This window comes from Musa acuminata, chromosome BXJ2-6 (assembly GCF_036884655.1).
Source record: "Musa acuminata AAA Group cultivar baxijiao chromosome BXJ2-6, Cavendish_Baxijiao_AAA, whole genome shotgun sequence".
Classification (NCBI taxonomy): domain Eukaryota; kingdom Viridiplantae; phylum Streptophyta; class Magnoliopsida; order Zingiberales; family Musaceae; genus Musa; species Musa acuminata.
Genome location: NC_088343.1, coordinates 34,284,368 through 34,415,356, shown reverse-complemented (window position 1 = coordinate 34,415,356; position 130,989 = coordinate 34,284,368). Strand labels below are relative to the sequence as shown.

The following is a 130,989-nucleotide window of genomic DNA, read 5'->3' as shown; positions in this document are numbered from 1 at the left end:
GTAGATATTTATCCTGTAGTTAAAAATAACTATTAATATATATGATTATGGTTTGCAATCATAGTAATCGAGAGTAACCGAGTGTGTAAACTACTAAAAGGTTAAAACTATAGTAATAGACATTTTAACCTATGGTTAATAACAACATTAATAGATATTTTTTTATTATTTTTCTTCGTAAGTATAATGTTTATAAAATTAATTCAGATATTAGACCTCGTAAATAATGTCAGCATTAAAAAACTTATCTCTTTCCTACTATTATTGATGGGTCATAGGGTGCAAACATCCTTCACTTTTGTTGAACTAGGTAATAATTAATCATAACAAAATACATATTTACCTATGGCTCTTAGGTATATATCTTTATGATTTTTAACCTGAAAAACTATGGTAATAGAAAAGTTGACATATTACTATAATTTGTAACTACAGTAATAGCATGTTTTAAACTACGATTAAAATTATAATAATAAACATTTCAACCAATACTTAATAATCACATTAGTAGATATTTATCCTGTAGTTAAAAATGACTATTAATATATATGATTGTGGTTTGCAATCATAGTAATAGAGTGTAAACTACTAAAAGGTTAAAACTATAGTAATAGACATTTTAACCTATGATTAATAACAACATTAATAGATATTTTTCATCTAATTAATAACTATAGTAGTAGACTATTGAGTTGGTATTACACCATAGTTCAATCAATTCCGTGCATGTCACTTTGAGACCAAGCAAAGACTTTTAAATTATGAGTCATGTAATTAATAAGTTCACTCTTGCAATCCTTAGATAAAGAACCTTAACTTTTAGGCTTGTTCTGATTGAGTCGGATCTAAGAACAATTTAATTGGAGATTTTTTGACCTCGAGATGAGATAATCATTAAGACAAACCTACCTAAGATTAAGCTACTATATTGTTAGTGTTATCTTATTTATGAGAGACATTGAAATTAGATAATACTACTGTGACTCCAATGGATTGCTTTGGAACTTATTAACCCCTTCGCTGGTTGGAAACTTCAGCATTATGTAGCAAGTTGTTACTACCACATGGAGTTAGTTGACGTTGAGTTGCTCGATAATTATAGTGTAAGTGGAAACTATGTTGACTACTAGGACCTTGGCCTTGACAATCTTAAAATGAGTACTAAACCTAAAAATCACATAAATATATATCATTCTAAGGGGCATAACTAAATCGCCAATGAGGCTTATAAGAGTGGAGGATATAGGTTGTAGATCCTTAGGGGTTAAGTCAATAGTTTTGTAAGATGTTAAAGTAGATGACGTTGATAGAACTCTTAGTATCAATAAGGACCCCTTTGACTCGGGTATTTAGGATACTGACTAAGACTACTAATGTATCATCATGGTCAAGGTCTAAGTACTTGGCTGTCACTTCTTTGAAATCTCAGGATCCTTATGCATATGATATTTTTTGATTAGTATATTTTTAGCATAAGATTTATAGATTGTATTACATATTGCTGCCCTAAAGGTGGGGATTCATCTTGGAATTGATGAAGGTACCCATTTGATTAACTTTTCAGTTTATTATTTTATGTTGAAGTAGTCATCAGTGTCATAGTCATATTCTATATGGAACTATTAGTATTTAGTTTTGTTCCTCCTCATGTGAAAATCTCATAGGCTATGAGTGCCCTGAGAAGGTCATTTTCTCTAATTTACCAAAATATCTTCGAATGAGATATATTAAGGGGTATAAATTCTCTTCTAGATAATACGCAATCTTCTTAAGGAGGTCCCTCATTCTAAGATCGATTCCTTGGAGTGGGTTGAGAGGATCGCTCATCTTTTGTCAGCTTTTTCCCAATCATTTTCTTTTTTCATATCATTAAATATTCATCCACAATATATTAGTTAGTTTTTTGCAGCAATTTTAGATAGATGGTTAAAGAGATGAAGATGTTGATAAGCATGAACAAATGTAGCTCAGATATGGTCTTAAAATCTCTTAGTGTAGTCTGATAAAAATTTATTTTTCATTTAGTGGATTGTCAAGATGGAGCTATAAACTTTTCGAGAAATTTGTAATTCATAAAGTTGAACTCGAGCTCTTTACCAAGTTGACCAAAGGAGTTGATCGATTTTGGAGCTATACCATAAAAAGTAATTCTAAAGAATCAACAAGTCGATGCATGTAAGCCACAAAAATCACTATTTACTCAAATGGGTTCGAAACTCCCATCAAAGGTTTCTAAGTTCACAAGGTAAAATCGTAAGGAATCAGTTCCTCTTAGGCATTATGAGAAAAATAAGATTATAGATAGGCTAAGATGTTGTTGGCTCATTCTCCTATCTCTTATCTCTAATCCTCGTGACATTGATCTATTTCAAAAAGTTGTTCTTTCACAATAGAAGACATATCAGAATACACCTAAAACTCCTTTAGTGGTGATACAAGCTTCTCTTTCAGGAAATGCATCCCAAGGGACTTTTTGCCTTATTAGCCATGACACTAGCGGACCGAGTAGAGCCAACACCAGCAGCGTCATACCTGACCATGGAGCAAAACTTGCATTTTAGATGTTACGATAGGTCAAGTCACAAGATTAAGCAATACATACAAGACAATTGACTTGATTGGTTTCATCCATATCGACTATATTGCTAACAAATAATTTCGAAACCAACAGCACATCTTTACGACCTGTCCAACTACTCAAATACAACTTTCTTGCAGTTAATAGAAGCATCGGGCTCTGATTAATGTAAGAGTATGTTTACAGTATGAAGCAAAGACACGATGAAGTAATGCAAAGGAGACGGAGGAAATGGTCTACGAGTTCTTCATGAAAGTATGTTTCGAAAGTATCACATATCTTTCTATATATCATCATATCACCAGCTAAACAGTTTGCAGCAAGCACCATCCAATCAATTCCGTTAAGTTTCATTGATCTTTTTGCCCCCCAAAGAAAAAAATCACAAAAACAAAAAGGATAGTTATCAAGAAATATGACAGACAAAAAAGAGAGCAAATTGCAACACAGAGGCCTATTTGTGGGGATGGATATGGGGAAATAGTCCGAGGATGTGCTCCGACGTGAAGTCATGTCGTGTAAGAATTCCTACAATAGGAGGCCTCTGCAAGCAATCAAGTAGGTGTATCAGTGCACCATAAAGAATTTGTTTGTGCAGAGTTATGCATGAAGGAATAATGTTAATACTGTAGTCACCAAAGATCTCCGGTCATCAAAGTAAACTGACCCAACCAGTCACAAATTTATATATCAACAAGCAAAGGAATTCATAAATTGCTCAAATCAAGATGTAAAGCAATCCTTTCTCCACAATGAGAAGGTAGATATATAGACTATAAGACTATGAAAAAAAAGTATCACCATCATTAAATTAGCTAATTGTGATTTAAAAACAGAAGTATGATTTTATTTCTTTCTACCTACTTTTTCAGTATATCGGGCACCAAGTAGTTACAAAATTACCTTGGATATAAGAAAACAAAAAAAGGTAGGGAACGTGACTTCTATAATCAAAAGAAAATTAGATAGAAATAAGATGACAAGACTTTTTTCTTTTGCGTAATTTTTCAATTCTAATTTTGAAAAAATAGAAAATAAGACAGTAGCAAACATGTCACTTTTTTGTTTTGTGGGATCTTTATATGGTTATCCTTGCAAAGTCTCAAATGACATATTTGCCTCTATAAATTTTAATGTAGCATATATTCCCTCCAGAAATGTTCCTCATGTTAACATTCACTAAAAAAAAAATGGCACTCAGGTCAATCATACCAACCATGAGTAGCAATAGATGGTTTGAATTAAAAAAAATAAAAAATTAAAACACCTAATATATTTTTTCTATACTCACCTTCATAATGATTTAAAGGACATTTTAAAGGGCATCAATGCCGATTAAAGCTACGAAGCCTCGACTTTAATGGTTAGCTCATGGAAATTAACCTCAAGGGTATAAAAATAAGTATTTAAGTTTTAAAGATATATTTGCTATCGGTGATTTAAGAAGGTGCTCGGGCGCTCACCTAGACACTCGGGCAAGGCAAGACGAGGCCCGAGTGCCTCGCTTCACTTTCAAGCGACGCGTTTCAAAGAGGCGTTGCCTGGGCGCTTGCCAGAGCCCAGGCTCTAGGCACTTTGGGTAAGCGCCTGGGTTAAACCAGGTGATCAAACCAGCGTTTTAGGTTTGGTTCAATCTCCGGTACTTTAGTTGGTTCAATCGAACTAACTAAAGCACCAGTTGTCTCTGCCCAACCCTAACCCTACTCGTTACCATTGCCGTTGCCACTGCCGCTGCTCCCTACCACTGCCACTGTCGCCGCTCCTACTCCCGCTCCCACTGCCACTGCTCGCTGCCGCTACCACTGTCGCTGCTCGCTGTTGCCACCGCTGTCGCTATCGCCACTCTCGCTCCCGCTGCCGTTGCTCACCACTACTGTTGTCATCGCTCCCTCTCCCGCTACCGTTGCCTCCTTACACTCCCGCTGCCACTACCGCTTCCTCTTTTCTCAGTCAGCACCCCCTTACACTCCTCTTCCTTCTTCTCCTTCTGTATATTGTTAACAGTATACTAGTAACAATAATGCATTTATATTTATTAGATTAATAATATATTATTTTGATTTTAATACTGTTAATTTTTATTTATTTGAAATTATTGTTATGTTTCAAGATAAATGGCAAGTGTACAGAGCAACTCAATAGAGTCTCCAATGGTATCAAAAAAAGATCCTGCATGGAAGTACAATTATATGAAGGATCCGAAAGATCCTAATGCAATAACTTGTATATTCTACGATAAGACTACTAGAGGTGGTATTTTTCGTGCAAAACAACATCTAGTAGGAAATTTCAAGAATGCAACAGCTTGCAAAAAGTGTCCACCTAAGATAAAAGAAGAGTTACTCAGTTATATGAATAAAAAGAAGATACAAAAGAATGAATCTTATGGGAATTTACCGGACGACAATGTTGAACATCTCAAGGATAGAAGAAGAAGATTATTCTATGAGTATTAACCCAAGTGAGAAAAAAGTATATATGTTTCAAGGATATTAACCAAAGTTATGAGTACTAAGAAGAGTAAAAAAGGATCGATGGATCTATATATATTTCAAGGATCCCAAAAGCAACAAGGGCAAGCTGGAGGCTCAAAATTTAGACAAACAAATATAAGTAATGCTTGTGATAAAGAAATAAGAGGAAAAACAATTCAGCACATTGCTCGCTTCTTCTATCAGACTGGTCTTCCCCTTAGTACAATTCGTTTAGATAGTTTTAAGGATATGATTGAAGCTATTGGAAGATACAGTGTGGGATTAAAACCTCCAAGTTATTATGAGATGTGAGTTCCATTGTTGTAAAAAAGTTGAATTATACAAATGACTTACTAAAGGGTCATAAAGAATCATGGGCAACACATGGTTGCTCTATTATATCAGATGTTTGGACTAACAGGAGGCGCAAAAGTATAATTAATTTTATAATTAATTATTCTTTAGGGACTATGTTTGTGAAGTTAATATATTCTTCATCTTTTGTAAAATATGGAGATAAGATATATGATTTACTTGACAACTTCGTGGAAGAAATTGGAGAACAAAATATCATTCAAATCATAACCGACAATGAAAGCAACTATGTATTAGTTGGTAATATTCATCTTTTAAATTTTTTAATTATTTTATCTTTAATTAAATGTGTTAAACTCTTAAGTCTTATCATTTTTGTTATCCTTTATCTCAGGTAAATTGCTTGAAACAAAAGGACAACACTTATATTGGACTCCATGTGCAGCATATTATATTAATTTAATGTTGAAGGATATTAGAAAGATCTTAGACAACAAGAAAACCCTAGAAAGGGTAATTTTATTGTTGGATTTCTTTATAATCATATTAGAGCTTTGAATATGATGAGAGAATTTACAGAGAACAAAGAATTAGTGAGATATGGTGTCACCCGATTTGCTATTTCATTCTTGATATTATAGAGCGTGCATCATCAAAAACATAATCTAAGAAACATATTTACCTCTAAGAAATGGGTGACAAGCAAATGGGCAAAAGAAGCAAAAGGCAAGAGGGCTACTGATATCATCTTAATACCATCATTTTGGAATCATGTAGTTTATACATTAAACGTAATAGTCCCCCTTGTTTGAGTCCTTCGGTTAGTGGATGATAAAAATAAGCATACAATGGGATAAATTTATGAGGCTATAAATAGAGCAAAGGAGACGATTAAAAAGTCTTTTAATGAAAATAAAAAAATATAAGAAAATTTTCATAATCATTGACGAAAGATGAAATTGTCAACTTCATCGTCCCTTACATGCAGCAGGATATTATTTGAATCCTGAATTCTTTTATAAGATTAAATATGTTAGATTTGATATAGAAATTTTAGATAGGTTATATCAGTGTGTTGAAAGATTAGTTCCCAACCTTAAGGTTCAAGATAAGATTATTCATGAATTATCTTTATATAAAAATGCCGAAAGTCTTTTTGGAATTCCAATGGCCGTTCGATCCAGGACAACTATGTCTCCAAGTATTAATAATTTTATATAATTAATTTCATATATATTATTTACTATGTTATTGCTAATAATAACATAAATTTTACAACTGAACGGTGGAGTCTATTTGAAAATTTCACTCCGAACTTATAGCAATTTGTTATCAAAGTACTTAGTTTAACATGTAGTGCTTCGGGTCGTGAGTGAAACTGGAATGTCTTTGAGCATGTAAGGATCACTATATATTTTTATTTTAATTAATTTATTTAGATAGATGTATTAATATATTTTTAAATTATATGATATGACATATTCACTCGAAGAGAAGAAATCGGTTGGAACATCAACGATTGTCTGATCTTGTTTACATAAAATATAATCAAGCTTCGAAGGCTCGTCATTATTTATAAAATAGAATTGATTCAATCTCATTGCAAGATATTGATGATTCAAATAAGTGGTTGGTAGGAAAAATGGGTGCTAACTTGCAAGATGCCGAAGACGAGCTTGTATTTGAAGATGATAGATTGACATTGGGAGATGTGGCAAGAGCTTCAAATGCTGGAGAATTATAAACATATATAAGATAGATAACAAAGAGAAAAATGAGTGCAAAAGCATCAAGCTCGGCTCTTGCTATTATTGAAGACATAGAGAATAAAACATATTTTAATGAAGAGGAATGAATCGAAGGACAAGAGGAAGATGACGAATTCAATGAAGATGATTTGTGTGAAAATGACGATAATATTGATTATGATGAATGACTTTGATGTAAAATTTTATTGCTTTGAATTTTGAAACTTTTTGTTAATGTGACATTGTGATTTTGTATTTTAGATTTTCTTAATTTAATAGTATATTTTTATTTAAAATTTTAAATAATTATATTTATTAATTATATTATATATTTTTATATTTTAGCTCCTTGATTCGCTCGGGCGAGCGCCCAGTGCCTTGGGCGTTTTTTGACCTTGGCGCCTAACACTTTTTAAATCACTGTTTGCTACACTTAAATGTAGATAGTTAAATACAAGAATTTTCATTGCACAAAAAAAAAAAGAATTTTCACTGCACTAAAGAATTTTCAGTGCCTTATCTATATTATAAGGATTTTCACTGCACTAAAAAAAAAGAAAGATCATTTTTATGTCAGCTTAATAAATCAAACTACAAGCTAATCAAATTTGTTGGTCATATTTTGATGCAGTTTATCTTGAATTTGATGTGCAATGAAAGCATACTGTACTCTAGATCAGAACTTGCCATTAGTTTTGACCATAAAGAAGATAAATGAGAAGAAATGATTAGCTGAATTTTATTAATAGCGAATATAAATTTATATACACAAAGAGAGATTATAAAATATGATAATTACATGATTTTATAAATTAATAATAAATATAAAATATTCGTTAAATCATTTCATGATTTAAAAGATCATGTTGAGATCATGATCTTTATCGATATATTATCATAAATTCTATAATTTAGAATCATGATAACATAATATCAAAATATTGAGAGGATCATGATAATCTTATCATAATTTATTTTTCTCGATAATATTTTTCTAATAATAAATTCCTTTTAATACAAATTGGATTCATAAAAGAAGGGCTTCACCTGGAAGTCCTTGCTCTTATTTTCGCTTTCTGTTAAGCAAAACTAGGTTCACCCAACCTACAGCGGCAGCTCGCAAGACGGGCACCAAGAACTGCTGCTCTCCGCCATATGATTGTTCCACTTGACTCTAATATGTATCTTCCACTGACTCCTCAGCAAGAAATATTGTTGATCACTTCCATACTTCACTGAATGTCAAAATTGCATGAATTTGTAGGAAAAGCTAAAAGATTTCATGCTTCAAATGTCAAGCAACAGATAATCAAAGCATAGGGTTTCAAAGTTTTTAACAAACATAATGGTATATGTGACTAAATTAAGCTAAAAGAAAAAAAGAAGATGATGTTTAAACTAAGGTATGCAATATCGTACCGTATCGGTGTTTCGAGATTGGCTCGGTACAGTACGGTACCGACGTATCGAGCGATACACCAAGGTGTACCAAATGGTATACCAGGGCTTATCGAGAGATTTCCTCTTACTGCAGCACTGTAGCACTACTACAGTATTATACTGTAGCACAGTCCGTCCGATAGCGGGTGGTCCGCATACCGATATATCGTCGAACCGGTATGTACCACCCGTATCGAGCGATACCATTCAAAATTGTATATCATGGTTGAAACCCAAATCAACAGGCAGAATACAACTATATCAAACATGTCCGTATGATGCAGTATATTTGTGAATAAGTTTATAATAGATGTGATTGAAAATTTGCAAATACACAAACATTTGAAATAGTGAAAGTATGTGTAAATATATACAAATACGATAAAGTCGCATGTGTATATATTTATTTTCATGAAAGGAAAGGGATTTCTTACCCCTGGAGTCTTTGGCACAACACAAAGGTGCCTAAGCCCAAGCTCTCTGAATAGGACAGCAGCTTTGGGCAATGACATTGTCTCAACCACTGTGTAGGGTGATGTATTTGTAATTGGATGGAGATCAACAAACATATCCATTTCGTCTTCAAGGATATTCAAGTCTTCAAAATTCAGTCCTTTACCCGATCCAGCTTTAGCAAAATCGAAGGCACCGAACCTTTGTAAGATCTCTTTTACCCCAGTCTTCACCCTTTCCCTCGTAAATCTCTTTCCTTTCAGCAAAACGAGCAAATGAGATCGCAACACTAGCCCAACCAACTCAGGAGCATCTGAGAATGGGGGCTCATCAATCACTGGAAATCCATTATGACCGGTCAATCTTAATGCCTCTACTATGTTTCTCACCTTCTCCACGCCAGAAAAGGTAATAAGAGGCCCTGAGACAACATCCCCTGCAACCAAGTGCCTCATGTAAGGCTCTGCATGAGCCTCCATGTAAGGCAAGCCCTTCATCATAACAATCTGGTCGTAGACTCCCTTGTTAAAGCAATCAGCGACGGTCTTGGATATAAGAAGAACTAGCATAACCAATGAGAGCATTAGAAGATCATTAGTCAGTTCGAGGAGAATAACACAGACAGAGACTGTCATTCTCATAGTTCCACCAAGAAAAGACGCCGCTCCAAGAAGGGCAAAGAGACCGGTATCGAGATCCGAGATGGGACGCAAAAGAGTCCCAATGATTCGACCATAGGTAGCACCAGCAAGTATAACAGGAATGAAGAGACCAGAAGGTACAGCGACGCCATATGTCACAAGTCCGAGGCCGTAAATTGCAGCAAAAAATAGAAAAAGAGTAGACGTATGGAACTCATTACTAGTGCCACCACTGAAGAGATTACGGATGGCATCACCATTGGTGTTGAGGAACAGTGAAGCAAGATCATTGTAATAACCTGGGGGACAATGGAAATTCTTGAAGTTTCCTGAGCGGCCAACAGTTGGGCACTCCTCTTCAAGATCCTTGGGGCATGGAGTGCACTTGGCAAGCCAAGGTAGCCCGTAGGAGCAGCAAGATGTGAGGATCGATATGGTGATAGTGAGTAGAATCTTGAACGGAGCACCTTTCCTTCAATCAAACGAATTTGTCTAAGCTTTCAAGTTGTGATTAATAGACAAGTGAGAGAGTTCCTACAAAAGAGTGGTACGATTACTAACAGTAATATGCTAATATCTAAAACATTAGGAATTTACTCGTTTATAAAGCTGTAAGTTCGAAGGATCCTGTCGAGCAGATAATTGAAGAGGGCTCCGAATACACCTCCAATGACTCCAAGAACTATTACAGCGATCAAAACAGGAGTACTGTATGTGGAAACATTTGAACTGACATCAAACATTATTAATCCTCCCTTGCCAAATAGTCCACATTTTCCACTGCGGCAGTACTCTATTAAGCCTCGCAATACTACAGCTACAATAGCGGTTGTGAAGAATGTTCTCCACAGAAGAGCACTCCGCCACCTGAAGACAAAGAAAGAGAAAAACCTTAATGAGGATGATGATGAGAAAACAAGTAACAATATAAGTATTAATTTCTTGATGCACAAACATATACAACTCAATTTTGGACATTAGAATTATTCATTATCGAAGGGTCTTCTTTTTCTCGCACTTTCAAGCTCTTGAGGTAAAAGTTTTAGGTACTGCCTTGAAGAACATGATAATTTAATTTCTAAAAGAAATATGCTACTCAAAAAAATTCTTTTGTCTATGTTTATAGACCAAAATGTAATACAACAATATGAACATTTATGAGATTCAACTGCTTCCAGTTTTGAGTCATGTTAGTACAAATATTTGAAACTACTCAATTGTTCCTCAACCTACTATATTTGTGTCAGAACCAACTTAGGTATATTTGATAGCAGATAAGATTTTCTCAACTAGAGAAAATCTCTCTATTGAGGGTAATCCTCCCTCCTAATCTGTATTCAAGCTAAAGCTTCTTCAATAAAGCTTCTTCAATAATTCTTCTTATCTTCTATTCTTTCTATCAATATTACTGCTAAAGTGAATGCCATAAAGTTCATTTTGATCTATATATACCTGGCAGCTGATTGCCTAATCAAAATCACCTACGCTGATCTTAATATCACAGTAATAATAGTGGAAAGCAATAACAGTAATAACAAATAACATTACCAAGAAGCTGCTTCTTCAAGAGCAAAGAGAACACCACCAACAGGTGCTCGGAAAGCAGCAGCTACTCCTGCTGCAGATCCACAGGTTATGAGATCTCGTCGATCCCTATCATTTTCGAAGTATCTGAGCCATGTCCATGTTAGATGATACTTGCGAGATCCACCCTGTCCAACTAAGTTGGCAATGCATGCTCCTGTATGTACCATAGGTCCTTCCTTACCCAATACAAATCCGGCAGAAACCCCACCAATTGACCCAAAAATCTGGAGAATTGAGACAGAAAAAAGCACATATTGCTTTAGAAGTTCTTTTACTTCATATAACTAACTAATATTTACTAACTTGTGTTCTTGGATGTTTCCTGCAAGATGTAAAATTGTCCTGGTAAAATACTTGATGACAATAGGAAAAATAATATCTATCACAATGTTGATTATAGATGATATTTCAATTTCCAGAATATATCTTATTTGAAGACCTTATCCAACCTTTACTCGATCATTCAAGTAAACTGGAAGATTTATTCGATTTGAGGGAGAATCTGGTAAACAAAATATTCATGTTTATTTTAAAGCTTGGAACTTGAAATGTAGATTTTTCAAATAAGAAGCTTCCTAAACAACAGATGTGTATCTTTGGAAACCCCTACAGCAAGGCAATATGATGGGCTGTGTTGAAAGCTCTAAGGCAAGGTAGTCCCTAGAGAGAGATACAAAGAATCTGTAGGATATGTATGATCTGTCTCTTGTGATGAAATGTGATTTGAACATCTTGTGGTGCTACTCAAGAGGGCGTTTTCACATTTTAATGTTATTATTAATTTGTTATTAGTCACAACTCGCAAAAATACCATTTAATAGATCCCTACTATTAATCGATTACAATATGAAAAGAAAGATGCTAGCTAGATTTAGACATCTAGTGGATGAAGTGAATGGATGGATTGACAGGTCATTAACAAGAAGAAACTATTAAGACAATGAGTTTGAAGTTAGAACTCACCTTCACGAAGAGCGTGCTAGGAGCTAGTATGGAGTAAGCATCAACTCCATTTAGATATGCTTTCACTTCAGGTATGCCAGACCCAGCGGCTGCAGGTGCAACATAAGCACAGAGTGCAGCTGCCGCCGCTGCCAAAATTAGGTTGATGCCACCATAGGCTAAGAACGCTGTAAAATACCTGTACTGGAACCAAGTCTACAGCAATTGCTTGTATAATGTTGTAACATGAAAAGCAAACTATTAATTTAAGATGCCAACAATAACATGTTTCACATAGAACCATCAATTTTGCTAAACCAGCTTAAGTCAATCCAAAAATAAAATTCTGTTAGTCACATGAAGATGAACAAAGATCAGTAACGATAAAAGGCAACAGAGTTAGGTTCCACTCTTACTTTAAGAGAAGAAACAGTGAGATTCTAAGAACTATGCCACAACAAACATAACCAAGAAACTCTGAATCCTTGTTGTCAACATGACAAAGAAGGATACAAGAAAAAAACTATGAGATATGAGATTCTAAGAAACATTCCACAACAAACATCACCAACAAGTTACAGATCATTGTGGTCATCATCACAAAAAGGAGAATTAGAAAAAAATCTGATAAAAAGCTCTGATTCTCTGGTGATGGATCATGGCAGTATACTGGTTAATTAGTTTAGATCATGACGAGTCTTCCCTTTGAATTTAATGCTTTGGAAAATTTTCATCTTGTCCATTTTTTCGGAAAAACTTTCTCCTCGATGGTTTAATTTTGTTAAGGCCAAATTAAAACATAAGCTGTTCTGACATTCTCAACAGAATAGTTCAACATGTAAAAATATTGAACAAAAGTTGATGCAACTGCCAAAACTTTTTGATACAAAAACAACTGAGACTAATGAGTTATCTTTAAACCATTAACGAACATCTAATCGTATTATCATATTCGTTATCGACATTTATCTAGTAGCATGTGCAAGCAATATTCTTCTTTATACAGCAGAGGAAAGTAATTCAGTCAATTTCGATGGCTTGGTGTAAGTTGGGCTTACCTATTCTCGAGCATGAGATTACTCGTTAGCAGCAATTTCAATCCAGCAATGTTCTCAACTGCAAGATTGTTAAGAAAGCCAACGATCCCTGTTGCCAATCCAATCAAAAGAGCAAGAGTCCACTTGAGGAGGACATACTGAAATATTTGAACTTTTTTCCTTGACCGCCAGTCTTACTTGAAAAGATCATTTTCCACAATCCTTAGATGAAACAAGATAACTTTCTAGTTAAACATATAATCATGACGATTATGACTCATTTTACTAAGATATATATACTAAGCCTTAGACAAATCGCTCAACGTAAACTTGAATGTAACATTATTATTAATGAACAAGACAACAAGTTTAATAGATAATTGGGTTGCAATATATGGGGCTAAAAAGACGATCGAAGTGATCATACATATCTTATTTATGAAAACCCTCCATGAAATATTTTTTAGAAGACCATTTGGAATAATTGAATTGGTCGGACGGAGACACCTTTCTTAAAAACACTTATGAATGCTAGGAGATTCTCAAGGTGAGATAGGTCCAGGTGATTCCAAGGTAACGAAGAAAAAAAATCACCTTCACCATGATATTTTGAGATCCCATGCCGAATAAGATAGAATACAGATCAAGTGCTATTGGACAAACTCTGGAATTTTTTTGGAATCCAATTCATGCAAATTGTGATATCATATTATTGATACAAATTTTCATATATTCTTACAGTATCAAACCATCTCTGTGAACCTGATTGCACCATTATGGCCGTACTAGCTCAAGACACTGACGTGTTAATCTGCAGCTTTAGACGATTGGCACTGACAGAACAGAGCAGAAACACAAAAATCCTCATCAAACTTAACAATTAGCAAGTGACATACTCTGGGATCGTTCAATTCATTGTCATTAGCAAATCAACAACAAAGATAGGGCATAGATCTGCTCGAGCTCGATTTAATATGAGAACAAATACTGCAACAAAGATGGCAATACTCGTACCGCCCACAAGCAAGATTTAATATGAGAATAAAATGTCTTACTCGTAGTCCAAGCTCTCGATGGGGCAGACATTAGCACCGACAATGGCGATCTGGGAGGTGGTATTCATGGTGCGCTTCCTCAGCAGCGGCTGCCTCACACTTCCTGCATCATTCTCGTTCTCATAAAACCCTGATGCATTCCTTTCCATCTCCCTCCGTGTACCCTCGATGTTCTCTATGTCATTGCTCCCGCCGTCCTGAGTCTCCATTGCTCCTCCCCTCTGCCTCTCAGTGTCACACAAACATCAACGTAAAAGATCGTGATTTTTCACCAATAAAACAGCAGTACCAACAGTTTTCGGAAACGTGCATATCAAGCAACCAGTGAGCTGAAATCTAGCAAGCGGTCATGGCTATGGTTCCATCAACGATGCTACGAACCAAATCATGAACAGGCACGTCGATACTGACAAACCAGTGTCCATCGGCAATGGGAGAATAATGAGGGGCCCACGCTTACATAACTGGTTAGAGCAGAGTGTCATTAACTTGGACGGCTAGCGAAGCGATGTCTCCAAATATTGTCTGGTTACAGAGTCCCTGAGACGGCTGGCATGTCCAAGGAAGAATATATGGCAATTGTATATGAATACGCAAATACTGTCCGTGAACAAAACTTAAAGAAATATAACCTCAACATTCTTACAATGTCAATCAATTAATATAAATTTTAAATTAATCTTTTGAAACATATTTCTAAATATAATTTTATTAGACATTGCGCGAGACGATGGAGATTTCTTGATTTATTAGTCTGATAGCAGGAACAGAAACAAAAGTGAGGTACTTGATGACAAAGACAGCATGAAGTGAACTGCCTTCTTGGATTCCAAGGGGCATTCCAATCTGTGAGATAAGTGGTCAGTGTCATTTGTCCAACTTCATTGACCAATTTCTTTGATGTTTCAGTGCAATAGTCCTGTCGATGAGAGGAGAAGTTTTGGAGTCTCGTTCGAAGTAAAATTAATAAATTGATAAAACATCATGATAGAATTATAGATAAAAATTTAATATTTAAGGATCAATTATAGATTTAAGTAGTTGATTTGTTGAAAGAAAAAATTTTCTAAAAATTTATATAAATATTTATTTCATCTGAATAAAATTAATTTTTTTACTATCTATTTCTTAATTCAATATAATATAGCTCCTCTTACCTCAATTTCTCTTCTTGTTATATGGTGACAATAATCTGTCCCTATTACGTCGGCGATAGCACCTGTTGATCTACCGTTAGTCGATGGAATTCACGCCACCGTGGTTGCTGTGGTGCCTCTCCTTCGTAGCTGTTCCCTGTAGTGTCGAACTCCGACCGTGCGGTCTTTGTCAATCCTCGATGAAGCCTCTCTCTCCTCCCTTCACCAACGAAGCGCTCGCGCTGCCCTCAATCCACCTCGAGAAGGCCGCTAGCTTGTTCACCGCAACTCCTCACTACTACTGCTCCTCTGCTAATTTACCCTCGTCATAAAAATCTAATATTTAAGAATGAATCATAAATTTAAGGAATTGATTTGATTACGTGATTTGAGTCCATGATTAAAAAAAAATTCTTCATCAAAACTTATATAAATGTTCATTTCCTTGATGAATAAAATCAACCTCTTTTATGATCTATTTCTCAATTCAACACAAACTTGTATCTGTCATCTGAGCTGCCACTGACATGAGCACTTCTAGGTTGTCCAGAGAGGCATAGATCACCACCAGGTTCATCTGGCTGAGACTGGTCCATCGGATGGAAACAAAGGGCAGACCTTATTTACTTCGTGCAACAAATGAAGATAATGGAGACAATATGTCATATACGATCAATCAGAATCACTACTGACCAGCTTTCACCTATTTGTGGTTACTTTTAGGAGACTGCAACTGTTCACAGAGAGCATCATTTAGTTATGTTCCACTTGCACTTTCGGCCATGTACCTGCAAAACATTCAGTGAAAAATCCCATTCAACTAGAGCTTGGAAATACAATCCCTTCAGAAAATTCATAGCATGGGTAAAAGATTAATGTCTTCAAATCCAGATTTATATAAATCCTGATCAAATCCTGTGATTTCTGTTATACAATTAAAACTTCAATTTACTAATTTCCAAATTCCCATTGTTACCTGTGTTGCAAACGACAAAGCCTTTTCAGTTGCCTTCCAAAGAACTTCTTTAAACCTTCAGGAGATATAAGGCCTGGTCCCTTGGAAAATTGAGATCAAAAGACGTAAGAGAACTGTAAGCTTTCAATGTAGCGAAAAAGCCTCGAAATTCCAATCAGGTGGTGAGCTGCAAGAAAAGATCGATGACATAATTTAGCTAATAATTTTGAATTAATTCTATCCCAATATGATTCGATGAGATAATTTTGAATTAATTTATTGAGTTGAATCATTATCTCAAAATACTTAAGATATAAGAGTATGCATCAAGAGACTAACTTAAGTTTTGTTCACTTTCCATATGAGAGTATTCCAACAATAAGTTGTTCAACAAGTTACGTCTTGACACAAATGGCTCTGAATGTTGGTGGAACAATGTAATAAAAAGACTGTAAACACATATCTTTGTGAACTAACTTTCACATGATCCTCAAGGAAACACTGAAACAGCATATCAATGTAAAACAACTCAATCTAGAGATAGTCACTTGATCTTTTCAAATGCTATGATTATGATTCATCAAACTAAATATGAAGTTTCAAGATTAAACGGATAAGAAGATGGTAACGAGAAAAGGACATCTTGAGGCCAACCATGATAAAAAAAAGAGATAAAAAAAAGGCATGCTAAATACAACATGTCGAGGAAATTGACAGTTTTGGTTCTACTTCCAGTGAATTTTTGTTCATAAACAAAATGTCACTTGAATATAGCTTGTCATGATATAGGATATTAGGCACTTCAAAATTAGGCGGATAACATGAGTATGCGATCAGATAGCAACATGATCATCGTTTGCCAAAAAAAAAAAAAAGAGAAACTGATGACATGAGTTTGATCCAACAATCATGAGTCCTCCGACTGGTACTTAATCAAGTCTGCAGGCACTTCCATATTGTCTTTAGACATTCATCTGAAATTTTTGGAGGTGTTCTCATCAAATAGATTTGCGCAAAAGCTAAAGCTAACAACAACTACAACATCAAATTAGCCCAGTAATACTCAAATATTAAAAGAAATACAACTTTTTTAGTGTACAATCAGGTAATTCATCAATAAAATAAACAAAAAGGTCACTCGCACACGATAAGAGGAGAAAGTCTTTAAACTCATTTTCATACAAAATATCTTGATTAATGTATTTTATAAAATTAAGGAGAAAAATGCTCTTTCTTCCTTTTACATGAGTAGAAAGGTAGAACAAACACATCATAAGAAACAACCTAATCGAACGGATCAAGGACAACCAAAAGATCCAAAGAAGAACCCACATCGACTACTAAATCGACGACAAATATGACCTCCTTCACTCTTCACAGTATTCCTCGAGATTCAAAGATCGCAGTGAATGGAGAAGATTAAAAAGAGACCCAAACAGCGAGAGTCAAGAGAAGAAAGAAGGAAAGAGCCAAGACCTCGATGCCCGCCCTCTGCATCTGTTGCCTTGTTGGAGATTTTAGGGTAGAAACGAAGCTCCACGGAAGAAGGGAAAATTACCTTCGAGACCGACATGTGAACTTACCGTAGGTTTATGATGAGCAGATGACGTGGAGGATGATGACGTCCTTTTGTGGTCGTGAGAGCGCGTGTACCAGTGGGTCCATTAACTGTCGGTGATCTAAAACCGCGTAACGGACACCTAAAAAAACGATATGCTGCCGATTTGGCCGTTATAATCATTCCAAGCTGTTATCGGTCGAGTGTTATATAACGTGCAACGTAGCGTTAACCGTGTAAATCGGGTGTTATTCAACAGGCATAAAATCAACACTAATATTTTCGATCGTTGTGTGATATCACCACAGACTTGTAACGTAAGGACTGATTATGAGGCTACGCATCATAAATTTTATCCTAGTAAAAAAAATATATTCATTTGTACTAAAAATATTTATTTCTATTCTTAATAATGGGGATTGCTTTTAGGTTAAAATATTCTCCTCTAACTATGACCACATTTGGTCTCGGAGGTTTGAGACCAAAAAAAAAAAAAGTTTTCAAAAACTTTTCGTTTCATCTTCGATCTTTCTTGATTTCCATTTATATTTGTCATTTATATCAATGTTAATGTTATACATCGATTTCCTCGAGTGTTTAATCCCATATAATACTCCTCACTTGATACATTATCCATCTCTCTTTAAGAGTCCAAACATTTTGGACATAAACAATGTCTAAACATTTTTTAAACAAAGGATTGATAGCTTAAAGTGTTGGAATTTTAAGGATCACGTATAATTAAATGTGTTAAGTCATTATTTTGTTTAGCCAAAATTAAAGTGATCCAATTAAAGTAAAATTATTTGGCTAAAGGACATAATTGTTATGAAAATTAATTGTGTGGATATCATCATGTTCCTTACTTAATAACGAGATAAGTTAGAAATATGAAACTCTTGAAGCATAATTATAGATTCATTAATTATGAATACAATCATAATTATAGATTCATCAGTTATGACTATAAATAAGGTTATGATCCCCGGTTGCAGTATCGAATGAAGTTTCTCTTCACCCGTCAAGGAGAAATCTAAAGTTCTTAAAGGATACTTGCAATTGAAAGGTCAAATCACCGATCAATTCAGAAAATACTCTAATGGATTCATCAGGTACGCTTTCGTGTTAATATATTTATCAATTGTTGTAGAATTTCATGCATATTATAATGGATTAAATAAGTTTTATGGAAACATTCTTAATCCGTTTTTGAATGAAAGATGAAGATTTTGATTCTATAAAATAATTGTTTGATCGATATTTCATATGTTAAAAGAACCCCATAAAGGTTTGATAGCTTAAAGTTTTTATTTTTTTTTTTGGCACTGCCTCCTCACTTCTTCATAGCTTTCCAACATTTTGCGTTGTCAAATTTATCACTATTTTCTTTGTAATATGGATTTTGATGCACTTCATTTTTTTTTTCTCTTACCGTATTGCACTATCTTTTCGAGATATGTAATAAGTTCTCTTATTGCTTTAAGTGGTTTGATGTCTGACACCAAAGAGCCTAGTTGGAAAAAGATTTATGATTTTGACAAATAGTACATTGTCAAACTTCGTCGTATCATTACCACTAGTGTTTTTGTTCTTTAGAAATAATACCAAGCCTCATCATCGCCTGACCAACCTTTTAATTATGATTCTTAGTATCATATCCTTGATTAATTATATTTTCAAACTATTTTGAGAGAAATATGATAGCCGCATCTTCTTATAAGAGAAGTTAGAGACTTTTTTGTTGAAACAAATGTCTCATTCATCTCACCTCTTCTCCACGATCATATCCTTTGGGCATCTGATCTCTTTGTCATTAGTGTTGGCGATTGCTACTATTTCGCAACCGCACCTATTTTGTCAAAGGCCCAAGCAGTGTTAAGAGAACTCTCGAAAATATCAAAATTAAATCTATCCAATATTTTTATCAAAATCAACTTTATTCGGTTTGTTCATTTTATCAAAGGCTTCCCTCTAAGGGCCTTGTTTCCCAGTGACATATATATATATATATATATATATATATATATATATATATATATATATATATAGATTTAGTGTAACAAATTTTGCTTATATCCCTGGAATATCAAATGATCTACTAGTCAATTGGCTAGTTAATTTTGGGAGAAATATATGTTCTCAGTTTTTTATTTATTCTCTCGATGTCCCAAGCTCAGTTGGTAGACCCATTTAAATTTTAAAATGTTTTTAAAAAATAATTTGACTATTGTTATTTAAATATTAAAATTGAGTTTTAGGTACTCTTTTCTCGATAGCCATTTTGATTATCTAAAATACACTAATAATAAGATATAATATGTTATTTTATTTGGGTAAAATAGATCAGCCGTCTTAGCTCAGCCGGTAGAGCGCATGGCTTTTAACCATGTGGTCGTGGGTTCGATTCCCACAGACGGCGATAATGTTTTTTACATTAAAATAAATATTGTGCTTTCATTATTTTATAAGACTTATGAAAAATACGTTAAGGTATGAAAAATTAGAAAAATATTGTGCTTTCAACTGTGATTTTACTGTCATCAAGTGGCGAAGCAAAAGAGGACATAAGAGATGCAGTTTCAAGTTAAGCCAAGCATGTTTGAATTTTCCTGTAGGAGATTTACCATGTTGCAATATTATTCTAAAGCACATTATCTATCCACCACGTATCGAATCAATATGTTGCTCCCAATGATTTAGCTAGCCTATTTTGTTGGTCCAACAAGTTCAATTGTTCTGCAATAATTTCTTTTCTTTTTTTTTTGGAAAAGATTAAATAGTTCATATGGCCAAATGACATACTTCATTGTATCTGATGGAGATTGTGTGCAAAATTTACAGTGTTTATGGTGATGCAAGAATAAAGTTCTTCCAAAAATGTTGACATCAAACCAGAAAACTTGGGTCAAGAAAATCTCAGATAAACTTGATATTCTAGCCAATCCAAGACAGTTGGGAATTTAAACAACTATGGCTTGCTATTGCTGCACAAACTTAACATGTTCCATGGAATTACTGCAACTCGAAATAAAATAAAGACATTTTAGAACCTATGAACCCGATCTTATTGGTCTCCGAAAGATACATCAGGAGAGTTCCACTAAAATTGAAGTTTTGAAGGGTGCTGCTTGAGAAGCAACATCCCGTGTATCCTAAAACGTAGCATATACATGACAATTTTATGGAACAAGAAAGTAATTGTCTGTAATATAGCAAACAACTATGTATACTTTTTGTGTGTACGTAAATGACTGAGATCGCACTTAGACGCTGCTCATATGCAAGCTTCTGCACAAGTGAATGAGTAGTGGATAAACTTTTCGTGGTCGTTCGGTGCTTCTCATGTAGGAATCTCGATATGAGATTTGATTATCTCCAGCGTGGCATCACTTGCCTGCATAACAAACAAATTAGTCAATCTGTAGTAAATAACATGTACTGAACATTTGGAGTTGTTGAAGGAATTCTAACACACCTTGGCTTCTTTGCATCGAGTGATGCATCATTACTCTTTGACTTGCCAGTATGAAGTGACCGATTACCGATCTGCGACTTAATTATCTGCAGGATTGAACTGTTAGATCCATGCAATGTCTTTTACGTACCAGGAAAGGACAATAGAGAACCATCTAATGCCACTCTTCAGTTTCTCAAGCAATTATTTTATAATGCGAAGAGTCTATAATCCCTAGATGATCCAGAACATCAATCAAATTGAGAAGAATTTCACTCAAAGATGGAACTTGAAGATCCAATATATCAGATGATATATAGGTTGCTCAGCCGAACAAGAATATCAACTGATAAATTTTAAGATTAAAAATTTGCACCAGTCCAGCAGCCAGCGGATGCAGATGGTTAAATGGCAGCCTTCCTAGGTAGTAAGACTTTCACTAGCCATGCCAAAAGTAGCTCCTTAAAAATAAAGCATGACTAGGAAAAAAAATTAACCTTTCTATTTTCTTCCTTGGGATTTGTGATCAAAATAGAGTCTGCATTTGTTGAACTAAGCCTGTGAATCTTTGACATCAAATTTGCTCTATCCTTTCCCTGCAGAGTAAATCTATCAGATTCATCACTGGAAGCAGTGATACCGTTATACTGAAACCAAGCAAACAAATGCCTGGACATTCATTATAAATGCATCATAATTTCCTTCAAATCTAATCCGGTTGGTGTGCCTGTGCATGTTTACAGCTCTCATAACATAATACAAGTTGAGATAAACTAAACTGGTTATGATCAAACAGTGGAGTCAATGGACCATAATATACAAACTGTACATGCATAATATGAAAAGATTAACAGTACCTCCTCTTTCCTATTTCCTGTGGCAACACAATGGGATTGATTTTCACTTTCACTACATCGATTAGTCTTGTTCCCTCGAGGAAGGTTAATTGACCTGAGTATTGAGCAAGAGAGTTAGATCTTAGTAAGTCCAACAAAACCTTTTTTTTTGTTTTTGGCAAAAGGAAATCCATTAAGACTTCAAAGTTCTACAGGAAGACCTCACAAGGTCAACATGCAAAAAGGCTAAAATTTCATAAGGGAAAGAATCCACCCATTGTCAGGTGGATTTATCTGATCTAAACTTATTTGCAGCCCAATTGGCTGCTTCTAATGGTGTTTCTAGCCTTATTTGCAACCCAATTGGGTGCTTCTTAGTAAGTCCAACAAAACATTATGAAATGTCAGTACATCATATCTTCTAATGGTGTTTCTAAATAAAGGAGAACGTGAACAAGAAACAATATTTCTTCATCTTGCAACAGACACCTGAGTTAGATGTTCTAGTAATCATCTTTTTTAAGTTACCCTATATCACACGCTGCACCTAAAATAATTATCACATGATCCATGCATGAAGTTGCTCCTTATTACATTAGTTGAACATTGAATCTGGTACAGTACCTTGCTTTCGAGGATCCAAGCATTGTGACACCTTTTTTTAATAAGACCAATATGCCTATTATCTGACACCAAAGTCATTCTTTTTTTCATAGCCCCTAGTATTCCAAAATGTACTTATCAACAATGTTATCTTTATTGCTCATCTTATTCATCAGGCTTAAAATATCCAAATTTATTCGAACCTTTTGTTCTCAAGTACTCTGCCTTTCACACCATTATCTATGGTACCTTTTCCTGAAGTACTCTGCAAGAACAAAGCCAGAACACAAATGAAATGGGATTGCATTACATCTCAGATAAGTAATATCAAATCAAACAAAGAGATTCCGGATAAAGAAGACCAACTTTCCCAGAATAATTATGACAACAAAGACAAAAGAAAGAGCAAGATGCTATTGAACCATAAGAAGAAGAGGGGAATGCAATTTTTTGTTAGCTCAGCTAATCACCTGAAAGTTTCCACTAAAATAATATAATAACTTTCCATTATAAGGTGAATAATATTAATGGAAAACTTACCGGGAGAATTGTGATGCCCTTTTCATGACTTAGAGATGGGGCTGTTCTATTTGAAGCATTTGAAATCAATCTCGGTGTGGTATCTTTAAGACTAGAAGATGCTGCAGCTCGTTTTTCTGTGGCAAATGAAAAGGGGCGAGGAATAGTAATCTTGGATCGTCCTTCTGTAAGAGGTTTACAGGAAGAATCTGAAGTAGACTTATATTTGCTCAAGAGTTTATCAGCAGCGGCATTTTTTGAACGAGCAGTGTTTTCTGCCTTGCTAATTTTCCCTTGAACTGGATTTAGTCCATTAGATGGCTTCAACTCCGACTTTCTCTTGCAGCTCAAATTAAGATTATTTCTAGCCGAAGAAGAAATCTGACAACAGATGAAAAGAATAAATACTAAATGCTTATTGCTTCGTATAGAAAAGGCAACTGCAGATTTGTGGTCTAAACACAGTTTTGAAAAAAGTTTCCTTATAAGGAATTTTTTTATGCATCTAAATGTATAAAATTGTGTTAATTTGGATTTTGAATGCAGATGCAAAGGCATGAGTGCTATATTTGAACGTTATAATCAAGTGTAATATATATTTAACATCAACTTTGCATCCAGGTAGTTGCAGAAAATTAACCTAATTTGACAAATGAGGTATCCAAACATAGGACTATTTACAAATAAGATTATTTATAACATCAAATTGTATATGCTCTCTGCAACTTCATTCTCCATTAAATCAAACCATATTCTACAAAACTTTCTAATTATGCAGCTTAAGTTCTTGATTCATACCTTATCCAATCAAACATCAAATTCTTAACCATCCAGAGGGCAAATCTTTTTGCAAGAGAGTCATTACGTCAGATAAAAGGTTCCTTCCAAGGAAGTTGCTTTTTTATACTTCTAAATGTATAAAATTGTGTTAATTTAGATTTTGAATGCAGAGGCAAAGACATGAATGCTATATTTGAACGTTATAATCAAGTGTAATATATATTTAACATCAACTTTGCATCCAGGTAGTTGCAGAAAATTAGCCTAACTTGACAAATTAGGTATCAAAACATAGGACTATTTACAAATAAGATTATTTATAACATCAAATTGTATTGCTCTCAGCAACTTCATTCTCCATTAAATCAAACCATATTCTGCAAAACTTTCTCATTATGCAGCTTAAGTTCTTGATTCATGCCTTATCCAATCAAACATCAAATTCTTAACCATCCAGAGGTCTTTTTGCAAGAGAGTTATTACATCAGATACAATCAACTATTCCTCAAATTAATTATGATTTCTTTTGTTAATTTCCGCTGCCATCTTACTAGAATGTTTTAATCATAGACGTTATCAAGACCATTAGCTAAAAATCAGTATCTGAAGAAAAGTAAAAAATTTTGGTACATGAAAAAATCATACAAGTGCATCAGACTCCAAATCTATGTAGTGGATCAATTAAGAGGTCCCTTAAGCAAACATGTTAATGAAGTTTCTTTATGACAAGGATTTAAATTGGGTCAGTAGAAAGCTCCCGACACAGAAGAATATAGATCAAACAAGTATTCCAGAGATACTCAAGCTGGTAAGAATAACTATACTGGTCCTATACCAGTCAGATGTTGGATTAGAAGTTCAGACAACTCAAAATATTTCACACTGTGACACACCTATCAACAGTAATTTAGGAAACCACAGTGATAAACTAAATTTCCCATATACAAAAGATCAACCAATTTTGCTCAAACGCCATGGCTGGCACATTCAAGTTTTGGTATCTATGGCTAGTGCAGATTACTGTTTTCTGGTTGCTTAATTATTTTGTTCTTCTTGAACAGTAATATGAAAGTTTGCAGATCAAACAACTAACAGAAAACAACATGGTAAATAAATTTCTCAACTGGCATACCTTCAATTTTGAAGTTGGCATGCTTTCCTTCTTATATGTGTTTTTGCTTTGCAAGTTTTTGTCCCTTGTGGCATTTTCAACTTGCTTAAGCATGGATCTTTCTGGTTTAGGATTTCTTCTAGCAAAGGCTGCGATACCACTAGCAGCAATTTGAGTCTTATGATTGTAGGACAAATTGACATTTCCATCTGAAACCCATTTTTCATCAAGGCAACTTATGTCATGCTGATCAATATTTTGTTGAGATCCTATACAAGCTTCATCCTTCAGAAGTTTTTGATTGAGGTGTTGCATTTGAAGAGCATAATCATAATGATTCTCCTCCTGATTATCTTTGAAACTTCTTGTTGACGATGACAGAGGTGAGGTCTGAAGTGCTTCAATTGGATGTGTAGTCTGCTCCATGGCAACTCCATTTGAAAGCTTTTCTAGGTCACCATAATCATAATGATTCTCCTCCTGATTATCTTTGAAACTTCTTGTTGACGATGACAGAGGTGAGGTCTGAAGTGCTTCAATTGGATGTGTAGTCTGCTCCATGGCAACTCCATTTGAAAGTTTTTCTAGGTCACCATGGAGAATACCAACTCCAATTGGACCGTCTTCTGGCTGATCATTGCCAACATTCGCTGCTTGATCTCCATGATATTTGAGCTCTGCAGCTGTTTTGTTTTCTTCACCAGATTGGCTAGAAATACTGGCATCATCTCCATAATCCTCTGTAATCTCAGATTGCTGGTTCTCTTGCATAGACTTTACAGCTCGAATTCTTTTGAAATACTCTTCGAAGTAGGCCTTTTTTTTAGCAACTAAACCATGTGTACGGTACTTCTCCAGCTCTTCTTGACGTCTATTGCGAGTAAAAATAGACTTTTTCTCCCATGAAAGGGTCTCAACTGCAAATCTTCCAAATGATACTGAGCCATGGTCTAGCACTTGAGAAACAGGTTCTTCCTGCAAAATCAGATTGTAGTAAAAGTGCTGATGAAAATGAATCCTAAAGATAAAAGAAAAAGTAAACAGCGAGATGTTAGAGAAGGGTGAAGATGACAACGTGCTACAAATTCATTTAGTAGAATTGTCAGCAGACTGGCACAGTAAACATGAAAAAAGTGAAACAGATACCCAGCAAATTATAAAAAAAATCAAATATATGGTTACTTTAGTGCTTATAGAATTAATAACGCATCAAAAAAGACATCCTGAAAAAACAAAAAATAAAGATCAAGATGACCCTGAATGGTTTTTAATGACTGAATGGTTTTTAACAACTGTTGCTTCATTCATTAGTCCGCTTATATGTAAAGAAAAATGCACTGAATGAAAGTAAAAGAATTTGACTGAAAAACATGACACCAGGCATTATAGCCTAAGCAACAGGATTACATTAAAATATCATGGAGAAGATACTTAGACATCAAATTATGCATAGTAAATTATATTAATATAAAAAAAAGCGGAAACTAGGATGAGGAAGAGTTTTAGGGAAAGAACTGTCATTGTGAAAAGTGCACAACCCTAAAATGTGAAGATGATAGCTGCGGTAATTCCAATAAGCCACGAGTAGGGTGTCTTTTCTGCTAATCTTTTGTTGGTTAAGGCAATGACCAAATTAAGTGTCACCAATATATCCATGCATCACTTGTTTGACAAGTGTTCATTATGTCCTCAGCCTACCTGACCTATTTGCTCAACGTGCAGCTGCAAGGTTTATTAACTCTAGTTGCGCTACTGTTGCACACTTACACAACCTTATTGAATAAGTTCAGCTTTATACAGATTTGAACTCTTCTTTTCTGTGTTCTTAGATTTCTTGATGAATTTGCTCTCTGCTCGGGCATTCCACAGAGCTTTACTACAATAGTCCCTTTTGGAGAATCATGAAAGATTGTTAAATGGATGGACAACTTCTATAAATACAAGTGGTTCGAAGTACATCGGTACAATTATTTACAAATGACATGGCACCGTGAGTGAAGGTGCAGATTGAAAGTTTCTTCAACTGAAAAGTACAAGGCTATCATCTATAGATAAATCTTAAATAGGATACACAACATACTTGTTCTTTGATGTAATTTGCCTAACATGTGTGATTACTAATCAAGTTATAAGTCGAAAAACAGTCCAACTGAGTTAATCTTGGACCTGAAAATTAACTTTATCTTCCAGGCTTCAGCTTGCCATGGTGTTGTGACACGATATGACGGTAACTGGGGTCATATTTTCAAGACACAAAAATATATGGAGTTTTAAACACCAGAGAATAGTGGATCTTTTTCCTAGAAATTTTGATGTTGACTTAATTTAAGTCTCAAAGTTTTGAATGATGAAAGAGGATACCAAGAAGTAAGTCACTGTAAGACACAAACAGATATAGAGTTTCAAACACCAGAGAATAGTGGATCTTTTTCCTAGAAATTTTGGTGTTGACTTAATTTAAGTCTCAAAGTCTTGATGAACGAGGATACCATGAAGTCAGTCAATGTAGTAGTTTAGGATGACATCCTTGCTGAACCGTTTGGAAAATTGCAGACAGGAACTTTTGTGTGCATTAAAAATTACATGATTAAGAAGCTGGGTTCCTTCATAATCAAGAAGATGACAGAATAGAAAAAGGTTCTCATTGATAGGGCAAGCTTAAAGAATTATTTACGAAGAAAGAGAATGAAATTCATAGAAGATGTAACTTGGATGCAACCAAAAATGACCGAAACACATACTGACAAGAGTTAATGGATATAATATTTAAAAGTGCTACTCAATTGAATGATGAAATACCTGATATGCATCATGATCAGACAATTCTTGATGTGACCAACCATAATAAGCTTGGTCAACTTCTGTTGCCATTACTTATCACCTAGTTTTAAGCATTATCTGGCCTTATGAGTTCCAAGTCATCAGAAGATCAAGGTGACCTTGTATTCTCCACTGCAATAATACCTGGTATCAGATTAGTTCACAGAAACAATGATGATAGGTAATCTGGACGCTTTTCTTGTTATGTGGAACTTTCGAAGATGTTTAGGAATAGAAAATCAGTTTACTCAATAGCTAAAGTGTTAATTTCCCTACACTGGTAGCTTTGAGAAAGTAATTATGACAACTATATGCAATAAACACATGAAACGAATGAGAATTATGAGTTACAACTCTCAATTAAACCGTAGCTGAAAGCAAAAAAGAAAATAGGTCTAATTGGAGCGAAAACAGACGGATTGGCGGCACTTCTCTGTTTTCCAGATCAAAAAAGCACCGTGGCCTCCGACAAGAAGCTACTCTGAACATAACAAGTTTGAAGTATAAACCAAGGGAAAAATGTTAAGAACAATGCCAACACGTCCCATACTCATAATTACACATGTGACAACCAAAATAATCCACACATGTTCCAACAAAGAGGGATACTATCCACCTCACAAGCGGCATTCTTTCATGCCTATTATTAAGTGCCTAAAGAAAAACCAAAGTCCTGGAAGCTTTTTTGCCGAGAAAAGTCCCATGGTTCGAGATCACGAACAAAATCCAAAACCCAGACAGCAACAAATACGATGAACTGCTGAGCAGCAGCGACATGGCAAACCACCAGCCTATTAATGGCCAAGAAGAAACCTCAAGCAAAAGGCCCACGCACAGCAGCAGCAGCACAGTGACCGCAAAAAGAAGAACGATCTTTAAAGCAGTACAAGATCCAACATTAGAAGGCCGAAAACCGCTCCACATCCAAAGAGATCTCAGGCGAAACAAAAGAGACAGAAAGTCGGGATCCCTCACCGGTGCCGAGATCCAAGATTCACTGAGCTGATCCGACTCCGGAGCGACGATACCGATCTCCGTCACCGCAGCAGGAGGATGGTACTGGTTTTCTTGGTAACATCAGCGACATCAATTGCGACGCGTTCGGATTTGTTTATGTTTGTTTGAAATGTAATCTAACGTCCCCACGGAGGCGCAATAAATAGCAGAGGAAAAAGAGAAGAGGGGGAACGGTCGGATGGAAGTGTTATTTGATGGTGGTTTATAACGGTACGATATATATATATATATATATATATATATGTGAATAAAATAACGCCATTGTTTTGTCCTTTTCGTGGGGAGCGGGCATCAGAAGGTTCGCGATTCTTAGCTTGGGTTCGTCTCGCGCTCTCTCTCTCCCTTCGTTTGCTTCAGCTTGCGGCGAAATGCACGTGCGAATCACGAGGTGGCGTGAGAGCGCGTAGATTCCATAAACGTTTTAAGGATCCGTTACGCTTACGAACGTTATAATGGTTACCGAGCTTTCAAATCACTTTCTATTAGATGAATCAATCGTCTTCGATGAGGACGTTTAGGTAATAAGTATTAGGTCAATCCTCGAATGCGCCTTTTCGGAATGCATGAGACTTCAAGAAAGAGTAGACAATTCGTTGTGAGCCCACACCGGTTCTATGAAATCAAATGTACGTGTGGCCCAGACGCTACGGCAAGGAAGTAATGAAGACGTGAAGAACACATGACCCGAGTGCAGTCCGACACGGTCGTAATGGGGTCCGATCGAATCAGATATTTAATACTGTATATATTTTTGTTGATATTTTCCATTAAACAATCAATCACCCAATACTTCCAATTGTTGACGAAGAAGAAAGAAACATACACATACAGTTTTAAAATGAAAGAATATTTCGGGTATTTATATTTATTTGGGCTTGGGACTGCACGCCGGGTTGGAGGCGAGGCTGGTGAGCCACACCTGGTCCGCCACCACCGCCTCGTCGTCGTCGTTCCGGTGCCACGTCCACAGCGCATGCATCCCGTTCGCCACCTCCAGCCGCCCGTGCCCGAAGCTGGCCTCCCTGAACTCCGAGAACGCCGGCTGCGGCTTCTGAAACCTCTTCGCCAGCCCTTCCCTGTTGCCGCCGTCGCCTATGGTGATGTGCACCGGCCCGCAGGCATCCGCCTTGCCGTCGTGCACGCGCGTGAACCGCTCGTACGCGTGCACGTGCCCCGCGAATACCGCGTCGACGCGGGCGCCGTACAGCAGCGCCTCCATGGCCTTCCGCATCTCCTCCCCCTCTCCCTGGTGCGCCTCGTTGGAGTTGTACCACGGGGCGTGGATCAGCGCCACCAACCACGGCGTCCTCGCACGGTCGACCCGGGCGAGGTCGGCGGCCAGCCACTTGTACTGGGCGGAATCGGGGCCGAAGTCGGTGTACGACCCGAGCATGAGGACGTGGACGGCGCCACCGGCGACGTCGAAGGAGTAGTAGAGGTTGGATCCGGAGGCGGTGACGGGGTCGGCGTCGTAGGGCATGCGCCACCGGGCGTTGTAGGCGACGAAGGGTTGGGGGTGGAGGAGGGGGATCTTCTCGATCTCGTGGTTGCCATGGATGACCATCCAGGGGCGAGCGCTGGCCAGAGGCTCCACCAGGCGGCCGAAGGAGTCCCACAGCGGTTGGAGGTAGTCGGCGTAGGAGAGGTCGCCGGGGAGCAGCAGCACGTCGTAGTCCGTCGCTGCCAGGTGTTGCAGCGTCGATTTGGTCCACCCGGTCTGACCCAAGTCACCTGTACCACGTGCAGAAACATTTACGCAACTGCTCGTCTTGAACAGCTCTAAAACCGCACGCTCACTACTCAAATGAAAAGGAGATGTAGCAGTATATTTATATTTATATACATCATTCCAATTACTGATTTTTATATTTCTCTCTAAATTTAAGTTTAGCACATATATATATATATATATATATATATATATATATATATATATATATATATATATATATTCTTTTAAGAGTTAAAAACTTAAGTAAATGATTTTTATATTTATCCTCTGAATTTTTGTTAGCACATATATCCCTGCAGTTAAAAATTATAGCAGTATTTTAGGTATCTGTATTGTTATGTACTTCTTTTATTGAATCTTATTGAAAGCTAATATATTTTTCGGATATTAAGACAGTAACACATGTGGAGGATGTTAGTATTTGCAGTTATCTATATGCTATATTTAAATTCGGACCCTTAACATACTAAGCTATCTTCCAATGATTTTTTTTACCTTACATAAAGACCAATGTTTCAAGTAAAATTTAAGTGAATATTGTATTATATACCTTCGGCTGTGATAAAATATTTGTATGTATTTAATCCTCGAAAATAATAATCATGAACTCGATTCATCATCGTAGAAACAATGATATACCGATGAACACTAAGAAGACTGATTGACAAGAAACCGAGATGAGATCAGTTTTATTGGAGAATACGTACCGACGATGGCGAATCTGATGGGCAAAGAGGAAGGCGGAGTCTTGAAGGAGAACTCGCGGGTCGAATTCGAGCCGCAACGATAGTAATAAACGGTGTCGGGTTTCAGAGGGCCGATGACGACGTCGTGGATGTGGCCGGAGCGGTATAAGAAATACGTATAAGAGGAGGCGGAGCCGACGGCGGAGTCGGTGTACTTGCCAGCGATCGTGCCGTAGTTGACGACGGACTCACCGTCATTTTTGGTGATCCATGTCACCCTCATTTTATTGGATCCCACAAGAGATATATGCACCTACGAAATATAAATCGATAGATCATTTTTCAGCTACAACCTCAAAAACTCTTAGAAGATGGAGCGACAATGATCACTATTTAAGATGATATCACAAGTCAGAACGGATCTTATCTTGCGACCTAAATTTCATTAACTGGTGGCGTAAGGTTTCTGATGGAAAGATAATGATAAGAAATTGAAGGCACCACCAGTGAGATTCTAAAACTTGGCCATCTAATAAATGAAAGCTGCATGTGATAGAGATTAATTGCACGGCCATTAAAGTTGGCACTCAATTTAAGGCACAAACCGTACGAATGCATTTATTGATCATGCAACAAAAAAATGGATGTAGATGAATCTTCATGTGTTGAGTTTCTGAAGCAGTGTAGTATGTGTCGAGAGTAATGGGTGTGAAATGAATGGATTGTGTGAAGGAACCTCAACTAAGTTTGGCTCAAACCAAGTGAAAACAGCAAATAAACAACTAGGTAATGCCATCGATCATGTTCCACCATCATGCACGGCAAAGTCAACCACCTTAATTAAGCTTAGCTCATACCTTGTTGGAGCTGCCGACAAATCATTCGTTAATGACATGTAGCATGTTCCCACATTGCTTGAATTCACCAAAAAGAATTAGGAAATCACAGCTTAAAATAGGTTCAATTCTATGACTTCAGCGACTCGGTTTGATCCTAAAGTTTTACTCGATTGACTACGATCATAGGATGAGACGGAATTGAGATCGCCATGAACGACTCATCACAGGAGGGAGAGGTGAGAGATGAGATCGGAGGGCAAGCGCCGTACCTGCTGGGGAGTGAGGCCGTCGGCATCGTCGGCGAAGGGGATGGTGAGTGCCTCCCGGGGCGGCGGACGGTCATAGGCGACAACGCAGGCGACGGTGAGGGCGAGCAGAGTAGGAAGAAGGCGACACCACGCCATGGCAGGCTATTGAAGACGGCGTAGGGAACTCTCTCTCTCTCTCTCTCTCTCTCTCTCTCTCCTTCCCTCACTTTGGTTTATGGAAGGCCACTAATAATGATCAAGGGAAGGGAATATGCTGCAACACCACGAAGGCATCGAGGTATATATAGACGATGATGGGGGAGTCGATGCGTATGGCTCAGTCGTGTCGTCTTCTTCGTTCGTCCTCGATCTGTGTGCTGTCTCTGTCTTTGCCATGTTGTTTGAATTTGTTTGCACGGTCGTCTGTGTTGCTCGTGTGAGGGTAACGTGGGACAGCAAGTCTAGTAAATTGATTCCTGGAATGGAAAACGCTCGCAGACCTTCCAACTCCTAGATTGTCTGCGTCCACCGTGGCTCCTCTACCCTAAATGCCACGAGAACAACTCGATATTACCGTTTGCGATGCAGTAGCAAATAGCCTGCCTTAATTAAAGGATTAATAGAGCGAAAATTGGTTAGAAATCTTGTGAGTTATGCACTTCCATATGCTATGGTTTTGTCATTCTTAGTTAGTGACTTCAACTTTAATCGCTTGTGGTGGATATATATGGCTGTCTTCTCTCTCTGACTGCTTCTAACTGCTGCAGCAACAACATGGAAAATAGAGGCAAATAGGGAGACAGCTAAAGCAATGAAACCTGCATGAACGAAGAACAAATCGAGTAAGGATTAGGCCGTAACGGAGTTTCCCGTGTGGTTAATCGATGTCTTACACGTAGCTTGTTGGGAAAACATAGCTAGCAACTGAGACGGCACGCTGACGAAGAAAGAAGCACTCCATCCTCTTGCTTCTCATGTCATCTCTCTCTCTCTCTCTCTCTCTTCTGCAGGAGAAAAATGTGGTTCTTCTCCTTATTCTTCTAGCTTCAGACTTCCTCCACCCTGTTTCTAACTCTATCTCTAACTTGCTTGCCTGTTTCTCATGTCAATTATCCTCCACGTTCAGTAGTAGCATTTTATAACATGGAAAGATTGAGATTGTTGACTTCAACCCTTCCTTCTCTCTCTCTTTTTCTTCCTCTTGCAGAATATCTTGGTTACTTGCTTGTTTGACTTGATCTGCCCGTTTGCTATTTATTAGTTTGGCGAGGAGGTGTTTCTGCAGCTGAATGGCGTTGGCATGCATAACAATTCGTAGAAGACAATGTTTTCCCATGTGGATATGGATGTAGCCGCGTACTATAAGTAATTGGCAAAGTTGTCTACGGATTCTGAAGGATGATTGATGTACTCCTGATTGCCGATGTGTGAATATAGAATTAATTTCATGATTGATACTACAAGCCAAACATTAGGTCCATGAAGAACTAGTCACTGCAATACTAATCACAATACAAGAAAGGTACGTGTATCCTCTCTTGTGTTAATCAAATCTCAGCTCAAATCCCTTCTATACCTTCTCTCATAAGCATTTAAATGTTATCTAAATTTCTCAAAAATATGATATCTTCAGACCAATTTTTTTTCCCACAAGAAAATTTGTTATTTTTAAGAATACATGTCAATCCCAGAGGGATCAACCAAAGAGAAATATATTTTTTTTCTACCAATTAAGTTTGCTTTGGAATCAACAATAATTCACAATCAAATGTACATCTTACAAGTATATATATATATATATATATATATATATATATATATATATATATATATATATATATATATATATATATATATATATATATAAACACACACACACACACATATGATTGTTTGAAAAATTATTCACTTTTTTTTTTTATCAATCAACTCCCTTTTGGTTATTTTCGATTAATGACCTCTCTTTTCGAAAATATTAAAAAAAAAACCCTTCAAAAGCTGGAATAAGTGTTTCTTATCGATTTTAAGAAGGTAGCCTATGGAGCCGTCCATAGGCTGAACCGATCGATTTGGTGCAATGCTAGTGGTTCAACTCATTTCTTTACCATATTTTGCCTCTAAAAAAGATCAATCTTCTATCGCTTTTGCTATCATCTCTTCTCCCCTCTCCTCTCCGGTTTGGAGCTATGTAATGGTATGTTTCCTCAAAGAAATTGTGCAAGAGTCAGCTAGGATAATAGTATTTGAGGTACCTGGTCTTCCGTACATTGTGTTTTCTCCTTTCTTTTTTTTTTTCTCTTTTTTACTTTTGAAAGGTGTATTTTTATCTTTGTTTATAGTGTTGTGGGGGTTTTATCCCCATTAATCAAGATAATCTAGGTTGTTAATATATTCAACGTAATCTAGTGTTTTTCATAAAGTTATATTTGATTAAAGTAAGATTCTTAATTTTGATGTGTACCAAATGGTACGTATCGATCTAAGAGGATATCGATACACGGACCATTCTTTATCGGATAATACTAATTTTTTTATCAGTAACGAGACATATCGATCAGTATCGTCCTGATTTTAATCGTTATCAATGTACACTGATCGGCACGACCTATGACGGGCGAATATATTTTTAAGATTTTAGAGTATATCATTAGTTCACAATAACGTATCGACGGTATATACTGATACATACTGTACCGAATAGAACTCGATACGTCGATGTAGATTAATATTCAAAATTATGATTTAAATATTATTAAGAAGACGTGTATGTTAGCTTTTACTATGTTTTTTGTGCTTACTATGTTGTGCTTTTATATTTATGTTATAGTGATTTATAAAAAATGAATCAAAACACTATAGACACTTTGTAAAAATACTATAATGACATAATTGAATCACAAGAGTTAACAAATCCAAGATGCAAATGATGTGCTAGTGCTATATGCTAGGTAATATAAATGCTACACTTATTATGAAAAGGTTGTCTATACAGTATTTTTATGTTATCTTTATAGTATTTTCGAAATAAGAATGAAAATACCATAACTTTTCTCTCTAACAAATATCCTTTATGATTTTGTAATACAATTGTATATATGGAATGTAATACGATGAATGTAAGAAATATTAAAATATTATATATATATATATATAGTGTTTTACGGATGCAAATGAAAACACTTTATAGAAACACCTTAATAAAATATTTTTAGATTGTTTTTTTGAATCCATGATGGTGAAAGGAGTTAATAAATCTTGTTAGGAACAAGTCGGCACTAAGAAGGGGAGGGGTAAATTAATACAATGATAAAATCATGTCGGTTCAAAAAAAAATTTTCGTACGTTGAAAACCAATTTCGAAAACTTGAAAGCATATACGAGAGTGTAAGCATAGTAAAAGCACAGTAAGAAAGAGAGACAAACAAATTGCTCAAAATAAAAGCAAACCAAATTTTTATAGTGATTCAATCGTCATAACCTATATCCACTCCACTGATTTCTCTTCTGTCGAGGTCACTAGCATCCACTATCAGTTTTCATTCAAAAGGCGGACTATCTACCTTTTATAGCTCTTTCTCCTTTTACCGGGTTTAGGAGATAACCCTTACCTTCACTTACTCATCTCTCAAACTATTCTAACACTTAGAAGAAGGAGATGAGTTCACACAAGATTACAACAACGTTTCTTTCTTTTTTACTCTCAATTCTTGTGTATTTTAACTAGGGATGTGAGGGGTATTTATAGGCCCCAATGACTTTAAAATTAGAGCTAAAAAGTATCATAACCCCGGATTTCGGGGTACTAGCGGTACCACCGTCGTTACTAGGCAGTATTACCGCTGCTGGTCTGACATTGGGTGGTACCACCACTGGCAGCATTCACTACCAATGGTACCATCGCCCAATTTGGGTGGTGCCATCGCCCAGACAACTCGGGAGACTGTCTCCCAAGCGGTGCCACCGCCGGCTGGATTTTCAAGTGCTAAATAGGCTATTCAATCAGGCCCAATTCAGCCCTATTAAGGGCCCAATTGACCCCTAATTGAGTTAGTGAGATTACCTTCCAATCCTAACTCCAATTATATGCTAACTGTGAAATTTAAGGCATACAATAAGTTAAATAAATTCGGTTTCTTTTGACGAGCTTCCGGTGATCTTTCGACGAACTTCTAACGATCTCTCGGTAATGTTCCGGCGGACTCCTGGCAAGCTCCTGGACTTCACGACGATCTTCTTGGCAAGTTTCGACTAGCTTCTTTGGCAAGCTCTAGGACTTTTCGATCAATTCTGGCAGAACTTCTAACGAACGTCCGGACTTCCAACAAACTCTCGAACTCTCAACAAAATCACGTTCTTGACTCTGGGACTTCATTTTGCTTTATGCCTTACTATCGTAGTTAATCCTGCAAACATAAAACATACTTCGATCTAGACAATTATTACTAAGTATAAATCATGTTATCCGGCATATCATTGGTTTATCGACGCTTCGTTCGATTCTTCGGCGTATCGTCCTCTCTTGCAGCCTATTACCCAATCGACTAGTTGACCTCTACAATTCTGATATCCTTAGCATAATATCTGCTCTTCTTGGTCCGATGCCCGAATCCATTGACCAAAGCCTTCCGCTGATATGTTGACCGATCCTTTAGCGCGACATCCAATCTTCTGACATGTTTTCCTCCGGCCCAACATGATCCTTCCTGCTTTAATTGTCTCTCCCTGATCGAAGCATCATGCATCACTCAAAACACAGATCAAATCATAAATACTATCAATTGATTTTATCATCAAAATCCGAGATTCAACAAATCTAAGATGATTTCTGATTTGATATTATTGTTTAATCTTTAAACTTAGTTAGCGATTCATAATAGGTCAAAGCTTTAAAAATATTAGTGAATGTAGGAATGAATATTTTTAGAATCCTTCAACTTTTCACATTATTATCATCAGCATTTTCAGTGTAAACGCTCTCTTTGTGGGTTTCTCCCGATTAGTCACCCCTCGGGAAAATACTTTATAAAAATATTGTAACGAAATATTTTTATCTGTGTTTCCGAATTCATAATGCAAATGATTTCATAGTACAATATATATATGATATGTAATGTAATAAATATAAAAAAATTTAAATGTTACATATATATATATATATATTGTTTTTATGTTCTTTTCATAGTGTTTTAGAAATATGAGTGAAAACATTGTAAATATTTCATAAAAATATCTTAACAAAATATTTTTAGATTATTTTTTGAATCCATGATCATTTAGTGAGAGTAGTTAACATATTTAAGGTGATTTATTATGTGATGTCATTGTCTTATTTAAATTTTTTTTTAGTGATTTACATTTGGTTAAAGTTTTGAACAAATTGATGAAAGTAGGAAAGTATATTTTGAGAATCATTTTAACTTTTTTAGATTGTCCTTAACTTTTTCAGTGCTTAATCAACTTTAAATAAATGTTATTGGTTTGATTTTAGAGCGATTGCCTGAAAAAATACTCTCTTTATAGGTGTTCCTCAATCAGTCACCCATCAGGAAAATAATTCATAAAAACACTATAACAAAATAATTTTCTTGGTGTTTCCAAATACATAATTCAAATGATGTCGTAGTACAATTGTATATATGTAATGTGATGTAATGAATATAAAAAAGTTACTGAAATATTAAATATATAGTGTTTTTTATGCTTTCATTATAGCGTTTTAGATATATGAACGAAAACACTATAAACACTTTATAAAAATACCTTAATGAAATATTTTTAAATTATTTTTTGAATCCATGAACTAAAAGGAATTAACAAATCTGAGGTGATTTATGATATAACATCAGTGTCTCATCTTTAAACTTTTTTAGCGATTCAAATTTGGTCAAAGCTTCGAAAAAATTAGTGAAAGTAAGAACAAATATTTTGAGAATTCTTCAACTTTTCATATTTTTGTCCTCAGCTTTTCTAGTGTTTAGTTAACTTTACATAAATATTATTATATATATATAATATAGTATAATAAATATAAGAATTACTAAAATATTGAATATACTATATTTTGGTGTTCTCATTATAGTGTTTTATATAAATATTCTTGTGTATATGAAATGTAGTTGTTATGGAGTTGGTACTAAGAGCAGAGGGGGAAGGAGGTCAATTAGTACTTATGAAAAATTACGTTGGTTTAAAACTTCGTACAATAAAAATTGATATCGGAAAGATGTTAACTTGAAAATATGTTTGCAATGAAAATAAAAAGCTCAAAGTAAATGCAAACTAGATTTATAGTGATTCAGTCGTCGTGACCTACATCCACTCCTGATTCCTCTTCACTCAAGGCTATCAGCTTCCACTACCGATCTTCTTTCAACGGGCAAAGATCAACTACCCTCACAACTCTTTTTCCTTTTTACAGGCTGCTCAGCAGAGAATCTTTACACCTCTCGTTTTTAGACATATACATCACTTTTTCCTTTAGAAGAACTTTCTAAATACTAGAAAGAATGGACTCTAAATCCTAAGAGAGATTATACAATTTTGCTTAAGTGTACTTTCTTCTTTCAACTCAATTTCTTACTTTATCAAGTAGAAATATCTGGAGTATTTATAGACCCCAAATGACTTCAAATATAGAGCCAAAAAATGTCTCATCCTGGGTTTCTCGGGTCCTGATGGTACCATTGTTGAATCTCGGATTTTGATGATATAATCAATTGGTGGGTTAATTGATCTAATCCATATTATTGAGTTAAGTGTGCAGGATTAACTACGATAACCAGAAAACATAAAGCAAGGATACCGGAGTCAAGTTTGATGGACGTTTAAGAGTCCGAAGAATCGTCGGAGATGCTGCCGGAACCAACCGAGAAGAAATCGGGAACCTGTCGGAATTTTCGGAAGTTCGCCGAAGAGATTGTCGGAGGTTCACGGAGATCACCGAGAAGGCTCGGCTACTCGTTAAAGTCATCACAAGTTCGGGAGCTTGATGGGAGTCCGTCGGAAGAAAGTTCGTCGAAAAGCTCGCTGAAACAAGACTCGACGTTCGCGGTTGAAAACTTGCTTAGGATGTGTTTTGTTATGTAGTTCACTTGTAATTAGGATTAGGATTAAGAGATAATCCTATATCCTGGTTATGGGCCAATTGGGCCCAAAGTCAGATTTGGTTTGGGCTAAAATTAAGCCAAACCAATGAACCGGAGAGCCAGGCGGTGGCACCGCCCAGCACCCGAGAGCTGGGCGGTGACACCTCCTGGGCTGGGCGGTTGCACCGTCCAGCACCCGAGCGTTGGGCGGTGGCACCGCCAGCATCGGGAACCCAAAGAGAATTCAAATTTTGGAGCCCAAATTTTGGAGCTCAAATTTGAATCCTCTTGAGGCCTATAAATACCCCTCAAATCTCAGCTGAGATTACAACTTTTGAGAAGCATTTAATTGAGAGAAAAGTCTTAGAAAGTCTTAGCAAGTCTTGTTTTCAATTTGCTAGAGAGTTCTCCTCCTTCTTTCTTATTGAAAATTTGTAAGAGGTTGAACTGCTTGTAAAAGGTTATAAGAGGGGTATTTACCCTTCCATTTCAAGAGATTTACTAGTGGAAGGTGGGAGCCTCATCGAAGAGGGGCCTCGCAAGTGGATGTAGGTCATTTGACCGAACCACTCTAAAATCGGCGTAATCTCTAGTTTGCATTTCATTATTACTATTTACATTACTGCAAACATTCTTACATGCTTTAGTTCCTTATTACCTTTGCTGCGTAACTTTAAGAATACGCTTTTAAGTTAAGCTTTTCAAGTTCCGTTCTTATCGTACGAAAGATTTTTCTAAAACCGAAGTTTTAATCCGCTGCACTAATTCACCCCCCCCTCTTAGTGCCGCTCCGATCCTAACAAGTGGTATCAGAGCGAGGTTATCTCTCATATTTGGTTTAATACCCAAGAGAGATGGCTTACTCCGGTATGCAAGAGGGCCATTCTATTGCACGACCACCTTTGTTTAATGGGTCGGATTACACATATTGGAAGACTCGCATGAGGATCTTCCTCATTTCTATGGACTTTGAGCTTTGGTCTATTGTCGAGAATGGATTTAAAAAATCTTCTCTTCCGATGAGCGAATGGAATGAATCGGAGAAGAAGGTTTTTGCTTTAAATGCAAAGGCTATGAATGCCTTGTTTTGTGCACTAGACAAAAACGAATTTAATCGTGTTTCAATTTGTGATTCGGCTTTTGATATTTGGAGAACTCTTGAGGTCACTCATGAAGGCACTAGCCGAGTGAAAGAGTCCAAAATCAACATCCTTGTGCACTCTTACGAACTTTTCCGAATGAAACCAAGTGAGTCCATCGGAGACATGTACACCCGGTTTACGGATGTCATCAATGGACTCAAAGCTCTTGGTAAAGATTTTACTAACTTTGAACTAGTAACTAAAATCTTAAGATCCCTCCCTAAAAGTTGGGATCCAAAAGTTACGGCCATTCAAGAGGCCAAAGACCTTAAAGCATTCCCTTTTGAAGAACTCATTGGGTCTCTAATGACCTACGAAATGACATGTCAAGCTCATGACAAGCTCGAGAACCCCCTTCCAAAGAACAGGAAGGATATGACACTCAAATCACAAGAAGACCACTTGAAAGGAACATCAAGTGATGAGGACAGTGACAATGATATTGCACTTTTGACTCAAAAATTTAAAAAATATTTAAGAAAGAATAAATTTAAAAATAATATAAAAAATAAATTTGAACAAAAGAAAGACCAAGTGATTTGCTATGAATGCAAAAAATCGGGACACTACAAGAACGATTGTCCTCAAGCCAAAAAGAGAACATCAAAGAAGAAGGCGCTCAAGGCAACGTGGGATGATTCAAGCGCGTCCGAAGAAGAGGAGTCCAACACCGAGCAAGTTGCTCATTACGCGCTAATGGCTTTAGGAGAAGAGGTATGTGATTTATTTAATGAAGATTTATCTTTTGAAGAACTCTCTATCGCTTTTCATGAATTATTTGATGAATATAGAACTGTTAGCAAGAAGTTAAGTATCTTAAAGAAAAGCATGCTTTGCTATAAGATAAGTTTGATAATCTTCAAACTCCTCCATGCTCTAAGTGTGAGCATTTAGAAGCAATAAAAAATGAAAATTTGCTTCTTAAAGAAACCTTAAACAAGTTTAAGGTTGGTAGCAAAGGATTAGATATGATCCTTGCACACAAGGGTCACATCGCAAATAGAAATGGAATTAGATTTGTAAAAGGATTACATCAAAATCCTACCACTTTTATAAAAGGACCTACATTACATGTTTCCTCTTATATGAAATATAACTTTTGTTGCAAATCCGGACATATTGCCTACAAATGTCCATTTAGGAAAATGAGTTCACAAAAATTAATATGGGTTCCTAAAGGAATTATAAAGGATTCAATAATAAATAACAAAGTTAGTGGGTCAATTTTTGAGGCACCCAAAATCAAATGGGTACCTAAAAATCATCCTCTTTTGTAGACAAACCCACAAGCTAGAGCAAGAGATGGTATCTCGATAGTCGATACTCAAGACATATGACTGGAGATTCATCTCATTTCTCTATGCTCACTAGCAAAGAAGAAGGGTTCGTCACCTTCGGAGACAACAACAAAGGCAAAATCATTGGCAAGGGAACTATTGGTAACAAATTTAGTTTTTCCATTGATGATGTTTTACTAGTTGATGGATTGAAACACAATCTCTTGAGTATTAGTCAACTATGCGATAAAGGTTATATCGTTAGATTTGAATCAAATATGTGTATTATTGAAAAACCAAATCATAACATGACTATGATTGCTTTAAAACAAAATAATGTCTATACCATCAATCTTGATGAACTAAGTAATGAAATGTGTTTCTCCGCCGTAAATGATGATGCTTGGCTTTGGCATAGGAGATTAGGTCATACAAGCATGAAAACAATATCTAAAATCTCATCTTAAGAATTAGTACGAGGGATTCCGAATATGAAGTTTATTAAGGATAAGGTATGCGATGCATGTCAACTAGGCAAACAAATAAAAACAAGCTTCAAACCAAAAAATCAAATTAGCACCACTAGACCATTACAATTGATCCATTTGGACTTATTTGGACCAATTGATACAACAAGTCTAAGTGGAAGCAAATATGCTTTTGTGATTGTGGATGACTACTCTAGATACACTTGGACCTATTTCTTAGCTCACAAAAGTGATTGCTTCAAGTGTTTCTCTAAATTTTGTAAACTCACTCAAAACAAAAAAGGCTTCATGATTTCATCAATTCGGAGTGATCACGGTGGTGAATTCCAAAACCGTGACTTTCAAAATTTTTGCGAAGTTAATGGGTACAATCACAACTTCTCAACTCCAAGAAATCCTCAACAAAATGGAGTAGTTGAAAGGAAAAATAGAAACCTACAAGAAATGGCAAGAACTATGTTAAATGAACATAGTTTACCCAAATATTTTTGGGCCGAAGCCGTAAATACGGCTTGTTACATCATGAATAGGGTCCTAATAAGACCATCTCTATCAAAAACTTCCTATGAATTATGGAATAACAAAAAACCAAATATTTCTTATTTTAAAGTTTTTGGTTGTAAATGCTTCATTTTAAATGAAAAGGATGCCCTAGGTAAATTTGATGCTAAATCCGATGAAGACATTTTTCTTGGTTACTCCTCCGTTTCTAAGGCCTTTCGTGTCTTTAACAAAAGGACCTTAGTAATAGAAGAGTCTATTCATGTAGTTTTTAATGAAATTTCTGATTTAAAGAAAAATGATTTTGATGATGATCTTGGTGTTGATAATTTGAATTTAAACGAACCCCCTCCTCAAAATAGCCATTTGAATGCATATTCTTCTGAAATTTCTTTACCCAAAGAATGAAAATATGTAGATGCTCATCTAAAGGAGCCAATTATAGGAGATACAACAAAAGGGGTTCAAACTGGTTCTTTTTTCAAGAATTTTTGTGCTAACGCCGCTTTCCTTTCTCAAATTGAACCTAAATGCATTGACGAAGCCTTAAAAGATGATTTTTGGGTCATTGCAATGCAAGAAGAATTGAACCAATTTAAGAGGAATGAGGTATGGAAATTTGTTCCTAGACCAAGTGACCACTTAGTCATAGGTACTAAGTGGGTCTTTAGAAACAAGCAAGACGAAAATGGTATCGTGGTTAGAAACAAGGCTAGATTAGTGGCCAAAGGTTTCAACCAAGAAGAATGTATCGATTACGAAGAAACTTTCGCTCCCGTGGCTCGATTAGAAGCCATAAGGATGCTCCTTGCCTATGCTAGTAGTAATAATTTTAAACTATTTCAAATGGATGTCAAAAGTGCTTTCTTGAATGGTTTTATTTCCGAAGAAGTATATGTCGAACAACCTCCCGGATTTGAAAATTCTCTTCTTCCTAATCATGTATTCAAATTGACTAAAGCTCTCTATGGCTTGAAACAAGCTCCTAGAGCTTGGTATGAAAGACTTAGTTCCTTTCTTATTTTAAATAATTTTACCAAAGGCAAGGTTGATACTACATTGTTTATCAAACATTTTAAAAATAATTTTCTTATTGTGCAAATTTATGTTGACGATATTATTTTTGGCTCTTCGGGTGAATCACTATGTGAATCATTTGCCAAATGTATGAGTCATGAATTTGAAATGAGTTTAATGGGTGAATTAACTTTCTTTTTAGGATTACAAATCAAATAACTTAGTGATGGTATATTTCTTAACCAATCCAAATATACATTAGAATTGTTAAAACGATTTAACATGGATAATTCAAAAGCAATAAACACCCATATGAGTACTGCGACTAAGTTAGATATGGATGAAAATAGTGAAAATTTCGATCAAAAAACATATAGGGGAATGATAGGTAGTCTACTCTACCTCACCGCGACTAGACCAGATATTATGTTTAGTATAGGACTTTGCGCTAGGTTTCAATCTAATCCTAAATTATCTCATCTGAAGAGTGTTAAAAGAATATTTAGGTATCTTAAAGGAACTCCAAATTTAGGATTGTGGTATCCAAAATTTGAAAAATTCGATCTAATAGCTTATGCAGATGCCGATTTTGGCAGATGCAGGATAGATAGAAAAAGTACATCTGGAACATGCCAATTTTTAGGACATGCACTTGTTTCTTGGACTTCCAAGAAACAAAATTCAGTTGCATTATCTACGGCGGAAGCCGAATACATTGTTGCAAGTGCATGTTGTGCACAAGTCATTTGGATGAAAAATACATTAGAAGACTATGGAATTCATTTTAAAAACATTCCCATAAAATGTGATAATATTAGTGTCATATGTCTTACTAAAAATCCAATTCTGCACTCTAGAACTAAGCACATCGACGTTAGGCATCATTTCATACGCGATCATGTCCTTAACAATGATATTATTCTAGAATTCATTGACACAAAGCATCAATTAGCAGATATATTTACAAAAGCTTTGAACGAAGATCAATTTGAATTCATTAGAAGGGAATTAGGCATGTTAAATTGTCCCTAAAATGAGCTTCACGAAAAATGACTCGTCCTTTTCCTTTCTTTTGTGGATTTGATTTCTTCCTTCTTCTTCAATTCAAAATGATCCATTAAAGTATAACTTATTATCTTGAGGGAAGAAGCTAAACAAAAGGGAGGAAGAAAATTTTTTTTTCTTTCCTCCGCGGGATGCCAGCGGTGGCACCACCAGATCCGGCGATTGCACCGCCTGAGCGCTCGGGCGCCAGGCGGTGACACCGCTCGGTTTGGTGGTGGCACCGACCAAACGACCCTTATTAACCCGAGGGGTTAGGGCCGGCGGTGACACCGCCCCCAACCCGAAGAAAAACTCTCAAAACCCTCTCCCATTCCCTCTAACCCTCATTCTAACTCTTAGAAGCATTGGAGAAGGATTCTTGGTGGTCCAAGCTTTCCATCTCTCAACATAATCTCCATAAGGTAACACTTGAAATCCCTCTTTTTGGTATCCCATTCCCTCTTTTCTTTTCTCTTTCCCTTGCTTATTTTTCACAATTTCATCATCTTGTTTAGATAATGGCTCCTAAGAGATCAAAAGGAAAAAGGATTGAAGGAGATTCATTTGACCATGATCTTTTTAGATCAAAAGAGGTAGCCCTTAGCTTTCCAAAATTTGAAACACGATGTATCCATAAGGGAAAATACGTTGATCTGGATGAACTAGAGGACTTAGAACCCATTAGGTGGTTTGCACACCTAGAAGCTCTACCTCTACTACAAATAGATGAACCAATCTATCCGCGATTAGTTAGATTGTTCTATGCCAACCTATATGAGGACAACGATAGCCTAAGCACTTACCTTCTAGGAACACCCATTAGAATATTTGACAGCACCATTTGTGAGCTAATTGGCATAACTGAAAAAGATAGGGGATGCTATTTTAAAGGTAAATGGGACGTCAACACAATAGGAGCAACCTATACCGAAGCCGTAGAAACAATTTTTGCAAATCCAAACCTTGACTTCCTACCCAAGAGCTGTGAACACTTACTGCCTTTCAACTCTAAAATTCTTCATCACATTATCACAAGCATCATATTCCCCAAACAATTTCATCTTGACGAAATAAGTCAAATAGAGATAAGTACCATGTATTGGATTATGATCGGTCAGCATAATTATTTTGGGTACTTAATTCGGCAACACATGCAGGATATTATGGCTAAAGATACTATGTTGCCATATGTGAGGTTAATCACTAGATTTCTTCATGCCTATGACATTTGCATCCCACCCGATGAAGAATCTATTCAAAATGATCGATATAACATAATAAATAAAAACCTACTGAAAAGACTTAGGTGCACTTTTAGCAATGACATATGGGTTAGGTAGCCTAGAAGGACGGATCCAATTCCTCCACCAATAGAACACCTCGAAACACCAATTCTTATGGGGAATGAATCTCCTCCTCCTAGTCCCTTTGGCGCAGCACCTTCAGCTCCTGTTTCCTCCTCTGAAGATCTCATTATGGCGGAACTGTCTCAGATCAAATCACAGCAAGAACAAATTCAAAATCAACAAGTTGAAATTTTAAAGACACTATGACAAATGAATGAAAAAATAGATATCATGTATCAGCACTGTGGATTACCTCCTAAGGATTAAATTGATGTATCTTTTTATTCTGTTCTGTTTGCTTTTAACAACAAGTTCAAAGTTTGTCATCGATTGAACGATAACTGATCCTTCCTTTTAGATAACTACTGTTTTGATCTGCATAAATGATGATTTCTTTTGGATAAACTATTTCTGGCAAATTTGAATGATGAACTTTGTTTACTATTAAATGCTAAACCTTTTTTCTATGATCATCAATTAGCTTGCTTGTCTCTTTTTGTTGATGACAAAGGGGGAGAAGTGATGACTAAGTGATGACTTACACCATAACGATAGCATGACTTATATGAATTACAAAAACTTGTGTGATATGAATATCTTATATGCCTTGCAAAATCCTTGAAAGTATCACAAGATTGATTGATCATATTGAAAGCATGCCTTACATCTATATCATGAAATTTATATTGAAAATCTTTATCTTTTGTTGTAGTAAAATTCGTCCCTTTTCATTTAACTTATGATTTTCATCGAAGTTTCGTACTTACTATTATTTAATGAGGATCACGATAAGCTCTATGGTTAGAACTTATCGGGTTATGTTTGAATCCAATGGCATGGAATTCAAGTGTTTTTTATCTTCTCATAATATGGCATATAGATAGGGGGAGTTATGTTTAACTCCGTCATCAATTGATTGTCATCATAAAAAAGGGGGAGATTGTTGAATCTCGGATTTTGATAATATAATCAATTGGTGGGTTAATTGATCTAATCTATATTATTGAGTTAAGTGTGCAGGATTAACTACGATAACTAGAAAACATAAAGCAAGGATACCGGAGTCAAGTTCGATGGACATTTAAGAGTCCGAAGAATCGTCGGAGATGCTGCCAGAACCAACCGAGAAGAAATCGGGAACCTGTCAGAATTTTCGGAAGTTCACCGAAGAGATTGTCAGAGGTTCACAAAGATCACCGAGAAGGCTCGGCTACTCGTTAAAGTCATCACAAGTTCAGGAGCTTGATGGGAGTCCATCGAAAGAAAGTTCGTCGGAAAGCTCGCCGGAACAAGACTCGACGTTCGCGGTTGAAAACTTGCTTAGGATGTGTTTTGTTATGTAGTTCACTTGTAATTAGGATTAGGATTAAGAGATAATCCTATATCCTGGTTAGGGGCCAACTAGGCCCAAAGGCAGATTTGGTTTGGGCTAAAATTAAGCCAAACAAGTGAACCAGAGAGCTGGGCGGTGGCACCGCCCAGCACCCGAGAGCTAGGCGATGACACCTCCTGGGCTGGGCGGTTGCACCGTCCAGCACCCGAGTGCTGGGCGGTGGCACCGCTTGGCTGGGCGGTGGCACCGCCAACATCGGGCCATCGCCCAACATCGGGAACCCAAAGAGAATTCAAATTTTGGAGCCCAAATTTAAATCCTCTTGAGGCCTATAAATACCTCAAATTTGGCTCTTTATAGTGTTTTGGAAATTCCAATGAAAATATTATAAACATTTCATAAAGATACCTTAACAAAATATTTTTATCATTTGATGAAGGTTTAAAGGTAAGATTGTCTTCAAATCTTACCTTTAAACCTTTTTAGCGATTCAAAATAGGTCAAAATTTTAATAAAATGTTATATATAGTGTTTTTACGGTCGTTTTATAGTGTTTTACGGATGCAAATGAAAACACTTTATAAAAACACCTTAATAAAATATTTTTAGATTGTTTTTCGAATCCATGATGGTGAAAGGAGTTAATAAATCTAAGATGGTTTATGATTTGATATTATTGTTTCATCTTTAAACTTGTTTAGCGATTCATAATAGGTCAAAGCTTTTAAAAAAATTAGTGAATATAGGAATGAATATTTTTAGAATCCTTCAACTTTTCACATTATTATCATCGGCATTTTCAGTGTAAACGCTCTCTTTGTGGGTTTCTCCCAATTAGTCACCCCTCGGGAAAATACTTTATAAAAATATTGTAAAGAAATATTTTTATCTGTGTTTCCGAATTCACAATGCAAATGATTTCATAGCACAATTATGTATATGAAATGTAATGTAAGAAATATAAAAAAAATATTGAAATGTTACATATATATTGTTTTTATGTTCTTTTCATAGTGTTTTAGAAATATGAGTCAAAACATTGTAAATATTTCATAAAAATATCTTAACAAAATATTTTTAGATTATTTTTTGAATCCATGATCATTTAGCAAATATAATTAATAAGTCCGAGGTGATTTATTATGTAATGTCACTGTTTCATCTTTAAACTTTTTTAGTGATTCAAATTTGGTTAAAGTTTCAAAAACCTTAGTGAAAGTAGGAACAAATATTTTGATAATCATTCAACTTTTCACATTGTTGCTCGTAGTGTCATAAATATAAGAATTACTAAAATATTGCATATACAATGTTTTGATGTTCTCTTTATAGCGTTTTGGAAATTCGAATGAAAATATTATAAACATTTCATAAAGATACCTTAACAAAATATTTTTAGATTGTTTTCAAATCTATGATCATTTGATGAAGGTAGTTGACAAATGTGAGATGATTTGTGATGTGATGTTGCTATCTTACCTTTAAACCTTTTTAGCAATTCAAAATAGGTCAAAGTTCTAATAAAAATTCTAATTCAAATTATATTCTCAAGTAATTTAATAAATTAAATTTTTTATTTTCTCTCTCTCTCTCTCTCTCTCTCTCTCTCTCTATATATATATATATATATATGATGTTCTTTCGGATGATATATTCTTTATTGTTAGTAATATTGATAATCAAAGGAGAAGTGTCCACACTAGTCTGTGGTCAACGTATAGAGATAATAGAAATATCACTCATATTAGGAATAAAAACAACCAAATTTAAAGTTAGTCATTTAGATTTAATTTAAATGACTCATATTGATAATGATAATATTATTGAAATTAAATTGGTCGAGCAACATATAACATATAAAGTTGAAGAAGACATTAACTGGAATATATATAAATAATGATGGTGATCTTGTTGATAAAGATGTTTATATAAAGGATGATTAAACACAATGATGATATTGGAGAGTTAAGCATGATGAAGATCAAGATCGTCAGTGTTAGCCAGTTGGGATATAGAGATGATAATTTCGTATTAAATACTTTGGTGATGTTTGTGGAAAATGAGAATATTGTACCCAAAGATTTATTTCTTGGATAGGTAAACAAAAGATCATTTTCAAAAATATTATTTCTGTTGTTATGTCAAAATATTATGATTTGGGATTAATATTTTGTGGTTTGGTTGTTTTGTGATGGAGAGGAGTTCAAATAAGTTGTCAAAGAGTATGTAATACAAAGAAACTTTGATAAAAAGCATGTTCTAATTAAGATTACAACAAGTAAGAAGATTAAGATTGGATGTGATTGTGGATAGATGATATGTGTTCGTGGAGTTGAAAGAAAGCTATTGAATTACAAAGCTTTTAAATGAACACTAATGCAATACACGCAGAATGAATAAAGACTATTATGAGTGTTCTAACTAGTTCATAGCTGATCAAATTAAAGATCAGGTATTAGTAAATCAGGATTATACACCAAAGATGATTATTATTGATATATAAAAAAAAGATTTGGTGTTATCGTATCTTATAAAAAGTTTTATCTACACATGAGATAGCAATGAATAAAGTCCATGGAGATTTTGCTAAGTCATATATAGACTTAATCCCATTTTAAAGAAAACTTAAGCTTCACAACTATGATACAATATAGTTCAGTTGTCGACAACATCTAAACAAAGGTTTCAACAAGTTTTTTTGGGCATTTGGAGGTTGTATTAAGAATTTTAGGATTAATATAAGTCCTGTGTTTGGAACAGATGCAGCTCACTTAATTGGTGATTTATTAATGGCTACAAGGGTGGGTGGTGCAAATAATCTATTCTCACTTGCATTTGTCATGATTGAGATTGAAAATAGTGGTTTCTATTAAAATTATGAAGTTATATCATGATAGTTTAATTATTGTATATCATTAATGATTAAAACTCAAGTATTCTTTATAGCTATTAAGGAGATCTTCCCATAAGTTCATCATGAATATTGTATGTATGCTACATATCTTGTTAGTGATGTTCGAGATCATGAAACGATAAAATTATTTTAGACTATAGCTAAAGCTGCAAACATATATAAATTTAATGAATATATACAAAGGAAAGGATGAGAGAACATCACACTAATAATTATCACTAGATTTGCCAATACTTATTTCTCAAGATGTTGATATTCAATGTTAACCACCAATGGATTCAAAAGCATGAATTCCTTGCTTAAGATTTGTTCCTAGTTTACCGATATATTTTTTAATAGAGACGATAAGAATAAAACTCATAGAATGGTTCTATACTCGATAGTGAAACAATCGAGGGAGTTGTTTTGAGGAGCAAATAAAAGAAATCAAAGGAAAAGATTAGGTTCTTTGGATTTTTACCTCGTACTAATTGTGAATTTCAAATATAGTCATTCTTGAACATGGTTATATAGTCAACATTAATAATAGAACGTATATATGCAGATGATTTCAGCTATTTAGTTACTCATGCTCTAATATATGTGGCCATTGGTTATATAATTTTGAATCTATATATTTGTTTTGTGAAAGTTATTTTTGATAGAAACATTAAAAAAAACATATTTCCAATATAAAACAAGCAATATTAGACTCGACGACGAATGATTGAATTAGTCCATAATAGGAACTCCATGTGAAGATGACGATGATGATCGAACCGAAAGGCGATGATTGAATCAGTCCATAATACAAAAAAAAAAAAAAAAAAGATGTTAAAGATGTAGACAGACAGTTAGGCCAAAACCATTGTTTGTGTAGATTGTCACAATTCTTGTTGTAATTTTGTAGTTGCCAATTCATTAAATAGTGGTGTTTTTCGGGTTGTATCGTAGTATTTTAATATAGTTGATATTTAACAAAATACTATAAACTTTACTGTATTACAAATATTAAAACACCATAAAATCTTCTTACTATGTAAAATAGACATCTAATAAAATATTGTATCACATTACTAAAACACTGTAAAACTTTATTATGTAAAATAAAGTTAATAAACAATTACAAAATATAGCAAAATCTTACTATTTGAAATAAACATTTAAAAAAACATTGTATCACATTACTAAAACTTATTGTGTAAAAACTTACAATATAGAATAGATATTTTTTTTAAAAAAAATACTGTATCACATTTCTAAAACATTATAAAACCATACTATGTTCTACAGGTATATAAGAAAAACACTATCAAATATACAAAAACACTGTAAAACCTTATTGTTTAAAACAGACAATGACAAAAACACTATAAGCACTACATCACATAAACATCTTCCCTGACATCCACATCACAAATAATTCAACAACATCAGTATTTCTTTGGATAATATTGACTTTGTTTTCTAACGCTAATAGTTTGGATCATCGATGAGAGAAACAGCTCATCATAAAAAAATAATTACGTAATGTCCAATCATAATCATTACTGTCGTAACAAAAACACCATAATTATTGCGGATGAACTTCATAACAAAAACATCATAATCATTACTGTCAAACAGTAATAAACATATATATATATATACATATAAATATATATATATATACATACATATAAATATATATACGTATACATACATATATATATATACATATATACATATATATATATACATATATGTATATATATATATAATTTTAGTTCCGACAAAATATTATTGGCATATGTCACATTGCTTTATTTTATGCCGAAGCATTTTGTATATATATATATATATATATATATATATATATATATATATATATATATATATATATATATACACATGGGTACTTGTATGTAGAACATATCTTGAGAAAAAAAAAAAAAGAATATACTTGTATAATGCACTATTATAAAACCTTGAGAATATATATATATATATATATATATATATATATATATATATATATATATATATATATATATATATATATATATATATAAAACTAGAGAAATGGTTGATAGCAATACACTATCCCCTTATAGTTTTTCCTGCTATTGTATGGCCCGGAAAAATCCTTATCTTAATATCTTACTTACATTCTTGTACACATAAAAAAAGAAAATATTTAAAAATGGATATTATTCATTTTAAGTTTCTTATAGAGTTAGTTATGCTCTTAGTATTCCTTTACAAATGGATATTATTCGTTAAAAGAATGAGGCAAGAGTAAAAATTTCTTACTAGACAAATGCATTAAAAGTATTAAATTATTATACTTGCTAGCTAATATTCTATTTGGGATTTGTACATACAAACATCGAAATAGTTGCAATTACAAATAGTAATTGTAGGTAAAATATGTTTCATAAAATAAATAAATAAATAAAGAAAAATATGTTCGTTCTTATTTTCCGCAGATCCTGACGTGCATCACGAAGGCCCCAAACGAATCACCGTTGGAATCTCAAAGCATATGACATACCCAAGTGAAACGTAAACCAAAACGATTACCCCGAAAGCGGAAGGCCTTTTCATCGACGGCGTTCGGTTCGGGCGAAAAGCCTGCCGAACCCGTTGGTTTCACTCGCTGACGTGCCTCCACTACCGCTTACCCCTACCCACTTCCGGTGTCCACTATTTGCCCTCCTATAATCCGCTGGACCCCAACTCCTATCCCCATGCATCGCTCATCACAGGTACCTGCAAACCAGTCCCGTGAGCTCATCAACTAAAAGCGGAGCCCTCCGTTGCCCCGCTCCGCATCGTGATCCGTCACGCCTCTCTCTCTCTCTTTCTCTCTCTCTCTCTCGAGACTATCCGACGCTCACTGGTATCTTCCTCGTCTATCCTTCCGCTGCTCATTCCTCCCACCCGGTCTTCCAGGTCCGATCGATTTGATACCCGCAACCTTATCTTTGGTAAACCCTGGTAGAGGGGTATTGTGCGATGGCCTTCGCACTGGCGGGGATTCGCTTCCCCACCGCGCGGACCGCGCGGCCGTCGTCGCGATCCGGTCTCGAAGGCAAGCGGAGGACCGGCGCCAGCTTCTCTCTTCTTTCGAGGAAGAAGCGGTTCGCTGGTACGTGCTTTTGTTCGACTCTTTATGTTGTTGTTCTTTGTTGTGTGTGTATATCTTCTTATAATCACACCATCTTTTGTTTTTCACTCCTTTGAATCGACGTGTGAGTGCTCTGCTTCTTGGTGTATATTACCGTCCTTTTAGTGCACTCCCGTTAGTTTTATCACTTTTTTTTTCTTCTTCTTTAATTCCTCTAACAGCGTTTAGAATGTGGCATGATCTTAGATTTAGAAAGTAGATGCATGTAGGGTTTGATTTTCTTATCGCTTCATGGCAAGAATGAGGCGGTTCATTTATAGGATGAGGAATTCTGTAGGTGGTGAGGGTACAAGGACCCTGGGCATAACAAGTAAGCTACATGTTGGATTCCTAGACCTGCGATTGGGAAGTTCTGGGGAGTGAGATGTGCCAGGTGTCATGGTCGTTTCTTTGGCAATGAGATGGGGTTGCAGCGTTTTCGTCGCTTGTGCTCATTCATACAGAGCTTTATCGTGATCTTGTGGTAACCGGGGTTTCTGGCAGCTTGAGATTTGACTTATCACATAATTGGTTTGCCCCTTGTATGTGAGATTATCTGACGCTAGGGAACTCGTTTTTAGCATGATAGCAACCGGTTTTACTGAACAAAGTCACATTTATGTTCTCTTGCAAAAAAGAAAAGATGGCATGCTCTGTGTTTTTTTTTTTGGATTGACCAAGATTTTGTTGGTTTATTCTAATAAACGGTAGCAAGTTAAAGCTTTTTGATTGTAATCTTGCAGAAAGTATAGTGCAGTTTACTTCTCATGGATAATCACTGAGGATGTTTCATTGTGGTCATTGGGAGAGGTATCGACTAAGTAGGAAGTAGTACCTTTGTTTCTTAACATCTTTGTCAGAGGTTCAATATTTAGAGATGGCAGATAACGTGTCTTCTAGATAGCCTATAAGCTATGAGGAAGCATTCCATATTTTTTGGCACAAAAATTTGGATTTCTCCTTGCTAGAAGCAAGAGTATTTCGGGTGAGGGTAAACTTTAACCTTTACTAACATTGCAATTTTGATTATTTTGGACTGGAATATACTTGAGGGCACAAGTGTATATGGTTGTAACCATTCTAATGATTATAAAAAAAAGAAGGAAAGATTCATAATAAAGTCAAATTACAGAAAGATTTATGAATGAAGCAAAGGTTGGTGGAAGACTGTGTATAAATATCTGTATGGTTTGTAACTAGTTCTTGGACTGTGTTCTTTAAAGGTGAAAATATTAAGCAAGACCAATGATGTTAAAATTGAAGGCTTCAAGTAGTATGTAGTATAGAAGTTTAAATCCATATCAAAAGCTCCTTTTTGGGATTGCCAATTCTGGCCTTAAGCTTATATAGGAAAAGGAGTAGGTTGACTGTATTGTTTGCAAGAAAAAAGCACCCTTCTTCTTCTGTCCAATATTAAAGGACGGGATTGCTTAGACTTCAGCAGCTCTTCTGGCCCTTAATCACAGTCAACACAGATGATAATAAAAAATTAGATAAAACCAAATGCAAGAATGATTTTGTCTGAGTGAATATGTGATTTGTCCTATGGGGTTGACCCCTAATACAACAAAGTCTTGGAGAGCCTTTATTTGTTGGAACTAGTTGTATGAATTTGTTTTGAGTTATTGATTGTATATTGTTCTTGTTGTGACTCATGGAACTGAAGATGCTGAAAGAGGGCCTTTTCAATTTCATAAAGCATAGTAAATGCTGGATGGCTTCTTTATTGCACACTTCAATGAAATTGTAATTTTGTGAGAGCTGCAGATAAGGTTGCAACTATGCTCTTATAAAAGGTATAGTGATCTATCCATTTGACTGACTCTGCTTATTTTTGCACATTCTTACATAGCATGTCAGCTAATTTCTTATTGTTTCATCTACCTTATCTGGAGAAAATTAATTATTGAATAATTGAGTTTTCTCATCTGTTGGAAGTCATTCTGTTCTTTTAATGTTTTGGTCTTCATCTCTTGAAATGGTTACTTCTGTCTCTTTAAAACTTATCATTGTATTCCTAGGGATAATACTCACAGGGAGTTCTTGTGATACTGACCCTACATCTACAACTGTTGCTGCATCTGATGGAGTGCTAGTTCCCGGTGCCGAAAGTGATGATTTGTCATCCTCTACTGACATGATTTCAGACACAGAAGCTGCATCGAGTAATCTGCAGGTGATCTTATACATATGCTTTCTGCAGCTGGTCTTGCTATTATGTTCAGCTACCCACCACAATTACCAACCATGCTGAGAACAAGAATCTTATGTTTCGCATAGTATCTTCGGTTAGGCTCTTGAAAATTTTGTATGACCTTTTTAATATATTTTTCACCATATTTTGGTTTCTCATTTAGTTGTAGTGTGAATACTTCATTAGCAATACAGGTTTAAGTTGAATTTTAACATACCTTTTTATTTTTTTTCTCAGTCTAAGCAGGTTGTGCACAAACTTATATCTATAATTAATAATCAGATCTGAGTGATTCTTTAGGTATCACGAGAAACAACTGGTCTAATGATGGAGGAGTCAGAAGCTGGGCAGACATCAATCTCTTCTGAATTCATTGGTGAGGAAAGTATGGACGAAGATGTCAAGGATGCAGTTTCTTCTCAAACCACAAAAAGAATCGTGGACGTTCAGGAGAAACCAAGATTTGTTCCTCCACCTGGTACTGGACAAAGAATTTATGAAATTGATCCATCTTTAAATGGTTATAGAGGACATCTTGATTATCGGTAGGCTTCCATTTGTCACTTCTTTTTCTTTTTAACTGAGAGTCTTTCTTGATGATAGAAAAATCTTTTTTTCGCATATGATCTGATGATAAGGCACCTACATTGAGATATGCAGCAAAAATATTCACCTTCTTTATTTGCTTCTTAGTTAGGCCTGTTACTAGTGGCCACCTTTTATTACTCACTTGGATTGCTAATCAAAAAATTTCCCTTTTCATTATTAGCTCTCCTTTTGATTTTTTTTTTTTGGCAAAACAAAAAGAAAATCTATTAAGACTTCAATGTATTGGCAGAATGACCTGTTTAGGTCATTCTACAAAAGGATTACAAGATCTGGTAGGTAGGGATCTGCCCATTTAGAACTGGATTTTCCAGATCTAGCATTTGATGCAGCCCAATTGGCTGCTTGGTTACACTCTCGATAACAATGAAGAACAGTGTAGGAATCTAGCATTGACTGTAGTCCTTTGATGTTGCTGATAGTGCTGTACATATTCCATGGTGGATTTAAACCTTTGGTGAGTATATCATGTAGCAGCATTGAGTCAGTTTCAACTTGAATGGTTGAGAATCCACCCGCAATGGTAGCTTGTAGTCCAGTTTGGGGTGCCAATGCTTCACATTGTGCAGGAATTTTACTGACAACATATTCCTGCCCAGCTAGTATGCCTGAACCATCATGATCCCAGAAAACATAGCCAAGTCCACCTTCCTGCAGCAAACATGAGCCATCACTATTTAATTTAACCCATCCCTGAGGCGGTTTTACCCATTTAACCCATAGATAGCTGCTCAATCTATTGCATTTCAACTGGGTTGTGGATCTAGCATAATAGCTAGTGAAGGATAAAGCTTGGGACCAAGTCCAAGTAATAGAGGGGAGTTTTTCGTTAAACAAGGCAGAATTCTGTGCCTTCCAGATAAACCATAATTGGTTTGCTATGACAGCTTGGAAAAGTTTCCCAAAACCCAGGTCATTAACTTCAAGGAGCCAGTCACCTAAAGCCCAAGAGTCTTTTAATTGGAAGGAGTTAGGTAAATTGTCTCTCCAACAATCCCAAATTTTATTGAAAAAGGGCATTCTAAGAAGATATGGTCAATAGTTTCAGGTGAAATATTACAAAGGGAACAAAGCTGCTGTGATCTCAAATTAAATCTTTGAAGTCTATCAATTGTAGGTAATCTTTTATGTAGAAGTTTCCAACAAAAAAAAGTTGTTTTTTAGGTAGAACAGGAATTTTCCACAAGCTCTGCCAGTCGTACCAATTGGAGTTACAAGGGGCATAGATCTGCTGTCTAAGGCAAGTATATGCTCCCCTAGCAGTTGCCTTGCCTATTTGATTTGTCTTCCAAACCCATTTATCATCAGAAGAAGAATGAACAACTTTGATGGATTTAATGTGACAAATTAAACTATTACCAAACATATCCAATAGCAACTAGGAGTCCCAGCAACCAGATCAGATAAGAGGAGTACTTGATGCACCCTCAGGGATGGAAGAAGGATTTATGTATGTAGGTTTAGGATTCAAAGGCAAAGCAAAAAGCCATGGATCCTTAAGAATATTTGTTTGAAAGCCATTACCAATAATTTTGATAAAAGCCCATCGAAGATTGAAAAGAGCATTCATAAAGAGGCACTAGCTCCAGTTGACATCCTTAGATTCTATAGGAAACCAGGGACTAAATGATCCATATTTGGCATGAATAACAGTACACCAAAGATTATCATCTTTATTGAGATAACGTTGAATACAAGTAGCTGGAAGAATATGTTTAAAAGAGATAAATCTTGAACAGATAAACCACCCATATTCTTATCATTTGTGTCAGTGTTCTAATTAACTAGGTGAATTCCTTTGGCATTCAAATTCTTTTGTTAAAGGAAGATTTTAGTCAAAGTTTTAACTTTTCGAGGAGTTGACTTAGGTAACCAATTGATACTAAGAGTATGGATTGGGATGGAGTTGAGGACGGATTTAATAACCACCAGTTGACCAGCTTGGGGGAGATAATTACATTGCCAAGATGCAAGCTTTGATTTACACTTAAGGTGTAGATCCTCATGAGAACTAGAAGGTGGACGACGAGGAGAAAAATATGCACCAAGATATTTGAGAGGAAATTGATCTTCTTTGAAACCAAGTAAAGAATAGATATTAGCTCTAGTGTTTCTAGGAGTGGACTTAGCAAAATAAATTGCCGATTTGGATAAATTAACACGTTGATTAGTTAACGATTCATACTTGTCAAAGATAGATTTAATAGTTAAGCAGGATTTTTGGCTAACTCTGAAGTATAAAAGAATGTCATCAGCATACATGATATGGCTGACCTTACAAGAGGAATCAAATCTAAGTGGTGTAAGTTTATTAGATTCAACTGATTGGGATAATAATTGAGTAAGCATCTGAGCAATTAAGATATAGAGCTATGGAGACAAGGGATCTCCTTGTCTTTCCCCACGTCTACTAGTGAAAGAGTTGGACATATGTCCATTTATTAGACAGGTTAAAGAGGGGGAAGAGATACAAACATTAATCCAATAGATAAATTTGGAAGGAAAGTTCATAGATTTCAGAACCTTAAGAATGGAATCCCAAGATAAGTGATCAAAAGCCTTTTCTAAATCAAGTTTAACTAAAATTAGAAGAATTTTCTCCTTAGAAGAGAACATAATATGAGCAGCCTCTTGTGCAATTAAAATGTTATTGTAAATACTTCGATCTGGGAGGAAAGCAGATTTAATTATAACTGATAAGGTTAGATAAAAGAGGCTTTAAGCGATTAGAGATAACCTTGGAAAGAATTCATAATTGATATTAGATAATGCAATCGGCTTGTAATGAGTAACATCAGTTGGATTCTTAATTTTTGGGATAAATGTGAGAAATGTTTTGGTCCAATTGATAGGAACATGTGAATACTGATGAAACCAATTAAAAACATTGAGGGAAGGAGCTAAAGTAGCCTAGTAAGCCCTATAGAATTCACATGTAAAACTATCAGGCCCTGGACTTTTGCCAAGACCTAAAGAATGGACAGCAGAGGGTATCTCTTCGAGGGAGAATGGTTTAATTAAAGATGAACTTTCAACAGAAGATAAACTGGGAAGACTGGGCATAGAAATATTAGGTTGAATAAAATGAGAGGTGCTCTAGAGTGTGGTATGATAATTACCAAAAATAGACAATATTACTTGTATCATGAATTAAGCCTATAGAAGGGTCCATAATATCTCTAACCATGGTTCGCATTACTGGTCCATACCGGTGTATCGACTAGCTGTTGGTACAGTATGTACCGAGCATACCGACACATCGTACACTAGGGGTGTATTGATATACCATTTATATCGGTCCTCTGTCGAACTGGTACATATCGCCCGTACCGAGTGGTACGTTTTGGTATGTCAAACCTTGCCTCTAATAAAGTTTTTGGCACGATGGTGACTTATTAAATTGTGAAAGTATGTGACATTCCTATCAGCAGCATTAACCCAAGAGCATTTTGCTTTAGCCCACCATTTAATGTTAATTTGTTTAATCAAAGCTAATTGGTAATTATGTTGGGAAGCAAGGTGTTGAATCTGAGATTCAGTAGGGATACTATCTTCAAGCTGGGATTCGAAAGCATAATGGAATCTTTTAGGAGATCCAATTATGTTCAAACTTACCAAGAGAGTACCTATTCCAGTGAGAGAAAACCCTTCTCATCTTACAAAGATTTTGATGAAAAGAATCAAAAAGAGAGTTTGAATTATGGATTGTATTCCAATTAGATTGGACAAGATTGTTAGTTTCTGGACATTCAGGCCAAAAAATTTTGAAAGTGGAAGAGTTTAGTACCAGAAGAATTCGGAAGCTGAATATGAACCTTAAGAGGTGCATAATCAGAACAAGTCTGAGGGAGATGGAAGACAGAAGATTGACCAAAGAATTGAAACCAAGAAGAGTTTCCAAACACCCTATCTAAACGCACAGAAATTCGAGCATGACCCTTATGATTATTACACTAAGTGTATTTGGGGCCAAAGAAACCTAAATCCATTAAATCATAGCTTTTCACAAAATCATGAAAACCTTGAACAGAAAGGTTAGTGTTAAAAGCACGTCCACCGGATTTATCAGAACTATGCAGAATTGAACTAAAATCCCTTCAGACACACCAAGGTATATCAGAGAAATTTAATGCAGAAAGATTCATCCATCAATCATTGCGTAAAAGAACAGAAGTACCAGTATAAAAATCAGTTAAAAGCCATGGGTTGCTATTTTGAAATTGAACTACAGCATGTATTAGCTGAGATTAGACAGATAGCACTTGGACATAAGCAACAGGGGCGAACCAAACAAGTAAGATTCCACCAGAAGCACCGGTAGCTGATTGAGAAATCCCCCGCCAGTCCTTCCCAAAGCTTCGGATTAGTCTTTGAGATTGTTCATCCATAGCATGAGTCTCCTGCAAAAGGATTGGTGCAGGCCTATATGTTCTTTGGGCATAAGTAAGGAAATCTTTGACAGATTTCCTTTTAATACCTCTACAATTCCAATAAATAATTATCATGGTAAAGAGGGTGAAGAAATAGAAAGCTGTCCATCAAATATAGGAATATCAATAGGACAACTAATTGCAGAGAGCAAAATATCTTCAGAAATAAAAAAGGATGATTTCAACTTCTTACCCTTAATGGCCCTAGTGATGGATTTAAAACTAGATATTGTATGAACTCTCATATTTTGAAGTTTTGTAACTGGGGTTTTACCTTGTTGATCAAGGAAATCACGGAGAAGATCTGAGTCAGCAATATCCTCCTCCACTTGTATGGGTTGAGTAGTAGAGTCATGCATAGATTTTAATCTCGATACAACATGAGCAACAAGCTCTTGAGCCTCAAGAGGACCATTTGGGTTAAGTTGCTGGGCGATTGAAGGGGTGGAAGATGAAATGGAATGGTCGGCTGTGTGAGAAGGGGGCATAGGGCTTTCAAGGTTCGTAAGTGTATCAAAACTGTTTGTTATTAAAGGCGACACAGGTGGCAACAACATCATAGAAGCTTAAGAGGTATTATGGATTGGATGCATAACTAGTATCGGATCCTCCATCATATTCATATCCACTGCATTTAAGGTGGTAGTGGATGTATGGTTTTGAGGCATCGCCTCAGGACCAAAAGGCACAATAGATGAAGGGACAAGGTTATGACAACTATCAGTAGCATTGGTAACTGGCAGTTTCCTGTTAATAGAGGACGTTCGAGAGGTGTTTGGTCTGACTGACGAGGGAACTGTTAGAAGCCATCATGACCTGTGTGGTTCCTTCATGTGAGAATCACATGTTGAACTCACAGGCGGTTGCTTTGACGGTTCTGCCACCATCGATGAGTTGACCATACCTTTTGCTAGAGTCTTCTTACGATAGGGACGATTTTGAACTTGAATCCATGGACCATAAAGAACTTCATCATTCCCTTAAGTACTTGTTGAATCTGGTTGAGGTCTCTGAACCATAGGGTTATGGTCTCCATCCAAGGATGTCAACGATACAGGGCAAACAGGTTGGAAAATTAAGAAGGAATAGTGTAAGCATCAGTGCGATGCCCTAAACAACCACAATGATAACACACGGAAGGAAGATTTTTGTAAGAAATAACCTAAAAGAAACAATCATTGGGTTCACCAATCCAGAAACCCTGGATTAAAGGTTTAGTGATATCAATTTCAATGTAAATACGTGTAAAACAACCATGTTCAAGACAGAGATCTAGGATCAATTTTAATGGGACGACATAGTAAAGAAGCAATCTGGTAGAGGGATTCCTCATTTTAGTACTCGATTGGAAGCCTAGATAAATGGATGAAAATAGGGGCAGTATTAATAGTGGTAGTTATAGGTTGGAAATTAGGGCACCGTGGAATCAGTTGCAAAATGTCACCACAGAAGTGCCAAGGTCCTTCAGTGAGGACACGAACGGAATCAGCCTCAAAGTTAAATATGAATAGGAAAAACCCAGACTCAAAATCCATAACAGTAGGGGGAACATCCAAGGACCATAGTTTAGCAAACCAACTGCATTGTAGGATTGATGAAAATTTACATGCTTTCATTAGTTCATCTTGATCAACAGACTTAGACTTAGAGAGATATATTGGGTTGGACATATGTGGAATCAGATAATTGGCACAAGTCCCTCAGAAAATAAAGAGAAGATAATTAGGGTATTCTGCAAAATAAGAACTGAAATGAATTGTGAGCATATTTATAAATGTAGGTGGGCATTTTAAATCATTTGAGCATGATGTCAGTTATGTCAAATGATGTATGACATTATCGACAGGTTATTCATTTTACTTTCAATCTTTTCCAGCCAATAGGTGGTTGATCTCTTTTTTGGCAGAATCATTTCACATGTCTTATTTTGGTTCATGTATCCATGTTTCTGTGAACTTCAGGAACTTAAGTTGACACCATAATTTGGTATAATATTTTCTAGATATGACCAGTACAAGAAAATGCGTGAGACGATTGATCAGTATGAAGGTGGTTTGGATGCATTTTCCCGTGGCTATGAAAATTTTGGTTTTCAGCGAAGGTAGGCTTTTGACTTTCTCATGTTTTTATTAAAGCTATGGTCCCTTGTTTCTTGCCTCTATTGTGCTATCAAGTTATCATAGTTCTAACTTCTCATAATAAATGTAGTTCTTGTTAGAAGCGTAAAATGAGAATATATTTTTTTCTTCCAACGGTGTTTGTGTTCACAAATTTTTGGTTTAGCACAAATTTTTGGTTTAGGCTATAGCATATGGTGTAATCTCCATTCATTTACAACAAAGAATCATGCCATGGTTGCTCACCTATTTTCTGTTCCTTTCTGTCACCGCCTTCTTGCTATTGGGCCGTAGTGGTGAACTTCTAGTTTATAAATATATTCATGCTAGATTTGTGATCGTATATGTGTAGATATTTTGGGTTCTTTCAGTTGGAAATAATTATTCAATATTTTCAGTTTAAAATCCATTTTTTCTTTATTTATGATGCTGGATTTTTTTCTGGATTTATGATGCGTCCCATATTTAACTTCTGGTTAGAGGTTTTACTTTTATTAGATCTAGATCACGTCAATTTTAGGTTCAGATTTTAATCTTCTTGAGTCAATTGTTCTTTTTAGGTTCAGGATCGAATCATTTGTGCTTGCATATGCCAATGTACTGGTTGGCAATGACCAAATAGAAAGACGGAGAGAAGGGGGAGAATGGAAGGGAAAGAAATAGCTGTGGGAGAAAAGATTAAAGAAAAAAAAAGAGCAAGACAACTGTAAAAAAATTGATACTATCAAAACTGGATGAAAAATTTGGTTTAGGAGGGTTACTAGGTTGTAACCCTGCTCTGGACCAGATTGGGTGAATCTGGAATAGTTAAAATTGCTTCCTCTGTATCCTGTTTTCTGGTCTGACTGGTAAATCAATGTTAGTATAGACCAGTCTGACTGATATTTTATTCCTTCGTTTGGAGATCATTTGTAACATGTTACTGTACTTGAGCACTGTTTATGCTACAGTTCCAGTGCCATGCTATAGTAACATCAGGATTCTTTTGTCAAAGTTTAAAGTTCTGGCCCATTAGTAGTTTCATTAAAAAAGAAAGAAAAAGTCTGCATGTTCCTTGGAACAATCCTGACAGACTTCAATTTATAAGACGTGGCTGATTTTGCCATATTTTTCCTTTTTCCTGTACCTTTCTTTCTTCAAGAATGCATCTATAAGTTGAATCCTGTGAGTCCTTTCTTTAAGAATCTTATTTCGAGAGTCAATGGAAAGATTCAGAATTGGATACTTGCTGATGAAAGCATGAGTTTTCTTTATGTCATTAATGGGTATTACTTTTCCCTCCTATCTATTGATTTCATCCTACTTCTGACGTATTTCTTCCATTTGTGGGCTATTTCGACAATCTTTTTTCCCTTATTTTATTAGTTTGTCATCTTCTATCTTAAAACCTAAAAAAATCATTGAATATGATCATTACATATTGAGATGATACAACCAAAGTATGCAGTTTCGAATAATACCGCCCGGTACGGGCGGTACGTACCAGTCCGTCAGTTGGACCGTCCGTTACCGGATGGTATATATATATATATATATATATATATATACATACATACATACATACATACATACATACATATATACATATATACATATATATATACATATATATATAAGGCGACCTCGGGGATGTCATCTCGACGATGTCGCTCGGAGAAGAGAGAAAAAAAAAAAAAAAAAAAAAAATATATATATATATATATATATATATATATATATATATATATATATATAAGGCGACCTCGGGGATGTCACCCCAATGATGTCGCTCGGAGAAGAAGAAAAAAAAAAAAAAAAAAAAAAAAAAAAAAAAAAAAATATATATATATATATATATATATATATATATATATATATATATATATATATATATTTGTCGACGTCACCGAAAAAGGCGATGCAACGTTGCCTTTTATAAATATATTTTATATATAAAAAATCTTTTATATATATATAAAATATTTTTTTTAAAAAATTATATATAAAAATGAGGTGATGTCGCCTTGGCAACGTCGCCCCGCCTGGGGAGAAGAGATAGGCGACATCATTGAATTATATATATATATATATATATATATATATATCGTTCTGTATACCGTACCGTACCGAGCAAATATCGAAACGCTCGTACGGTACGATTTTTCAAACCTTGGATACAACACAGTATGCCATTTTAATGAAACCCACTAGAATTATTTTTGGTCCCTAGCCTGAGTATGAGGCATGAGGACCTCAACTCGTATTGATTTAATTCACTATTTTACTCATATATCTATGTTTTGTAACTCATAAAGAAGAGAATAGAAAATGAAGGGAAATTTTGATGGGATGGGATGGATGTTATGGAAAATGATGCTTGTTACTATCTAGTATCTATGTGGTTACTTTATATATATATTTATATGCATGTATATATACATATATATACATGTATGTAATATACATGTATGTATACATATATACATATATATGTATATATACATGTATATATACATGTAAATATTATGTATACATACACATATATATACATATATATATGTCTTAGAAATCTAATAAATAATATAGGCTCTTGCTATACTTGCTTAAACTTTGAGGTTCTGAGATCCATTTCTGTCTCCACATGTTTAGAGATAGTTCAGAACTTCAGATCATGCATCATTTTGTACTATTTTATTGTTGTGCTCATTTTGGTTGATGTTTAATGAGAAATAAGCTCACATGCGAAAAGTTGACTTAACAGGAAATAACTCTACAGAAAAAAGAACAAAATGGATAAAATGTACTTTACAATCACAAACGCACATAATATATTTCATTGTGTTTCGTATACTTCACATTGTGATTCATACACTTTTCATTGTACTTTACAATCACAAATGCACACAATAATGTATGGCTTTGCAACTTTTCTCTCTGTTCTGGAAGATCATAAAATCCCTAATAGGAAAGTTTAGGAGTTATTGAGAACTTTGTACAGTTGCTTGTATATGTCCCTTGTCTCCTTATCTTACAACATAAGTGTATCACTTATTATCCCAGGGTATTCTCATTGTGATTCATATACTAATTACTATTGTCCAATGTCGAGTATAGTGATTTTTGTTATGAAGTTTTAATTTTATTATACTCTGTTCTTTTACCAAATAGAAAATGTTAATGTTTTGTAATAGTTTGATGCTATAAAATGCAAGGTTCGCAATACCGTACCGTACCGGAGTTTCGATCTGGACTCGGTACTGGTATGGTACGGTATACCGCTCGGTACACCCAGATGTACCGAGCGGTATATTCAGGCGTGCCGAGCACTGTAGCAGTGCTACAGTGTTACAGTACTGCTACAGTGTCGGAACGGTAACATATGGTCCGCGTACCGAAAGTCTATCGGACCGGTACATACCGCAAGTCTGTCGGACCGGTACGTACCGCCCATACCGGGCGGTACGGACCGGTACTGTAAACCATGATAAAATGATGGTACCACACTATCACTTACTGCAAATTTTAATGTTCTTTTTCTCAACTAGAAAAATTTAACGTTTGTAATAGTTAATATTTGCAAATTAGTTACTGTCTCAACTTATTTGTTGCTGTTTGATGTTGCACTCAATATTTTCTTTCTTGCACTCATTTCTGTTAAATCACTCAGTTCTTCATTTTTGCTCAATTTCTAGTGCCAATGGCATCACTTATCGGGAGTGGGCACCTGGAGCAAAGGTTGGTAAATGTTTAAAAGTATCTATCTTCTAGTTTTATGCCTTGCTACCTTGCCGCCCTGATATAATCATGAATTGACAACTTGCTTTCTTGGGTTTGTTAGTTAAACTCTTTGATGCTTGGTGTATATGTTTATTCCTAACACTGGATGCTTGTGAAGATTTTTCATGATGCAGGAGCAACATAACATGCCAATCCTTATATTTAGGTTGAATTATACTAGGAAAGTGTTCAGCTAGCTTTCTTCAGTTAAATTTAAGAATTTTCTGCTAAACCATACTTTTAGCAGTTAAAATGAATAAACAGAGCTTGCTTGGCAGGTTGCTAGCATTCTGTTTCACCATTCACGACATGTGTAATAACTATGAGGTTTTTGTAATATACATAAGAACTTAATTACTTAGTTAAGGAGTGACTGTAAAGAACGGAGTTTATCTTTAAATGCTTTCTATGTCCACATTGTGTTTGTCTTGGATTCTGATGCTTATCAAACACTTACCTGGTGTGTTGGGTAGTTCAAAAATATAGGCCAGTTGTGCCATCTCATTTATTTGTTTTACTGTCTGTGTTGGACACTTGGATCAAATACTTGATTTCAAGTCATAAAATATTGGCAATCTATAAACAATACGGCTTTTGACTTTATAATCTTTTATAAGTGTTTCAAATGCTTTTGTAAATATTGGCTACTTAAATAAATGATCTTATTGTTTCTTCTAGATCATAGATTGTCAATATCGTACAATTACAATTTTCTATAAAAATATACATCTATTATTTGTCATGTGTATTTTACTTTCTACTTTAATAAGATTTGCTTTTTTTGCATGTCAGTACTGTATCCTGTTTATGCCATGTTTTATGTCCACGTTTCATATGGATCAGCCAATTCTAAATTATGAATTTCTTCACTTTAGCTTTTGTTACATTCTCTGTATACCTTTTCTAAATCCTTCAGTGTTGAGTTTCAGTGGGCGACCCTCATAGGAGATTTTAACAATTGGAACCCCAATGCAGATGTAATGACTCGGGTATGGTGATTTGCCACCAAATTTATTTCATTTCAGGATTATGATATCTTTTTTTGTAAATTGAGTAATAAAGTTGCATAATCTTATATCATGTGCTTTGCAGTATTCTGGCTCAATTTTTTGTCTTTAAAGCTAAATTTTTTGTTGTCAGTAAAAATTTATCTTAAAGAGCCGATGAGTGAAATTTTTTTCACCTTCTTTATGACATAGTTCTTTTTCATGGTATCTATACTGGTTATGGAAATACTGAAGCTAGCTAAACCATACTGGAGGGCTTACTGTTAAAATTTATGCTGATTTGTTTAGTATCTCTTCTGTTCAAAGTTATAGAAATGAAGCTTTTAAGTTCTTTCTCACTAACCATCATTTGAATTGTATGTATATTTCATATACATGGTTATTTTAAGGTGTTATCTTGCAAAATTCATGTTCAGCTTTTGTTCGCATATGGGCTTCATATGTTAGGTATTGTTTGCTGACATTTATTGATTCATCATGTTCAGAAGGAGTATGGCGTTTGGGAGGTCTTTCTACCTAATAATGCAGATGGCTCACCACCTATTCCTCATGGTTCACGTGTAAAGGTTTGTTATTTCTATAGTTGGCTGCTCTTATAAACTGATACAGTGATAAGTACTCATAATAGTTTTTGCTTGTTTGCAATAACTAGTATCATATGTAAATGTTTGTTCCCTTGGATCTTGGTTGGATTCTTGCATGTATCTACAAGTACATGTTCTATATTCTCCTCTTTGTTTTCTTGCAACAATTGGTACCACATTATTCATGTCCGGGCATGTTTCATGTACCATGCTGAGAATGTGGAAAGATGTCAATTGTGAACAAGTGACTCATCCATGACTGGCACATAACACTATACAAGCTCAAGCCATGGCATGCCAACCATACTACTGCTTGATGATCTGCATGCCACCATGGATTGATGTGGAAACCTATGACAAAGATCTACATGCTACTTTCCATGGTTGTGGTCTATCTCTGCCTTGGCATGATAAGTACCAGCCAAATATGTGTGGCATGTTGTTTTCATGTGTCCCTTGATCCTGGGCTGGTGGCATTTTGTTTCATGCATCTTTATCAGCGTTGACCAGTGGCATGTCCTTTTTGTATCATTATCAACCGATGCAGTAGGTATTTGTATGTCCAACATTGTATGCTATTGTAGATTATGAGTGGAAAATCAATATGCATTTGCATTTTCATGTTAGCTTTATTGGTTATATTCTTATGCTGTTGTTGAATAAAATACCTGTGTTTCTAAAGTAGATCTTAACTGTTAGAAGCAAGCTTACAGTACCGCCTAGAACAGTTCCATACAAGCTGTGTTTACAGGCAGGATACCCTACACAGAAGACCAAGTAAACCGGGCAGTATGCCTAATACCACACCTATACTGGCTGGTACAGGGCCCGTACCACTCGATACACCTGTTATAGGGCTGGTACTGCTTGGTCTAGGGTGGTACAAGCTCTGTGCCAGGCAATTTTTGTACCTTTTCAGTTTTCTAATTTTTTAGACTCAGTATGTACTGGTACCAGTCTGAACCCTCACCAATGTAGTACCAATATGCGAAATTGTGAGCCTTTGTTACAACTTGGAAGAATGTCAAACATAAGGCTGCAAAGCAAAATTCCTTTCCATAGTGTTTGATTATGATGTAGTTGTGTTATTATTATCTTAGCTCATGTAATCAACAAAACTTTAGCTTTGGGCTGTATGTAAACTAGTGTATAAAATATAAATTGACCAATTGGAAGTTGTGAGTTAGGTGCCTCACGAGGTCTTACTAATCTTTGTTTAACTCTAGTGCAATTTAAGCACAGTGACTCCTTATGATGCCAATATTTCGAGTATGTAATCTTAAGTAACTAACAAAATATTTGTAACATTATAATTCTTAAGACATATTCAGATAACCAGGTACTAGGTCATATAGTTTCTGTTTATGTTATTTCAAATACAATAACTCCTTATAATGTCACAGTTACTAATATGTAACTCTAAATAATCAACTAACATTTTAATATTATTCAAAAAGCTATGTACTTTTTGAATAGTGGGGGACTTCGGGTTGATGCAGGAGTGCTCAACCAAGGAACAAAGTAGGCAATTCGTGGTGCTGCACCTTTTCTACTTAAAGAAATATGTGGCAAAAATGATGAAGAAGATGATACAATCGCAAAGGCGACCAAAACTATTAGAGACTTGCTCTAAATCGGGACGAAATCTTGCTCTTTTCGAGCAAAACTTTTTGCATTATAGAAGTTCGATGGCAATGAAAAGGCAAATCGCAGTAGCTAACTCAATGTAAGAAGTGCAAATACTTCAGGTGCTTCGGAAGTGTGAGCAAAGAGCAGCCGAAGGTTAGTAACAAGCTCGATACATGGAGTACAATCCTTGAGGAGGCTGACGAAGTCGAGTAACCTTTGCCTTCTCAACTCTTAAGAGAATGAGCAAAACCGAGTATCATAGTTCTCTTATTTATCTAGTAGAGGAGCTTTGCACAGGTTCAAAGACCTTTCGAAGAAACTTAGTGGAAGACAATAGTTGTTTAATTCTCACTAATGGTGATCGGTTCTACCAAGATTAGATTGTCCACTTTATTTCCCAACAAAATATCAATCAAAAGCGGAAGTGATGCAAACCTATTTGGAGGTGACAACTAAGTGAAAAATGAATCAATGATAAATTTTATAGAGGAAAGACTTTAAAAACTTTAAAGTCAGTGAGGCAATGCTTGTTAAATTTCTAATAGACATCCACCCAGTTTAAGCGGCACGAGACATTTGAGAAACTGACACATAAAAAGGAAGGTCCTTATTTTCATCTAAAGGATCTGCAGAAACTAACAAAGATCAGCACAACTCAATCGACCCCACACCAGAGTTAGAGTTATTGGCGAGTTGAAGTAGCGTGGCGGATCAAAGTTCAATTACTCAATAACAATGGCGGAGAGCAATTGGGAGCCAAGAGGCGTGTTGCAATTGGAGCAAAAAATTGAAGATTGAACAAAGGCGAGGAGATACAGTGTTTGTAAAGGCTTCGACGAGGATGTCGAAGGAATAAGTAGGGGAGAATATATGGATAAAGTTGTAAATAAGGTATTCGATGTAATGCTCGTGTATGTCCATGCCTTTTGGTTTTGTTCATGCTTTGCACAATATGTAAAGGGCTTATAGTAGGTTTAACAACCTTATTTTTGTTAGTTTTTGTGGCCATTTCAGATTTGTAAACTCAGGTTGTGTGCAATCGTCATGCAAAGGCAAAATTGCCCAGAAATAGGCTATCCAGGTATCAATTTTAGAGATTTTCTAGCTTTGCAGAGTGGTGTGGAGTGTCAGCCAACACTACATCTAGGAGCTACTCCAGTGGCATATGGTTAAATGGGCCTAAATGGGCCTATGTGGTAGTGTTTAGGGCTGGTACATTATCTTGCTTTGCAGTAGTGTCATATGGGTACTTGTGGGGATTTTTGACCACGGCGGACCACCTTGAATAGTTTAAAGCTTACGAAGTCTATGTTTGTAATTTGCATTGTCTATAAAGTATTTGTTAAAATTGCTGCTTGTGGGATCCCGAGTTAAAACGCTTTCTCTAACCGATCTTCTCTTTTGTACGTCCTTAAGGGACCATAAGAGGTTTCGGGGAGCTAACCCTTTACGGACGTACACGCAAAGATGTTACACGACTTAAGCAAAATTAACTAGGTTTGTGATATTAGGGACATTTTAATCAAAGACATCTGTTACTTAGATTTAATTATTGGCAATTATAGGTTGACTAACAAACTACTTAGAATCCACTTGAAAAGTCACCTTAATTTTTTTAACTAAGAAATATAATTAAACATGTGAATGATACATCATGGGGATCATTTTACCCTATAGCTTTTGTCCTGGCCATGTTTTTCATTGTATTAAGAATGAAGGATTAAATTCCATGGGTTAAATTTTTTTTTTGCCCCACTTAGGACAAACTGACAAAGTACTTTTTAACATGGTTTGCATTATTGGTTTGTACCGGTGTACTGACTAGCTATCGGTACGATATGTACCAAGCTGTACCAAGCCATACTGAACGTATTGACACATAGTATATATGGGCGTACTAATGTACCACTCGTACCAGTCCCTTGTCGGACCGGTACGTATCGCTCATATCGAGTGGTATACTTTGGTATGACTAACCTTGCTTTTTAAGGCATTACTGACAATTGTAGTTGCTGTGCACCATAAATCTTTGTTAGATGATTATGTTTAGAGACCTTGAAACCAAGGTTTGCCGTATTGATGCATACCGTATCAAGCAAGGCTCGATAAATCGGTACGGACCGAAATTACAATCCTTGCATGAAACATAGATCTCCAGGGTGCAAATGTTATTACAGTTAACTAATTAGTTCTTTGATTTTCTTGGTAAATCTTCCTCTGCTACACAGCTACCTTTGAATTTTCAGTTGTGATTTATACCATCCACTCTGGTTGTAGCACCAAAACATTTGCTAATCGGAAACTGGAAATCAGTAGCTGAACTCAAATAGATCAACAATATGAAATATTTATGATTTGTTCTCGAACTTTTCATCATTAAAGTTTTAAACACGACTTGGTCTTAAGCTAGGATATCAAAGTTGTTAAAAATTAATTGTGAACCATATTAGCAGTTTAGCACTATTATTAAGAAAAAGCAAGTTTTTTTTCTCTCTAGCTTTTAGTCTTTCAGGAAGTACAAAACATGACCATGTGAGTTCATGCTTGAGATTCCTTGTTTCTACTCGAACTAGCATCCTTAGCTGTCCTTTTAATTTCAAGTACTGGAATGCCTATAGGAGATGCATTTTGTTCATTCTTTATGTGCTTGCTAATGCTAATCATGTTTGTATGTTGAGCTGTTCATTATCAAAATATGTGAAGCACAAGTGCAAAGCATAGTAGCATACTAATTTTTTGCTTCATATATGGGACAATGGTAGTACAATGATCTTGTTGGTTATTAAATGCTAAAAATACATCATAGATACGCATGGATACTCCATCCGGCATCAAAGATTCCATTCCTGCCTGGATCAAATTTTCTGTACAAGCCCCAGGTGAAATACCATACAATGGAATATACTATGATCCACCTGAAGAGGTACAGATGCTATTTCTGCTATTCCTTATCATTGTCATTTTAATATTACTGGTATGATTCTTTTAATTACTTATAGTGACACTAGTGCAATTGCTTCCTTATTGCTTATATTTCCATATGAGCTCTGGTTGGATAGAGGTCTTTTGTGCAGCACTGCAGCTATTTATTTCCTAAAACATTTTAAATGCATCTGCAGGAAAAGTATGTCTTCCAACATGCTCAACCAAAAGCTCCAAAATCATTGCGCATTTATGAGTCACATGTTGGAATGAGTAGTCCGGTATGATTTCACCCTCTCATTGATAATGGTGACTTTTGTACTGGTTTTTTTAATTTACCTTAGTGACCTATAGGATGCAGTTTCAAGTTGCATATTGCCTCTTCTTGCTGATGTATAGAAGTGCATGATATACAGTCTAAGAATCCGTTTTTTTTAGACTGAAAATAATAATGATCTGCAAATTCAGTATTTGTATACCCTTTGTTATTTTTTGTAACTATGATGTTTCTATAATTAGTTATCTTCACCTTTTTAGTGATATCTCATTTTGTCTCTATTAAATATGAAGTTCTTGCCCATAGTGGTCTTCACCTCAACTTGTCCTAGTTATTATCAAAACCTCTCATCTCTAGGATTTATGAATTGTCCCAAGCTTATAGAATGATGAGAATGAAAAAAAAAAATTCATGCAAGAAATTGACTTGCAAAATAATGATGTGAGTTGCACGAGTCCTCTTCCCCTCTCCATTTTGTCTTCAATCACTGCACATACTCAATGTTGAAGTTTTCATAAAATTATATAGTTTGAATACATAACTTGGGTTAAAAAAGAGAGAGAAGAAGGATTTGAAATGGTGAGCATGGTAGTTTTCACATTCTAAATGCGATACTCCCTGAATCAAGTGCCCAGGTTCATTCAATACAGTCCAATTTGAGGTTTTGCTTACAAGGATTGCTAAAGCATCTTTTCAGTTTAGATTGACTGCCTTTTGCTTCTAAAGAATGCAGTAGCTACAGGAAGCTGTCTTTGTTTTTTGTTTCATCACACTTAGATTATTGATTGATATTTTGGAGTGCCAAAGATGATACAGGATATCAATAATGCTACTTTATACCTGCATTATACAAGTATTTGTTTTATTCTGGTCGTAATGGTGGACATTCATTTAAAGAGGTTAGACAAAGCTACTTTCCTTGTAAGAAGGGATTGTAGAATATACTTGGTATTGTTGGGTAGATACTCCAATTGAGTTGATATTTTGTTTTAGTTACAACATGAAAAAAGTTCCACTTCAGTAACTGAATTATGGTCATATGCAGGAGCCAAAGATAAACACATATGCTAGCTTTAGGGATGATGTGCTGCCTCGAATCCAAAGGCTTGGTTATAATGCTGTTCAAATAATGGCCATCCAGGAGCACTCATATTATGGAAGCTTTGGGTAGTATTTTAATCCCTTATTGCTTTCTCTGTCTCCATGTTCCTTATGTGATTGCATATATTGCCTTGGAAAAAAAGAAAAGAATATTTTTTGTCTTAATGGTTGTAAAAGTTGACATAATGCCATTTGCCTATAAGCTAAATTATTTTGGAACTATCATATCTTTTGTTAGTCCATTGTTTGTTTATTAGCATCCTATTGGATTTACTTTGACTTGACCATAGATTAAAATATCGTCGTCACTGGTTGATATGAGCTGGTATTTATTGGTCCAACAACCAATTGGGTTGTGGATTGGATGTTTTTGCTTTGTTTGATCCAGTATGAGCTGCACTGACTAGTAAACCTGTTGTACTTGGCTCATGAGGCACAAAGCATCTCTTTTTGTCTTTCCGTTATCATGGACTTAGTTGGTTTTGCCTAAGTCGTGCATCACTCTTGCGTGTCCGTCTGCAAAGGACAGTCTCCCCGAAACCTCCTATGGTCCCTTAGGATTTACAAAAGAGAAAACGGGTTGAAAATGCCTCACTTGGGTCCAAATGATCCAAATGGTCCACTACAGACTGAAACCTCCTATGAGCTGCACTGACAAGTTTTGAACGGTTGCACAACAAGGGTCCAAATGATCCACTACAGACTGAAATCTCCCACAAGTGTCCACATGACACAACCTTTATTTACAAGCCTAAAATGGCTACCAAACCCAACTAAATTAGGGCTGTTAAGCCTTCGATCGTCCCTCTACATGCTGTGTAAAGCATGAACAAACCAAAAGATACGGACATACATGAGCATTACATTAAACACCCTGTTTATAGTTTTGTCCGTGACATTTCCCCTACTTATTCCTTCGACGTCCTCATCGAAGCCTTTACCGACACTGCAACTCCTCGCCTTTACTGAGTCTTCAATCTTCAGCTCTAGTTACAATGCGCCTCTTGGCTCCCGGCTGCTCTCCGTTGCTATTGTTGAGTAATCGAACTTTTGATCTGCCATGTTGTTTCAACTCACCAATGACTCTAACTTTAGTGTGTGGTTGGTTGAGTTGTGTTGATTCATATTGGTTCCTATAGATCATTCAGATGAAGGAAAAGACTATTCTTCCTATGCGCTAGTCTCTTAAATGCCTCATGCTGCTTGAACTGGGTGGATGCTTGTTGGAGCTTTAACAAGCATCATCTCGTAAATTTTTGAAATTTTTGGGTTATTCCTCCACAAAATGTGCTCATCGACTCTTCTTTCACTTAGTTGTCACTTCCAAGTAGGTTTGCATCACTTCCGCTTTTGATTGGCATTATGTTGGTAAATGAAGCGGATAACCTACTCTTAGTAGCACTGATCACTATTGGTGAAGATTCGACAATTATTGTCTTCCATTTGGTTTCTTCGAAGGGTCTTTGAACATGTACAGAGCTCATCTGTTGGATAGATAAGAGAATTGGGATACTCGGCTTCGCCCATTCTCTTAAGAGTTGAGAAGGCGAAGGTTACTTGACTTCGCTTGTCTCCTCGAGGGTTGTACTCCATGTATCGAGCTGGTTACTAGCCTTTGTCCGCTCCTTGCTCACACTTTTGGAGCATCGAGTGTTTGCACTCATTGCATTGAGTTAGCTATTGTAATTCACCTTCTCAATGCCATCGAACTTCTGGAATGCAGGAAGTTTTCACCCCAACTTGGATTAAGTCTTTAATAGTTTTGGTCGACTCTAGGATTGTACTGTCTTCTCCATCAACCCTGTCGCCTACTCCACTGAGTAGCAAAGGTACAACACCGCGTACTGCCTACTTCGTTCCTTGGTCGTGCACTCTTGCATGACCCAAAGTCCACTTTCAGCTATCTTTATGAGAAGCTCGTTGACATCGGTCTTACGAAGTTCCTTGGCCTTTGCCCTTCAGTCTTATCTTGGTACTTAGAGTTTGCCTCCGTATTCTCCACCTCCTCGGCCCCTTTCACGACCAAGCGCTCTCCCCCCATGAGAGCAAGAGATCGATGACTTCACAGAATTCTAGCCTCTGCGATACCATAGCGCTGCCATGCCCATGGTCCTACTATCCGTCGCCTTACATTTGTATCCCTTTCTTCACGGTCGGTAGATATGTCTCGGTGGCACTCCTCCAAGTCCACCTCCAGTCTAACCGATGCTTGGTTTTGGGTAGCTAAGTCCCTTTGGACTCGTCGTCGCTTCCTCGCTCCTTTCGACTCCTTGCTTCAACACTTTTGTGTTCTCTAAGCAGTTCCCCTTAGTCGATGAAAAGATAGGCTGTAACTCCCATGTATGGCCTCTGCCATCATGTTGTAGGGTTCGCACCGATATTGTTATCCTTAGCTTCCTTGGTAGCAACGTTCGCTTACTCGGCCTTGTCCTCTGACTTGTCGGGCTCCCTTAAGCAAATATGAGCTCTGGAGCAGTCCAACTCTCCAGCTGCTCTGATCATACCTCTGCATGATCAAGTCCCTCCCATGGGACTCATTGGTACTTGCATTCGAACTTTTTCCTCAGTGGTACATAGCCCCCATATACTAATGACCAAGGTTTTCATCTGATGCAAAATTCGATGCACGCACAGAAGATCTGCCTCTGCGGTACCATGGCTTTCACTCCTTGAATCCATAGCCTTCTTGCCATCGTGTTGTTCACCGAAGTGGAGCTCCTAGTAGCTCTCGATCATACCTTTGTATGATATAGTCCCTCACGAGACTAAATCGTGTGTATCGTATTGCCATGAACTATTCCACAACGATCCGCTGCACCATGTCATCACCTGGTGATATCTCCATTGCATTCAACTCGGATTATGATCCCTCTATGTGTGGCCTCTGCCAACACATCGTAGGGCCTCTTCCACCTTCGATTGTGTTTGTTCCTTTGGCGATTGACCTTCGGCCACTCGCTCTTGGGTCACACCTAGATGAGGCACCGCTCTAGGATAATCTGTCGCCTAGTTGCTCTTGAAGTCCATCGATTTCGTTGAAATTGGTGCACCATTGTCTAGATCCTGGGCATCTGCCCTTACTAGCACAATCTCTGTTGTGCACCGCTCCCTTCATGGCAATTTGAATGGTAACACTATAGCATATTCTTCAAGAGTACCCACCCTTGTTTCCTCTTGCCCCGTGTCAAGGCCTTCTGAACCCAACTTCGCCTCCACAAGTTGAGTCACTTTAGTTCCTCCATCAAATGCTTCTTCGAGATAAGGTGCATGTGCCCAGAAGCTCCATTCGTCTTTGGCACCATGCAAGATGAGTCGGCTCCATCATAATGAAGGACCCATGGAACGACATGATCCCGCTCTTGCCTTTGTAAGAGTTCATGTCCTTGACCTCTGTCCAAGGAAAGCTCTGTGCCTCCGCTTCATGTTCCATCTTCTATGCTGGCTCCCTTCATGCGGCTTGGGTACTTTGCCAAGTCACTCAAGTTGTTCCGCTCCTCGTTTTACATTGAGTTGATGGTGGCCCTCGTGCCCACCATTCCACGAGTTAGCCCTTCGTTGAGTCTGATCTCCATATTGACTCTAAGTGTACCTTCATCTTGTGTTGCCTTGGGTCGCTCCCCCACTTGATCTCACAATATATTCTCCAATGCATTGTCTCAAGCGAGATCATGTGATGACTCCTCGTCACTCGCTCGGTCCATTGATCCTTGTGAAATTATTTTGAGGTACTTCTGCTCAATATGTGTGGTCCGTTGCACATGGTTTTCCCTTTGGAGAGTCGGGACTTATCCCTCCTGGATATTTGTCCCGTTGGAGCAACTTCTCTCTTCGTTTCATTCTCTCTGAAAGTTTTGGAGCAACTACTCCGCCTTGCTGAACAAACTGTGCATTGTTCTGCCTCCCGTAAATGCACTTGCTAGATTGTGACATCACGTCAATATAGCCCCCGTTGTACCCTCAAGGCCTAGCAACATGCTGAACTCGCTGCACACTTCAGCTTCCTACGGACGTATCCTTCTCATACTGAAGAGAAAGTTTTAATGCTCCATGGCATTGAGTTTCGATCGCCTTGGGATGGCCACGAACACTCTATATCATTCGCATACAGGCCTTTGCATGAGTACCAAATTCTTCGAGTTAGCAATTCCCCTCACCTCTGTGAGCTTTGCACAACTCTTTCGGTCGCTGAACAACCCATTCCACCTTACATGGTCTCATCCTTTATCAAGCGCCTCGCTTGCCTTGAGCACAATTAAGTATGATTGCCAACGTTGAGCTGTAGCTCAAACTCAGCCATTCCAACCTTTGTGCACTACGTATTCTTCCCAGCTTGCTTATCCTCATGGTGCCACTTGCGCGAAAGGTTGGCCATTTCTCTGAATGCCAATCTCAGATGCCCGCTCCTCTGAGCGACTCCTTTTCCCTACATCTCCATGCCCGCTTTCCCCCAAACGATCGCGCGTGCTGGTTGCCTTCAACGCAGCCTCGCTAGGACCCCCACGTTTGCATGCCAAGTGTTTCTATGAGTGCTTGTCTCGCTCTGATATCATCTGTCACGGACTTAGTTGGTTTTGCCTAAGTCGTGCGACACCCTTACGTGTTCGTCCGTAAAGGTCAGCCTCCTTGAGACCTCTTATGGTCCTTTAGGACCTACAAAAGAGAAAACGGGTTAAAGAAAGCACCTTACTCGGGATTCACAAGCAATCATTTCAGAAAACACTTCATAGCCAGTGCAAATTACAAACAGACTTTACAAGCTCTGAACGGTTACACAACAAAGGGGCCAAATGGTCCACTACAAACCGAAATCTCCCATAAGTGTCCACATGATACAACCTTTATTTACAAGCCTAAAATGACCACCAAACCTAATTAAATTGGGGCTGTTAAGCCTTCGACCGTCCCTCTACATGTTATGCAATGTATAAACAAACTAAAAAACACGGACATACATGCAGATTTAATTAGGTTTCTCCTCCCCACCCCTTTGCACCGATGCCTCTTCCTCCACTATCTCCTCCTTCATATTGGCATCTTCTATTGCTGGGCCTCCTTTTGTACGTGGGATTATAACACATGCAGATTTGTTTATATCAAGGTATGCAATACCGTACCATACCAGTGTTTCGAGGTTGGCTCGGTATGGTACAGTACCAGCATATCGAGCGGTACACTAGGGTGTACCGAACAGTACACCAGGGTGTACCGAATGGTACATCAGGGCATACCGAACGGTACACCAGGGTTTACCGAGCGATTTCCTCTTACTATAGCACTGTAGCACTGCTACAGTGTATTACTGTAGTACTGTAGCACGATCCGTTCGGTAGCGCGCGGCCCGCATATCGGTATGCCATCGGACCGGTACGTACTAACTGTATTGGGCGGTACCATTCGAAATTGCATACCATGGTTTTTATGATGTTAAAATAGGAATCTATAAATGGAAGTGTCAGAAGCCTTGATTGCCCTTCCATTCAATCTTTTTTTCTTGGGAATTATCTAGTTGGAAAAGTGTGAGGTCTTCTTCGCCTTCTCCTCTAATCCATCCTTTTTTGGCTAAAGCATTTGTTTGGTAATCTAGTACTTATGGACATTGTCAAAACTCAAAAGCGTGATGAGTGTTCGATGTGCTATGATTTGAGTAAAACCATAATCACTTGTTGCATTTCTTTTAATCATTAAGGCAGGATGCCCTGTAATGAAATGATGTAAATTTCTACATCTAGCATTCCTGTGCTTGTAGCATCTATTCTTGGTGTTATATTAAAATTTTCAAATTAATTGCATGTATAAATTGTAACCAAGATTCATATATCTTGGTCTTGCTAGCTCATGTGTGGTAATGTGTAGAACATAGATGCCAAAGGGACTATGTGATCCTAGGTGATCCACCTTTCATATTGAAGAATAAAATCATAAATAATTCAACAATATTAAAAATATATTACATGTTGCATAATTAATATAGACTCGGAAAAGTTAAGAATATGCTAGTATATATATCTCAAACCAAGAAATGTAATGTATTATGCATACAAATATATTTTCATAGCATGCATGAATATTTGTGTTTATACATATTAATGTATGATTGTATATATTCACTCGGTGTTCCAAGCAAGATAGTTAGATGTCCTTAGTCCAACCCGGCATAGTTTATGACCTTAAGGCTTGTATACAGTCCTAGTGATCGCCTGTGGCAACACTGGTATAGAATGTTGCAATCAAGGATTTTAATTTCGAATGATACCGTCCATACCGGACGGTACATATTGGTCCGACAGCAGACTGGTATGCCGACCGCTTGCTACCGGGCAGTACCATCGATTGGAGCCGTTTCCGCCTCGTTACCGTCCGAAATCTGTTGGTAATGGTCGATTTCGACTATCGTTGCCAACTACCGGACAGTATTAGCCGATGAAGAAGGAAGAAGAGGGAGAAGAAAAGGGAGAACCTGAAGATCCAACGTCGCTCTCCCTCGATGATCCCGACCCATCGTTGCCCTGCCTTGTCGAATGTCGTAGATGAGATGTCGCCTCCTCGTTTGAGGCGACGTCGCAGGGAGAAGAAGCCGAGGCTTCACGGGGAGAAGAAATGAGGCGACGTCGCCTCGATGACATCGCCCTTTTTTTAAAATTTTTTTATTATATATACACACACACACACACACACCGAGTGGTACGTCAAAGCGTACCGTTTGGTATGCTCGTACCATACCGAGCTGAGCTCGATACTTCGTTATGGTATGAAATTGTGAACCTTGGTTGCAATATCCTGTTTTAGGATGTATTAACATAGGTTGATATCGGGTCATGAATAAAACAGTATATTATCCCCTATGGTTTGGCCTTGTTGATAATCTTTGTGATATATTTGTACATTTTTGTAAAGGGTAAATCTATTTATTAATAAAAGTTCAGAGTAAATTATGGCCATCATTTCAGGGAAAATCTTTGTTTCATTAAAACAAGGTAAAACCACAAACGAACAGTCACAATGAGCAAAAAATAAACTACATAGCCTATTCTGAACCATAGATATCCCTTTGACTCAAAATCCTGACCAGAAGAAAAGACAAAAAATTCCATACTTAAAACAAGGTCCTGTCTTTACTTTTCTCTCATTATGAGTGTATAAGATGTCAATCTTAGATGGTCATTTCAATAATATTAAGTAAATATTGCCACATATGTGTTGTATATTCTATTTAGACATCTAAAGATTCTTTCTGCTTTAATACATGTAGTTTGCGATAAGCATACAAATGGCATCAAGTGCCATTTTTCTGTAAAAGGGGATGCACTTTTTGCATGGAGATTTATGAAACAAAGTAGATGACATATGGAAACGGTTTATGTGAAGAAGAATATTAATGTAGTTACTGGGAACTATGGGACAGGATGGTGAAGTGTGCAGCTTTAGAGTTTTGAATGACCTTGAACCCTATTTACATGAGAGATAAGCCTTTTTCTGGTCTCAATTGTGAAATTATTGATGGAGTAACATGTCATTGGTATCATATTGTAAGTAACAATATGATACATATTTTGTGATTGATGGTGTGTTCCCCTGCCATGCCAAAATATATCTGGTTTTGCCCAATTTTAATTTGAAAGGGATAATAAATCAATATATTATTTCTATCTACATTTATATGAATGAAATTAAATTTGAACTTGCCTTGTACCTCTGGTTTGCCTTTTGTAAACATAGCACAGTTCAGTGTGGAGTGGCACAGCTTGGTTCTCTATGGTCATTCAACAGTAGTTGGACTTATTCATATGCTAGGAGATAGTTCTGGGGCCAAGACAATTTGCAGCTTATTAATTACATACCTTTTGATTAAGAGTTCACCTGTTAATGCTGTCTATTAAGATTTTGTTTGGAATTGATTAACATCGCTTGTACCTTAAAAGTTACAACACTTACAAACATTAAATTTTTGCAATAACTAGAGTATCTTTCTGGAACATTTGGTGCCCATTATTCCAAAAAATTAATTTGGCAGACTTATTATTTCAAGTAGTCATATCCTAATTCTAATTTTCTTTTCTTCCCTTAGTTTCTGAAAAACATGCCTTGACTGTAATACATGTTGCAGGTACCACGTCACAAACTTTTTCGCTCCCAGCAGTCGTTTTGGAACCCCAGATGAGCTCAAGTCCTTGATTGACAGAGCTCATGAGCTTGGTCTTCTTGTTCTCATGGATATTGTTCACAGGTGACCTGTAAAATTTTCTACGGAAGATATTAATATTATTAGATGGCTACTTGTTGTTTGGTACCTTCCAATATGTTCTTTTTTTGGTTATGACTTGCACTTGTGCATCACATTTTGATCTCAGTTTTCTATGTTGTTGTGCTTCTGCATTTGTTTTCTTAACTTCCTTAAGGGTTTTACTTTTCTTTATGCTATTGGACTTCTAGAGGCTCAAGATATCCAAAGGCATCTATTTTTATTAATTAACTTAAATTTATTTTTCATATCAGGGTTTTCAATTTTGATGTGTATCGTCAGGTACGGGCGATACATATCGGTCCGAGAGGATATCTGTATGCTTACACCCTCTACCGAGCAGTACCAATGTTTTGATCGATATCGAGGCGTATCGATTGGTATCACCCCAAATTTCGATTGTTACCGAGTCATACCGGTTAATATGCCTTGGCATGGTAGATGAATGTATTTTTAAGGTTTTAGGATGTACCGTCGGTACGCCCTAACGTACTAATGGTATATACGGTATGTACTGTACCGAGTAGATCTCGGTACACCGGTATAGATCGGTATTCAAAACCCTATTTCATATATCATTAAAGTGGTACAACAATGATGGTGATAAAGGTTAAATGTGCCTATGAGATAGTTGAGGCAAAGGTTAAATGTACAAGTAAATGGAAGGATGTTAAACTCCACATGGAATTTTAGGATTAAAGACATTTCAAAATTCCTTATCCGGCAACTTGTATACTTAGTGATGCAAGTATTTGATTCCACAAGAAGCTTGATATGTAGTATGACTTGCAGGCTCCTGCTTAGTAAAAACATGAATATATATTGTGTGCAAATCCCAATATTACAGAGTTCATTGCATTAAATAGGCTAATTTTTACAATAGATGCTCTCCAAAAGCAAGTGGCTCTCCATTTTCTTCAATTTTTATTATAGATCCAAGTCGTAGTTATTTTCTTCGGTTGCAATGACATACTATATGCTGTTAGCACCAGTGATAGTTTTTAGAGTGTTGGTTTTAGTGCTAGGCCATTGGTTATTTTGTTTTATTTAGGCCCTATTTCTATTAGAGGATTCAATTAATTTTAAAAGAAAAGAAAAGAGGAAGTTGGAGTAGTTATAATTTTAGGCAATATTATTATGTTATTTTAACCCTAATTATGACAGTGATGACTTGTAACATTTCGAAAATAGCATAATCAGTGAAATACATAGATTGCTATTTTGTATCATGGTCATCTAATTTATCTTTGGAATTTGAGTTTGACATAGCCTTTTCTTTGAGAAGAACCCGGTGTTTTCAACAGATTTTATCTAAATCATAAAATTGTATACAGTTGTACAAGAAGAGCCATTTGACTGCAATAAGATGTTGCAGTTCCAAATGTTTGCATAAGCACCCTTAACAGGTCTGTCCCTTTTTGGCTTGGTTTAGCTTGAAGTTCAATCCATGATTGCAGGTTTTCTCATGAATAAGCAGCTTTTTTGCAGGCATTTCTTGATGGTGATTTTGATTTGACGGTTGCAAGTCTATGTATTTGTTCACTTAAATCAGAATATTTTAGAATCTCCATTATGCTACACTGGAGATGATGTACTTACCATCCTAGTAAACTAGATTCTCAATTAGTGAATTATAGAAATTTGTAGGTCATTCTGTTCAACTGGAATCATTTTCATATATCACCAAAAAGTTGACGAAGATCATTTGGGAGGTTTGGGGAAGGGGGAAAGAAAAAGTGATTTTTCCTGGTGCTTGAACTTATATGTTTGCTATGGCATACTTGAGTAGACATAACCATGCATGGCATGCTCGTATAACTATTTTATCCATCTAAAAGAACTATCTGATACTTGGGCAAAAGGTGAACCTAGTGTATCTCTAACATGCTCTATATCAAATGTATCTCTAACCATGCATGGCATGTATTTGCAAGTTTTATGTACTTATATTTATAATATTCATGTATATGCCACCGTCAAATTTATGGCATAACATTTTTTTATTGTCCTTGTTATGCATTCATCTTAAGAAACAAACATTCCTTTTAACTTGTTTCATTTTATATCCAGTCATGCGTCAAACAATGTGCTTGATGGACTGAATCAGTTTGATGGTACTGATTCACATTATTTCCATTCTGGCTCACGTGGTCATCATTGGATGTGGGATTCCCGCCTTTTTAACTATGGAAGTTGGGAAGTATGGAACAAACATCTCAATTTTCGACACTTATTTTGCTTCTTTAAATTGATTACTTTAATATTCTTGCTTCCTTTATTTAGGTTGTAAGATTTCTATTATCCAATGCGAGATGGTGGCTGGAGGAGTACAAGTTTGATGGGTTTAGATTTGATGGTGTGACCTCAATGATGTACACTCATCATGGACTTGCGGTTAGATGATTTTTAATGAATTATGGTTTTCTTGAGCTTTTAACTGAATACGATGCTGATTAATTTTCTTCAATTTGTTGTAATACTGCAACATCTGAAGTAGTGCTAATGATTAAAATTAGAGCATTTTAACATATGTCCATGCTGCAGAATTCTGAGATTATTGTTTTACAACTTAGTAAATGTCACAGTGACTTAAAAACTAAATTGTTTATCTATATCCATCTGATACAGGAAATCATTACCTAGGAATTCTCTGTAAAAGAATTCACATTAATTGCTAAAATTCTTCTTTTGTGTTGTTGCTTTTTTATTCCCTGTTTATTTCAGGTAGGTTTTACTGGGAGTTACAATGAATACTTTGGATATGCTACTGATATGGATGCAATGGTTTACTTGATGCTGGTAAATGACATGATCCATGGGCTTTATCCAGAGGCTGTTGCTATTGGTGAAGATGTAAGTGGAACTTTGAAGATCCTCGAAACATGTTTTGTTTTTTAATATTAGAAGTCATTGGAAGTGCAAGATGATTGATCTTTTGCCAGTGAATTTTCATAATATCTCTTTGGTTTAAGATATATATTGAAGAAGATCGATTTAGTTTTAGAAATCTGGCATAAACATTGTAGGCACTTCTATTCTTTTACTTTTTTATGTTGATTGGGCTATTATGTGGATGTCCTTAATCATATGTTTTTTGTTTCAGATGATTCAGACATTGTTATTCACGGTTTCTCATCCACATGTTTTACTTATATTAACATCTCATAATGATTGCATAACAAATCGTTTACTTGAATAGGTTAGTGGAATGCCAACTTTCTGCATCCCTGTACAAGATGGTGGTGTCGGTTTTGACTATCGCCTTCATATGGCTATTCCAGATAAATGGATTGAGATTATGAAGTAAGTAATTGGAAATTCATATATAAAATCCTTCTGTTGTTGAGAATTTCAGGTTCATGTGTTTACTCTTTGTTGACTATGAGAGATTCATTTCTATGCTTTTATTATGTCCATAATTACCCTATGCTGCTCATTAGTAAGTTGATAGTGGATTGTTAATAGTAGCTTCCTATGCTGTCCAACCAAAAAATTGATTTATAAAACTGCATAAAAGATCAGATGGCACATTTTACTGTGTTGTCACTATGAAGAATATATTATTATACCTGAATTTTGAACTAAAAATTAGCCATGGTCCACTGACTACGATACACATTCAAACAGTATGATTTCTCTTGATGAAAGGCATAACACTTATTTGTCTGGTTCAGGTGGACATATTGCATTTTTTTTAGTGTTATGATTAAATATCTTGCACTTAGGCACCTTCTAGTACATTTTATAAACAAATTTGAGTGATGAGATTGACTAATTAATGTTGATGCACAACAGAATGCAAGAATAATTTATTCCATGCTATTATGTTTGTTGTTGGTTTAATTTTACTGTTCTTAGATTTACTATACTTGCACCACCTAGTGACAAATCTCTAATTTCAATCATACTAATATGCTATTTTAAGAAGTTTAGTGGTTCAATAAGCTCCCACGGTCAAATGTCCTATATCATTTTCACTGTTTCTTGTCATGGCCTTTAGCATACAACTTCATATAGATACATCTTTCCTCATACTTGAACTGACAAATTTCAGCCTCCATGACAGACTTATTTTCTTGTGATTAAGTTATTAATAAGCTTAAATTATGTGTTTGAAGACTGAAAGTGAGTTCTTTAATGATTTATTCAGGTTAAAGGATGAAGACTGGAAGATGGGTGATATTGTTCACACTCTCACTAACAGGAGGTGGTTAGAGAAATGTGTGGCTTATGCTGAAAGCCATGACCAAGCTCTTGTTGGTGATAAGACGATTGCATTCTGGTTAATGGACAAGGTTACTATAAAATCACCTCCATCAATATTCCATCCTTTCTGTAATGGAATTTGTATACTGACTTAGCAAGGATTTCTTTTTCTGGCATGTTTTTTCCTATAACTGAAGTTGCATTTAGAAACAAGTGAACATTCACCACTTCAAAAATTTACTTACATGAATGGTCAAACCAAGAAATTCAATACCAGGTACTGAACCCTTACTGGTCCAGGCTCAGACCAATACAGGTCCAAGCCATACCAGCATGCCAACAAACCAAATTCCAACAAAAAGACTGAAAATCAGCCAGAAATTTAAAAATCCTAATTCAGGGTTCTTTTTCACTCCTTGTCTTTGCATATACAATCAAATCAAACAATGATAAAGTGAATCGAAAGCAGAATTTAAAGAAATGAGTTATCAGTATCTTTTCTCTAAGGTCCCATCAAAGTCAAATCTGTGACATATTTTCCTTTCATTCCTTCATCTAGCCTTCCAAAACTTGAAACCTTGTTTACTTTACAGTCAATTTAAATGCTTCCTCATCTCTCAATTAAAGAGAAAAGAGTGTAGATGTCTAATCATGTGTCCATCAAGCTCTCTATATAATTAGCATCATGGATCTTGTCGGACACATCAACCAACTTGGAAAACTACCCTTCTGTTGTAATAAACAAGAAAGTTGATGATGGTCTTACTTGTTTGTACATCAATATAACATCATAGAGGTCTCATTACTTCTTAAATGATTTAATCCAATCTCTTATCTCTTAGACCTCATCTAGATACGTGTCATCTATCTTCCTACAGTTAAGAGGTTGTATGTGGAGACCTGCCTTCTTAATGGATGATATTATGCTCCGATGGTAAGGACCTTGGGTTGTATAGGTCGAGATCCTATGAGAGTTGAACACCTTACAATAGCTTTTCCAATGTTCTCCTTCGTGTAGGGATTATGAGTCCATTGTTTGTTTTGCTATCTAGGTAAGCAGTAGGATTCAACTCAATGACATCAGGAGCTACCCTCCTAGCAAGTCCTATAATAAATCCTCATAGTTCAGATTGTCTCATGCACCCTATCCTGTCCAACTGAGGAGGGATAGTCGGCTACCCAATGTTAGGACTCCTACCCAATCCCTATGCACTAGTAGAAGTGGTGGTTCTCTGTCAATAATCCACTGAACTAGCTCAACACATTGCCACTACTGTTGCTACTGTCATACTCATACTGTGAGTTGACAAGCCGATGTCTCGTTGCTTTGTCGTGTATAGTTGACCCGGGCTCTGAGGCCCAGGTCAACACCATTGTGATGATCCTCGTATTGGAAACCTGCTACTTTTATGACATGCATCTCAGATTTTTTGTTTGTTTTCTCTAGCAGTCATTGGAATATCTACCAATCAAATGCTGCTTCAGATAGGTTATTCCTCTGTTCCTACCAATATAGTCACAATGGATGCACTGTCAATAATGGTGTTGCTTCAAGCGATGGGTGTGCTGCCATGTTGGATCGGAAGTTGATTGATTTGGAGACATTTTCCAAGAAAAAAATTCAACATATGATCAGATCTGCACACTCATAATTGCACCAAATTTAGATTCACTAAGATCTAGCCTAGATTCACATGAATCTACACTCAATCCATGAAAAAATAGGTTGGATCTGATTGGATCAGAGCTAGATACTATAATCATGGCTAGATCTGACGAACAGACTAAGCCTACATTGAGTGGATCTAGTCTAGATCTGAATGGATCAAGCCATGATCCATTTCACTCAAACCGAAGATAGATTTGAATGGATGTTCCCTAGGGTTGATCTCAATTGATCCATTTGGATCAAACTCGTGATAGGTTCGAATAGATCAACACTACCTTAACTGGGATTACCCAAGGCATGGGACACACAAGAGATATTCGTCCATAGTTGGGCAGCCTCAACAGGGTGGGCTTACCGTCTTATACAAGTCGTGCCAAGTCCGGTAAGGGTTGGTACAGGCTGTAAGCCTGGTACAACCCTTAAATGGGGTGGTACAAGCTTGTACCTGATGGCACTAGCTCATACTGTGTCTATACAGTCTGATTCTCATTGATCTGCTTACCAGTTCCCTATCGGACTGGTAAATATTGCCATTACCTTATAGAGCGGTATTGAAACCATTGGTCAAACTGCCTTTGGTTACTAGTATTTGACTGTATAGACTAAGTACTTTGGTATGACAATTCTTGAGGTTTTAGTTACTTAAAACTGTAAAATATTGGAAGTGGAACAGTTGTATGAAGTGGGACCTGTCAATGTCCTGTTAACTTGCATGGTTTTACTTCTTTCCCTTAGTGTAAGCCTCATTTTTCTCCATATTTTCATGTTAGATGGCAAGACATCGCTGGTAATGGGTATTGCACATTATATTGATACCAAATAAAGAGTATCATAGCCATAAAATGGCCAACCAAATTCTTTTTTTTCGTTTGTATTTTGGAGAAATTATATGTTTCCTACACCAACATAAGTGTTATTTTCATGTGTCTTTGGAGTGAATATTGACGATAATTTATAATACTTTATAGCAAGGAGTGTTTTGGGTATTGGACCAGTGGACCCATTTCAGTGATCTGGTCGGACAGGTACATAAAAGTCGTTACTGATATACTGACACAGTACACCAGTACATAACAGTGTTTCTTAGATGAAGAAGGAGAAGAGGAAGACACGGTGGATGAGGAAGAGGAGAAGGAAGAAGAGGAGGAGGAAGGAGGAAGAGGAAGAAAATAGGAGAGGCGGTGGAGGAAGAGGAAGAAGGAAGAAGAGGAAGCAATGGATAAGAAGAAGGAAGAGGAGGACGAGATGACGAACGATAGTGACAGTGTTAGTGGCAAGAAGAGGGCTCGCAAATCGCCGTTTAAGCCGTAGGTTCTTTTTTATATTGAATTGGACTGGACCACATGAAACAAAAGCGGTCTGCATGCGGGTCTACGCCCAGACGAGTACGTACGACTCATTTCTTACTGTTTTGGATGTTACGACAGTCCTTGATTTGTAGCTTCAGTTTGTCATCAAAAGTTGATTTCATACTTATGGGTTGTTGTCTAAGCTGATTCTGGCTTTCACAGTGATGATAGAGATGGTAAAGGAAATCTGTTCATAGCTTTGGTTTCTCATATTAGCTAAACTCTTTAATGTTAAGTGTATGCCTAGCTCCCCTTCATAGTAATAATTTCAGTCTCAAACATCCTGTTACTTCTATTTTCTAATATCTGTGTATGTTGACTAAGTCTGAGTGCTGCACTGGGAGGAGCTTCATTCATTGGGCAGTCCTTAATTTTGAAAATAAAAAAAACATTGCTTATTATATGAGTCCACAACATTGTGTGATTAACCCATGAAGCATGGCTGAAGTTTAGGTGATCCATATAACTTTGGTAAAAAATTTATCAGGATATCCAATTTTATTTTTAATGTACTCATCACTTGAAACTGATCCATTGATACTCTAAATGCACTATACTATCATCGAATATAATCAAGCAATATCTTGTGCTGAAGTCAAAAGAAGATACAAAAGGATATTAACAGATTATGTAAAGTACAAAGATCATATGATATTTTCTTGCCACAGTTTTGATATCTTCATTATGCTTTTCATATTCAATTGTGCTGGTCATGGTTGATTTCATCTTTATTCTGCTTTATACTTGTCACTGCATGCATGTTTTCTTCACTATAAGTCATTAATTGATGAACAGCAGAAGAAAGTTTTGAATTTATCTTTGACGGCTAAAAATGAACTACATTGGCATTTCATTTCACAGACTATGTTGTCTGACTATCACTTATGTAGGATATGTATGATTTTATGGCACTGGATTTACCGTCAACTCCCAGGATAGATCGTGGAATAGCTCTGCACAAAATGATTAGATTAATCACAATGGGTTTAGGTGGTGAAGGATATCTAAACTTTATGGGAAATGAATTTGGGCATCCAGGTAAAATATGCTACATTGTTTGAATCATTTTATGATTTCAACTTCACTGGTATCTTATATCGATTGCTTAGAAATTTCAGGTGCACTCACTGATTGACATGGTTTTTTTTCTTCAATTTAATTTATTGTACATTGCAGAATGGATAGATTTTCCAAGAGGAGATCAACGACTTCCAAACGGGAAGGTGATTCCAGGGAACAATTACAGTTACGATAAGTGCCGTCGTAGATTTGATCTAGTAAGTTAAGAAGATGATGTTTAGTTTTTATTTCTACTCTTGGTTTTTCATTTCTTGTGATATGACACCTGAAATTGCATTAGTAATGTAAAGGTGTTAAACCATGACAGGTCATTTTGTTGGAAATCACAACATAGCTAACAATCATTTGGTACAGATTAGGCAGTCCATTATTTTTATATACTTGAAGCATAATTAGAAATACTACCATGTGTATATCAATCTATTGTTGACTACTCTCAACATCATTAATAGAAATATCAAGTCTTATTTATTTTTCACCTACTTGTATTTTATCAGGACAAACCAATTTTGTTCTGATACATTTTTTGCTTTGAGAATATTTCTCAAATATATAGTGGCCACCACTCATATTAAGCTGATGTTACCTTCATGAACTTGGCAAGAAAAAGCATGCAGGACTACACAAATCTGCTTACAATCTATAAACTGCCATGTCATTAATCTGAAGAAATTTATCAGAAGGTCCTTGTATATACTTAAAGTTGTACCGTAAATGTAAGTTCATGGATGCTTCTGAAGGTTTCTCCATATGTTAGGACGCTGACATGCCAATGTACATCAGAGGTAGGTATTTTCTGCTTATGGAAGATAATTCTATTTCCTGTTCTGAATTTACTTTGAGCATTAGCTGCATCTTGATAGGTTGTCTAGACTCCACAGGTATATTAGATTTACCCAAATTCACTTTTATTTACTAACATTTTCATTTAGGTTCTACAAATATGATTTTTATTGGGATGCAATGCTAATATAATATCTTCATAAGCTGCTTATCATCACACTTAACATCCATTGCTTTTTAACAGGGAGACGCAGAGTATCTCAGGTATCGGGGAATGCAAGAATTTGATCAAGCAATGCAACATCTCGAGGAGGAATATGGTGTATGCACTAATCTATTCTCGGAAGCTTTACAGTTTTTATCAAAACTGATTAAATGGTCCAGGAGGAACCATTTTGTGAATTATGGACTAGCTTGTTCCTCACCATATTTTTATATCATTCAGAAATTGGTAAAAGAAATTACAGGATGTGATTTGTCAGACATATTTCAAATTAGTCTGTTTTATGCTTTTCCATTTCAGGTCTCACTATGATTTTATTAAACAACTTCTTGTATATTTTCATGGATGCATGGATATTCTAATTTCAAATTAGTGATGCTTCAAAATGCCATGATTGCAGGGAAAAAGAATATTCTGCAAGGACATTAAGACAAACATATCTACTAGTGTTTTTGTGGCTCCCTGATCTTAAGTTCAACGGTGCTATGTAGTTGAACAACAAATTTGTAACTGATCAATTAAATGGCACACAAAGAAACAATATCTTTTTGATAATTCGACAAACTTCAATTTGAACAATTTAACATGTAAATGGCAGAAGCATTGTCTACATCTGCATCGAAAAGTAATTGATTGTTTGGTCAATGAGAAGTTAGATCCCTTATTCCTTTTTATTTCTAAGATACTAATTCTTCGATGAAGATTTTTTGACATTCTGTTTCCAGATTATCACCAGAAAATCATTGCATGACACCTTTTTCTTCATTGCAAGGTCATTTTTATTATCTGAATAATGTCTAACTCTAAAGTGAATATTATTGCAGTTCATGACATCAGACCACCAATATATTTCACGGAAAGATGAACGGGATAAGATTATTGTTTTTGAACGAGGTGACATGGTATTTGTTTTCAATTTTCATTGGACTAACAGCTATTTCGACTACCGGGTTGGTTGCTTAAAGCCTGGAAAATACAAGGTACACCTTTCAAGATGGCTTTCTAGTTGTCTATGCTAACATTTCTGTCTGTTATCTAGACTTAAATTACTTATTAAATAAGGTTTTGTTCAGCTTCAAATTCAACTTATTTGAAGCTACTCTGTGTTGTCATAATTAGTGAAATTTGACATTCATGGCTTCATCTTTGGAAAAGCTCTCACTGCATGCAGGGGTATGCCTACATATGGGGACACATATTCCGTGGCCCTACATTGATAGCAGCTGTTTCAATTGGACCATTCTCATATTTTATTTGTGGTTGGAGGCTGATTAGTAGCTTAACTATAGTATATAACAAATTATGTACTGCTTTGGATGGCCAAGTGTTTATTCATTTACATCTGCACTAATTTCTGAGGTTTATTGAAGTGTCTCTGGGATGTAAATGTCTTTTGTAGTGAGAATTTTGGATTTTTTGTCTCAGTAGGCTATCAAGACTTTTTGTGCATAAACAACCTTTAAGGATATGTACGTTGTGGTGTCAATGGAGCCTAGTTAACTGATTACCTAGTGCGGAACTTGCCTGGGTTCTTTGCCAATGGAACCCTAAAATAATTAAGCTTATCAATGGATCCTGAATTACATCAGGAAGTTCATTAATTTTACTCTTGCATTTGACTAGTTTCTAGTCTGGAATATGACAAGTAAAACAACAATTTTTAAATTAAAATTATATCAATGTGATTGTTGCTTATGGTCGGTTCATGTATAGTATCTCTGGGATGACCTTCAATCTTTCTAATTAATTGTGTATTGATTATAAGTTAAGAATCCACTTTAGAATATGTTATCTGATAATTATCGTGTGTGGATTTAAGTATGGATATAGTAGCGCTTATCAAATTCGTTTTGATCCATACAGCAGTTGTTGGATTCAGATCCAAATTGCCAAGTGGACCCTTAGTCTGAAAATAAAAGCCCTATAAGATGATATATAGATTTCACTTTTGATGAGGAATATGCAACAATGGAAATCATCCCGAACATGATCATACTGAGGCATAGAAATCCATGTTCTTTTACCCGTTAATTTGGACGATGAACATTTCTCTAGTTTTACCATTATATTATGTTTTCCATTAAAAAATTGTCACAATCTGTTAACTTCGTTAGATCAAGTGAACAGTAGTTATTAGTTATTAGTCTTAGCGCACTTTTAATGTGGGACTAAATTGGGTGATACATGGGAAATACGAATTCATTGAAATAACCTAAATATGCTGAGAGTGATGGAAACAAGTACTTTGCTCGGTTAGTAAACTGAAATATGCTCTGGATGCTGCTTGACACATTTCCAAGAACAAGATGGTGATAAGGACAAGTTGTGACTTGATAAGGAGACATACATTTAAACAAGTTGTTCTGGTCGAATATGTCTAAAAGATGGAAGCAACAAAAGATTGTCCAGATAGTTGACCAGGTAACATGATAAGATTGTCACCCAAAAAGACCTTTCAAGTTTCGAAGTTTTGGTTAGTTACTGAGCCTTAAACATCTTAATGATGAACTTCAGTCAATGGAATATTCAGACCTAACAAAGCAGACTAGTGGCATCATTGTCGACACAGTTTTGGAGCTCATCCACATGCTGAAAGAATCATTCCTGATCCAGTTTTTTACTTATAATTTAGGGAATTAGTATCATTCAGTCATCTATCTCACTACTAGTGTTGACATCCTTAATTGTATTACTGATGCTTCTCAGATGTTTCTGATTTTTATTTGAGTCTCAGTCTTGCACTTACCTTTTTGGCTTGGGATATAGTCTATAATGTAGTTAGGTGTCATTAACTTGACTATTGCTGAGTGGCCTGACAGAAAAATAAGTTAAAAAATAATAACCACAAATGATGGTATACCATGTAACTAAGTTTTCAACACTTGTCTTTTTCAGGCTCGTGGAACTCAAGTTTAAGCAGTTTTAGGAGAGGCCAAGTTTATGGTTTTAGTTGAAAATTTTGTTAAAAGAATAAACAAAATCAATAGTGCTTAAAGGATAAAAGCTTCCTCTTCAGCCTGAACTTGAACTTTTGTTAAGGCTTACAACTTACAGCCATTATCTTTACTTCATCATGCTAGGGAATTACCATTCTATGGAAATAATGCAAATGCAGTTGAAATAACTTAATCTCAATAGTCAATACATTGAAAATTTTAGAGCAAGTTTTGCTGATATAGTGACACTACTGTACAATGTGCTTCTAAGTTTGAAGGGAAGTGTATTAAAACAATTTGCATAGAATAGGGTTTGAGTTTGACTCAAACGATAGTAAGAATAAATTCCACAATTTTTAATATTTCTAATTCATGCATGCTGGATGATTAATCAGAAAATAGAATGTGGTTAGGTCAAGACTCCACAATAAAAGTTAACCAAGGCGTAAAATAATATGCTGTAGTTTCGATTTCACTACTTTCTGAGTTCTGCTGCAGTTGCTGTTGCATAACAATAGGCCAGCATTTAGAATCTGGCTCTAATGTTCTCAACAAAGATGGTGTATCTAGCTTTTAGTTTATTCACTTGTACCTTTTGGTTCATCTAAATTGATTGCTTGTTGTGAAGACAAATATGATTAAACTGCACCATTTTCCTCTTTAATTGATTAAAAGTTAAGCCTCTCCTTACCAATACCAGTATAATTGGCTACCATGTAGTGTGCTGGTAACCCTCCAGCTGGCATGATGCAGCATTAGACCTATGTCGACTGGCACAAGCCTCATTCCTGGCAAAAGTTATGTTGAAACAACCACTGGACCTTAGCAGCAATGAGTTCTGTGCTGGCATGGTTCGATAAAATTATGGGCTAACCTTGGCAATTTGAACTGCCAACCATATGGGTATATATTTTTGTAGAAGTAAAAATGAGAAAGCTTTTTGTGCCATGTTATGAACTTTCTCTTTAAACTTGGTCTGCTGGTCTTACAAATATTCTACATGATTGTTCATCATGGTTGCATTTGTATGGCATAAGCCATCTATGAAAGCTTCTACCGTTCACCCTGTTCCTAAAGTTAGATCGACTCATTACTTAGAGTGGTGCAAGTACTGATGTACTGATTCTTTTTCAGGTGGTTTTGGATTCTGATGATAAACTGTTTGGGGGATTCAATCGAATTGATCATACCGCAGAGTACTTCAGCACTGTAAGACTTTGCTTATGACCTGTTTGGGTGAATTCTAATGTCTCAGATATGACCTTCGGTATCACTGGTTATCATGCAGGATGGTTTGTATGACAACAGGCCTTTCTCTTTCTCAGTGTATGCACCAAGTAGAACCGCAGTTGTTTATGCTCTTTCTGAGGACTGATGACGATTGTTAAAGTCACGAAAATGCTCAATAGATGGCAAATGAGAGGCTGGTTGGTTTCATCGGTCTCAAAATCCAAGCTGCTGAAATGAAAAATAAAAAATGCAATTGCAGCTAATGCTTTTGATCATTTTCTGCCTGCATTGGAAGCTCTAATCACATGCTAATTCTGATTATCAAGTAGCCACCATTTCGGATAGATAATTTAAAACTTCAACGGTAGGGCTGGCCGAGATCCTTCTCTCAGCATCGGTATGCTCTATTGCTTTGTGACTCTGTCAGCTTAAAATAAGTAGTTGCGGATGCCTTGGCATTATGTATATGCCATCCTTGTGTTCTGTTTTGTTTGCCGTCTGCTATGATTCCGTTGTCTGCTAGATTGCAGTTTCACTTTTGGTTTCAACATGTACAAAGCTCAAGTAGGCGGTTCAATAAGCTACAATAAATTATTTGCTCTCCAAGATTGAATGCATGGTTGACTCTCAATTAGTTTTAATCTCTTGTTCCTATCAGCTCTCTGTTCATGTGCTCGAATTGTGTTAGCCAGATTAACTGTCAATATTCACAACCTGCTGCTACTGCATCTGTTTAATCAACCGAACTACTTTTATCTCAAAAGTATGTTCTTTAGAATGGGAACTTTTCCCAGTTGTGGTCGTAGAAGCAGCTTATCGAGTTATTACCCTGTAAATATTCTTTTTCCCTCAAATCCCAACTCGGTTTTTTGCAGCTACAATTTCCCAACGACGGCTGCTGTTCCATCCTAGTCAACTCGACCACATTAGCCACAACTCTAAGATCTCTCTCTCTCTCTCTCTCTCTCTTAGATTTAAAATGTAAAAGGGGTTGTGACATTGGCATTGTTAGAAATAATACGATGCACAGACCAAAATTCTAATCGCTCCACTTTCTTACACGTGCATCTGATGGACATGAAACGGCTACTACTAGTACAAGAAAACCTAGTGCATCAAAATATATTTCATGAACCATATCTCGAAGGACATTTAAATGATCATTCATGATGGTTCCAAGGGGGTTGCAATGAGGTGCAAACCACTTGAAGCTTTCATTATAATCGCCAAATATGATACTAATACTCTTTTTTTTTTTTTTGTTCTATGATGATTTATGGATATTTTATATTGAACCTGACATGTTATCAATTTGAATATATTGTTTATTGAAGTTTCTCCAAACCACCTAAAAGTTTTACTATATGACTCAAATGTGATATTAATACTTTTTTTAAAATTTTAGGATGATTTTATGGGTATTATTTATCGAGTGTCCTTTATTTTTCTCGAGGATGATGACATAAATATCTCTAAACCACTTGAAACATTCACCATTTGAGCCAAATATGACACTAATATTCTTTTCAATATTTTTTCGATTTTAGAATACATTTTATGTCAAATTTATTGTATTTTTAGGTTGAATGTATAGTTGAGTGTATTTCAACTTATCTTCATCTGTAATGACAGAAACTCTCTGTAAACAAAGGTAAAATTTTGACTAAAATAGTCAAGTATAATACCAATATTTATTTCATATGTTTTACATTTTAGGATGATTTTATGGGTATTTTATGTCAAATTTGTTACTTTTTCAAGTTAAAATGTATGGTCAAGCATATTCCATTTTATTTTCGTGTGTAACTTTTAGCATATGAGAGTCAAATATGATGTTAATGTTACATCCAATATTTTTGTTTATATTTTTGGATCATTTTAATGGATATTTTATGTTGATTTTTGTATATTTTCTGATTGAATCTATAGAAGTCCGAGATTACATTCTTGCACTCGATAAGAGTTTGTGAAAATAGTATGCTTTTGAATCCATTGTTCTCATCTGAAAGATGAACTTTTTGAAGACTTTCGATTCAAGATCTAAGAACTAAGGAAAAAACAAATCCAACAACTATGCCTTCAAATCTTAAAAATCAAGATTGACATTTTTGACACACTGCCTTTACTCCATTTTGGGCTTCTTGATGGTGGATTGAGGATTTCAGTGATCGACAATGATGGCTAATGGCTAAGAGGAGGAGAAAGAAGAACAAATTATAGTTTTGGAATATGAATTTTTTTTAATGAGATTATAAATAGTAAAGAGGGGATAATAATTTTTTTAAAAAAATAAATCATATATAGGAAATTAAAATCATATACGACAAATTCTTAAAAGTTAGTTAGAATTTTTTTTAGGGAAGTCTGATGAGACGAATAACTTCATTTTGGTCATCAAATCACATACCAAAATATTTAAATAAAAATTAATATAATATACTTATCAAACTTATATAAGTCAATCATAATCATTACCCCATTTTCAATATGGGGTATTACACTATCCCTACTCAATTAGTTTGATATCCTCATTAATGCTCAATATAATTCAGATCAAACCTTAGTATAGTACATATGATGAGTTCTCTGATTTCATCCACGGATAGTCTTTTCCTACTTGAACTCTGATACCAAATGTCCAGTTAACTGGCTAATAACTCCTGTGATTCAAGGGGCTAGATAAATAGCCCATATATTACATTAGATAGCTAAACGAAAATCCTAACAATAAATAATAATAAATAATAAAAACGAAATCTCGTCACCCACGAGAGTGGCATAAACCCTACACACCGCTTCCGCTATCCTCTTGGCCGGAGTGTCATGATGGCTCCCGCGTCGCGGCTCCTCCACCTGACCTCCTCTCCCTTCATCCGCAGTTGCAAGTTCGGTGCCCGCTCCATCTCCCCTTCTCTTCTCCTCCCCTCCCCCTACTACCACCGCCGCTTCCCTTTCTCCCTCCCCCTCGCGCAACCCCCCTCCCTACGATCCCACGCCACCTGCTCCGCCGCGGCCATCGCAGCCGACGGCCCTGTTGCGAGCGTCGATGAGCCGCCCGCTTCCTCCCATCCGTGGCCCGAGTGGGACCGGTTCCTCGACAAGTTGAGGGGAAAGGGTTACTTTGTGGTGCCCACCTCCACGATTCCGGCTGGAAGCGTGGAGGGTGATGGCGCAAGCGTGTCGTCGGAGCACGATGACGCGTCCGTGGAGGTCAACCGCGTGAAGAATGCTTGCCTCAAGTTCTCTCGCGAGCGGTTCGACATCTTCAGGTCCTTTTTCTTTTCTTCAACAGTAGAATCCTTCTTTTCCCCGTTTCCCTAAACAGCTAGCTTGGATATTGATGAATAGCATAATCTTGAGTATCTACGAGTTGAATATGAATGTGATTTTGGTGTGTGATATTGTTTGTTGATTTTCTATTGTAATTTCTCGTACTTGTGCTTAATATCAAGGCCATGATTTTGTTGGTTAAAATATGAGTTATGATTTGGTCATCGATTGGGAATTGGTTCTTACTGACTTGTAGGAGAGAATTAATACTTAAGATGTTGTTCTTTCTGGTCTTTATAAATTTCCAATCAGTGAACCTAAACCTCTCAGTTGTTAGACCAATGATGTGAGAAGTGAGGAATCTATTAAAGGAATAAAGTGACAAGATGAATTGTTAATGATGATTCAATCGGTTGATATTTCCAGTTGGTATGCAATACATCGACTAGATCTTATAACACTTCTATTGATAGCAAAGAGCCTTCCATCCATATTCACTAACTGGTGCACCTCTGCCTAGCTTGATCTTGGTGCTTTTCATAATCCGTAAATAGCTTCTCAATATTTCCTTTAGTGTGCTGATCATGTATTTAACTTCCTACCGATTGATTGCATCCGTCTTCTTGACGATAATCGAGTTTGCTTTAAGTTATTTTACCAAGAACTTAATTAAATTATCGTATCTCTTGGGTTCTGCTCTCATTTGATCTCTCTGTGTGAACCTGCATTCTCCCTGTTGAGGCCACCATTACCTATTGACATTAATATTGTGAATTAAGATAAGATGTTCTGATTTTGTTGCATCATGCTCTATGAGATATCTTGAAGTTCTTGAATTCGATAACAGAGTGAAAAGACTGATTGTATACTTAGTCGACCAATGTTGGGATTCACCAGGGACACTTTAGTAGGAAATGAAGTGACAAATACACCCCATTGCCAAATAGTCTATGCCAAAAAGCCTTCTTAGACTGAGATCGGTATCTTTTTGAATTCTTGTTGAAACTTTATAGCAAGATTCGCTGTACCGCGATATACCGCCCGGTACGGATGGTACATATCAGTCTGATAGGAGATCGGTATGTGCAGTATATACTGATCTATCGGTATGCCCTATCATACCAGGGACACTTTAGTAGGAAATGAAGTGACAAATACACCCCATTGCCAAATAGTCTATGCCAAAAAGCCTTCTTAGACTAAGATCGGTATCTTTTTGAATTCTTGTTGAAACTTTATAGCAAGATTCGCTGTACCGCGATATACCGCCCGGTACGGATGATACATATCAGTCTAATAGGAGATCGGTATGTGCAGTATATACTGATCTATCGGTATGCCCTATCATACCATGTGTCGGTATGTATGTACATACTGTATCGACAGTCGGTTGGTACATCAGTGCGGACTAATAAAGCGAACCATGCTTTATAGAATAAGATCTAACAGATTAAAGGGTAGATACAGGCAGTTCTCTTTCTCATTAAACTTAATTCACATGTTTATCTACTGAACTCACACATTTTGTATCAGCATAAAGAATAGAATTCTTACTTGGATTGGAAGGTCCGAAATTAAGTATAAGAAGGCTTCTTCTGACCACTGTAACCATTATCTTTCCCACTTCCTAATAAACAACAACAGGTTTTTTTTCATATCTTGGCTGGTATGATCTTAACATACATGTGTGTTTTGTTTTCATAAACACTGATAGGATAGCTAAAGACTTATGATTTATCATCAAACTTGTTGGTCCCTTCCTCTCACTTTTGTGCACTGCAGACCATCTCTGGTGTATCCTGCATCATATGCTGTACTGGTACACGGTGTAATTTAGTCCTTTGATTGTGTAGTTGCAATAATAATATACATACAAAGTGTGATAAGAACGTGCCTAGCACCTTCTAGATAGGCACAATAAACAGGTTTCATGCCATTGTGAGGGTGTAACAATATTTGTGGGCTCTTGCAGAGAGCTTCTGCAGGCTCACAAATCCCATGCTGATTGGTCTCCTTTTGGAAGTATCATGCTCATACTTGATTGCACTTGTGCCGATAAATTTTTAAAATTGGATAAGCATATTGCATTTCCAAGGTGTGCCTTTGTGTGTTTATGGCTTTTAACTACTAAAGATCTTTTTATGCTGAACTTACAATAAGATCAAATGCAATTTCATGTTGATGTTTTTTTTTTTCTAAGTTTTGTTTGATCACTTAATGGTGCAGCTCTCTTCCCAGAGAAGATATTCAGGCTGTTGTTGAGTATGGGTGCCCTAATGTGTTCCGGAAAGCTGTCAACTCAGCAAAAAGGTTGAGAGCTTATCTGCAGCTTGATGAAGGAGATGTATGTCTATCTATCGACACAGTCACTGCAGTAATTCAGAAAATCTAATGAGGGATGAAATTTGGAAAGATATCTATTGTTGACCAACCTTTGCTGAAGTATTAATGTTTGATGATGAATGCAGAATTTAAATTATATTTAGTCAAGAAATAAGACTAGATACCAAACCATTTACTAGTCCAACTGAAGTAACATGGTTTTGATACAAATGTCATTTGAAATTCAGGTTTGCGGTGCCTGCAATCTAAGAGGAGCATGTGACAAGGCATACATAATACCAAAGGAAGATGAGGGACCCCGCACAGTGGATATAATGCGTATTTTGTTGAGCTATGCAGTAAATCTGAAGCAGCTTTCTGGGGGGGCAAATTCTGCTGTCAAAGAGCAAGTTCAAAAATCTGCTCGAAATTTACTCTCTGAGCTAATTAAGCTCAGTGATACAATCATCGATCCAACTGTACCCGGGCCTGTAATGAAGTCTCCTAGTCCAAAAGAACCATCTCAGAAGGTCAGAAGCGGTAAGGATAGCAGAGCATCTAATGTTGAAATGAAGAGAGGTGACTGGCTGTGTCCAAAGTAAGTTCGTCGTACTGAAAACTCTTACATCTTTGATGTCATATTTGATCTTAATTTAGTTTTGATTGAACTGGCCATTGAAATCCTGGTTATTTAGGTGTCTGACAGGAGTGTAGTTAGCAGATATCTGTGGTGTTCTAAGCAAGAAGTTGATTCGGGTGCATTACCTTTTTTGCTTTGTGTTGTCTATTTACCTTCATAAAAGTAACCACTGTTCGGAGTTTTGTGTTTCATCTTGTTGAGCAGACAAGGTGACCAGAACAGACAAGATTGTATGGTATTAACAAAGGATAGTGTGATAAATATTAGAGGCTTTTCCACAAAATGAAGAACCAATAAAATGTCACTATGCTATGTGTAATAAAGATTTTTTAAGATAGTGGCGATTTTCCATAGAGGAAGGCTTGTGAGAGCACGGAGGGCAGCGTTGGAATTTCAAAAGTGGGTTTGCAGTTGTAGCATATAGTTATTTCCACTAATTACTGCTACTATTCTGAAAAGAATCACTACCTGGCATAGCAAAGGGTATATTAAATAATCATGTCAACGCTGACTCAGTGAAATGAGCACTCTCATTTTAGTCAAGACCACAAAGTGAACTAACCTCTTTAATTGGACCTGGCTGGTTGACTTCTCTTACTTAACCAGGAATATTGCTTTCCAGAGTTCATGGGAAAAGATCCATATAGTTGGAACATTATGACTTCTTCTTTAGGTTGGTTGACTTCTTCGTAATTTTTTTAGGGAAAAAAAGTATTGATTGACTTATCCATAGCTCATATGCTCAACCAGACCTTGTAAATTCATGTCCAGTTTGTTTTCTGTTCCCCAGTCCTGTCATGTTTTGCCAGCTGACTCCAACAACATTAGTGAGAAAGGATATGATGACTCTTGGAACTTTTGGAGGATGTAGCCTTACATTTTTAAATGGAGGGCAAGCGTTCGTGTATTGGTTTCAAAATAGTGTAATAGGTATCGTTCATTCTGTTGCTGATAAGCATTCTGTTATTGGTACAATGTGATGTTGCAACAACAAAATGAGTTCTTTAGAATATTCCATCCGAATTTGTTAATAAGCAAATCGATCTGAAAAGTTCTGATGCATCTCTCTCATGCAGCTGCAACTTCCTCAATTTCGCTCGAAATCTTCGCTGTCTGGAGTGCAAAGAAGATGGGCCAAAGAAAGTACACTTGGGCAGTGCTGAAATGAAAGTAGGAGATTGGACTTGTCCAGAGTAATAGTCCTTTTGAAGTTTTGTTTCCCTTTCTTTTAACTGGATCAGCATTGTGACATACTGACACAATTCGACAAATTCTTATGCGGGCTGGCAGGTGTGAGTTTATGAACTTTGCTCGCAACAGGGAGTGCTTTCGTTGCCGGGGAGCGCGACCAAAGAGAGAGTTAAATCCAGGAGAGTGGGAATGCCCCTTGTGAGTCTCTTGTATCCATCCAGATGTTTACCTTTTGCCTTTCAAATTTCTCTCTTCTTATATGAGAATAACCTACCATCAATTGCTGACCCAACAGTTTTTGTTTAGATGTTATTACCTGAACTTCAGGAGAAACAGGGTGTGCAAAAAATGCAATGGTGACCGCCCTGTAGATGAAGGCAATCAGCTTGAAGACCATTCATGGAGGTCACCGAAAGATTCAAAGAAAAACAACCCCATAAAATTTGAAGATGATGATGGTGAAGTCGTCGATCATGATGACGGCACATTGCCCTATCGGGAGAAAATAAATTTTTAGTGAGCAAAAGGGAAACACCAGGTAAGAAGAGATTTACCACTGTGAGAAACCGAAGCTATCATTAGGCTGATCGATGTATGTATCATGATAGTGCCGCATCTAAATTATTGCTAGAAGTATATTATTTGGAGAACTTTCTCTCACACTACATTTATTTTGAAATTCAAATATAGGTTTGGCCAGTAGAAAGTATTTTGACCTTTTTTTTTTGTTTTCCCTCTCATTTTGGAAGCTGGAGAAGAGGAGGAAAAGGATTAGAGTAAATCCATTGCATTACCACATGACATTATCCTCGTCTCCGCTAGCAGAACGACAGACTTTAGTCGTTGGCTAAATTGTTTCTCATGCTATGCCATGCTATGTTTCACTTGGTTTCATGCATCTTGTTATTATCAGGTGGCAGCCATTCATGTCGGACCAGTGGAGACGATGATCGAGAGACTCCCTCCTGGGATCGAGGTGAGTGCCCCTTTCCTCAACCATCGCTGCTGCTTGAAAGATCCAACAACCGATCAAGAGCGGTTTGGTCCTTTTGTAAGAAAAATGAAACGAACAGATTGATCCGGTCAAATCAAATCTGCCTAATTTTGAAAATAGTTGTTAATATTATGTAAGTATCATCCATTTAATCCTTTTTTTATTGTTTATTCTTAAAGATGCTTAATGCCAACTTTAAATCAGGGTTAAGGGGAGACGAAAGGAGCCGATCACTTCTCTTCTTCTCCGTTAGTCTTTCTTTTCCACCTTTTTCTCCCCCTCGCTCGTCTCCTATATCTTCTTTCTCTGTCTCATTTTTCTCCGATTGCCCATTTTCTTTAGTCTTTCGTCATCTTCTATCCACTTATTTTTCCTTTGACAACTCTTGTAGCACCGACCACTGCGCTCATGTGTCTCTTCCGTCCATTGCTCTTCCTTCAATTATCGGCCAACAACTTAGGAGAACATGTGGTCCAATCAATCCACGGCCCGACCGAGTCACTTTCCGATTCGATCGAGTCGCCGTCTAGTGGCTCGGCTCTTTATGAGGGTAAATTGACACCATCAGCCAACAACCCCACTCATAATTTTGGAACAGCCGACAACTGAGGGCTTTCGTTGGCCCGATGTGTTCTTCGGCATAGGGCCACACCGCATTGCACGGCCCAAGACACTCGGAGGGAACTGAAACAGACAGATGGTGCAGAAAAAGAAGACGAGATTTCAGATGCCGCTCGTATCTAATGGCGCTGAAGGTACGCGATCTATTCGTCAACAGCTCTTCTCCACTTTGTTATCTCGCGATCGTTCATCTACTGCGGAAAGGCGAAAATTTTCGATGAATTTTTCTACACTTGCGCAGGTATCGGTCATCTTCCTCGACGAGGTAAGCGAAAGCTTCCATCAACGTTCACGTTTGGGAAATTTTATATGTTGTATTGCTCTTCTTCCGTTTCTTTTACTTCTGGTTGGTTGATCTTAGGGTCTTGTTGGTTGATGCAGTGCCCCGTTTCAGATGATTTATTAATGTGCGTGCGGCCATCATCGGGTATGCTCGTTGTCCTACTTGGTGAACTTTTCATGTTTCTGCTACACTTGATCAGAGTTAGAGTGTGCAATTAGCCATATTACAGATCACATTCTTTATTTACAATTTGCTTGAGAACCTGCTGATCAGTATCACCGATTCCTATTTTGGTTATAGAATCAGAGAACCAAGGCCTAATGAACAGTGAAGGATGGTTCCTCCTACAGAAACCTCTTTCCAGGTCGGCCGCAAGACCATACTGGCCCAACCCAAAGCGGACAATTCCTCATGGCTTAGAGAGTTCGCACCAGTGTGGATCTTGTTCCAATGTCAAGTTTAGCTTCTTTCAGAGTTCGCACCAGAGTTGCTCCTTGCATGAAAGAATTGTGTAGCTTCTTTCAGAGCTTGAGCCTTCGACCAACCAATCTTTTCCCAAATGCAAGTTGCCAATGAGTAACATGTCAAAATCTTATACTTTCCATGACCAAATCCAAAAAGTCAGTTACTATTGACATACCTTACCATCTTTGGCTATTATTGAATTTAGGAAAATTATGAGACTCATCCGCACCAGATTATCGAGCACGGGACACCTTTTCTTGATTGAGGCCCTCCCTGGATTTTCTTTTAGATTACTATTGCTTGGAAGAGAGGGATTCTATGCAAACACAGGAAATTTATTCTGTGAGAGATTTTATAATTAAACAAAAGAAACAGTAAATTACTTTTTTACTTGCAATGTGTATGCGCAATATACTAAGTTTCAAGTGTGATTCACTCGTCAGAATGGTATGCTGTACTGGTGCCATCCAGTATGGAATAAAACTGAAATTGACATCTTCAAGTGCCGTAGATGGACTTGATACAACTCTTTTGCCCCTTGTGTTTGACCATTTTACTTGTGTTGTTGTCCATTTGACAAGTTCTTTTTGATAGTTATGAATGTTATATCTTTATGAAACATCATCTTTTGGTCTTTATAAATGAGCATGAGTCTTGTTTTAGCTGATCATATATAAAGCCTCTCCATGATCTTCTATGATACCAAACAATCAAGACCATGATCAAATGACACCTTGAACAAATGATGAACCATACATAGAAAATTACAAAATGGACTTCAAGTACAAATGCTACAATTCCTTTCTGTAACTGTGAAAAACAGTGATTTTGAACTTTACAGTTGAACACAGTTATTTACCATGTGTTGCCTGTCAAACACATCATGCAGAAGGCTCTGGATTGTGCCACAATTTGAATATGCACATTCTGATTGCAGAAATTTGAGTTCTGCAGTTGAAAGACAAACCAGACTGACATTCTTGTTACAGTTGCTCATAGCTTGAAATATCCAAATGTGAGTTAGATCAGAAACTGTTTCATTTTCCAGGTTGACAAAATGAAAGAGAAACCAAGTTGTGCTGTGGAGGTGTTTTGGTAAAACCGGAAAACAACTAGGTTAACTGAAGAAACCTATGAAGATCAGCCAGTAGAGAACTAAATGCCGTAACTGCAACCAATCACACTTTTATTTTTGCATAAGATGACATACATGAGCAAAATTTTACTGCAATTCACAGGCTCTCAGCTTGATTTTTCTACAATCCACACCCACTCTAGATTTCAGTTGCCACTAAAACAAAGTCAAAGATGGAGTTTACATTCTCAGATTGTCCAAAGAAAAGAGCCTACTACTTAAATTTTATTTAAAGCTCATTTCTTGTCCTTCCAACCCAAGTGCTTGCACCTAAAGTCCTCTTCGGGTCCTCACTGAGATGGGTTTTTTTCCAGAACTCAAATTCAATGGGCGCATTGTACCTGAGGAATCCAGGTAAGTTTTCTCTGCATTGTTATACGTTGAATAATTGCTCTCAGTTCCTGATATTGATCCCACTTTGTGCGTCTCTTCATGCAATGAATTGTTGTTCATTTCACTGTTTCTTGTTTCATTTCTTCTGTAGTATATTTGATGCTTGCCAGGTTTGCTGTCATCCAAGGATGCATCAAACTGCCGCTGTGCTTGGACAACATAGCCGATTCTTCCTGCTGGACTCAGTTCTTCATGGCTTGCATATGGTAAATTCGTTCCTAAACCCCTATCCTTCTCTTCCTCATTGTCACTTTCATCAAACAAAATATTCTTTCCTCTGAATACTGCTGAGTGCTGCTCACTCGAACCTGCATTATCTTCGTCACTGGCATCTGAGATCGAAGAAGATGATCTCTGTAGCTGCATCTCGAACCTCTCTCTGATTCTTTCCTTGTGAAGCAAATCATCCTGTTTTGCTTTCATTCCCTCATCTGAATCCGAGCCAGAGTTCTGATCATGGTGGATCTTCTCAAAGTTTTTGCTGTCAGCAGAATTCTCAATCTCAACACTCTCAGATCCGTTGATATCACTTCTCTTCTGGCTACCAGCTTTACTCTCATCAGCAGAGCCTTTTTCTTGGGACTCCGATCGACAGAGTTCCACTGCAGCCCTTGCAGCTGCCGCAGCAAAAGCAGCTGACTCAAAGGCAGCCTGTGCTGCACTGGCCACATCATCATACTTCTGATGGCTCCTAAATGCAGGATTATCATCCGATTCAAGTTGCTCCAGGTTGAGATGAGTTGGTGGGCTGACCATCGAATTCCCCTGAATCAAAGGTGCCATTTTTTTTTTTAGTTCGCTTCATTTTGTGCACTCGACACAAAACAAGAATACAAACCTCTGCAGTTTCAGAAGACTCGGAGAATTCCAGCTTGATGCCTATCTCAGCGGCAATCTCCTTTATCACCCTGTGCCTAATTTCCAAGCTTGGTTGCCTGGTTGACAGTTTCTGAATCATCTGCAGGAGATCCAAAAGCAACAAGATGAGATGGGACTGTACAACACCTGAAGAAGTGCGAAGTGTTTGAACCAGAGCTACCTTAGGATCGACACAGCAATTGTTTCGCAGCTCGACAGCAGCAGACACGAGTTCCTTCCCATACCTGGAGGAGAAGATGCCACGGGCCTTCTTGAGCTCCGGCAGTTCCGCGCATCTCGACGCGGCGAAGACCAGGCTCGAGATCGCCTCCCGCAGCTCCTCCGGGCACTCCCTGCAGGACATATAGAACCACCTCAACGAAGAATATGGTTTGATCAGCGAGCTGAGATGTAGAGAACACTCACTTGCGATCCAGGAGCGGGGCCCTCTCTGTGAGAAGATGGCAGTAGTGTTCTATCATCACGAACACATCCAACATGTTCTGCTCCTTGATCACATGCTCCACCTGGGACGACAGCAGTGTACGATTACAAAGCAATCAAAAGGGGAGGGGAGGGAACAGGTGTTTGGTTGCGTACTCGGAGGAGGGCGCGGTCGACATGGCCGAGCTGGAGGAGCTGGACGACGTCGCCGCGCGCCTGGTCCCGCCGGACCTGCCGGTGGTTGCGGAGGACGGCGAGGCGGGAGACGGTGAGACCCAGGAAGGTCTTCAGCTTGGACGTCTGCCTCGATGTCCTCCCGAGAAGAATGTCCAGCTTCCTTCCCATCTCGTTGCTTGTCCTCCTCGGCTGGCCAAAGAGGTGACGGGTCGGTTTTGGCCTTCTAGGTTGCGTCTCAGTATATGAACGACGCAGTGATTAAGCTCTTTTCATGTGGAAGGGCGCAAATGGAGATGGGATGACTAAGAACGATTGCTTTAGGTGGAAGGCTTCGGGATCACGCGGTGGCGAAGGTGAGAGGTCGGCGGCAGAGTGCAGCGTTGCAAGCTGGCTTCGACTGGATGCGATAAGGTAATTCCACCAGAACCTGCATTTTATCGCAATCATTTATCTAATTTATCGATTTTTATTTAAATTATACCTGCGAGTAATACTGCTTTGTTAGAATTAATTATTACAATAATTTTTATTCAAAATAGTCATAGGTAAAACAAAGAAAAACATAAAAGACAATGACCGCTTGTCGCCACAAGGATGGTATGGCCCAACTATCGGTATATATATATATATATATATATATATATATATATATATATATGTGACCACCGGGTGGATGCTTATGACTAATAACTCTTTGCACTTAAAGTGGTTGTTGGAATCCATCAATCATAGATGTGGCTGATGTCAAATAAGGGTTTGGTAGGTAGCATAGATCAGTTTCAATTACATATAAACTAAGAGGATCTGCATCACTTGCAATTAAACTTTGATTGGGTCGAGATTGTGAGGTTTTGTTGTTTGTGTTATGGTAAATTAGCATAATAAGACAGTGGTTATAAGCTAGTTAATGCTAGATGAAATTCTATGTCACTTGGTGATCAAAAATCACATCTACAACAAATTTGAAGAGTCATGCTTATCGAATTTATGAGACTGTGACATCATTCTTGATAATTTTTAGGATAAATGATCTTAAGGTATATAATAATCTTTGTTGTCATGTCAAAATCTGTCAAATTGTTGTAATATACATAAATATCTAAATAATTTATTCAATATCAACATCATGTGAATTGACAAGTGATGTGAATTATATGATAAAAAATAACTCAATTATAACATTGGCGTTTAGAGTAAGGGTTGAGGCAATGGTTTACCCTAGGGCGGATCTCAGCAGTTGAAGATTTAACCCCTCTGTAAACATCATAAATGTTTATATACGAAAAAGAAAAGAGATCAATCATTTTGAGGACAGTAATTATGTCTATTGATGTTGATTTTTCATTTAAACAATCTGTTGTTGACTTAAAATGGGACACATTAGAGGCCTTTTTATATCAGGCAAATTTGCACACACAGACAATATATATATATTTATATGTATATCATTATTAGAATAATAACGTTAAAACTTTTGGCGTCTAATTTAAGTTTGTGCCGATAAAAGAAAAGGCATTTATTGAGAACTCTGTTTGCGTCTAATTTATCATTCTTCATTGCCTTGACTTAAAATGGGAACAAAACCAAAGCAATCGCTTTCAATGAGTTGGCTACTGGTCAGACAGAACTATTCACGACATATGCTCTCTTGGTCCAATCTTAAGACTAATTTAATTAGATCCTCTTCACCGGTTATCAACCTTAGCTCAAAAAATCCATTTCATAACTGTACCGTGAGTGCAAAATAACAATACAAAACCATCATCATTATCATCGGTGCTAATTATATATTATTTCCTATAATTATTTATGTTTAATATCTCGATTTTTATATTTTAAAAAGTAGAATTAAATCTTTACATTTATGAAAATAAAACATTTAATCTCGATCGTCATCAATTTCATTAATGGAAAAATGAATGGAAGGGGTAAAAAGTAATTTTATTATTTTATAAATTCTTAATTTCATATAAATTTGTTTTAGTGTGGAACAGAAATTTTTCGTCGCTTTCCTCCCCTTCGATTCCCGCCCCTCCGGTTACATTACAGATAATAGACCAAGGCGTCGACTTGAAGCATTGCCCTCGTCATCCTTGCCTTGGTTGGTTGTGGCCTCGTCATTCTCCTTGATGGACTCCATTGGGGCTTATATTTTCTACGTTGGGGGAAGGAATGGTTGGGTGTTGCATCCCTCTGAGAGTTATGGTGATCGAGCTAAGAGGAATAAGTTTTAGGTTGTTGACACAATTGGTATGTGTCGATCAAAGAATGTTCGTTGTTGTCTATGGGAAGAGTCCTCAAAAGTCTCTTTCCTTCAACTATGTACTTCTGTAAATGCTAAGTTGATCCCACAACACTTACATCTACCTAGCTCTATAATTAATTAAGGTATGTCATGCTCCCAATTTGATAAGTATATCGTTTCTTAGCACACTCGATCATTAAGGAATATAGTATTTCGTTAGCATTTTCATTTTTAAGTTCAATTATATAAGTATAAGCTTAATTCACTACAAAATAGTGATTATATAAAGTATCGTATTCATAATATATTTAGAAAATATATTTTGAATGATATAATTATCATGAGCTAAATGTGAATGTATGTATTTTATAAGCATAAAAATATCTTGTATGCATGGATATATGATGATGTGTAGTGTGTAAGTGCACGTGTTTTCAATGGCATGCGGTATGAGAGTACACGAATATGTTACGATGTGCAATGCATGTATATGCTATGACATAAGGTATGGGAGTGCATGTATGTATTATGACGTGCAATATGAAGTTGTACGCATATATTATGACGTGCAGTGCGCGAGTGCACGTATATATTATGACATATGATATAGGAGTGCACGGATATATTATACCGTATAGTGTGAGAGTACATGCATATATTACAATGACGTACGGTATGAGAGTGCACGTATACGTTATGATATGGAGTATATAAATCCATGAATTTGTTATGTTTTCTATATGTACATATAAGTATTTTAAATTATTTTGACATAGAATTTTATCTCTTTATTTTACATATGTTATGTCGTAGGGTTATGATTGCTAAAGAAATCATTGGATGAGGTGTTTATCATTAGTTATCTTATGTCGATGATTTTGAAATATGATATACATGACATGGTACATACATAAATAAAGTAATGAAGGCTTATATTTATTGAGTCATTACTCATTATACACTATATTTTGTAAGTAAGGATAGTAGTACCCCACCCAAGTGATTAGGTAGTGAAGTGAGCATATGTAAGCCCATATCAACAAAGATGTAGATGATGACCTATAAGCATTTTGGGTATATAAATTTTAGATATATTATGTTTGTGTTTTTCTTTTGATTAAATGTTATAATTATGTACAGATGGTAAAAACACTATATAGAGAGAAAACTCTATTATTCTATTTAATAAATTAATATGTTTTAATTTTAAGATTGTCTATGCACCACTATCAATAAAACTTAAAATGTAACATTCTATTTTAATCATACATATAGGGTAGGGTATGAGTAGAACTAGGAGTAGGATGGTATACTTATTAACCTAGTTAAGTTTTTATATGTAATGATATTGATGAAAAACTTGATATTAGAGAGAGGGAGATTTTGAATAACATTCACATTGAAGTGTGAATATCAGAACTTAATTCTTTAATAAGATTTTCTTATGTTGCATTGAAATCAAAACCTTCAACAAAAGATTAAATATTTTTGTTTCACTCCTTTTTCAAACAAAAAAAATGCTACTCTTAATATTAGATGATGACATGTTTGTTCCATTCGTATTCAAAGCATGTTAGAAGATTCATAGATTTTTATTTTTGTTTAATACTAATACTTGAAAATTTATGAAAGGATGAGCATTTTCAAATGAATCATTTAATATTTTTGATGAATTGGAGAGTTTCAATTAAAAAACATTTGTCTCTTTGGAATCAAAAGTATTTTTCGAAAATAATTACGATATACAAGACTAAATTGAATGAACTACTTATGTAAAACTTCAAACTCCTAACTTTATTTGAATTCTAGACATTCATATTGAATGTAAATAAAGATAGTTATTAGATGTTTGGACATGAATGAGACGAGCAAAGAATAATTGAAAAAGTTGAATAAGATGATGATTTTAATGTATATACTACCAATTATGTTGTTGATGATTTAAATATGTATAAAAATCTCTTGGAGGATATGTTTCGATGACTTTATGCTTAATATTTTAGTTTTATATTTGGATAAAAATGAATCTATCATCATTGAGCTATACTATGAAAATATATAATTTTTAAAAGTTAAATTGATGTGATATTGATAATGTTACATTATAATAAATTAAATTATTGGTGATATTTTACATATACATGTATTCATGATTTGTAGATATTTTAAGATGTTTTGGAGTTTCAAAGTATTGTACTAGCAAGCTTATAGTTGGATAACATCAAAACATAAATTCTCATGAGTAAACAATATGCTCCCCTAAGATGTTCACCGTAGATATTCGAAGAATGTTTGAAGTAATTGTTTCGTATTGAAAAGCATATTTGGAATGGAAAATATGTCAAATTCGATAAATAATTATTATGTGATGGATATATTCTAAAATAATCTGAAAATATAAACAATATTAAAATTGGTGTTAGAATAGTAATGTAAAAGTTTAAGGTTGTTTAGAGGAAGTTGACTTACAATTGTAAATGAACTGAAATATAATCTATTATGAAATCTACTTTCAAATATGTCAAAATTGATAAATATTTTTAAAAAAAAATAAAATAAACATTACAATTGGTGTTAGAATCATACTCAAGTAGTAATGTGAACGCTTGATCGAGTTTGGTTGAAGTTCATCTAGTCACATTTAAAAATAAATTTGATGAGATACAACTCAAAACATGTCAAATTCTATCAATAATTATCCTAATATCATTATAAATAATAAAAAAATACTACAATCGGTGTTGCAAACATATTTGAGTAATAATGTGAGAGTTTGAGGTTATTTGAAAAAAGTTGATCCCGTTATACTCGAAATTAAACTAAAATATATTCATTTATAAATATATTTCAAAACATATTAAATTTGATAAATAATTATCGTAAATCATCCTAAGATGGAAATATATATACATATATATATATATATACTACAATTGATGTTAGAATCATATTCTTGTAGTTATGTAAAAATTTGAGGTCATATGGAGGAAGTTGACTATGTTATAAAAAATGGAAGTTAAACATAATTGTGTGTTCGAATCCGAACATCATGGGATCATTAATGACTCACTCCTCTGTCAATTCAGATGTCCCCTTTGTTATGTGTTATTGAGATATTGGGATCATTAATGCATTGTTGAGGTGAGCTGAGATGTCGACAACCAACCTGCAAGGTATTATAGGCCATATGCCTTTGAATTCATCAACTTTTTATCTGTCTGAAAGCCCCCAACAAAAAGAAAGCGGGTTGAAATTTTTATCGGTTGTCGACAGGTTGAAGGAACAATTATCGGATTGTCGTAGACTGCTTCTCAAAGTCTTTTCAGTAGCACTATCGTAGGGTCTCCTCAAATGGTGGTGGTGGTGGTGGTGGTGGTGGTGGTGGGAGCGGAGCGCACCGCTGCACAGGTATTTGGGTGCAAAAGGGGCACTTCTGACGACGTTGTTGTAGATAAGAGAGGACAAATAGGGTCTTGGTGGTATTGCTATAGGGTCTCGGTAACACTGCTGCGAGTGGAAGGAGGCCGCACGAGATTGTCCAGAGAAAGGCTTTGGGCCCTGTTAGAGATTCCAAGGGGACGAGGGAGGAGGAGTTGTCACCTGAAGGCTTCACCCAGGAGACTTCGCTAAGGCTTCACCGCTACCGGCGACATTTTAATTGAACTAGTTCACATTGAACCACTTCGATTTCGATCGTTTACGAACAAATGTGCCCTTGATAGTTTCTAAACAGATAAAATCAATAGTGAATTGATAGAACAAAATCTTTAAAGCAAGAAAACATAAACAAATTAAAAGCTAAAACAAGCAAAACAGAAAGAAAAAAAAAGGGTTAATTAATTAATTCACTAGTGATTTTTTTTTACTTTAAAATTAATTCCTTGTTTTAATGATTTTGTACAATAATTTGTCATAGTAACTACTTCATGACTGATGATGCACAAAAAAAATCTTTATAGCAAGAAAACATAAATAAAAATCTAACAGAAAAAGGTTAATTCACTAAATCACTAGTGATTTTTGTTATAAGCCATTACTGTCACATCTCAAATTTATAAAATAATAATAAATCAGTAATTTATTATTCATAATTTACATAATAAATTTTTTTTCGTCTTTAAATTCAAATCCTTATCTTTACACTGGTAAATATTTTATTAATTAAAAAATAATTACATCTTTTTCGTAGGGTCATAATCTTTTCCACTCAAGCTTCAGACATATTACAAAGTAGTATATTACTCTGAGAATAAACCTAAGATAAAAACATATCAGCAACTACACATATAGGAACCTCAAAAAATCAAAACAATAATCTTCAATATTCATGAAATAAAAGTAAATATCAATAATTCAATAAGAAATTATAATATATCGATTCATAATAAAACTTATGTATCAAAAAAACGATGATAATTCCTTACATAATAAACAAAATCATACATCAACCATATGCAACACATACATAATAACAAAGGCGTACATCACTCGATAGTGCACTCTCCCAATAGCGGATGAAGAAGCATATTCCACGGGATGAATTTCTCCCAACAACGGATGGAGTGGTATCCCTCACCTGTCCAAATGGGGATACGTTCCTCCCAACAACGAATGGAGGAATTGTCTAACCATCACGTTTGATAGTCCGCTAATACCTAAAATGAATCGTCATATCTGCCCTCAACAAGGACACAAACATTTATGATCATTTATTTACACTCATCCATTCACTCACGCATGCATCAAAAAATCAATATGATTAAATATTATGAGAGATCATACTTGATGTAAATATGCTAAACTATATTCATTGGTAGCTCCACACTATGATGACCTATAGCTCCTTTCACATATTACACTTCCAATGTGAACTACTAGCCCAGTCACATTTACTACATGATAATAATCATATCAACATCATAAACTTAAGAAAGTAAAAAAATCAATAATCATTTTCAAATGATATCTCCATATAAATCCTTTAAATTCATCAAATCATAAAGGCATGAAACACCAATCTCTCAATAGTCCTCAATCAACCAAAACTCTAATTGGAATATCTCAATTGACTTAAACCAAACTCAATTTGATTATGATCTAACGGAACCAATCTCAAATCCTTATAGAACCAATCTAGAATCATTCTATACTAGTCTAATTTAGATTTGATTGATCTCGATTAAGTCAAGTAGGTTTGAACTAGTCAAGTTAGTTTAGAATGACCCTAAACCGACTTTAACCGATCAAACCTGTCTGATTTAGTAAATTAACGAGCTCAAACCAATAAAGGGAAAAGAAATTAGACTATGTCGTACAGTGTTAGCCCGGATCGAACCAACCCACTTGAGTCTTGGGCGGGTCACATGCGCTGCACATGCCTGTTCTAAGTAATAAGTTGAGTTGAGGTACAACGAGCTAAATAGAGGAGAGGAGCGATGATGTGTCTAATGTCAATCGCATAGTTGGGCAAGCTTACCTTTATAGACTAGGCTAAGTCTCACTTATAAGTTAGGTTGAGTCTTACCGTTGAATTAGGTTATACTTGGCTCGCGAGTTGGTCGTACTTAGACACATGAGTTGGGGTCGTATTTGACAACATGGATTGGGTCGTACCTAATCGCATGAGCTGGCTCATGCCTGACCACATGGTTGAGTCGTATCTTGCCACATGGCTGGGTCATGCCTAGTCACACGGGCTAGGTTCTACTTGGACATATGTACTAGGTTGTACATGTCCATATGGGCTGAGTCGATCAGATCTGACATATTAACCTGACTCAAGTCGGACCCTAATTAGACTTCTCTTATCAAATTAAATTTGAATATTTAAAATTATTAAAGAATAACTCAAATCAATTAACTAAAAATTTAAATTCATGATCTTAAATTTAAAACTAATTATATTATAAAATTTCACACATAATTCTTAAAATAGAGATATATCTAATTAAATAAATTAAAACTATTATGCTAATTCAAAAATAAAAATTTTAATAATTAAATCAATATCAAAATTCACTTAAGTTTAACAGATCAATATAAATCAAATAATCATTCTAACATCACAAATCAATTATTATTATTTACTAATCATGAAATTTTAAAATTAAAACATTATCATGCATTATAAAATTATAACAATCTCAACGTCAAGATTTCAAAACATAAGTCAAAATTAACTAAAAAGAAAAAATTCTACCTCTCCTCGACTATCCTTTCCTCGTAGGAAGTCCTCTCTTCAATCCTCCAATTATTAGTCCCCTTTATATAAGAGAAGATGAGATCTCCCCATAAGATAAGTAATAATTTTATTCTTATTTTTAATTTATTTTTATTTTCCTTTCACACAAAAAGAGAGAAATATAATATTAATTTCTTATAGTTCACATACGAAAATGAAATGAAATGTAAACTATTTAATCAAATCACTCATTAAGAAATAAATCAATTAATAATTTAATTGATTAGTAAAATTCCTAACTTATTCACATGATTAAAGAAATCAAATTTAATCATTTCCTTAACTATAGTACACAAACATAAAAATTAATAATAAAGCAATACATCATTTATAGTAATTAATTTATGTTAAGAAAAAAATTATCGATGATTACAATTACACATTTAAAACTAAAAAACTAATTAATTTAATGACTCATTTAGATCTTGAACCATAATCTTAACATTATTAGCAGCTAATGCTCTAACCAACTGAACTAATAAACTATATGATTATTTATTCTTGCAAGACTAATCTTAAACATAGTTTAAAAGATTAACTCATAAACAAAAATAACATGTGACCTAAGATCCAAGTGCAAGTTGACAAATGGATAAAACCACAGGACAGGAGATGGACAAACGGGTCCTTAAGAATCACAAAGGGGCAAGATTAAGATTTGTTGAAGAGAATGCTTAAGTTACCTGTGTAACCATGGAAAGTAATGACATTACAAAGAGTAAGAAGAGATCGTCAGTTCCGGTGCTTTCAGAAAGTTCCCAAGTAACAAATATGGTAGACTTTGAATATGTTAATGGAAGAGAAACCAAATCTGCAGCCTTCCTGCATTGAGTATGTCTGCAACCACATGTGAACTTTTTCCAACCCACCAGCCCAAGTTGGCAAATATAAAGTGAATCAATTAAGGTGAGTTCGAGACAGACAGGTCATAGTAATCCCAAGTTTCCTCGTCCTCAAAGAAAGTTTTGGGATGCAGGGAGGAGAAGATATTTAGTTATGCAAGTCACCAACAATATACATTTCTTTCCTTTCATTTATACAAATTTTTTATAGTTCAAGAACATATACATAAACTCAAAGTTGCCGATGGTTTTTTAGTTAACAGTGTATCCCAATTTAATCACTAATATAGAATTCAGTAAAAAAAATCAGTCATGAACTTAATTATTATTGTAGAAGCTGTTACACAAAATCACTATAATCAGAGAGAAAGAATAACAATATAAAATCTAAAAAGCTGATGCTAAATAATTTGAAAGAAATAAAGGCTGGTGAACCAGCCATCACACAAAATCAATGCTAAACTTTTAGTCACTAGTTAGAATGTTATTGACTGTAATCACTGAAACAAGAACATAAACAATTTAAGACAAAAACACACTAATACAAGAAAAGGTTAAACGATTAAAACTGGTCATGAAGTCAATTACTTGTGAAAAAGAAGATTGAACAAGTGAAAATGAGTCATGAAGTTATTTACTAGAGAACAAGCATTTACACAGAATTAGTGAGACAAGGAAGAAAAAGGTAAATGCTGAAAAATAAAGATATAATATAATAGAAAAAAATATTTTCACTTAAAATTTTTAAAAAATCAAACAAGAAAAGATTAAATAACGAAATTTAGTCATGAAGTTTATTACTAGTGACCAAGTTATTGCACAACAAGACCAAAGCAAGAAAAGAAAGACCATGCTAAATATCTAAAAGACTATTTCCTAAATTGCTAACAGCATAAAACAAGAACAAGTTAGGCAATCAAAAATCAGTCATCAAATTCATTATTAGTGAACAAGCTATTACTAATTTAAGGTTAAATACAATTAAATTTCAGCCATGAATTTAAATATGAGTGAAAAAGCTAATATGCGAACAAAGTAAAAGAAAAGGTTAAAAAATTAAAATCAGTCAGGAAACTATATATGAGTGAATAAGCTATTAAACGAAAATAGTAAAACATATAACAAGCTATCACATGAAAAATACTAAAATAGAAGATTAAACAAATACAAGTAAACATGAAAGTAATAAAATAAAAGGTTAAACAAAACTGAGCAAACAATTTATTAAACAAAAATATTAAAACATAGAAATAATCTATTATAGGAAAATAGTTAAATAGAAAAGAATCTGTAGCCCATGCAAATAACAAGCTATCACAAGAAAGTAATAAAATGAAATGTTAAACAAATACAACTGAACATGACAATAGTAAAATGAATGGTTAAACAAATATCAAGAAACAATTTATTAAATGAAAATAGTAAAACATAGAAAGAAACTATATCTATGTTTTCAACTTTTTCCCAGATTGTACCCCTATTTTCACTTTTTCCCAAACGATGCCCCCTATTTTTTCTTGTAATACCTGTAATGTCCCTTATTGTTGCTCATCGCCTCCACTCTCACCCTCGTTTGCCACTGTCGTCATGCCCTCATCCGCCGCCTACACCCTCGAACACACCCTCGCCCTGTCCAATGTTATCATTACTAAGGACCTTCTCTGTCACACTCTTATTCGCCGCCTCCGCTCTCGCCCTTGTTTGCCACTATCACCCTTGCCCTAGTTTGTCGCTGTCGAGATGCCACCAAGGCCTTATTGCGAGATCCTCACCCTCCATCTCCACCACAGCTTATGCCCCTTCTATCGTTTCCCTCCTCGCCTCCACCTTAGACGCCTTCCATCACACTATCTTCAAGGCGGGTGTCCTCGACCCCCTCCTTCGTCTTTTGGATTTCGAGCTCCCTGCACTAAAGGAGCATCCATAATATAGGAAAAATGAAAACAATGGTATCTTCCAGAAAAAAAGCCCAAAAAGATCAGCTTTTTCAAGAAAATTGTCTAAGAAACTATATCATATAAAAATAGATAAATAAAAAGATTAATGCCCCTATTTTTAGTTTTCCCCAAATGGTGCACCTTACTTTTTCCTGTAATACCTATAATGCTCCTTGTTGTCGCCCATCACCTCCACCCTCGCCCTTGTTTGTCGCTACTGTCGTGCCCTCGTCCGCCACCTCCTCGCTCACCCTCGAACGCGCCCTCGCCCTTGGCCTCATCCGATGTTGTCGTCGCTAAGGACCTTCCTTTTCTGTCACGCTCTCGTATGTCACCTCTCTCGCCCTTGTTCGACACTCTCACCCCTGCCCTCGTCTGTCGCTGTTGAGATGCCACTAAGGCCCTCGCCCTTGCCGTCCATCTCCACCACAGCTTACGCCACAACTGTTGTTTCCCTCCTTGCCTCACCTTAGATGCCTTTCATCGCACCATCTTAGAGAGGGTGTCCTCAACCCCCTCCTCGCCCTTAGTCGCCACTCTCACCCTTGCCCTTGTTTATCGCTATCAAGATGTCATCAAGGCCCTCACCCTCCATCTCCATCACAGCTTGTGCCACTTCTGTCGTTTCCCCCCTCGCCTTCACCTTAGATACCTTCCATTACAGCATTTACAAGGGGGGTGTCCTCGACCCCCTCCTTTGTCTTTTGATTCAGAGCTCCCCACGCTAAAGGATCATGCATAATATGGGAAAAATGAAAACAATGATACCTTCCAGAAAAAGCCCAAAAAAGATAGGTTTTCCAAGATGTATTACATAAAAATAGATAAATAAAAAAATTAATGGCCCTTGCTCACCCTCGAACGCGCCCTCGCCCTCGGCCTCATCCGATGTTGTCGTTGCTAAGGACCTTCCTTTTCTGTCACACTCTGATATGTCACCTCTCTCGCCCTTGTTCGACACTCTCACCCCTGCCCTCGTCTGTGTTGTTGAGATGCCACTAAGGCCCTTGTCCATCTCCACCAGCTTGTGCCACTTCTGTCGTTTCCCCCCTCGCCTTCACCTTAGTTCCAAGCTGCATTACATAAAAATAGATAAAATAAAAACATTAATGGCCCATGCAGGTTTCGAACCTGCGACCTTCGCGTTATTAGCACGACGCTCTAACCAACTGAGCTAATAGGCCATCTGATATTTAAATTAAATTATAAAATATTATTGAATAATCAGAAATAGTTCCTAGGTTTCCCATGAAAGACAAATATTTATTTGAACACTAAAAAGCTTTTGAGGTATCCAAAATTATCAGAGCAGTGGAGAGAATCAAACACTATACTAATAAAAATAGAAACGTGCAGTCACATCAAAATTTCCAACCACAACAATCACTATCCAGATCAGGATACTTGTTACAAAGCCAACCAACAGAGCCATGGACAATCATTAATAATTAATATCAAAACATGGTTTTCAAGGTAACTATGGGCAGATCTAGTCAGAAAAAGCCAAAATACAAAACTTAATATAGAAGGATATGCACCAACGAAAATAAATGTCACAGTATCCAAATTGACAAATGAAACCACAGAAGATGGATAAGAAGATCAATAAGAAACAAAAAAGGACAAATCGTGATTTATGTGAAAATTAATCTGCAAGTTACTTGTATTACTATGGAAAATAATAACAGAGACTAAACAGAGTAAGAAACCAGTTCCCAAGCTCTAGGATAGTTTCAATGTAATAAGTGCGACAAAATGTAAACGCATTAAAGGAAGAGAAACCAAATCTCCAATTTTTGTCTTTTCAGTATATCTGCAACATAATTGAAAATTTTACATCCAACCAGCCCAAGCTTGCAAAGATAAAGTGTATTAACTAAAGATGAGTTCAATGCACATCATAACAATCTCAAATTTTCACTGCTGATCTACAGATTCTTCAAAGAATGTTTTGAAACACAGGAAGATTGTCAGTTATGGAAGAAGCAAATATTTACCAACATTAAATATTCCTGTCTTTCTACTTATACCTCGTTTTGGTATGTCAAATGTATATTTGTCATTGGTGGTTTTTGCATAAATATTCCCTAAAAGCCTCAGAGTGGTTTTAGTACAAAACAAATATAGCAAACTTAATTGGCTGCTTTTGGCCACATATATGAGTTTGACCATGATTACAACAAGTCAAATGACAGCAGTTCATATGTACGTAAAATGAAGCACACAGAACTGTAGAAAAGCCCAACATACAATTTGCAACGATATTCAAGTTTTAATTGCAAAATTTTAAATTTTCATCAATCTTGGTTTATAATTAATGCCAATAAAATGATATGTTGAGCTACAATGAGAAAATAGTAAACAATAACTATAATCTCCACAGCATCTTGTAATTTACCTTCTTTGAAGTGGCAAGAACATTCAAGAAGAAAATATATACCATATCATTCCTCGAACAAACCATTAAAATCAGTGAACAATCTTAAAATATAATTTGAAGTACTGCAAAACAGAAAAGGAAACTTATATTTGTTGAATCATTTATCCTTGATGATTTCCATTAATCATTCATCATAGGAACCACCTGCAAACACAGACCTCCAAAAGGATGAGATTAAGTGAATCATCACACTTCCAATATGCTTTGACTAAGGTTGATCGGACACTTCACCCAGAAAAGAGAATGCCCAATATACTGAATCAGTACACTTTTTGAATGCAACAGTCTTCAAAAGTTGTCTCCTACAAGGATCCTAATGTCTAATGTATCACTTTTGGTCCAAAAGAGGTTCGATAAGGCAGTAATTACTGGTTGTTCTCTAGTCAAACATCTCGATTATCTCTCTTGGACAGAAAGCACGGAAATGCTCCAACTCACTTGTTCCCATGTAGTCAACTGCAAAACCAAGATTCAGTACCACCAAGTTGAATTCTTAGCCGCAATATAAACATCCCAGAAAGAACTAAGTGGGGCATTAGGTATCCAGTTTTGAGTGCTTCAACCGAGTTCTACAACATCCTATAGAGATATCGTCAAATAGAAAGGTAATTTCAACTTTCGTCTTCTAGCATTGAGATTTAGAGGCTTTCCTTGCGGACAATAAAATTGTTCAGCAGAAATGATTTCCTATAAACAGATATCATAATGTCACAACGTATCCACTAGGCAATCATAAACCCTAGTGGATACCGCCGTATCGAGGCCAAACGTGAAGGACCCAAAACCCTAATCTGCAAGAAGACATCCATAAGCAAAAAGAAGCTGTCATTCATGTCAATTACTATAAAAACTTCGCCGGAAACGAAAATGAGGACATATATCGAGAGTCCGTCGGTCAGTGGGACCCTAAGATCGGCATCAAATCACCAGAGAAGAGCTCAATAACTCAAATTGCAGCGTCTAGCTATAATTTGAGAGGACGAGAAGACGGGGTAACCTGGGCTCGCTTTCCTTTCCGACCGGGAGGACAGGCGCCCGCCATTGAGATCGGGTGGGCATCGATCTGCCTTCCCTTCGCCTTCGCCCTCGCTCCATCGGCACTTCGGCCCGCTAGCGGGAACCATGGAACAGTTTACTGGTTTACATGGCGGCAATTGGTGCGTCGGACTGCAACCGGGTGGCGCCGGACCGGTTCGAGCGCGAACCGTCTCGGACCGGAGTGAGGTCTATGTTGGACCCAAGGGGTCAGTTCGGCTTGTGTGGTGCGCTTTCGGGTTCGGGCGTTGCGTAGGTGTATATTGCCTTTGTGGACGGAAGATAACAGATCACAGCAACAGATTATTACAGCGACACGGTTCTTCAATGGCTTTGCCTTCTCTACGTTCTGGCCCACCTATGAGAGGACGCCACATCACATGGGTCCCATGGACATTCTGTATCATGCAACACGAGTGCCTCTCACGTAAGAGCATCATCATCCATCGACTTTTTTTTACCCCCACCTTCGTTAACTCTGACTGAGTTACCCACACTGCGGGGGACAGCAGAACGACTATGGCCCCGAGGAGCGGGACCTACAAAAAGCTAAGCCTCACGTCAATGTTGGCCCCTTTTTTCGTCCGGTCGCCATTCATCTCAAATCCAGGCTCGTTTTAACCCGTCTCCAAGAGAAGAGACCCAAATATGCCTTTGGCCAACTCTTATCCAGTTTGGCCTGTCAAAATCACAAACAAAATGATGCGCACATACATACATACCGCACCCCCGCGTAGTTATCGATCGATAGTGGAAGCAAACAGTGCGTGCACTATAATGAAGAGGATGGACTGTAAAGCCTCGATTCGTTTGCCCCGTTTGCCCACTTTATTTGACAGTTTCGTGGTACAAAGGTAGGTACACAGAACAAGGAAGATGAGATCACGTGACCTCCACGTGGAATTCACTTGGCTATCCTCGATGGATAGAGACGAGTGACCAGATTTTGATGTCCACGTGTCATAAGCCATACATGAAACCGGGACTCGATCCAATTGTAGTGGGCAGCGGAGATGGTGGGCTCCCTCGGCAGCGGTGGCGGTCAGCGGTGAGAGGCGAGGGCGCGGCGGAGCACCGGGACGAGGGCGGCGGGGGCGCTGAGGTGAGGGAGGTGGCCCTCGATGGGGAGGAGCTCGACGGTAGTGCGGCCGCCCAGGTGGGCCTTGAGGTAGGCGGCGACGGAGACGGGAACGGAGACGTCCTTGGCGGTCTGGATGACGACGCAGGGGGCGCGGACGAGGCCAAGCACGCCGCGGAGGTCGCTGTTGAACACCGTCCGCGACACGAACAGCGAGATGTCTGGCCGCATGTTGAACAGCGTTCGGCTGAACTCCCGGACAGCCGCGGGCACGTCAGCCCCCACCGCCAGCGGCGCGAACCCCCGCACCCACGCGTCGTAGTTCGCCTCCATCGCCGCGAACACTTTCTCGATCTCACCCCTCTCGAAACCCCCGTGGTAGTCTCTGTCGTTTAAGAACCTGATCGATCCCGACGAGCTCACTCCTATCAGTCGCAAGAACAGGATGGCATACATGCATATGGAGGTGCATACAAACAAACCTGGGGGAGGCGCCAACGAGGATGAGCTTGAGGAAGAGCTCAGGGCGGCGGATGGCGGCGAGGATACCGATCATGGCGGAGACGGAGTGACCGACGAAGAAGCAGCGGTCGACGCGGAGGGCGTCAAGGATGGCGAGGAGGTCGTCGACGTAGGCGTCGAGGGTGGTGTAGCGGCGGAAGTCGAAGTGGTCGGGGTTGACGCTGCCGGCGCAGACCAGGTCGTAGAGTACGACCCGGTAGTCGCGCTGGAAGTAGGGGAGGACGCGGTTCCACGCCGACTGGTCCGTGCCGAAGCCGTGCGACAGCACCAGCACCCGCTCGCCACCGCCCACCACCCTCACGTTCAGAATCTCTAGCAGCTTCCCGCTGCCGCTCCCGTTGCCTGCCGCCGCTGCTCTGACATTGCTGTTGCCACCCATGCCTGGCCTCACCTCGCGCCCTCCCTTTTACCTAATAATAATGTGTCCCTTGGACCAAGTAATACTTATATATGATTGGCATTCATATCGCTGAGTCTAGAGAGAGAGGAAGATGGTATATACACACACACTTGGAGATATAATATGGTACATATGTGTTTCTCAAGTGCTTTGGTTTCTATGTATATATAAACAAGTGGGGTTAGCGATGGAGAGGGAGAGACAGAGAGAGAGAGAGAGGTTGGAAAAGGATGCTTCACCCTCTTCTTCTACTCCATGGATTCTGAGGGGATGATGACGGTAATTATGGTCACATCACAAGTAACTTTCACTCTTTATTTGTACATGGAAAATATGTTACCACTGTATCATACAAATTTATACTTAAACAAGTAGTCTCATAATAGTTTATTTTATTGTTCTTAGTTGGAGCTTTTGAATCCTCCTCGGTCTATAATTTTTTTCATAAATATCATTTAGTACATAACAGCTTAGATTATATCCAATCTTATATATGTCAATCATGATAATTTGATTCTAACTTTCAATAAATATAAAATACTCGTGTGAGATGAAGGTTGATCGAAGATAAAAGAAATAATCTCGCAATCAAGGTGTAACAGGTTTACCCAAATCAGTAAAAATATAAGAGTGGAAGTCACATTCAGACCACATATACACCAAATAAATGTGCAACACTGGCATTTTCCAATCAAAATTGCAGCACATATCCACCATAACCAGCTACAGGAAAAACCACAATTCTGCAATTAGCTTCTGAGCTCTTGCATCACAGTTGTCTCTGACTGCAAACAAGCAGAGAACAGAGGAAGGAGAAGGGAGATCATATTGTCTTGCTCTCACAGTCGTCGTCCCTGACTGTAAACAAATACAAAACAGAGGAGGAGAAGAAGGAGGAGGATCACATTGTCTTGTTTCCAACGTTCTACATTATTATATATGTTTGTCAGTTTCTAGTTTTGGTCTCAGATTTGTTTGAATGATTATTTGAGCTAAGTTTGCTGATGTTAGCTGGGATTTGTTGTGCGCTATGTGTCCCAGCTCTACATTGTCCGAGCTCTTGATTGCTCCCATCTTTTCTGATGCAACTGTTGCTGGTGAGCTATGTGTGCCATGAATTTTGTTGGCAAGCGAAGCCCAGGATGACACTGCTGATCGATATCTGGCAAGAGAGCAATGATGGTTTGTGGTAGCAGAAGTGGATAACTTCACCAAGAATCTGATTCATAGCCTATCTCTGTTCTCCACTGTAGTGCTGCTGCTGCTGCTGCTTTTGGTCCCTCACTATCTTGCAGCCGCATCCACCTAATTCCTCCCCACATGCAGCCGGGCCCACCCTAACCTTTGCTCAATTTCTTCCCCCATTTATCTCTAAGAAATTGGATGGGGATTGACCAACACCTCATTTTCTATTCCTATTTATCCACCCCTGTACATGATTTGTGTTTTGAGTAAGGATACAAACCCGGGAAATTTGTTTTTTATGGTAGAGAAATGATGAGATGAAGAAAGTAGCAAAATAAGTGGGATAAAAAAGAATTATAATCTATAAGTTTGATAGCCAGTCGTCAATTTGAATTATAAAGATGATCTAATCTGACTTATATGAAATTATATTGCACTCTAAAAAAAGATCGATTTGATAGCACAAATCTATGGCTGGTGTGATTCATTCATGATGTCTATTTTCCCTACCATCATCACATTTCAATATAAAAAGAGTATGCCAGATGTTAGATGGTTATTATCTGAGATCTTAAAGAGTTGTAGAGCGAAGAAGAATATGTCATTGCTCCAATCTTTCATGTCAAAGCTTTTCATTTCTTCATCTGCACTGAGCTATTACATCTTTTTTATCTTTGCCCTTTCCTTTTCCTCTCCTGCTTTGGCTGGGGTGGGGTGTCACATGGACCAGATTCCCAGGACAACATCTTTCACCCTTTCGAGCTCCAATAGCACTCTTTCTTTTTCCCCTTCTCCTGACAAGGGATACAAAGCACCATTGCTTCGTGGCTCAATTGTTGGAGTAAGGACAGGAGAACATCCTTTTCCTGCATCCAATTCATGATCTGTGGTCCTCCTTGTAGTGAGTTTCTAAAAGGTAGATCAACACCATGCATATGTTTTACTTGGAGAAACAATGACGTCAGTTTCTGAGACAAGTTTTGTTCGTGTATTTTGATGGTAATAGTGCTTAAGGGCTCATTCATTTCAAATTAAGATGAACAAGTAGACAATCCAATACATATGTGATTTTCCATATTCTTTGATTTAATTTTGACATGGAGAATTTTTTTAGTTGGTTGAGACTAGTGGTATCATAGTATTTTCTCATATTAATTCATGCATTCGTAAATATCATTCTTTTCTTATTGTAAGGTTATATATATTTCTCCTCCTCTAGATCTTATATTGACGAGAGTGTCATGAAATGATATGTTCTAGTAATCAAAGAAAGACAACTGATCTATTAGGATAATGTAACGACAAAAATAAAAATTATTGTGTATGAAAAAATTTAAAATTTATATATTTTTCTCAATCTTTTATCGTCTAAATCGAATAAACAAATCTTATAACTATTGTGTAGATAAAAAATGGGTGATGAGACCCGCATTAAATATGAAAAAACTCATTCCAATTCAAATCATCCGACATCATGATTTGAGCATCCTATATGAACTTCTAAGTTAGATCTTAGAATTAACTGTGAATCATATGTCTGTTAGATAAGGTTTTGGCACCCACAAGGTAGGAATTTGTGAAGGTAGATGAAAAGAAAGGTTGTGACAGATGCTGCAGTGAAGTGGCCATACTGAAACCAAAAACCTTGATGTAAAATTCAGTCTTTCTTTAGCTCCAGTGCCTTTGAAAACAATGCAAGAAATAGACAGCTATCTTAATATTCTTGTGGCCATGATCTCTGGGTCCCTTTCACCATTTCTGCTCATCTTTCTTGACAATGACTTTGTTTGAGGGAGAAAGAGATGTGTCTTTATACAAGGTGCAAGAAATTGGTAGTGGGATGATCGGATGACTCGTTGGCCTTATCCTCTACGCAAGTGCAGGTTCTGAGTGTACCAAGTATTATGCTCGGGCTCAGGGAAGAACACTCCTTGAATGATCACTGGAAATGGCTCTCTTGTTTCTTGGGATCTTTTACCTTACCTTTTCCCTGACATCTTCTAAATGAGTGAGTCCCTGGCCATCTCAGAAAGGATTCCAAGACCTAACCCTGATGAATGCACTGAACCTATGGTTCAGTCATGGACACCATGATTTCAACCACCACCTTTATATGGAGATATTTATGTAGTGTGTGTGTGTGTGTGTGGATCAAGAGAATCCTTTGCTCGAGGTCCCATTGGTAGGATATTTCATGTTTATTTGGCTAAGATTCTCATGAGAAATGGAATTGGATAGAGTAATGTGTTAACTCTTGATATGTAAGATTTCAATCAAATATTATGTGGCTCCAACCCAAAACCTCTTTAAACTCATAATTCATGATCGATCGGGACTCCATACGTGGAGCTCGGTCGACCCAAAAACGATGATGTGCCAGATATATCATACTAAGATATTACATAAGATGAATGCTTTCTCATTGGTTCACTTACTGGTTGAACATTTTAACTATGAAAGAGACCTGCAAAGTGTATGATAAGCTGCTATCATAGTAAAGGTGCTGATCTCAATAAAAAAAGCTAAAAACTTCTTCCTTTGTCACTTTTCTTCTTGTCCATTTCATTCTTACTTAGTCTTCTTGGTTGCTGTTGTTTTTCTTGCTCATCTCCTTATTCTTTTATTTTTTTTTTTTCATTTTTTCTTGAATCAATAAAATAAAAAAAATCATATAAGTATATTGATGTCTTTTAAACAAATATTCGTTTCATATAGTACTTTTATGAAAGGCAATGTGTTATAACCTATTTTATTGTTATCTTAGTTCATTGATTCTAAAAATAATTTTTTTTAATTCTAATAATTTCATTGTAGGGAGGATCCTATTCTCGATAAAGTATTTTTAGTTTTTGATGATATTGATAGATAGGCATTAGGTGAGACATTAAGTTAAAGTGAAAATCATTTGCTAAATAATATATGTTTTGAGACTCTTTTCATAGACTTGAATAAATAGTAGTGATATCTTCGAAAATTAATTGGCTGAAGAAAGATTATAAGAAAAGATTAAATGTGACTTAAACCATAATATTTATGATGCATTAGATGTTGTTATTCGGAATGAATACTTGTTGAATATGGTTGTAGCCGAGATGATGGTATGTTGAAGATAATAATTGTTCATACAATGATTTGTTTATTAGTCAAGTATGGTATTTGAATGATATTAAAGTTATTTTATTATATATATTATTTTATAATCTAAATAATGTCTTTATACAAGTGTTTTAAGATAGGACTAAAATTTAAAAAGCCTCCAAAGACAATTTTAAGATTAAACATGTTATAACTATAAGTTATAAGATAAAAAGTAAAATGCAAGTTTCCGATTGCCAAGTGCATGATTGTAATTTGCTAAGATTGAATAGAGGTCATAAGGAATGCAATAGTTCTTTCATCAAATATTACGTTATGATAAATGTTGATTATTCTCCAAAGATGATTATTACTAATATTAAAAAATTAAGAATTATTGTTTTATACAAAAAAAAAAAACTTATCTTACATTGGAGATTGCACTTAATAAGGTTTGTGGTAGCTTTGACCAATCAAATATAATTCTATTTTTAAGGGAGTTAAAATTGTATACTTATGAGACTCATGTCCAAATGATAGTTTCATTAGGAAATTATTTTTAAAAAATATTTTTAGACTTTCGGAGTTTGTTTTAGAAGTTTTAAATTATATATGTGACTTATTTTTTGTATCAATGTTGCATCTATTATGCAAATATCTCGGTGTTTTGAAAACCACTGAGACATATCCATTCATGTAAGTTTTTTCTAAAAATTTCAAGTCATTTTGACTAGTTCCACTATGCAATGCATTATTTTTAGGCTTGAGGCAAAATAAATGCATCACATAGGAATTATTTTCTATGATCTAAATTTTTACTAGGTTTTGGACCAATTTAGAATCTCAAATGTGAAAAAAATTGCATGGACCCATGATATTTCTATGAAAAAAGAAAATAGTTGCTTGAAAATAAAAAATAACACATAGTTCATAAGCTAAATAATTTATAAATATAAAAAAATAAGTGAAAAACCAGTGACAGTTGTCGATTTGGATCTAATCGGAGTCTTTCCAAATATT

The 130,989-nt window shown here is 36.4% G+C and overlaps 7 protein-coding genes, 1 long non-coding RNA gene, 2 other non-coding genes and 1 pseudogene across 18 annotated transcripts; 4 read left to right on the top strand and 7 right to left on the bottom strand.

Annotated features, from left to right (window-relative positions):
- Window positions 1-2,891: 2,891 nt before the first annotated feature.
- On the bottom strand, window positions 2,892-14,619 carry LOC135615338 (chloride channel protein CLC-c-like). Of its 2 annotated transcripts, XM_065113657.1 has the most exons (7): window positions 14,271-14,409; window positions 13,237-13,437; window positions 12,200-12,377; window positions 11,198-11,460; window positions 10,247-10,516; window positions 8,990-10,121; window positions 2,892-3,122 (listed from the first exon to the last, which is right to left on the bottom strand). In XM_065113657.1, the coding sequence occupies exons 2-7, from the start codon at window positions 13,248-13,250 to the stop codon at window positions 3,033-3,035; spliced, it is 1,947 nt and encodes a 648-aa protein (XP_064969729.1). In that variant the 5' UTR covers window positions 13,251-13,437; window positions 14,271-14,409; the 3' UTR covers window positions 2,892-3,032. The 2 variants fall into 2 exon arrangements, with proteins under 2 accessions (XP_064969729.1, XP_064969728.1); XM_065113656.1 differs by lacking the exon at window positions 13,237-13,437 and having other exon boundaries at window positions 14,271-14,619.
- Window positions 14,620-15,763: 1,144 nt separating this feature from the next.
- Window positions 15,764-17,949, bottom strand: LOC135613597 (uncharacterized). 3 transcript variants are annotated; one of them, XR_010487341.1, is made up of 3 exons: window positions 17,838-17,949; window positions 16,383-16,548; window positions 15,764-16,194 (listed from the first exon to the last, which is right to left on the bottom strand). It is a non-coding gene; the product is annotated as an uncharacterized LOC135613597 (long non-coding RNA). The 3 variants fall into 3 exon arrangements; XR_010487342.1 differs by lacking the exon at window positions 17,838-17,949 and adding an exon at window positions 17,646-17,830; XR_010487343.1 differs by lacking the exon at window positions 17,838-17,949 and adding an exon at window positions 17,694-17,830.
- Window positions 17,950-20,265: 2,316 nt separating this feature from the next.
- TRNAK-UUU (transfer RNA lysine (anticodon UUU)) lies at window positions 20,266-20,338 on the top strand. Its single transcript has one exon. It is a non-coding gene; the product is annotated as a tRNA-Lys (tRNA).
- A 609-nt stretch (window positions 20,339-20,947) lies between these two features.
- Window positions 20,948-29,221, bottom strand: LOC135615337 (protein WVD2-like 7). Of its 3 annotated transcripts, none has more exons than XM_065113654.1 (9): window positions 29,018-29,221; window positions 28,022-28,186; window positions 25,244-26,197; window positions 23,353-23,712; window positions 23,016-23,077; window positions 22,231-22,324; window positions 21,871-21,969; window positions 21,395-21,480; window positions 20,948-21,313 (listed from the first exon to the last, which is right to left on the bottom strand). In XM_065113654.1, the coding sequence occupies exons 2-9, from the start codon at window positions 28,091-28,093 to the stop codon at window positions 21,289-21,291; spliced, it is 1,752 nt and encodes a 583-aa protein (XP_064969726.1). In that variant the 5' UTR covers window positions 28,094-28,186; window positions 29,018-29,221; the 3' UTR covers window positions 20,948-21,288. The 3 variants fall into 3 exon arrangements, with proteins under 3 accessions (XP_064969726.1, XP_064969725.1, XP_064969727.1); XM_065113653.1 differs by having other exon boundaries at window positions 28,022-28,174; XM_065113655.1 differs by lacking the exon at window positions 21,871-21,969 and having other exon boundaries at window positions 28,022-28,174.
- A 568-nt stretch (window positions 29,222-29,789) lies between these two features.
- Window positions 29,790-32,840, bottom strand: LOC135615336 (probable purple acid phosphatase 20). The gene is made up of 3 exons (XM_065113652.1): window positions 32,586-32,840; window positions 31,499-31,790; window positions 29,790-30,790 (listed from the first exon to the last, which is right to left on the bottom strand). Exons 1-3 carry the CDS (start codon window positions 32,718-32,720, stop codon window positions 29,925-29,927), a joined length of 1,293 nt encoding a protein of 430 aa, XP_064969724.1. The 5' UTR covers window positions 32,721-32,840; the 3' UTR covers window positions 29,790-29,924.
- Window positions 32,841-53,435: 20,595 nt separating this feature from the next.
- On the top strand, window positions 53,436-96,817 carry LOC135615335 (1,4-alpha-glucan-branching enzyme 2-2, chloroplastic/amyloplastic-like). The gene is made up of 22 exons (XM_065113651.1): window positions 53,436-53,820; window positions 55,860-56,014; window positions 56,333-56,577; window positions 63,071-63,169; window positions 66,857-66,899; window positions 67,871-67,930; window positions 68,434-68,514; window positions 72,968-73,084; window positions 73,281-73,364; window positions 74,406-74,527; window positions 82,566-82,685; window positions 84,771-84,900; window positions 84,984-85,094; window positions 85,425-85,553; window positions 85,900-86,003; window positions 86,851-86,995; window positions 90,815-90,962; window positions 91,101-91,201; window positions 92,032-92,109; window positions 92,835-92,990; window positions 96,081-96,155; window positions 96,235-96,817. Exons 1-22 carry the CDS (start codon window positions 53,688-53,690, stop codon window positions 96,319-96,321), a joined length of 2,523 nt encoding a protein of 840 aa, XP_064969723.1. The 5' UTR covers window positions 53,436-53,687; the 3' UTR covers window positions 96,322-96,817.
- Window positions 96,818-98,957: 2,140 nt separating this feature from the next.
- On the top strand, window positions 98,958-104,305 carry LOC135615334 (zinc finger protein VAR3, chloroplastic-like; annotated as a pseudogene).
- A 210-nt stretch (window positions 104,306-104,515) lies between these two features.
- On the top strand, window positions 104,516-107,148 carry LOC103988933 (uncharacterized). 3 transcript variants are annotated; one of them, XM_065113649.1, is made up of 6 exons: window positions 104,516-104,726; window positions 104,798-104,841; window positions 104,985-105,348; window positions 105,456-105,479; window positions 105,596-105,641; window positions 105,798-107,121. In XM_065113649.1, exons 3-6 carry the CDS (start codon window positions 105,337-105,339, stop codon window positions 106,010-106,012), a joined length of 297 nt encoding a protein of 98 aa, XP_064969721.1. In that variant the 5' UTR covers window positions 104,516-104,726; window positions 104,798-104,841; window positions 104,985-105,336; the 3' UTR covers window positions 106,013-107,121. The 3 variants fall into 3 exon arrangements, with proteins under 3 accessions (XP_064969721.1, XP_064969722.1, XP_064969720.1); XM_065113650.1 differs by having other exon boundaries at window positions 104,985-105,479; window positions 107,011-107,148; XM_065113648.1 differs by having other exon boundaries at window positions 104,985-105,479.
- On the bottom strand, window positions 107,132-109,380 carry LOC103988932 (uncharacterized). 2 transcript variants are annotated; one of them, XM_009407622.3, is made up of 5 exons: window positions 108,949-109,380; window positions 108,775-108,875; window positions 108,530-108,701; window positions 108,329-108,448; window positions 107,132-108,255 (listed from the first exon to the last, which is right to left on the bottom strand). In XM_009407622.3, exons 1-5 carry the CDS (start codon window positions 109,135-109,137, stop codon window positions 107,368-107,370), a joined length of 1,470 nt encoding a protein of 489 aa, XP_009405897.2. In that variant the 5' UTR covers window positions 109,138-109,380; the 3' UTR covers window positions 107,132-107,367. The 2 variants fall into 2 exon arrangements, with proteins under 2 accessions (XP_009405897.2, XP_064969719.1); XM_065113647.1 differs by having other exon boundaries at window positions 108,329-108,701.
- An 11,964-nt stretch (window positions 109,381-121,344) lies between these two features.
- TRNAI-AAU (transfer RNA isoleucine (anticodon AAU)) lies at window positions 121,345-121,418 on the bottom strand. The gene has a single exon. It is a non-coding gene; the product is annotated as a tRNA-Ile (tRNA).
- A 3,080-nt stretch (window positions 121,419-124,498) lies between these two features.
- LOC135615332 (probable strigolactone esterase DAD2) lies at window positions 124,499-125,810 on the bottom strand. Its single transcript, XM_065113646.1, has 2 exons — window positions 125,270-125,810; window positions 124,499-125,187 (listed from the first exon to the last, which is right to left on the bottom strand). The coding sequence occupies exons 1-2, from the start codon at window positions 125,686-125,688 to the stop codon at window positions 124,752-124,754; spliced, it is 855 nt and encodes a 284-aa protein (XP_064969718.1). The 5' UTR covers window positions 125,689-125,810; the 3' UTR covers window positions 124,499-124,751.
- Window positions 125,811-130,989: the final 5,179 nt, after the last annotated feature.

Coding starts and splice junctions, on each gene's coding strand:
- LOC135615338 (XM_065113656.1), bottom strand. CDS start 14,479: ATGGAGACTCAGGACGGCGGGAGCAATGACATAGAGAACATCGAGGGT. Junction 11,461..12,199: donor CTAGCACGCTCTTCGTGAAG/GTGAGTTCTAAC, acceptor TCAATTCTCCAG/ATTTTTGGGTCAATTGGTGG. Junction 10,517..11,197: donor CTTGAAGAAGCAGCTTCTTG/GTAATGTTATTT, acceptor CTTTGTCTTCAG/GTGGCGGAGTGCTCTTCTGT.
- LOC135615337 (XM_065113654.1), bottom strand. CDS start 28,093: ATGGCAACAGAAGTTGACCAAGCTTATTATGGTTGGTCACATCAAGAA. Junction 22,325..23,015: donor AGAGTACTTGAGAACAAAAG/GTTCGAATAAAT, acceptor CTCAATACTCAG/GTCAATTAACCTTCCTCGAG. Junction 21,481..21,870: donor CCAAGGAAGAAAATAGAAAG/GTTAATTTTTTT, acceptor TCAATCCTGCAG/ATAATTAAGTCGCAGATCGG.
- LOC135615336 (XM_065113652.1), bottom strand. CDS start 32,720: ATGGCGTGGTGTCGCCTTCTTCCTACTCTGCTCGCCCTCACCGTCGCC. Junction 31,791..32,585: donor ACGGCCTCACTCCCCAGCAG/GTACGGCGCTTG, acceptor TATATTTCGTAG/GTGCATATATCTCTTGTGGG. Junction 30,791..31,498: donor CATCAGATTCGCCATCGTCG/GTACGTATTCTC, acceptor CACGTGGTACAG/GTGACTTGGGTCAGACCGGG.
- LOC135615335 (XM_065113651.1), top strand. CDS start 53,688: ATGGCCTTCGCACTGGCGGGGATTCGCTTCCCCACCGCGCGGACCGCG. Junction 73,085..73,280: donor ACTATGATCCACCTGAAGAG/GTACAGATGCTA, acceptor ATGCATCTGCAG/GAAAAGTATGTCTTCCAACA. Junction 86,996..90,814: donor CATTCTGGTTAATGGACAAG/GTTACTATAAAA, acceptor TCACTTATGTAG/GATATGTATGATTTTATGGC.
- LOC103988933 (XM_065113648.1), top strand. CDS start 105,291: ATGGTGCAGAAAAAGAAGACGAGATTTCAGATGCCGCTCGTATCTAAT. Junction 105,480..105,595: donor CGGTCATCTTCCTCGACGAG/GTAAGCGAAAGC, acceptor TGGTTGATGCAG/TGCCCCGTTTCAGATGATTT. Junction 105,642..105,797: donor GTGCGTGCGGCCATCATCGG/GTATGCTCGTTG, acceptor TTTTGGTTATAG/AATCAGAGAACCAAGGCCTA.
- LOC103988932 (XM_065113647.1), bottom strand. CDS start 109,137: ATGGGAAGGAAGCTGGACATTCTTCTCGGGAGGACATCGAGGCAGACG. Junction 108,702..108,774: donor GCCCCGCTCCTGGATCGCAA/GTGAGTGTTCTC, acceptor TATGTCCTGCAG/GGAGTGCCCGGAGGAGCTGC. Junction 108,256..108,328: donor AGTCTTCTGAAACTGCAGAG/GTTTGTATTCTT, acceptor CCTTTGATTCAG/GGGAATTCGATGGTCAGCCC.
- LOC135615332 (XM_065113646.1), bottom strand. CDS start 125,688: ATGGGTGGCAACAGCAATGTCAGAGCAGCGGCGGCAGGCAACGGGAGC. Junction 125,188..125,269: donor CTCGTTGGCGCCTCCCCCAG/GTTTGTTTGTAT, acceptor GGGATCGATCAG/GTTCTTAAACGACAGAGACT.